The sequence below is a fragment of the Homarus americanus genome, unplaced genomic scaffold (assembly GCF_018991925.1).
Source record: "Homarus americanus isolate GMGI-L3 unplaced genomic scaffold, GMGI_Hamer_2.0 scaffold24260, whole genome shotgun sequence".
Taxonomy (NCBI): domain Eukaryota; kingdom Metazoa; phylum Arthropoda; class Malacostraca; order Decapoda; family Nephropidae; genus Homarus; species Homarus americanus.
The window spans coordinates 4,530,344-4,656,635 of NW_024721079.1; the positions used below are offsets into that span (position 1 = coordinate 4,530,344).

The 126,292-nt window shown below is 42.1% G+C and overlaps 1 protein-coding gene and 1 long non-coding RNA gene across 2 annotated transcripts in view; both read right to left on the reverse strand.

Moving 5' to 3' along the window:
- LOC121861342 (CCN family member 5-like) overlaps window positions 1–4,796 on the reverse strand; it is a 47,287-nt gene extending 42,491 nt beyond the window's left edge. Inside the window, exons 1-2 of the mRNA XM_042358991.1 lie at window positions 4,764–4,796; window positions 1,333–1,467 (exon numbers count right to left, since the gene is read on the reverse strand). Of these exons, the coding sequence (XP_042214925.1) occupies window positions 1,333–1,467; window positions 4,764–4,796 (168 nt within the window). The remainder of the gene's footprint in view (window positions 1–1,332; window positions 1,468–4,763) is intronic.
- A 43,133-nt stretch (window positions 4,797–47,929) lies between these two features.
- LOC121861464 lies at window positions 47,930–121,084 on the reverse strand. Its single transcript, XR_006088030.1, has 3 exons — window positions 120,736–121,084; window positions 81,216–81,242; window positions 47,930–47,978 (listed from the first exon to the last, which is right to left on the reverse strand). It is a non-coding gene; the product is annotated as an uncharacterized LOC121861464 (long non-coding RNA).
- Window positions 121,085–126,292: the final 5,208 nt, after the last annotated feature.

Below are 126,292 nucleotides of genomic sequence, written 5' to 3' on the forward strand. Positions count from 1 at the left end.
CCATCGAGCTTGTGCCATTAGTCGCTAAATGATGGCAATCTGTTCGTCATTAGTGAAATTATAATTGATTACCAAAGTTCGTGCAAGTCTTTCATATTCTTTCTTTCTTGCTGGGAGGGGGAAAATTTTACATTCAATATCGACAGAGAAGACGATAGTTAGCAAAACTTACTTTATGGTGGCAAGCGATAGTTAGTTTTCCTTCTGGGCAACACGATATACTACCACACCGCTTACAATATATTATGTATCCTTAGGTTCATTAACACACATATACTGTATATAAAAAGAAACATATGTATCAATAGGTGAATAAGAAATTAGGTGATAAGAACCGAAGAGGGAAGGGAATGATTTGAGCTGAAGTTGATTAAAGAAAATGGAGGAGCCGTGTGTGGAAGGGGAGACTCAAGCCAAGGTATGGGGAAGAGGCGCCTTCTTTATCCTGTTGTGTAGGAGGGTGGTGGTGGTGATAGTGATGGTGGTGGTAGTGGTGATAGTGTAATGATGATGGTGTTGATCTTAATTGTGATAATGATGATGGTGGTGGTGATGATGAAGAAGATTGGTGATGGTAATAATGATTGTGAAAATAATGATGATTAGTGAAGATGTTAATAATAATAATAATGAAAAAGGATGAGGATAATGATGAATCAGTAACGAAAATAACGAGACAGAAAAAATTTAACCTAACCTAACCGAAACTCGCTCACAAATCCCTCCTTCCCTCCCTCTCCCTACCCCTAATAGAGGTAATTAAACACACCAATTAACCCCCACCCCCCCAAAAAAAAAATAATCCCATCCCCTGAAAGACGATTATACAGAAACATTTAAACCTTAGAACAACAGTCATATCTGAACCCCCTAAAAATAAAGACTATTACATAAAGGTCAAATTTTAAAAAAACAAAAAATATTAATAAAATAATAATAATAATAATAATAATAATAATAATAATAATAATAATAATAATAATAATAATAATAATAATAATAATAATAATAAAGGGCAGAGACTGGACCATATTGACCTAAGACGAGACCAAGAGAGGACCAACTCATATAGGTTCCATGAGATTAAAGAAATAAGACCAAACACTAAATGGACCGATGAAATTACTGGGAGAAGTTTGGAGGCGCTCAAGTGGTGTGGAGGAAAGACTGCAGATTGTGGACGTACGTGAGAAAAGGTTTTATAAGTTATGATGATCAAGAGTATAATGTATATACTGTATGTGTGTGTGTGTGTGTGTGTGTGTGTGTGTGTGTGTGTGTATTAACGCAGAGTATAGGGGCTGGGGTGTAGAAGAATATGAGTGTACTTACCGCGGTGAAGGAGGTGGCTTGTGGGTGTGTATCCTTGAGCAGGTCACAGTGGTAGCAGGGCGCGCGCTGGCTCACCACGCCTTCCGCCCACGCCAACACGCACCACACCACCACCACGCCTGCCACGCCACCCATCTGTAACACGAAAACAAGAGAAAAGTGTTAGTTATGTTGACCTTGATGGATTGTTGTCGAAAATATGAATTACCTGAAATTTAGTCCCACCTTCAGATTATTTCACTTGATGATTAAACACTGTAACTCTACCTGAGGGTGTTAGGTTAAGGTAAGTTGGTGTTCGGTTATGTTAGTTTAAATTAGGATAGCGTTAGGTTAAGGTAAGTTGGTGTTCGGTTATGTTAGTTTAAATTAGGATAGCGTTAGGTTAAGTTAAGTTGGTGTTCGGTTATGTTAGTTTAAATTAGGATAGCGTTAGGTTAACTTAAGTTGGTGTTCGGTTATGTTAGTTTAAATTAGGATAGCGTTAGGTTAGGTTAAGTTAGGTTTGGTAAAGTTAGGTTTGGTAAAGTTAAGTTAAATTAGGTTAGCGTCAGGGTAAGTCAGGTTAGGTTAGGTTAGCGTTAGAGTAAGTTAGGTTAGGTTAGCGGTAGGGTAAGTTGGGTTAGGTTAGGTTAGCGTTAGGGTGTTAAATCATCAGGTAAAAAAATAAAACTGGGGTGTCTAATCTTCAGGTAAACCGAGAATACTTAATATCCCTGGGGTAATGAGCTACTGATGAAACAACCAACACTGGCCGCGTCAGGTGATAAAGGCTGTCACCACAACACGACCTCAACACTAGTCACCTAGGACGAACTATCACACATCCACCTAAGCGACCACTACCCCGCTGGTTTGTTCATCAATGTTATATAAACCTCTGATAACGAGAGGTTAGAGGAGGCCAGCATCTTTTTATAATGTTAAGGTATTATTGACTTATATGAAGACAGTAATACGTAGCTCCTTTTTATGTTACGTATAGTTAAGGCGCATGTTTTTTTTTTTTATATATACACGGTATCCAATATATTCTTAACGTAAGTAGTGTTGTTATAATCCGTGTCCATATATTTTGTAAACTATTCGTGGGTCGGTTATTTTCCACTCCCTCCGACTCCCTGTATGAGTGAAGGTGTAAAGTAACAAAACAAAGAAATATAGTAAATTGGTTAACCTTCTTCACTTATTGAAAACGTTGCATAAAATATGAAAACAGGTGAACAAAATAGCATTCACCCGCTACAAGGGGGTTTAAATGGTCCGCGCTTCCTGCAGGGGAGCTCTGCTGGGCCATGTGTTGCTCGCTGTTCCTTGCTTTACAATCATCTACACATTTTTTTTCTCTTCTATGTATTTCATTTGAGTTGTCGTTATATACTGTAGGAAAGGCAGAATGGTAGTTAAATTATATCCTTGTATAAACGTTAGGGTTGTTATTGGTATATTTTTGTATAATATTAAAGATCGTCATCAGTGTGGTTTGTCATTTTCTTATAATTCATATAAGGAGAGATGTTATGAAGGTGAACTTAAGATATCTGATGGCCGGTATTAAGGCGGCCACCAAGGCGGAAGTTTCTTGTTAGTTCAGTATGAAGGAAGGACCGGATAGGTAGCCAACCGCACTGGTTAATCATTACCCAAGAAAACGATCCATCAGTTCCCATTTACTGGTGGGTAGACTGAAGAAAAAGGCGATGACCAATTTACCCAGGGATCGAACCCAGCATCACTAGGATGCGAAGCGAGTATGAACACCATTACACCACAGCTCACATACCGCTTATAATGGTATATACTTGCCAACACTAAATTAACAAATAACTAATAAAAAAATAATACCATTAAAACTTATCAAGTAGCCCATTAAAATGTGATACAACTTATCATATAATAAATAATAATTAATAAACCCACTGCATGTATATCAGTCCTACCAGATAAAAAAATAAATGAAAATAATATATGTATATACACCACATTTTTTTTTAAATACTTTATGTAATGAAATTTGGTTTAGACGAGCCGACAGTGACACCTAATATATTTCTATCATGGACGAGAGTAATAGGTGTTGACTGTTGATTCTTTCATTAATGTGTATGTATGATTTTCACTCTTGATGTGTAGCTTATGTATTTTTTGATTAATTTGTATGTTTGTTTGAATTAATGTGTGTGTGTTTTTTTAGCAGTGTATAATGTATGTATGTTTCAAACTGATGTGTGTGTGGATACCGTTAATATTACTTGGCTGTGGATACTGTTAAATATTACTATACTGTGGATACTGTTAAATATTACTATACTGTGGATTACTGTTAAATATTACGAGGCTGTGGATTACTGTTAAATGTTACGAGGCTGTGGATACTGTTTAATGAGTTTTCCCAATATTCTGTAAAATATGTCGTAGTATTAGATCATTTTCTCTCTGCCAGCCTATAGGGACAAAGAGATTGTTTTTATCGAGTAACTATAACAATACACATAATATTGTACATCTCTATCAATAGTAATTATATTATTTCGGCCATGAAACCTGGTTAATTAATGTTCCGTGCAAATGTACTTAGTCTAATGTGCTTAGTATAATGAGATATTACTGCCTGAAGTACTAATGGTCCATTTTGCTGGCTGTTTGATACAACTTTTGACTTTTATGTATATCGGTCATCCATCCCCTTACAACATCACTGCCAGTCCTCGATATAACGAAACACTGTATATAAGCTTACCAGTCATATTATACCCTGCTGGCCGTTTGATTTACTTTTAAGTTATATACCATACAAGAAAGGTAAATTACAGGTATACTTACAAAGATTAATGTTTACCTGGTCACCTGAGCTGGGCTGCAGGTGCGACGTCAGACTGCCGGAAATTAATACATGGCTCCAGTAATTTTAATCAGTGGCAGGTGAAGCTACAGTATTTGGAAATTTAATAACATTAAAAAGAATATTTCTCGAGAACCTTAGAAAAATCGTTGATGCAAATGTCACACCTTCACTGTCTTCAAGTATTGGCGAGTGTGAATGTCATGCCAGGTGTCTGTGTCCCTCTTCAATGCTTCTCGTCCCTGTCTCAGCCTCGGGTGTTTCCTACAGGTAAAGTCCACTCATACGCCTACAGGTGAGACAGGTATTCTAGGCCTGTTATGTACTATAGCCTGAGAGCCACATGTCACTCCCTTCATCCCCGCCAGCAGCTCCCTTGGTACTTGATCTGTTTCCTGCTAGGTTCACCTCCTTCCTGCTGCTGTACTTCTCCTACTGTTTACTTGTTTTTACTCTTAAGACTCACTGTTACTTTTGTAAATATATATTTCACAATTCTCGTGATATCATTTGCTTCACCCAGGACAACGGCATTGACATTCTAGTCTCTATACTCTCGATCTGTTGTTTGTTTACACCACCGACATACTGTATCCATGTGTTTATCACCAGAGATCCTCATTCATTAGTCTTGGACCTTTCTCTCTTGTACGCTGGTAAATGTTAAGACGTTTTCTGCATTAAGTATTCTCGGGCCCCTCAGATAGGTCGTCCAACCATCCAGAAGCTACAGTAAAAATTGTATTTACTTTACATGCATGTGTCTCTCTCCCGCACTGCTCTTAACTACACCACAACTCACCAATCCCCTGCGACCTATTTATGCCATATTTATATTTCTTTCTCTCCAACATTTGTGTCAACGCTCACATATTAAAACACATAAGTTTCTCCCAAAGTCGCGGGGAGTCTAGAAGGACATTTTGTATTTACATGACCACAGGCGGGGCCACGTTTTCTCTGTGGTGGTGGTGGTGGTGAGGGAGTCTTATCTGTGGGGTGGAGGGGTGTGGGCCTCTTAACTATGGAGGGATAATCTTCATTTTCATTACTGTTGTTGCAGTGTATGACGTGATTCAGTATGAACAAGTGCACTGTACGTCGTTATGATACTGTAGCATAATTCTTATTATTGGCATTTCGAAAAATCATATCTGTTTTTAGTGTCTAAATATTTTTAAAAATATTAAAAAATGACAAATGAGAGTTAAGAGACATTTTAATAGAACTAGATTTCTATATATAATAAAAAATTGCGTGACGAGTAATTAAATGAGAACAGTAATAACATAAATATAGGCTGATGGCTGTCGTGTATTGGAGACGATGGGAGTTAACCAAATTTTATGAAAATCGTTTTTAAGCCCCAAAATCAGGAATGTGTGATTCACTCCCTTAACACAAAATCTCTCGCCTCTTTAAAGTTGTGCGCGAATGGTGGACATAAACAAATAAAGTACCTGTGTTATATTGGTGGAGAGGTGAACACTGGGGCTTTGGTAGTTTATGAAAGTTAGGGTAGGCTAGTTTGTCCTGGTTAAGTTAAGGTAGTTAGGGCCGTTCAGGTATTTTGGTAAAACTTCCCATTCATTGATGTATTTTTCTTGATTATTGATGACTTAAATACGTGTTTAAAGACCTTAGTTGCTAATATGAAGTAAAACCTTATGGCATCAGCAAGATATCTCCAGGAGACTGTATGTTCCAACTCTGCTAAAGTAGTAATGTGACATTGTACCTAAATTACTTCACTTTTAACTTGAGTGAGAAGTCAAAATAAGGTAACATTACAGTGATACTAGACTGAAACCAAACATTCTCGTAATTCAATCCAGGAGAAAATAGTTTATCGTAAGAAACATTTAAAATACTGTACAGACGTCGGCCTTCAGAGATGAGTGTAAACACCCCACTTTTATTCACACTTTTCTTTCTTCAACATTTTCTTTTAATATATTTTCGTGTTAGCTTGACGGTATATTAAGACACGCCCTTCATGTTTAGATTATGATGAGGTCCAGTCCTTCAAGTGTGTTGTGAATGAGACATTGTTCCCCAGCTTATTTCGTCTCAAGGCTTCACCCTGATAAACACTTTCGTTATCTACTTAATTTTGTTTATCTTTTTATTTATTTAAAATGGAATGAAACTGTTTATTGTGATTTATGCATATTTCTAATGTCTAATCAGAGCTGTTGACAGGCCTTTATAGTCAAGATCTACTCCTCTTCACAACACTATATGGTACTAAGTAAGCAGGCAGGCGACTTTTAACATAAAATGAACTCAAAGCTCTGTGAATAGGTCGTCTTTATTCGGCCAGTGCTTGTACGGTCATCTCTTGCAGGTCAACACGGCTGGAAACGACTATTTCAGCTACCTGCTCAGGTAAGTTGGTCCACACCTCAACACCAATAACTTTCTTTTTCGCTTTCTTCTTGAATTCAATTTACGTTTCTGTTTCCTTCATATAATTCATCACATGATTTCCTTCTCCTTTTCAGTGGTTATCACCTCACACATCAGGATGACAGCGTGACCATATCTGCATAAATAAGAACATCGTCAGTAGAGAGGAAAGCTATGGAGACAAGTCGTTGATGTACAGTACACTATATGAAGAACAGGAGCAGACCTTCTGAAATGCCGCTTAACACTGCAGCATAGACTAGACTACAGGTCCACGAGTCCGACTATTTTCACCAATCCGAATCTGGTATATACGTCTCTGATAAAACCATATTAGTTGAAAATGAATATATGATTATTCTTCAAGTTGGTTCAGACTGAGGTTCGATTTATTGACCTGTAAGGAGTGGGAAAGACAGCCGAGTGTCACCTGGTAGGACTGGCTGGAAACAATACAAAGGTCTGAGTTAAGGGCGTCTTGAAAATGGTTCTATAATACAGGAGAGTTGTGAGCACTGATCCAGGCACTCGTGGGGATAGAGGGGGGGGCATTCGGTGGGGATAGGAGGGAGGGGGCGCTCGTCACTAGGTGGTACACATACAGTACAGCTCACCTGGCATTGAGATGACCATTAAGAAAAAATATATACAGTGAAAAAGCTCGTACTCTTACGTGAGCAAAATAAATCAAAATTTCATAAAAAATCTCTCTCTCTCTCTCTCTCTCTCCAATTTTAGCTAATGCTTCTCCCTGTCTGAGTAAAAATAATTTTCTGTTATGTGTGCAACACATAACCTATAATTGCGAGTAGTAATGTCTCCCTATATTTGCTAACCTAAGAGCTTTAGTTAGGTTATACTGTACGGTATAGTGTACAATAACCCACAACATTGGTTCATCGTGAAACATAACCTAACCTAAGGCACTTTTTTTTGACATAGCAAAAGTTATTCGAACACTATACACAATACGTACAGCAGCGTTGTATAGATATTTGTCATAAATAAAATTAATGTGAGTAAAGCCTAACTGTTGCCAGAAGTTATTGCATTTAATGATATATGCCCTGCAGGGTGCTGGACTCATTTCTTCCCCAAAGACAGGCAACGGTAAGTTCATAATTCACGTGGTTGGTAGTTCATAGTTCACGTGGTTGGCAGTTCATAGTTCACGTGGTTGGTAGTTCATAGTTCACGTGGTTGGCAGTTCATAGTTCACGTGGTTGGCAGTTCATAGTTCACGTGGTTGGCAGTTCATAGTTCACGTGGTTGGCAGTTCATAGTTCACGTGGTTGGTAGTTCATAGTTCACGTGGTTGGTAGTTCATAGTTCACGTGGTTGGCAGTTCATAGTTCACGTGGTTGGCAGTTCATAGTTCACGTGGTTGGCAGTTCATAGGTCACGTGGTTGGTAGTTCATAGTTCACGTGGTTGGCAGTTCATAGTTCACGTGGTTGGTAGTTCATAGTTCACGTGGTTGATAGTTCATAGTTCACGTGGTTGATAGTTCATAGTTCACGTGGTTGGTAGCTCATAGTTCACGTGGTTGGTTTATAAAGTGACGGTTAAATTACAGTTTACTTTATCATTTCGCCACTTAGCTTACTAGCCATTCGGGCGGCAGGTCTCTTATTCGTTACACTGTTATGAACTTTATTATTCAGTATCACCCATCGACTAACTCCCCCTATTCTATATAGTTTTATCTCCTCTTTTCAAATGTGTAACTAAAAATAGCTAACCAACAGTCCGTGTGTCGCAGACCTGCACCGGTTTATGAGGCGAAAAACAAGAATAAAATGGCTGTACCTTTTTTCCTATTAATGTTCGACAAATTTATATTACATATTTGGAAAGAGGAGATAAATCTACCCCCAGAATAAATTTATAAAGTGGGTTACTCAGTGGGTCTTACACTACAATTTAACCAGTCAATTGAAAGCTCATATCCTCACATATTTATGGTAAATTTAGGTTATAGTAGAATATTTGAATGAAGTGAAAGTAATTTTCAGAGCCAATATATAGCTAACGTTTTTGATGTAATCCCGTAAAAATGTGTCCAAGAAAATTATGACATTAATGGTTGAAACGAAATATATAAACCTATGTACTACCGTGAGTAAGTTACAATTTATTGTAACATAAAAATTTGAATATTTTTGTCGTGTAAAATTGATATATAAAATGTTGTAAAATATAAAAAAAAATAGAAAAGTCAACAAAATTGTTAACTGACGAAAATAAAATGTTTAAGTTGATTTCTAAATAAATATAATGAATACGTGCAAATCAGTACGTATTAATACTTGCATTATAATTATTACTGTATATATAAATATTGTTATTATAGTTATTTGTTTCATGTTGATGCTAAACCTAAAGGCACTGTATCAATATGGTACATTGCAGCAATGAAGAGTAAGTTTATTATCTTATTAATCTTTGCTTGATGTTTGTTAGTACCTGTACTGTACTGTGTATGCTGCTAGTTAGTGCATGTAACTATAATGTGCTTTATATTTGTTTGCCTTTGTGCTGCTAGTTAGTGCATGTAACTATAATGTGCTTTATGTTTGTTTGCCTTTGTGCTGCTAGTTAGTGCATGTAACTATAATGTGCTTTATGTTTGTTTGTCTTTGTGCTGCTAGTTAGTGCATGTAACTATAATGTGCTTTATATGTGTTTGTCTTTGTGCTGCTAGTTAGTGCATGTAACTATAATGTGCTTTATATTTGTTTGTCTTTGTGCTGCTAGTTAGTGCATGTAACTATAATGTGCTTTATATTTGTTTGCCTTTGTGCTGCTAGTTAGTGCATGTAACTATAATGTGCTTTATGTTTGTTTGCCTTTGTGCTGCTAGTTAGTGCATGTAACTATAATGTGCTTTATGTTTGTTTGTCTTTGTGCTGCTAGTTAGTGCATGTAACTATAATGTGCTTTATAATTGTTTGCCTTTGTGCTGCTAGTTAGTGCATGTAACTATAATATGCTTTATATTTGTTTGTCTTTGTGCTGCTAGTTAGTGCATGTAACTATAATGTGCTTTATATTTGTTTGCCTTTGTGCTGCTAGTTGAGTGCATATAACTATAATGTGCTTTATGTTTGTTTGCCTTTGTGCTGTAGTTAGTGCATGTAACTATAATGTGCTTTATGTTTGTTTTGTCTTTGTGCTGCTAGTTAGTGCATGTAACTATAATGTGCTTTATGTTTGTTTGTCTTTGTGCTGCTGTTGGTGCATGTAACTATACGTGCAATGTTTGTTTGCCTTTGTGCTGCTAGTTAGTGCATGTAACTATAATGTGCTTTATGTTTGTTTGCCTTTGTGCTGCTAGTTAGTGCATGTAACTATAATGTGCTTTATAATTGTTTGCCTTTGTGCTGCTAGTTAGTGCATGTAACTATAATGTGCTTTATATTTGTTTGTCTTTTATGCTGCTAGTTAGTGCATGTAACTATAATGTCTTTATAATTGTTGCCTTTATTGTGCTGCTAGTTTAGTGCATGTAACATAATGTGCTTTATATTTGTTTTGTCTTTGATAACTGCTAGTTAGTGCGTATAACTATAATGGCCTTTATAATTGTTTTGCCTTTGTGCTGCTAGTTAGTGCATGTAACTATAATGTGCTTATGTTTGTTTGCCTTTGTGCTGCTAGTTAGTGCATGTAACTATAATGTGCTTTATAATTGTTTGCCTTTGTGCTGCTAGTTAGTGCATGTAACTATAATGTGCTTTATATTTGTTTGTCTTTGTGCTGCTAGTTAGTGCATGTAACTATAATGTGCTTTATAATTGTTTGTCTTTGTGCTGCTAGTTAGTGCATGTAACTATAATGTGCTTTATATTTGTTTGCCTTTGTGCTGCTAGTTAGTGCATGTAACTATAATGTGCTTTATATTTGTTTGCCTTTGTGCTGCTAGTTAGTGCATGTAACTATAATGTGCTTTATGTTTGTTTGCCTTTGTGCTGCTAGTTAGTGCATGTAACTATAATGTGCTTTATAATTGTTTGCCTTTGTGCTGCTAGTTAGTGCATGTAACTATAATGTGCTTTATGTTTGTTTGTCTTTGTGCTGCTAGTTAGTGCATGTAACTATAATGTGCTTTATATTTGTTTGTCTTTGCTGCTAGTTAGTGCATAACTTAATGTGCTTTATGTTTGTTTGTCTTTTTGTGCTGCTAGTTAGTGCATGTAACTATAATGTGCTTTATGTTTGTTTGCCTTTGTGCTGCTAGTTAGTGCATGTAACTATAATGTGCTTTATATTTGTTTGCCTTTGTGCTGCTAGTTAGTGCATGTAACTATAATGTGCTTTATGTTTGTTTGCCTTTGTGCTGCTAGTTAGTGCATGTAACTATAATGTGCTTTATGTTTGTTTGTCTTTGTGCTGCTAGTTAGTGCATGTAACTATAATGTGCTTTATATGTGTTTGTCTTTGTGCTGCTAGTTAGTGCATGTAACTATAATGTGCTTTATATTTGTTTGTCTTTGTGCTGCTAGTTAGTGCATGTAACTATAATGTGCTTTATATTTGTTTGCCTTTGTGCTGCTAGTTAGTGCATGTAACTATAATGTGCTTTATGTTTGTTTGCCTTTGTGCTGCTAGTTAGTGCATGTAACTATAATGTGCTTTATAATTGTTTGCCTTTGTGCTGCTAGTTAGTGCATGTAACTATAATGTGCTTTATATTTGTTTGTCTTTGTGCTGCTAGTTAGTGCATGTAACTATAATGTGCTTTATAATTGTTTGTCTTTGTGCTGCTAGTTAGTGCATGTAACTATAATGTGCTTTATATTTGTTTGCCTTTGTGCTGCTAGTTAGTGCATGTAACTATAATGTGCTTTATATTTGTTTGCCTTTGTGCTGCTAGTTAGTGCATGTAACTATAATGTGCTTTATGTTTGTTTGCCTTTGTGCTGCTAGTTAGTGCATGTAACTATAATGTGCTTTATAATTGTTTGCCTTTGTGCTGCTAGTTAGTGCATGTAACTATAATGTGCTTTATGTTTGTTTGTCTTTGTGCTGCTAGTTAGTGCATGTAACTATAATGTGCTTTATATTTGTTTGTCTTTGTGCTGCTAGTTAGTGCATGTAACTATAATGTGCTTTATGTTTGTTTGTCTTTGTGCTGCTAGTTAGTGCATGTAACTATAATGTGCTTTATGTTTGTTTGCCTTTGTGCTGCTAGTTAGTGCATGTAACTATAATGTGCTTTATAATTGTTTGCCTTTGTGCTGCTAGTTAGTGCATGTAACTATAATGTGCTTTATGTTTGTTTGTCTTTGTGCTGCTAGTTAGTGCATGTAACTATAATGTGCTTTATATTTGTTTGTCTTTGTGCTGCTAGTTAGTGCATGTAACTATAATGTGCTTTATGTTTGTTTGCCTTTGTGCTGCTAGTTAGTGCATGTAACTATAATGTGCTTTATGTTTGTTCATCTTTCTGCCGTGCAAGTTTTGTATATTATAATTGTGCTAATTTCAGCCTTGCTTTTCTTAACATTGTGTGTGTGTTGGGAGTTTGACAACCAATCTTGACATGGGTATGTGTCAAGGGCAGGACAGGGGAGAGCTGCTGCCACATACAGTAGGTCAAATGTGGTTGCCAGTTTCCGTCCCCCTTCAGTGTCCATATTTGTTTTGTCAGTTTTATGTGATGTGTCTTTTTGTTCACCATCATCTTTTCTCCACCTTGGTGTGTGTGCAACTTTTTGATGATGTACTGTACAGTAAGGCAAGCCAAAGGCTGCCTCCTCTGGCAAGTGGTTACCCTAGTAATTAAGCTTCTTGTTACTGTTAATGCCCCTGTTGTTTCATTTGTTTTTGTGCAGTTATATAAACACTTATTATGCACACTTTTGTATTTGTCATTATTGTGTGAGGATTGAGCCATAAACAATGATAACAATAGTAAAACGATTTGTACTGTAACTATAATCAGTAAATAATTCGAAGTGTTGGTGGCTCAGTGGTACTGTATGTTATCCAGTGTGACGCTACCACACTTCAAAAGTTTCCACCAGGTACAATACTGTACTACAGTGTCCTCCTGTCCTGTACTAACACTACAATAAAAGTCATAACAAAACTAACAAAGAACACACAAACTGCCCGAACGGCTAATAAGCTGATACTCGGTAAAATGATGAATATACAAAGCAAGTAAATAAATTATTACCAATGGTAAAGAAAGTAAAAATCAGTGTGAAATATTCGAGTTACCGTAAAAAAAAAAATAACCATTTTCTCAAGTACTTCAAAGACCAGCTATTGGACAACCAATAGATGGCACCAGTGTGGGGACCTAAAGAAAATGAAAGGGAATTAAATTTTCTTATAATATTCCCTGAGGTGACTGTACGATGATGTATGGTGGGTATTGTGGGAACTTGTGGCGTTTTACCTCAGTCGTTTGTTACCTACATAGAGCAGAGTCACGTTCAAGAAAGGAAGTGCCGTTGTGTGTTTGGTGATTTGTGATAACGCCTGCCATTGTCGACGTGTTGGAGGGATGAGACCTCGCTTTAAGGTAGGTTGTGTTTGTTTATCATCGTAGTTGTGTTGAAGTAGACAGGTCGTGGACTAGGATATCGTGTGCGTATAGATCAACGACTTTATATCGCCTCTCCCAATAACCGTTTCACATTTCTGAGGTGATACGCGGATCTGTGTCACTTGAGGTGTTGTTTACGGAGTGGGCGAAGGTTTACCAGATACGTTTTATAATGTGGAGAGTTTACCCGTTGGAATACATGGAGGTAATTACGCTCACCCTCATAGATATGCGATACAACAAAAGCCTAGTTTATTAATGGTTAAACTTTAGTGGTGAATAATATGAGTTGGTTAATTCTTATGTAAAGTGGATGAAGCGCATATTAAAGTATTAATCGAGGCTAAGGAACCACGTTTGTGGAGTGTATCTTGATTTGTAAATATTAAGACAACTGTTCAGACTCTCAAGACTTTTTTTGGTTTTAAAAGTGTACATTTCTGGAACTCATAAATAGCCTGGCATTTACGCTTCATGAATTTATGGAGGTAATGCAAAGAACGAAAACTATCTGGACGTCACGAGGGTAGAATGTTGTCTTCCCCCTCCAGGACGAAACAACAGATTGTTTTCACGAGGCTGGTTAGAGGGTGGGTAAGGGTGATGCAACGGGAGGTCCAGTATGACAGTCTCAAGTCGCTGCTCCACCACCAACCTCTGGCTAAAATAACCGGTTTATGTGTAAAGATATTGAAACTTGACCCAACTCTAGGTTACTTTGACTTTATTATCTGGCTGGGTTTGGGATCCGGTGGTAGTTGGTAGAGTTATCTGGTCTACGACTCCCACAGAACCTAACTTTACTTTCGAGTGTAATGTTGTTTAGACCAAGTTAAGGATGGGTTAGGGTATTTTAGTATATTAAAACAAAGTAGTGAGGCAAAGTTAATTATTTTGATCAGTTAATCTTATAATTTGTCCTCCTAACTTGCTCTCGTTAGTAAGTAAAGTGAGTTTGTTTTGTCTGTGGTAGAAAATATAGATTTTAAGTTTGTTATACTGAAATTATATTATTAAATCCTTTTTACCAACTGTCCGAGTGTGTACTATAACTTCTAAGTGTGTGTGTGTGTGTAACTGGGCACGTGTGTGTAACTGGGCACGTGTGTGTGTCCCTTGTGAAAAGTTATATATCCAAACACCCAATATGTAGACCATTATTTCCTGCATCTGATGTATCCTTATAGCCATGTTAGCTGTGGCTTAAGACTTGCAGGCGGAATGGTAATGTTTTCTTTAGTATTCTGACTGCAGGTTTAAAATTCACAGTTGGTCATGGTCGAGAATAGTGTTAAGTGTAGAAGGTGATGGTGTGCATACCGGATGTGTTGGACGTTGCTAACATCCTCAAGGCACACTGTAACGTAAATGCCAAGGGACTTCAAATATAAGAATGGACTATGTAAACGGTAAGGGACACTTAAACGTAAATATCAAACGGACTTTGTAAACTTTCAAGAACTCTGTTAACGTGAAGGGACTTTGTAAACATTGAGGGGCTTTGTAAACATTGAGGGACTTTATAAATATTATTGGACGTTGTAAAGGATAAGGGACTGTGAAAGATAAAGTACTTTGTGAGCGATAAGGGACTTAGTAAAGAGTAAGGGACTTTGTAATTAGTAAGGGACTTTGTAATCATTGAGGGACTTTGTAAACGTAGATATACTTTAAACGTTAAAGGACCTTATTAATATTAATGGACTTAGTAAATGGTAAGGAAGTTTGTAAACGACAGGGGACTTTGTAAATATTAAGGGACTGTGTAAACATTAAAGGACTTTGTAAACATTAAAGGACTTTGTAAACATTAAAGGACTTTGTAAACATTAAAGGACTTTGTAAATGGCAAGAGACTTTGTAAACGGTAAGGAACTATGTAAACGGTAAGGAACTTTTTATACTGTAAGGAACTTTGTAAACAGTAAGGGACTTTGTAAACATTAAAGGACTTTGTAAACATTAAAGGACTTTGTAAACGGCAAGAGACTTTGTAAACGGTAAGGAACTTTGTAATCGGTAAGGTACTTTGTAAACATTAAGGGAATTTGTAAACACCGTGTACGAGTATAACAGGCACCAACCCGTCATCTACTATATCCAGACCTCAGCACCTGTAGCGCCAACGATAACTTGTGACTACGAAACAAAGATGAACTGGACTGTTGTGTTCAAGTCGTGACGAAGCTGTTGCGTGTTGCTTAAAATTACAACACCTGGAAATACCGTCGTTAGTGGAGTGTATGTTGTGAGTACCAGAGGCCTCATTGTTCCCGGAAGAGATGTGTTGGAAACCGTCAGTGTTATTGTAATCTCTGCACTGGAGTGGGGGGGATCTCATTGTTACCAGATTGGACACGCTAGGTTTAGCTGTACTAACCATGCTGGGATTCTCACATTGTTACCAGAATGATTATGTTAAGTCTTCATTGTTTCTTGTATATTTTTTTTTTAAGTGACGCCATTAATTATATAAATACGAGAGTCTCAGCATCACAATGAAAATGACTTAAGATTATTTTGCAATATGAGTTTCCTTCACAAAATTTGATACTTGCATAGAAAATGACCCTGATGATATAAAGTTAAGCTTGTCGAGTAATAGCTACGATCATCACCTACACTTCCACCATTGTTTGCACTAAGTGAGCCCAATCTTCTTGAAAGCTCTGGCAAAATGTCGTAATTCTGGCCTGGATCCACTGGTGGCAGCGACCATCACCTACACCCACCAAACTGCCACGGTTCAATCGCTATTTTTCGTCCCCACAGCCTGACCTGGGTCTTAACTAAATCCAACGGGGTATTATAGATTAACTCTCCTGATTTGGACCCTAACTTAAACTAATTCGGTATTACAGATTAACTAACATTACTTAACCTCATTTGGACTCTTAACTTAACCTAGCCTAACCTAACAAAACTTAATCTAACCAAGTTTGAATTCTAACTTACCCTAACTTAACCTAACCTTACCTAATAGAATCAAATCTCCACTTGTCTCTTTTTCTCCCTTCATATTTTGACCTGGTTCGCAACTTAACCTAACTTAACAAAATTCAATCCAACTTAACCTAACCTAACCTAACGATAATTAAGAGAAGATGACTTAATAAATCAGGAAGAGGTGAAGTCAAGGAGGAGGTGAAGAAGTCAAAGACGAGATGAAGTCACTCGATCCTTAGTCATCCCAATCTTTCTTTTATCCTCAAAATCGAATCACTTTTTTTTTAAATTTGTTCAGAAATATGTAACTGTATTTCCGTCTCAAAAAAAAATATAAAAAAAATCTAAAAGTGTGGAATTTTATGGTGAGGCGGAATGAAAGAGACGGAGTATGGGTGACTGAGAGGTAGAGAGAATTTGAGTAAGAGGGAGGTAGGTAGAGAGAATAAACGAGAGAAGGGGAGAGTGGGAGTGAATGTAAGACTGACCCATTTACTCATGAACTTGTATTACTCTGGTTTAAGTAAAGTCTTCCTCGAGAAAAAACCCCCACTTATTTCATATATTATTGTTTTTTGTTTGTTTTTTGTTTTTTTTTGTGGTCAAATGCATCGCTTGCTGAGAATTACAAAGCGTGATGGATCATTTACGAGGAAAACAGTATCATTCTGGAAAAGTTAAATAAGAACTGTTTGACATAAATGAGTTTTACGCTCTTCTTTCATTATCCCTTCTCCCCCATCCCTCCTTCCTCAGCTCTCCTCATCCCTCCTTCCGCACCTTTCCTCATCCCTCCTTCCGCATCCCTCCTTCATCCATCATCCTTCACCACCACTTCTTCACCCTCATCCTTCATCTCTAACCCTCCTTCGTCACATCTCTGCCCACTTCCGACAGTCTTGGTTCAGCTGATAAAACCTTGAAACCTTGAGAAAATTTGTTATAGCAACTTTTAACATGGAGGAGTTTATTTTGATATAAATTTTGTAAGAAGCGAGAAATCCTGCTGAAGGCGATAGAGCTGAGGACGCGTAAGAAGTACCCAGAGTAGGTCGTGAAGGAGAGCGTCTTCACCGTGGCCCCAGGAACGTCTTCGCCTTCCTCACCTCTCTCTCTCGCCTCCTTCCGCGCCTTGCTTGAGAGTCCCGATATTTTCCTCCCCTTCAACTTATGGGTAAATTTACTCTCTCCTTACCTGACAGAATTCTTCTCACCCCACGGTATTCTTCCCATCTCTGACAATCTTGGTAACCCCCCCCCTCTGTCTCCCTCCCTCCCTCCCTCCATTCCTCCTTCATAACATCATTAACTTCCCTCCCTCCTTCTCCCTCGCCACTGAACCTCCATCACTTCCTAATCGCCAACATTCCACCTCCTCCCCACCAGTGTCTTCGAGCCTCTCCAACCATCTTCCTTCCCCTCCATCCCTCCAACCATCATCATTCCCCATAGCCCTTCCTTTCTCCCCACCAATCACCCTCTCCCCCCCTTCCCCCTCCTCAAATCCCCAGCACCTCTCTTGCCCTAACATAGCGCGGGGGAGGGACAGGATTACATAGATTGGGTGTTTTCTAATGACCTTTTGGCAACCTTTGCATCGTAAGTGGAACCGTGAAATTTCTCCACTTATAGACGCGGCTGGATAGGTGAAGGGGTGAGGGAGGGGGTTCCTGCATCACCACAGTCCAGACACACCCTTATCGCGCCTCCTACACAACAAAACAAAAACAACAGTGACAGCTAAAACAACAATAACAATAACTACTATAACAATAACAACTACAATAAAAATAACTACAGCAATAACAACAACAACAATTACTACTACTACAACAACAATAACTACTACGACAATAACAATGACAAAAACAAAAATAACAACTACAGCAAAAACTTCAATAATACAAACTATTCAACAAAAACAGCTACAACAACGAAACATTATACAAAACAACAGCCACAACAAAAACATTAAAAACATTAACTACAACCGAACCAAAAACAACAATAAAAAACAAAACAACAACAACAAAGAAAAAGAAAAGAAAAACGGCAGAAATAATGCAAAAAAAAACAAATTTAAAACAGTACTAACAACAAAAAAACAAAGAAATATTAAAAACAAATAAAAACAACAACACTGGCTCACCTCTCTTGAATTAATGTCTTTGTAAACGATACTAATTAATCGTTGTTGACCCCCGCCATGAATACACAAAGGTTATATAACGTCACCTGTGTTCGTTTGTTTGTCTGTTTATACGTTCCTACTTTACACATGACCTAATTTCTCAAACATTCATTAGTCAGAGAGTGTTAACCCTTCACCCAGTGCCATACCAAAGGTCATTATGCCACTTGTTGACCCCAGGAGAGTTTTTAATTAACCTTTGTCTTCAGTTCTGGCCAAAATACCTGTGAACCTCTACGATACTAATCTAGTCTTGTACGATACAGCAATTCCACCTCTTGTAACATGTACTGTACTATCGCTTGGTAAACATTGTGTAACGGGAAGAGTTCATATTTTTGTAGTTTATAAGCAATGTTTATTTTGTATTATGAGACAATGTTGGCTATATTGTAATTGTATTTAATTATTTGAATTTTGTATTGAGGGTAAATTTTAGCTTTTGTGTCTCTTAAAGGTGAGGTTGTAAGACACGCGTTGAGGTGGTGTCTAAGTTATGGTAGAGCAAGAGTTATGGTAGTGATCGGGTTATGGTAGTGATCGGGTTATGGTAGTGATCGGGTTATGGTAGTGATGGGTTATGGTAGCGATGGGTTATGGTAGTGCCTGGATTATGCTAGTGCCTGGGTTATGCTAGTGCCCTAGATATGATAGTGCCCGGGTTATGCTAGTGCCCAGGTTATGCTAGTGCCCGGGTTATGGTAGTGCCCGGGTTATGGTAGTGCCCGGGTTATGGTAGTGCCTGGGTTATGCTAGTGCCCGGGTTATGGTAGTGCCCGGGTTATGCTAGTGCCCGGGTTATGGTAGTGTCCGTGTTATGGTAGTGTCCGTGTTATGGTAGTGTCCGTGTTATGGTAGTGCCTGGGTCATGGCGTGACAGTGACAGGGGACTCCGGGAGTGCCTCATGTTGCCAGGCTCAACACTCATAACTTTAACTGACAACTTTAATGTCCTTTTAAAATTGAAAAGGGGGGAGGAATTGGAGAGACGAAGAAAGACGTAGAAAAAGGAAAATGGAGATGTGAAGACATGGGAAGGAGAAAGAGGTGGCGGGGGAGAAGATAGATGGGGGAACAGGAAGGGAAGAGAGTGTGACCCTTCACGCCCTCCTCCTCCTCCCCAGTACTACCGCTTTACTCCCGAGTGTAACCAACTTCGACATCTTCAGGAGGCGGCGGGCCTGGCAGCATTAAGCTTGCTGAGGTAGTGTAGCTCCGCCCAATTTAGACTTACTCAGGTGGTAAGCGCAAAGTTACGAGTCTTTATGAGAATATGTAAAACTCCACGTCAGATATATATATATATATATATATATATATATATATATATATATATATATATATATATATATATATATATATATATATATATATATATATATATATATATATATATATATATATATATATATATAGAGAGAGAGAGAGAGAGAGAGAGAGAGAGAGATGAAAAAATACGAATATGGCGCGTGAGAAAAGAAATCTACAATGTTCCTTAAGCGCTTTCGTGTACTGTATGTTACGTCTTCAGAAGCAGATCACACAAAGATACAGTGCCAGAGAGAGCTGCAGGGTGCCTCTTGTCACACCCTGGAGACAACTGATCCTCCCAGCAGACAACCTCCCCAATACCAGCAAACTGCACTCCCAGCAGATACCTTGGCCAATTCAAGCAGGAAACTACCTCATTCCTAGCAGACCCCTCACTCCCAGCAGACATCTCACTCCCAGCACACAGCTCACTCCCTGCAGACAGCTCACACGTGGCAGAAACCTCACTCCCAGCAGACACCTTACCCTCAGCAGACACCTCGCTCCCAGCAGACACCTCACTCCCAGCAAATATATTATCTTTAGCAGACACCTTTCCCTCAGCAGACACCTCACTCCCAGCAGACACCTCACTTCCAGCAGATATCTTACCCTTATCAGACACCTCACTCCCAGCAGGCAACTCAATCCCAGCAGATACCTTTAATCCCAGCAGACACCTCACTCCCAGCAGACACCTCACTTCCAGCAGACACCTCACTTCCGGCAGATACCTCACTTCCGGCAGACACCCCACTTCCAGCAGGCACCTCGCTCCCAGCAGCCACCTTACCCTCAGCAGACTCCTGGCTCCCAGCAGACACCTTACCCTCAGCAGGCAGCTCGCTCCTAGCAGACACCTCACTTCCAGCAGACACCTCACTTCCGGCAGACACCTCACTTTCGGCAGACACCTCACTTCCGGCAGACACCTCACTTTCGGCAGACACCTCACTTCCGGCAGGCACCTGGCTCCCAGCAGACACCTTACCCTCAGCAGGCAGCTCGGTCCCAGCCCCAACATGTTTCTCCACAACTTAACACCATCAAAGAGGTTTGTTGTGGTCCCCCCTCGGTCGTTTACTCCCGGGCCTTATACCTCTCAACACTGACTTTCATCAACTTGTGGTACTTGGTTCACTCTCTCCCCCCCCCCCACAAGCTCCTGAAACTACAGTAGGTGTCGTGGCTGGTAGATTACATAACGAATTATATTTTTAGTTTATATTGTTTCTTAACGTGTGCTAAGTGATGGTATATTGTTGAGTTAAAGTCACAGTGTAATTTAAGAATTTAATTTTGGGTGTTCGGGTTTTGTTTTAATTCTGCCATTTAGGTGTGTTCTTACGTCTTTCTTTACGAGTTATATATTTCTTCGCCTCTCAGATACTGGAAGTAAAATTTGCCGAATGGAATAGAATACAAAAGACCTCAAACTACTTTTTGTTTTCACTTCTCAGAATCTATTCTTCCTCCTAATTACGTCTTCCAGGAGTTCAAGACCAACGTCAATAAACACTTTATTAGTCCACAGAACTCATTAGTCTAAATTCTTGGATTTGGCTGGAAATTTCCCCTTTCATCGGGTTGGTCAGACGCGGGTGTTTGGGTCGCAGCCTCATCTCAAGATGCTCTGTGATGATTAAATTAGTATATAAACTAGAACACATCTTGGTACGCTATAGTGAGCTGGACTCTTAACTGAACGCATCTCAACACGTCATAGTGAACTCGACACCTTAAACAACTGAACTGAACGCTTTACGAAAACATCATAACCATTCCCATCTAATCTGACAGGAGAGACGATCCACTGGGTGTTGTTCATCTCTTTCTTAACCTCTCGAGTACAATGATTTAGGACTGGCAGACGTGTGAAATTCCTCCTCCTAGCAGTCCTCTCCTCTCCTCGCCACTCTAAGGAACTCTTGTCGAACATCTCAGTGTACATATATATATGGAGAACCAACCAACAGGGTATACTGTATACTACCTGCTGAATCATCCGGACCAGCCAGCTGTCTTAGAGGCTCACGGACCATTCAAGATAATCCTATTGTGGGGAATATTGCCTCAGCTGTGCCTGGGGAAATGTCATTCTCCACCCTCCCCCTCCCCCCTCTACACCCTACACCCCATTCACGGCTGTTGTGTGTGTGTGTGTGTTGTAGGATAGCTTGTGGTATTGGGGGGCGATGGGGTTGAAGTTCGGCCTACCACTACTACTTTGCTGTCACTCGGAATCGAGTATGACGATCATCCAGCTGTGATACAATGATATGAATTATTAGGGATGTCACCTTCATTGGTGAGCTCTGAGGTGACACGGGACCGGCAGGGTCGTCCACAGATGTGGCACGTGTGGAAGGCTATATCTAGTGCAGGAGGGGCGGCGGCAGCGTCTTTCCGGTGCTGGCGCTTGTCTGCCTTGGTATGCAGTCGGGCAAATTCGAAGGTATTGACACCTTCTCGTGTGGTGCTACCCCAAGCGTTACGGTGTGGAGTGATCGTCTCCCAGGTGAGGGGGTCGATTTGGCACTTTTTTAGGTTTGTCTTAAGACTATCCTTATACCTTTTCCGTTGCCTTCCAGCGTTATGTTTACCATTTCCTTTATCTAGCAGGTAGCAAAGATCATGTCAATGGTGTCACGTGATGGTCTAAACTCTAAAGCCACATTGAGATTCTGGGGGGAAGTTTTCCGCCTTAGGAAGAAGTCTGTTTGGGAGGACTCGGGCGATAATCTTGCCAGCTACGGATAGCAGTGAAATCCCACTGTAGTTGCCACAGTCTGACCAGTCTTCCTTTGGGGATTTAATCCTTTCTCCATATATTCTCCAGGAGAGAGTGGAGACGGCTGGTAAGCAGAGGTCCTCCTGTTTTATACACCTCGGCTGGGATTCCATCAGGCCCTAAGGCTTTGTTATTTTCCATCTGTTTGATGGCAGTATCTATCTCATCCAGGGATGGAGGATAGCTGAGGTAGCTGAAGGAGGCCTTCTTCGTCTTTAATTAGGAAGTTACCGTCGGATGAGCGGGGGAGGGCCGCGCCTTAAGGGATTGGCCCATAAAATGTTTTAGTGGAATTGAAAAATTCGCGCATCTTGTGTCATTACACACTACACCATGCACCATAAAGCACAAAACACAACACAACTCACAAAACACCTCATTTGTCACCTTATTAGGGAGTAATAACCCACAACCATTACCCATAACCTTACATAATAACCACGTTTAAGCATCAGGTACGGTGAGACCTCTGTATAACGGATTATATGGGAAGTGTAGACCGTTAAATCGAGATTTGTAAAACCTCCTTATAACAGAATATATATAAGAGAATATAGTCCAGATTGATGTCAAATAAATTGTTTTACTGTAGTGTAGTCCATTAGAGGTGTGAAGTTGACCCAATACCGAGACAACTCACTGAATCCAACACAACAACCAACTGTCCTGACAAAAGTTACTCCCACAAATAATGAGTCAATAAATCTATCATTGTTATGGACGAATTGGAGGTAAATATGACACACATATCAGAGTAACAAGCATCAGGCTGGTGGGTGTGTGTGTTGTGTGTGTGTGTGTGTGGGTGTGTGTGTGTGTGTGTGTGTGACCGTGCGATATGTGCGGACAGCCCTGAGTCACCTCAGAGGCTCACCGAGTGTCACGGCTTATACACCCTCACTAACCATGGCTTACACCCACCTACACGCTCGTAAGACCACATGTATTCACCTCCAGAGCACTCAAGTGACACATAATTACCCATGAATACTTAAAATACAAAACCACTCGGACTAAAAACTACACCTGCGAACACCTTAATGATTTTTCCACCTAGACACCTGAGGAGTGATAACCTAATTCCTTGCCACTAGTATAATTCCATCACCTGTAAACTCATTAATTTTTAGTACATGTCTTGTCACCTGTGATTAGTTCCCATCCGCTGACTTCATTCCGACGCTTCCGTTACTTCACATTACTCCTTCCAGCGTAATGAATCATGATTATTAGATGGTCATTATACTCACCTCATTAAGTCTTGCTCTTGTCACTAAGTTTGTTGTCATGTTTAGTGTAGTTTCACTAAATGTTTAACTTGAACTTTATTAAATGTGTCATTCTGGGTTAGTTTAATGTTCCATTGTTGTAATAATTATCACACTTACTTCCTACAATATATTATGGACAATATTTGACGTAAGTTATTAATTAGATGGGCCCATAGTCCTAATACACCTAACTTAACCTAACTTCAAGGATTTGGCCCAAGTACTAATAGGCCCCAAACTTAATCTAACCATTCCGAGTATAGTCCTGTCGGGCCCCAGTCCTAATAGGCCCCCCAATACTCATGGACCGACCCCCAGTCTCCGTGATTAGTTTAGGTTAGCTTAGGACCAATTAAGACTGAGGTCCACTTCACCCGTAATATACACCCAGTTCTTTCCAGTAATTACATTCATTTTCAACCTTAGGCTTAACCTATAAAGGATGGCAGGTGTGAGACTGTTTATTACAGGTAATATATCACGTTGCTGACACCTGTAGAAGGGCTCTTATTGCTCATAACTTATAGTGAGGAGAATTATTACGTCACTAAGATATTCTAGATAATTATTACTGCGTTATTTTCCACAATTATTACATAGATGATTTATTCATGTTACCTGTATCAAATTATATTGTTACCTGTGAACGTGTAGCTAATTACTTATTATTTCGTATCACTTTACTGTATTAGGGGAAGGTGTTGTTTATAGTGGGGTTGATGTTTTGGTTAGTTATTGCCTTTAGGGGGTGGAGAGAGAGAGAGAGAGAGAGAGAGAGAGAGAGAGAGAGAGAGAGAGAGACATTTGCCTCCCTCCTGACTCAACCTTGCCTCTCTCCTGACTCAACCTTGCCTCTCTCCTGACTCAACCTTGCCTCTCGTTATCAAGAAGTTAACTCTCCGCCTCTGCCGTTACCAAGACTCTCCCTTACGGAAACTTTATTTTTTTTAACACACTTCAGTTGATGTTCACCCTCTGAAGATTATAACTTAAGATAAACCATCGTCCTCAAAAGGATTATAACTTAAACCATCGTACTTAAAGGTTATAACTTAAACCAACGTCCTCAAAGGTTATAACTTAAACCATCGTCCTTAAATGTTATAACTTAAACCATCGTCCTCAAAGGTTATAACTTAACCATCGTCCTTAAAGGTTATAACTTAAACCATCGTCCTCAAAGGTTATAACTTAAACCATCGTCCTCAAAGGTTATAATTTAAACCATCGTCCTTAAAGGTTATAACTTAAACCATCGTCCTCAAAGGTTATAACTTAAACCATCGTCCTCAAATGTTATAACTTAAACCATCGTCCTCAAAGGTTATAACTTAAACCATCGTCCTCAAAGGTTATAACTTAAACCATCGTCCTTAAAGGTTATAACTTAAACCATCGTCCTCAAAGGTTATAACTTAAACCATCGTCCTTAAAGGTTATAACTTAAACCATCGTCCTTAAAGGTTATAACTTAAACCATCGTCCTCAAAGGTTATAACTTAAACCATCGTCCTCAAAAGGATTATAACTTAAACCATCATCCTAAAAGGTTATTACTTAAACCATCGTCCTTAAAGGTTATAACTTAAACCATCGTCCTCAAAAGGATTATAACTTAAACCATCGTCCTTAAAGGTTATAACTTAAACCATCGTCCTTAAAGGTTATAACTTAAACCATCGTCCTTAAAGGTTATAACTTAAACCATCATCCTCAAAAGGATTATAACTTAAACCATCATCCTTTAAGGTTTATAACTTAAACCATCGTCCTCAAAAGGATTATAACTTAAACCATCATCCTTTAAGGTTTATAACTTAAACCATCATCATCAGAGGTTTATGCTCTAAATCAGGACGTAATATTCAAGTAAAATTTTTTGGATATATGTAAAGTATTATCTATGACAGTTCACTTTTGTAATAGTATTCAAAGAAGAAAACAAAATACTACTGTTTCTTTCGACACTTTTACTATGATGAGTTTGATGCCTTCCATGGCCTCTGCCCCCCCTTCCCTCTCTGCAGACGATGGGGGAGGTGGAGGCTCTCACCTGAAACAAATGGACGGGCTAACCGCTATCGTATATTCCAAACTTTTGCCTCAAGGTATAAGATGACCTAAAAAGATAACAGATTAGAGAAAGTATATGTTGTACTGTACCTATAAAAAGGAGAGTAATAGTATACCTGCCGTGTCAACACCCAGGTGAGGCAAGTACTTGGCGAGTGTTTTTTTTTTTTACCTGTACACGGTCTAGACACACACACACACACACACGAGAAGCAGGTGTTGCAGAGTGGTGCGCCGCGGCTTTCAATTGCTATATCCATGAAAATGTATAAAATATCTGTCGGGGTTGGCTCAGATTTAGAGATGTGTCTACGAGCCGGGGATGCCATTTTATCCCGGCGGGGTGTGTGGTGTCGGGCCGGTGTTACTGCCTCCACCTTCACGGAACTGGGGAAAAGTTTCTTTGTTTATGAGGCAAACACACACACACACAGGCAAGCTTACACGCACACATCCTTACACACACACACACACACACACACACACACACACAGTCAAGCTTACACGCACACATCTTTACACACACACACACAGGCAAGTTTACACGCACACATCCTTAAACACACACACACACTCTACGTCACTCGGGATAGATAATTACTCTGGATACTCTTGTGATTAAAACTCATCGTAAATCATAATAGAACGGCTGGGGCCAAGTCGCTGTATAATTAAAGGAGTGAGTCAGCATTGTTTATTGACCCCCGTGTGTGACTCATCTGCTGCTAGACTTTCAACCTGATTGGAAGTTCATTGGAGTTATTTAATAGCCAGGTATATAGTATAGCTACCTTGGTATTCATATTTTGAATTGACAGTAATAACATAGAAGTTGTGAAATTGTGTGAAGGTTATTGTAGTGTTTGTGTGTTGTAGTATATGTTGGTTGTGATGTTATTTTGTAATTCAAGTATGTATTTTTGTATTAAGTATGTTTATAACGCGGGGGCCCATGATATACAAGGTGTTGTAGGGTCCAGGGGCAAGAGAGTGTTAGTTGTAGGTTGTTGTGAAGTTCTTTATAAATACTTGACACTATTTCAGCTTTTATCCGGTGACAACTAACCTGTTTCCACCCCTCTTTCTCCTTCCTTGTCTTCTTTTCTTTCCTCCCTCCCTTCCTTCTTACCTCCCTCACTCTCTTCCTTCCTAGCTTCCTTCCTTCCTTCCTTCTTAGCTCCCTTACTCCCTCCTCCTCTTCCTCCCCTACGGAAATTGCCTTCATCTCCCTCTTTACTACCTCCCTCCTTTACACCAACACCACCACCACCACCACCACCACTACCAACAACAACACAGGCTGGTGTGTTCCCCATCGCTTACTCTCATTCTTTAACTAGCAAAAAAAAAAAATACTTTGTGTTGGAAAATGTTTGCCTTAAAACTCTGACTCCTACTGTTTCTTAATTTGAATAAGACAAGGCGGAGAGTAAAGTGAATATAAGTAAGACAAGGCGGAGAGTAAAGTGAATATAAGTAAGACAAGGCGGAGAGTAAAGTGAATATAAGTAAGACAAGGGAAAGAGTAAAGTGATTATAAGTAAGACAAGACGGAGAGTAAAGTGAATATAAGTAAGACAAGGCGGAGAGTAAAGTGAATATAAGTAAGACAAGGGAAAGAGTAAAGTGAATATAAGTAAGACAAGGCGGAGAGTAAAGTGAATATAAGTAAGACAAGGCGGAGAGTAAAGTGATTATAAGTAAGACAAGGCGGAGAGTAAAGTGAATATAAGTAAGACAAGGCGGAGAGTAAAGTGAATATAAGTAAGACAAGGCGGAGAGTAAAGTGAATATAAGTAAGACAAGGCGGAGAGAGTATTAAAGTGAATAATATAAGTAAGGTGGAGGGTTTGGAATGTATGTAAAGCCAGGGAAGAATTTAAGTGAGAATAAGTAAGGAGAAATAAAGTGGCTGTAAGTAATGCTAGCCAGGGAATCATAAGTGGATATAATTATAAGAAGAGGATTAAAGTTAATATAAGTAAGACAAGTAAAGGGAATTTAGTGACTATAAGTAAGGTAAGGGAGATAATTTAAGTGAATATAGTAAAATAAGGAATAAAGTAAAGGAATAAAGGAGGGAAAAGAGTATTATAAAGTAAGGCCAAGAATTAAGTAAATAGAACAAGTCAATGACGTAAGTGCAGCAATATAAGTTGGAAAATACAGTGGTTACAGGAGGAGGAGGAGTAACAGGTTGGGTACAGAAGGAGAAGGTCAAGGTTACAGGGGGGAGTTACAGTCAAGGTTACAGGAGGGGGAGTAACAGTTTGGGTACAGGAGGGGGAGGTGGAGTTGCAGTTTGGGTACATGAGGAGTTACAGTCAAGGTTACAGGAGGAGGAGTTACAGTCAAGGTTATAAGAGGGGGAGTTACAGTCAAGGTTACAGGAGGAAGAGGAGTAGTTACAGTCAAGGTTACAGTGAAGGAGAAATTTCTTTGTCGTTGTGGCTTAATATAAAATTCTTAATATCGTGTAGCAAGTTGTGGGAAAAGCTTCTATTCTTTTTACTTGTTTACAGCGAAATAATGAAAGTGGGAGAGAGAGAGAGAGAGAGAGAGAGAGAGAAAAGAAAGAGAAAGAATAAGACGAAGATAAAGAAAATAAGAGAGAGAGAGAGATAATGTAAATAAAGGGAGTGAGAAAAAGAGAGACAGAAAGAGTTAAATAATTGCCAGTATCAAGATAATTTGGGAGAGAAAATGGGTAAAAAGTAGAGACGAAAATGGAGAGAGAGAGAGAGAGAGAGAGAGAGAGAGAGAGAATATAAGTGAGAGTTAAAGTTAAAATGAGTGGGGAAGGAGACGGGGAATGTAGTACAGGTGTCTGTGTCTGTCTGTCTGTCTGCGGCGCTTCACGTGTTGACAGCCTCATAAACACCTGTCGTCGACCAGTGACCGCTGTACACACCTGTTGGGAAAGAGGCGGGGAGGAGGAGGTGAGGTGAGAAGCTCACAAGTCTGGTCTAAATGTTCTCTCTCTCTTTTTCTCTCCGTGTCTTTTTTTTCTTCTTTTTCTCCCAATTTTATATTTTTTCTCTTATATTTTCTTTTTCGATTATTTATTTTTTTATTTTTTTATTTTATTTTTTTTCATTTTTCAATAATCTTTTCTACGGTATTTTTGTTTTTTATTCTATATTTTTCTTTCTTATATTTTACCAGTTTTTCCTCTCTCTTTCTCTTATCTCCTTGTCGACTGTTATTCTTTTCTGTTTCTCTATTTCATCCTATTTTCTTCTCATCTTTGTTGTTTTCTTTTCATTTAGTCTATTTAGGGAACAAAGGTCAAGCCCACAATTCTCAAACAAAACAGGACTGCTTGACTATGTATGTAACTTGTTCCCTTCCACCCTCCTCGTGTGTGTGTGTGTGTGTGTGTGTACTAAGCCTTCTTAAGATTAGGAAAAAAAAAACAGATATCAAATTAGGTTGCAGTATATAACGTCTTTTTTTGGTTAGGTTAGGTTAGGTTAGGTTGGAGCTTACAAGGACTAGGCTGAAAGGAAGGATAGGTGAGTTTATTTAATTTAATCTGCATCTATCCATGTAAGCCCTCCTCGTCCTCCTTTTCCTGTTCCTCTCTTCTTCCTCTCCCCTCCCCCTCAACCTTACCCCTCCCCCTCCTCTCCCTCCTTCCCCTCTCCTTCCTCCTCCTCCTCCTCCTCCTCCTCCAACACCAGGGCTCAGGGCACGTGATTGATGGCAGCCCTTAATACTACCATAAGGATTCATCAACGTTATATATACAGAGGCGGTGCTACTGCTGGGGGAGGAGCGAGGAACCATCTCTCCTCCGTCAGGAAAGTCTTCTCTAAGGTCACAAAGTCTCCGAAAGGGAAAAGAAAATCGAGTGTGAAATATTTTTATAGATTTATTCATAGGAGTTCAACTGATTATACTTGTGTCATTGTAGAAGTATAATATCATATGAAGATTAGACACCCCAGCTTATTTCACATGATGATTAAACACACTAACCTAACCCAACCCAACCCAACCCAACCCAACCTAACTTAACACTAACCTAACCTAGCGTAACCTATCCTAACCTATCACAACTGTTACGCTACACTAACCTAACCAAACCAACCCTTTACCTAACCAACTTACCTAACCTAAACCATCCCATCACCTAATCAAAGCAACCATTCACTTAACCAAAACCCAACCAACCCTACACCTACTTCCAACCAATCTCAGAAACAGGTATCCAGAATCGCTCGTCTTTTCGGGATCTTTAACAGTGTGGAAAGTTTGGGTTTGTATCTTGGTCGAGGAAATTTTTTTTGGTCGTGTAATTGAATCCTCGGCTTCATTGACCATTGGACTTATTATCCTTCTTCCTCCTGCTGCTGTAAATTGCGGGGGAATACTACCTTAGTTGATTAAGTGTTACGTAGTGTGAGGTGTTACTTAGTGTGAGGTGTGGGTGTTACGTAGTGTGAGGTGTGGGTGTTACGTAGTGTGAGGCGCAGGTGTTACGTAGTGTTAGGTGTAGGTGTTACGTAGTGTGAGGTGTTGGTGTTACGTAGTGTGAGGTGTAGGTGTTACGTAGTGTGAGGTGTGGGTGTAAGGTGCAGGATATAGAGTGATAAGAGGAATGAAGAGAAAGAAAAAAATACTATGATAAGAGAATTAAAACATAGAAAACACAGATCACTCAAGAGACATAAGGAAACTGTAATAACAAGAGATAATGGAAGACAAGGAAATGAAGAATTATAAAAGATAAAGACAAGAGACTACAGATGAAGACAAGACAGTAAGTAATAAGAGATGAGGAAGACCGATAAATACACGAGAAAGAAAAGAAAAACAGTTCCTCTTGGGGTGTTGGATTACATGAGGCACAGTCACCACCCTCTTAATAGCTCTGATGTTGAGGGTGTCAGGGCAAGGTACCCCACGGCTGACTATAAAGGTGTTCTAACGAGGTGTTGTTCCATTGTGTTGGTCCTGTAAGCCATTATGAGAAACTTTAAATGCGTTGTGTTTGTGAGCCATTAAGAAACACCTTGAATGTTTTTTTTTGTGTGTGAGCCTTTTAGAAACGCCTTTAAAATGTGTTGTGCATATGTTTCATTAAATTATTGCTCCTTTAAACCTTTAAATGACGCCTTTAAAATGTGTTGTCCGTGTGAGCTATTAAGGATCATATCCATAATGTTGCTACGCCAGAGACCTACTATGGATCTCTTCCTCGACTTTACTGCTCCAGAAATCCATTGAAAACTACCAAGCTTCAAATTACAGCCTTCAGCACTGCAGGTACCAGAATGAGTGAAAGTCTTCTACACACACACACACACGCACGCACACGTGTTAACTGGCTCTCAAAGTCCTTTAAAAGCCACTTTATGTCATTAACACACTGAGACACACTCCCTGGAGGTTTAGAGTGAGGTGGGGCAAATTGTACTGTATCGGGTGTCGTGGCCTGGGATAATGAGGCGGTGGCTGGTTAACGCGTGAGGGAAACTTGATCGGTATTACCTCAGCTCAGGTATCAGAGACCAGCGTCAGGAGGTTCAGCAAGGCCGGGGTAAATAATCACCTGTAATTTTCATAAAGTGTTTGGAAGGTTACCTGATATGTTGTGGATTTTACCTCGAATACTTGAAATGATTTGACTAGGTAGTGATTTTGTATTTGTTGTATTTTTATAAGCCTGTTTTTCCTCAATATGGTACAATACGGAAGGAATTAAGCGTAACATATATTCTCTCTCTCTCTCTCTCTCTCTCTCTCTCTCTCTCTCTCTCTCTACGTGTGACCAGGTGCATCCTACTCAACAAAGCCCTCCTAAGATCCACCTACAGGCTTACTCACACCACTTCCTTCATCCCTTAATAAATCAGACTATCAAAACAACAACGTCTGGTTTATTATTCAGGTTCTAACTTGTTGCTGAAGTTCGCTTGATTATAAGAATGTTTTGTTGATTAAAATGTTGTGTTTAGATAGTTCACACACACACACACACACACACACACACACACACACACACACACACACGCGCGCGTTGCTTGAGTTTTATTCTGTGTTTCTCTCTTGATGTGTTTGTTTTACTGTGTTTATGTTGGGTCTTTTGTTGGAGTTATTGTTGTGTTTATACTTTGTTTATATCGAGGTATCTTATGGTTGTAGTTGTGTTTATTGATTGATATATATAAATGGTTCACATGTCATAGGAATAGAGGGTGATGTTTATTATTTTTTTAATGTTTCAACAGTATGGCGAGTAGACAGGTATGTGAGTGAGGCTCTACACCAACCAGCTGCTGCCTGTGTATAGTACCCACCAACACACACTACCCTGCTGTATGTGTACCCACCAACACACACTACCCTGCTGTATGTGTACCCATCAACACACACTACCCTGCTGTATGTGTACCCACCAACATACACTACCCTGCTGTATGTGTACCCATCAACACACACTACCCTGCTGTATGTGGCTGTATGTGACACACACTACCCTGCTGTATGTGCACACACTACCCTGCTGTATGTGTACCAACACACACTACCCTGCTGTATGTGTATCAACACACTACCCTGCAACCAACATACACTACCCTGCTGTATGTGTACCCTGCTGTACACACTACCCTGCTGTATGTGTTACACACTACCCTGCTGTATGTGTACCCACCAACACACACTACCCTGCTGTATGTGTACCCATCAACACACACTACCCTGCTGTATGTGTACCCACCAACACACACTACCCTGCTGTATGTGTACCCATCAACACACACTACCCTGCTGTATGTGTACCCACCAACATACACTACCCTGCTGTATGTGTACCCATCAACACACACTACCCTGCTACCCTGCTGTATGTGCACCCACCAACACACACTACCCTGCTGTATGTGTGTGTACCCACCAACACACACTACCCTGCTGTATGTGCCACCTGCTGCTGTATGTGTATGTGTGCACACACCCTGCTGTATGTGTGCAACACACTACCCTGCATGTGTGCCCACCAACACACAACCCATGTGCCCACCAACACACACTACCCTGCTGTGTGCATCTACCCTGCCCCATCAACACACTACCCTGCTGTGTGTGTACCCACCAACACACACTACCCTGCTGTATGTGTACCCACCAACACACACTACCCTGCTGTATGTGTACCCACCAACACACACACTACCAAGCTGTATGTGTACCCACCAACACACACTACCCTGCTGTATGTGTACCCACCAACACACACTACCCTGCTGTATGTGTACCCACCAACACACACACACTACCCTGCTGCCTGTGTTCAATACCCACCATCACAGTGTTACCAGCAAGACACAGATTCACAAGCTAAATATTTTCCTATATTTTAAAGAAATATCATGAACGAAAAATTTTTAACAAAATTCGCCAGAACATTTATTCTCGCAGAAATTTTAGGAAATGAATTCCGTGAAATAATGAGAGTGACTGACACAATACAGAGGGACTTCGGGACACAAATTGTCGTGTGTGTTTGGTGTATCATAGCCCGGCGGCGACTCTCACTAAATTCATTATATTTTACTCGTGGTATAAAGAAAGGTTCCACGTATCATGTTAAGGTGAATGGATAATGTTAATTGTTATCATTTTATTAAAATTTCTGAACGGTTTCACCTTGTGTGACACGTGCCATGTTTGTCTGAATATTGTTAAATGATTTTCTCGACATGGAAACTGAACTACTGAACCATGGTTAGTATTGTCACTATGATCCAGGAATATTTGTTCATATTGTACTATACTACTATACTATACATCTGTGTTGTGTGTATCTCAGTGATGCCCCTCTAGCTATATATATATATATATATATATATATATATATATATATATATATATATATATATATATATATATATATATATAACGAAGAGGAGAACCAGGGGAAACACAAACATCTTGACTAAGTTGGGTTTCTTTAATCACTAACGTTTCGGAAAAATCATTTTCCATCATCAGAGCCTAGAAAACAAAACGTCTTAAAAAGTTTTAAAAATACAGGTGATATACAATAAAAACTTAACATTGTACCAAAATTTACCTTCCACAACGGGGTCTGGGGGGCGAAAAAATAAGAACAGAAAGAAATTGAATATAGAGAAGAAAAAGGTTATACTGTGTAAATCTACACCACGAAGATGCCGGAAAACAAGCTTTTTAAAGTGAGACAGATTTTATATGTATGGAAACACAGAAGAAGGCAGAGCGTTCCACAGTTTGGCTGTGTGAGGAAAGAAGGATGTACTATAACGGGTTATTCTAGTGTGACCGACATCCACAGAGAAACGATGGGCACCGCGGGCAAGACGTGTGTTACGAGCCCACTGCCTTGCCTTCGGTACACAGGATGCCAAATCCACCGAACATTGCCCGTTAAAGTACCTGTAAAAGAGAGAGAGTGAAGCAACATTGCGGCGAAGAGAAAGGGAAGAGAGATTGACGACTAAAGGAGGAGAGTTAATAAGACGAAATGCCTTTGATTCCACCCTATCTAGCAGTTGGACAGAAGAAGAGCCACCCCAGATATGAAAGCAGTACTCCAAGTTAGGACGAATGAATCCCTTATATACTTGAAGCAACTGCTCAGGAGTGAAGCAGCTACGGTATCTGTACAGCATTCCCAATTTTCGGGAGGCAGCTTTAGCTATTTTAAGGATGTGTGATTTCCAGGACATATTGGAGGAAATGGTGAGGCCTAACATATTATTTCAGAATTTGGCAGGATGATAGCGTCCTGAAATGTAATTGGTGGGAGATCGTCCAATTTAGAAAGTGTAATTGGTAAATATTGAGTTTTATTACTATTAAATTTAACCAAGTTTGTCCCTCCCCATTCAGAGATGTTGCACAGATCTGCATTGATAGAATTAATGATATCAGCGTCTAGAAACAGATCTAGTTTGAGAGTTAGGAGGAAGTTGAAAATGTGAAGAAGAGTGAAGAGTAAAATCATCAGCGTAAGAATGGATAGAATTAGTTGTAGTGTGAAGTAAATCATTGATAAAAAGAAGGAAGAGAGTAGGTGAAAGAACAGAACCCTTTGGGACACCACCATTGATAGAGAAAGAGCGAGAGATAATACAATATTATTATTGCTAAAAGTTTCTTGGTGAACTTATTTAGGAGACATAAAGAAGCCAGAAATACAGTGTCGTGGTACAGCGAGGGATACAAAAATATAATCCTAAGCAGTGTATTTCTGTAAAGTTTATTTATGACGCTTACCTGTGGGGGGATTCAGGGAACTTTGATATGATTAGCACACTTAACTGTTATATCGGAATAATTGGAACTATAATTTGTAATTATAAATTTCAAGAGCAATTTTCGATATTAAAATTGACTTGGAAAACATTTAGTTAAGAAAAAACTAAATTAAAACTATTATTTTACTTTTCGATGAAGCCTCCCAAAACGTAAACCTGGAAACTGCTGCTGCTTTTACCCGCACAAAATATGTCTTGTGTGTGTAGGCTTCCGTGGCTGGCCTCACTTTATCATCATTAAAAATAATCACTTGCCACACAGGTCGGTCTTCTGATAGGTAAACAAGCTGTTATCGCTAGATTGCAGGTCGGGTGATCCTACTGCAATCAGGAAGTGCAACCCCGAACAAACTGAACCTGATGCAGCGGTGACCAGGAGAACATGTGTGAACAAGTCCTCGTGTCGTCTCGCTGTTTACTGTATATCCGACGCCTCAGACTGGCCACGAGTTATGTTGTTTGAGTTTAGTGTGACGTAATGTACCATCCGAAGACCTTAACATATAATAAACTGTAAACCAAAGCGTGTTAGTATATGGCTGGTGTGGAGAGTGACGGGGTGAAGGTGATGCATCCACTGTATAGACTTGTGTTTCATTTTTTCAAGGATTCTAGGGTTAAAACGTTGTTTATTAAGAATTTACTACATCAGCGTTGGCCGCAGTGTATGTCAAGGTGGTCACGAGTCGATACCAGTGAGAGATACCCGTCCAGGGGTACAGTACTGAGGTTCGAAATCACCAATCTTCATATACAGGGTAAATGATTCACTGGAGACAGGAACTGGCCAATCTCCCTCCTAGTTTCTATAGGAACTGGCTAATCCCCCACCTATTGACTGGAGACAGGAACTGGCTAATCCCCCTCCTAGTTTCTATAGGAACTGGCTAATCCCCCACCTATTGACTGGAGACAGAAATTGGCTAATCCCCTACCTATTTACTAGAGACAGGAACTGGCCAATCTTTAACCTGTTAGGCAGCAACTACGTTTCCATCTCGTTGTCCTTTTTTTTATTATTTAAAAATTTAGTTTATTCTATTTTAAATGACGTTACCAAACATTGTCGGATGCGCGAGAAACAAAGAAAAGAAAATTACATCAATTTGAGTTGAAGAAAACTTTTTAAAATTATTCCTTCTAAAAGTCTTTAAAGTATAGCCAGAAGTAGCAGCAAGTGGTAGAGGTGTTCTTGTGTGACAACTCTGAACTCTTACCGTCGCCTCAGGCTCTAAATGGCTCCCATCCAGAACTTTTCGGACATAAAAATGCGGTCTCCACTTTGAGGGTAATTTTCAACCAGGTAATTTTCAACCTCTGGAGAAGTGGCCTGTGTTCTTGTGTGAAGGTTTGAAAGGGTATTTGTCGTCGTGTGTCTGTGTGATTTACCTTCAGAACTTGTGACAAAAGTTTCGACTTGTGAAAAAGGTGTTCCTGTCTCCTGGGGGATGAAGTAAGCGAGGGTTCGTCTTAATTACGCCTGAGGACGACTGAGTCAAGTTTGTCTATTCTGATATATTTTCAGATTTAGAGTAATTTAAGATTTATTTGCACTGGTAAAATAACCTAATAAAAAGCTTGGTTAAACCTGAAATAAAACCGGTAATTCACCATATCACAACACCAATGGAATTCAAATCTATCTCATCTGTACCAATACACTTAAACCTATAACAAAACCAATTTAATTCTATTTACCACTGTACCAATAGAATCTAAACCTACCTCAGCCGCATTACCAATCTAATTACACCTTTGCCTCACCAATACCAACCCAGCACATCTCTGACCCCCCCCCCCCACAACAACACTCACCTGGTCATACCTACCAAAGAGACAAATGAACCTTGTAAACAACCAGTCTACCTGCGGGCCACACCTGTCTCACCTGTATATCACACCTAACGGAGGAGGAGGTAAAATTGATTTGTATTATATACCTTTATTTACCTGAGAGTTTAAGTGGTATGGAATCCTTGGGGGTTTATCCCTTGTGTAAATGAGACAGATCCCTGTCATCACTCCTTCCCTCCCACACCACACATGCAGCTGCCCCCTTCCCTTCCTCCCTCCCCCCCTTCCTCCCTCCCCCCCTTCCTCCCTCCTTCCCTCCCTCCCTTCCGTCCCTCCGACCGTCTCTCCTTGTTTTCTCTCTTTGCTTCCTCTTCCTTTTCTTCCTCTTATTCCCCTTTGTTTTCTTCCTCTTCCTCCTCCTTCCATCCATCTCATATTCCTCTCCCTCCTCCTACCTCCTCCTCACCTGTGTGTAAGAGCGAGAACATGGCTGGTCATGATTATACACAGTGATGAGTTATTCACTCTGATCATGAATGTTATACAGGATGAGCTGATTGGTTTATTGTCGTAGTCGAATTTGATCGAAAAATGTCAGAAATGGCATAGCGTTTATTATTATTATTATCATTATTATTATTTTTATTGTTATTGTTGTGATTTATTATTATTGTTGTTTTTGTTGTTGCTTTTTGTTTTAGTTATGTGATATTCATTAATGATTAGAAGTAATTTAACAGAACAATAGGTCCCCCCCGCCTCAGTTACCACAGGAACATAACCTCTACCATTTATACCGAATTACACACAATGTTAACCTTGACTCCTGACCTTAACATTAATTTTGACCTTTAACCAGAATTAACTGATTTTGTGTTCGGACAATTCCTTCCTGCCGACTTGACACGACACACACACACACACACACACACACACACACACACACACACACACACACACAAAGAGACAGACAGATAGACGGACACAGACACACAATGTAGTGATGGTGAATCTTCATAGAATTACCAACATTTACGTGTCCGTGAGATAGAAGACGAATGTAAGCCTTGCGTTATTTTACTAATTTCCCCTATTTCTCTACCTCTTCCCCTCCTCCCCCCCTTATCCCTTCTTTTCCTCCCCTTATATCTTCATTCTTTCTCCTCCCCTTGCCTTTCCTCCTTCCTCCTACCTTCCCTCCCTCCCTTCATTCCGCCTACCCTCCTTTCCTCCTATCATTTTCCCCTGTCCCCTACCTCCTTCCTCCCCTCACCTCATATTAAAAATGGGAAAACTCCATAAACATAATAGTTAACCTCCCAGCACCTCCGTACCGACGACCGGAATTAACAAGCTCCAAAAGAGGTCACAAAATGTGTTGTACCGAGACGCCAGCCAGCACTCGAGACTCTAATACGATTATCTGAGAAATAGAAGAATGTCTCTCGTTTGTCATTGTTACACAGAAGAGATAAATAAAGAAACTCGGCAGTATTTTACCTTTTATGAGACGTGAATAATTGCCCTGATTAAGATGGCAAGATGGCGGCTGCGCGTCTGGTAAATTATGTGTTGTTTTTTCTTGTTTTCTTATTTGTTTTTTCTTATTTTTTAATGGTTTTTTTTTTAGCTAATGTACTGATTTACACTATCGTTCACTTTTCTTCCCAGTACGTGGAGGTCTGTCTTAGTGTGTCGGTACCCTACTACCCACTACCGTACGTAAAATATACCATTTACCAGGAACCACCCACAGGTATACCTATAAGGTACCTGAGCTATACACAAACATACATACACATACCTACGGCTACATATACACCATACATGCATCAACCTGTTAGTTATGTATAAAGCCATCAGTCTAGGAGAATTGGTGACGGGATCTATTGCTTCCTGTCTGAAATGGAACTGTCTGAGGATCTCACCATCAACAAGCAATATATATACACACAGTTAAACTCACAGACGAAGGTATTGTAATATAACTCAACCCACAGGAGTAAACACCCTAACCTACCCTACCCTACCCTACCCTACCCTACCCTAACCTACCCTACCCTACCCTACCCTACCACCTAACCCCCCACCCAGGTAGCATGAGTGTGTTTATCCATCAGGTGAAATAAGCTACGGGGGGGGGGGTTAATCTTCAGGTGCTACAGTGTAATTTCTTCTTATTTTGTCTGTTGTTCGTTGAGTTAGAGAAGTTAGGAGTCAGTTAGGTCAGTTAAGACTGGTACGTGGATCTTATATAGGCAACATCAGGTAGAGGGATGAAGGTGACAGTTATTGAACGAAACAAGATTACGGAGGGAATTACAGAGTTTGTGCTGGTTGAAGTTTACACAAGTTACAGCTGTATTCCCTCTTGCACCACCACCAATACCTACCTTCCTCCACCTCCTCCTCCTCCCTCCTCCTCCTCCCTCCTCTTCTCCACCTCCCTGCCCTCTCTCCTCCTCCTCCTCCTCCTCCTCCTCCTCCTCCTCCTCCTCCTCCTCCTCCTCCTCTCCTCCCCCCTCCCTCCTCCTCCTCCTCCTCCTCCTCCTCCTCCTCCCCCTCCCTCCCTCCCCTCCCCTCCTCCTCCCTCCTCCTCCCTCCTCCTCCTCCTCCTCCTCCTCCTCCCTCCTCCTCCTCCTCCTCCCCCCCACCACCACCGACTACCTACACTCTCCTCCCTCTCCTGCACCAATTCCTCCCCTCTCTCCACCATCACCTGAACTCTACCCCCCTTACCGCCCACCTACCTGTCTTCCATCTTCCTCCTCTTACTCCTGTTCCACCTTTTGGTCCTCTCTTCCTTCACCTTTCCCCATCTACCACCTCTCCACCACCACCTGGCCACACACACACACACACACACACACACACACACACACACACACACACACACACACACACACACACACACCAAGCGAGGTACAACAGTAAGCTGGATGCGTTCACACCACAAACCTGTTGTTGTCTGGCTGAGATAATATTATTTTTAGAGACTTATTCTGTTTGTGTGTGTGTGTGTGTGTGTGTGTGTTCATGGAAAGTAACACTGGGCTAATTATTTTTATCAAGAACATGATTTTTTAGTTATTTATATACTCGTATTCCACACTTACTACACCGCCTACCACTACACCTACCCCCCTCTACCTACCTACACCACCCACTACACACCCACACACCACCCCCTCACTACACCTACACCCTCCCACCCACACCTCACACCCACCCCACACCTACACCCCACCACACCTACACCCCTCACCACACCTACACACCCTCACACCACCCCCCACACCTACCCCTCACCACACCCCCCACACCTACACCCTCACTGAACCTACACCTCACACCCGCCACTCACTACACCCACCCCTCACACACCTACACCCTCACTACACCTACCCCCTCACTACACCTACACACCTACACCTCACTGAACCTACACCCTCACTACACCCGCCTACTACACTACACCCTACACCCTACCCACTACACACCCCCTCACTACCCCTCACTACCACCTACACCCTCACTCACACACTACACCCTCACCTACACCTACCCCCCACTACCCCTCACCCCACCCCTCAACCTACACCCTCACTACACCCCGCACTACTCACACACCTACACCCTACACCACCTACACCCTCATACACCTCACTCACCTACACCCTCACTGCACTACACCCTACACCTACACACCCTCACTACACCTACACCTCACTACACCTACACCCCTCACTACACACACCCACCTACACCACCCCACACACTACACCCTACACCTACACCCTCACACTACACCTACCCCTCACCACCCCACACCCCACACACCCACACTACTCACACCCACCCTCACTACACCTACACCCTCACTACACCTACACCCTCACTACACCTACACCCTCACTACACCTACACCCATATCTCACGACTCTATAATTCCTTGAGTGAATCATAAAGTTTTCGGCATTAAATATCATTATTGTCAAAGGCCAGACCTATGATGGTAGTTATATAGTAGTTATGGTAGGATCCTGTTAGTGGTTCGTAACTGTGGTAATTAGTGGTAAATAGTCAAGATAATTAGTGGTCCGAAGGCAAGGTTATAGGTGAACCATGGCAATGACGGGCCTTGACCACGGCTCTCTTGATTTGTTTTCTGTGGCTTTGAGTGGCTTTTTATGGCTGTCTGTGGCTTCTAGTGTTGTTTTATGAGGCGCTTTATTACTTTTAGTGGCTTTCTGTGGCTTCTAATGGCTCTGTGTCTTTTGATGGCTTGATGCTGCTTAATAATTTTGTGGCTTTCATTGACGTTTAATGGCTTCTTAATGGGTTTTAGTGGCTGTAAATGACTCCCGTGGCGTGGGTAATAGTGGTAGTAGTAGCGGCAACATGAGCATCTCAGTACAGATATGAAAGCAACAGGATGTGGCTAATGTTACTGTCTCGGCTAATTACCTCGTGTGTGGCTCGTGTACCTGGCGGCAGTTGGCGACTTCCTCCACGACTACCTTTGTAAGTGACGACTCTACCAGGACGACCTCTTTAGCTGATGACTCTACCAGGACGACCTCTTTAGCTGATGACTCTACCAGGACGACCTCTTTAGCTGATGACTCTACCAGGACGACCTCTTTAGCTGATGACTCTACCAGGACAAGTCTACCAAGATGACCTCTTTAGTCGATGACTCTACCAGGATGACTCTACCAAGATGACCTCTTTAGTTGACGACTCTACCAGGACGACCTCTTTAACTGATGACTCGACCAGTACGACCTATTTAGCTGACGACCCCATCAGTAAGACTTCGTCACAATTGTTTTCTTCACCAGACTCCTAAAACTACTCTTAATTACAGGTAACCCGAGAGTTCATTATAGATGGTTCAACTGCTCAAAAACATAAACAACAACGTAAAATACTTCCTGTTCTTAAGAGTCACCAACGTCGCCCTTCTGGACCTGAGACTGAGGCACCATTACTCTATGACGACGAGAAAGTTGTATGTAATAAAAGCTGTACAATTACCAGAGAAGGTCAGGCTGCAGTTGTATACCTCGTAATGATGTGTGACGGTGAAAAAGTTCCTTCGCGTAGTTATTTATGATCCGCGTGGTGTTATGGCCGAGTGAGTCTCAATCAACCAGCTCTTACCTCCTCTTCCGTCTCCTACCCTTATCTCCCTCTCCAATCTTCTTCCTTTCCTCTATCCCCCTCTCATCCCCTTCCTTTCCTCTATCCTCTCCCTCCTCTCCTCCCCTCCACCCCTCTCCTCTCCCCTCCCTCTCCCCTCTCCTCCCCCTTCCTCCTCCCCCCTCCCCTCCACCCCTTCAATCACTGCTGTCATTTCATGCGTGGTTAATACGTCATTACAGGAAACGAGTTTCTTTCATACTTCAAGTAAAATATGAACCAACAAACACACAGTGGTCAAGAGTCTCTCGTTTGGATTTACACTTGATGCTGTTTTAATGGGATGACATTTATAGGTACGTTTGTGTAAACAGAAACAACAGTGCAGGTATTAGTGTAGACAGGTGTAAGTATATGTTCAGGTATAGGTGTAGACAGGTGTATTTTCAGGTACAGATGTAGACAGGTACAGGTGTAGACAGATACAGGTTCAGGTACAGATGTAGACAGGTACAGGTGTAGACAGGTACAGGTTCAGGTACAGGTCCATGTACAGGTGTAGACAGGTAAAGGTTCGGGTACAGATCGTTCAGTAATACTCCACATCACCTGATTTCATTTGTTCGTCATTTCATTTAATAACTCAGAACCAATATTACAGTTATAAAATAGAAACACAAAACCAAGAGCAGAGATTTCAACATAAAACACATAAGATAATGGTTGCCCCTCGAGATCGAGGATGGCCGACCCAAGGGCCACCAAGGCGTGAATTTGTTTAAGGCGTAGAAGATGTAGCCAACACAACAACCACACCCTGAGTTAACGAGTTGCATGACCCAGTGTCAAAGAATAGTCCAAGACCGGACAACTTGCTAACTGCACTGGCTAACCAAATTTCCCCGGAATACAATCCGCAAATCGATTAACATCCAGGTTTCCAATTACTGTTAGGTAGACAGAGGCAAATGGCGTAAAGAAACTTGTCCATAGTTTCACCCTGCCCGAGGATCGAACCTGGGTCCACTCGCTTGCGAGGCGAGCATGCTGACCATTACACCACAGGTCGTCACACACACACACACACACACACAGTATTCAGGATAAGTGTTGCGTCTCTTCATGTTATGCAAAAAGAAAATAATAATATACACATTAAATCATTCCACTCGCCTCGAAATCATGAGTCTCTCTCTCTCTCTCTCTCTCTCTCTCTCTCTCTCTCTCTCTCTCTCTCTCTCGTAGACGCATACAAGAGGTAATCATTGAGGCTTGATTCAGCTGTTGAGTGTCAGTGACGTGGGCTGGTTGTTGGTGGTGGTGATGGTATTACAAATAAGAAATCCCGTCGTGTCAACACCAGCCTGACGAAGATGTTCCTCCAGCCACTGATTGTATATTGAAGGAGTCTGAGGAGAGGGTGTTGAAAATACCATGTTGTAGGGGAAGTAGAGACAATTTTTTTTCTCACAGTTAAATACCATTCTGTACCTAAAATTGTCTTCAGAACAATGGATGTTTTTTTTTGTTTTTATATCAAGACAAAAAGTGTTTTCTTTAAAGTAAAACATTAGGTATATGAGTTGATATTTTCTTGGTGTCAGAGGTTGGGTTATGGTAAGACAAAATATGCTATTGATGAACCCAAAGACTTATTGAATTATATTAAAAGGAAACAAGTATGAAGACTCCTGACACTCTCCTGATACTAAGAGAGTGATGAGGGCGCTATAAGTGATGTATTCCTGACACTTTGATACAACCGATGTATTCTTGGTATCATAAAGTAATGATGTATGATATTTGGTGTATTTCTTTTGATACCACGAGAAGTGACATCATTTGACTGGTTGAGTGAAGATGTCATTCCAAGGTGTTCCTAATACCAGAAGATGATGACGTCACTACGGGTGATGTGTTTACGTGGTGGGCAGCGGGGTTCGTCTTCATTACCTCCCTGTTCCCGTCCATCAAGCCCTGGGTGTCCGGCTGAACCACCAACACCACCAATACCATCACAACACCAACAGTACTAGACGAACACCACTATCACAACAACAACACCACAACACCATTATCACCATCACAACACCATTACTACCATCACAACACCATTACCACTATCACAACACATTATCACCATCACAACACCATTACTACCATCACAACACCATTACTACCATCACAACACCATTACCACCATCACAACACCATTACCACCATCTCATCAACACCACCATCTCAACATCAACACCATCTCAACATCAACACCGCTGTCACAACACGACCACTACCATCACAACAAAACACCACCACAACACAATACCACCATCACAACACCCCCAGCAACACCAACACAACACCACCACCATCACAACACCGCCACCATCACAACACCACCACCATCACAACACCACAACCATCCACACCACTATCACAACACCACAACCACTATCACAACACCACTACCCACACCACCACCACCATCACAACACCACCACCACCACCACCACCACCACACCACAACCATCACAACACAACCACTATCACAACACCACAACCATCACAACACCACTACCACCACCATCAACACCACCCACAACACCAACACCACCACCACCACCACAGTACCACCATCACAACACCACTACCACCATCACAACACCACCACCACAACAACAACATTAACACAGAGAATTTGGCTGATTGAACGTAAATTAAATTCACCTCTTTCGTAACAAAACAATTTCTTAGGCCAATTATGTCTGGGTTGTTTTAGAGGGGGGGAGGAGATGGAGAGAGGGGGGTGAGTGGGAGAGGAGGGGGAGAGGGGTGAGTGGGAGAGGAGGGGGAGAGGTTCTATTTATCAAATTTTCCAAAGGGTTAAAGACCAATTACCTTGTATTGAACGACGTGTAGGAATAATGGGATGGTTGTGTGTTATCTTCTCCTCTGGTTCTTTCATCCTCTTCCACATCCTCTTCCTCCCAATCCTCCTCCTCCTCCTCCTCCTCCTCCTCCTCCTCCTCCTCTTCCCCTTAACCCCTTCTCTTTTCATCCTCCTCCTCGTCGTCTCCTTTACCCTTCATCATCTCCCCATCCTCCTCCCCATCTCCCTCTTCTTCTCCTCCCTAGTTTTCATCCCTACTCCTCCCCATCCTCTCTTCCTCTCCTCCTCCTCTTTCTCCCCACCCCCCTGCCCTCATCCTCTTACCTGTCCTTTCCTCCTCCCCTAATCCTCCTCCCTCTCCTTTCTCCTCCTCCCTCTCCTCCTCCCTCTCCTCCTCTGTCTCCTCCTCCTCCCCTCTCCTCCTCTCTCCTCCTCCCCTCTCCTCCTCCCCTCTCCTCCTCTCTCTCCTCCTCCTCCTCCTCTTCTCCCTTCTCCTCCTTCTCCTCCTCTTCCTTATTTTTATTTTTATTTATTTTGTTTTTAGACTAAACATTTAAGAGTCACCCCAACACAACTTCCCCCCAAAACGTATCATATCGCCCATTTATAAATCAGACCCACAAAATACCTCCATCTTATTTCAGTGAGGAGGAGAATCACCGATTAATTATTCAACTCCCGAGTTAGAGTTAGCGAAGCAGTGTGACAGATGCGTGTGTTCTATCCTGGTGGTAAACACACACACACTCCGCTGCCCGCCCTGCACCTCCCATGTTTCGTCTTCTCCCTGTTCCATCCTTTCATCCTGCCCGTCCTTCCCCACCTAGCCTCCATCCGCCTAACACAGCTTTTTTTTACAGGTTTTATCTTCATGCGGGCACAGGTCACTGACCCACATCGGGGCCTGGGGGGCGAAAATGTAATGATAATAATAAAAATAGTAATGATAATAAAGAACCACAAAGAAATACAAAAATAAAAAAAAGATCAAAAGTGAGAAACGATATATGTATGTTGTGTTGTCAACAGGTAAGAGATACAATTGAGACCCTGCAATTGTGTGTAAATGAGGCAGAAAGTCAGATCAGCAACCTGAGACTTGGTCACAATTTTCGTGATGCCATACAGCAGCAGGGTCTACCATTAGACAATACATTATGGTTCCAATATCTTCCCAGGCGGTAGTACCTCCCTGTTTGGTAGCTGCATAATATGAGTCCCTATTTTCTTATCAGAGGCAGAGTGTTTATAGCCCATTCCACTATATATCTGCGCCATATTGGAGGTAAATTAAAGACCTGGGGGGGTGATACCTGCTTAATTATAATGTCACATAAGCGTCGTCTCGGCTGCAACTCTTGGGAAGCGAAGGTCGAGAGACTACTGGAAGGATGAGGTAAGAAGAGGAGTGCGAGGATGCTTAGTCGTGTGGGGTGAGGACAATGAAGGGAGGGTTATGGGTCATGGCAGGTCAGAGGTCACAAGAAAAGAGTCATGGGAGGTCAGAGGTCACAAGAGAAGAGGGTCATGGTAGGTCAAAGGTTACAGAAGAGAATCATGGTAGGTCAAAGGTCACAGGAGAAGAGGGTCATGGTAGGTCAAAGGTCACAGAGGAGAGTCATGACAGAGGAGGAGAGGAAGAGTGTAGAAGAGGCAGGTCGTGACATTTTTACCGTCACGTTTGTTGCCTCATGAGCTTGGATAACTTTTAGAGACTTGTAAGGGGGAAAAATTTTTCTCTTTCTTTCGTTCTCTCACTCTTTAATTCCTCTCTCTCTCTCTCTCTCTCTCTCTCTCTCTCTCTCTCTCTCTCAAAGATAATTCATTTAAATAACTCGGCTCAATTAAAGATTTAACTTTTGAAACTAAAAAAATAACTAAAGAAAATTGTTTGAATTTGTTACTTTAATGTTTCCTCTGTGCCATCACCTGTCCGTATTTATTTTCTGTACTTTAGTTAATTACATATCCAGTGTTGTTACCTGTTGAGTGAAGCGTAAAGGGATATTACAGTATTTCAACGCAAGACGAGTATGTAGGTATATCATAGTGTTTCAACGCCAGGCTACTTGTATGAAGGGCAGTGCTTTGATAGATTTTACACACACACACACACACACACACACACACACACACACACACACACACACACACACACCTCTTATGCAAGTCTTAATGGTAAAGGTGGGGTTTTTTTTATCGGAAATAATGACCACTTTGACAGGGAATTATAAAATGCTGTATAAAAGTGGTGAAAGGGAAGGCCTCAGGGTTGAACCAGCGTAAAGATGTGTTGTTGTCAAAGGTGGAACTGATTTAACAAGGGAAGGCGAGTGGTATAAGGACATTGAATGGAAAGGGGCGTAGGAGAGGGGTGATAGGGGGTGGGAAGTACTATAGGACAGGGAGGGGTGATGATAAGGGATGGAAGAGGTGGTGGTAAGGGGTGGGATGGGTGGTGGTAAGGGAGGGAGGGGTGGAGGTAGGGGTTGTGGTAAGGGGAAGGGTGGTAGTAAGGGAGGGAAATGTGGTGGTAAGGAGTGGAAGGAGTTTGGAAAGGAAGAGGGATGGGTTGTGGTAAAGGGAAGGGTGGTTGTAAAAGGAGAGATGGTCGTAGCGGGTTGGAGGGGTTGTGACAGGGGAAGAAGTATGACAGGGAGAATGGTTCATGACGAGTGAGGGAGACGGTACAGAAATATACCTCGTCAGGACAGTGTTCCTCACACACACACACACATTAGGTCATCAGTGAGGAAATTGTCAAAGAAGAAAATATTCACTGAGGACGAGGCAGGAGAGAAGAGGTAGGAGGGAGGGAGGTTTGAGGAAAGGATGAGAGAGGGGTGGGGGGAGTTGTGTTTCCGGAAAGGTCATGCAGGAGGAGCCTAGGAAAGGCTCAGAGAAGGGTAAATGAGGTGACAGGGGTAAGAAACGGAGGTAGAGGAGGTGGAAACGGGGGTAAGAGGTGAGAGAGGTAGGAGATGGGAGGGGTAGAAGATAAAAAAGCTGGAGGCGGAGGTAAAGGAGGTGGAGGCAGCTCATGGATCACGTACACACACTACAGCACCCCACTGCGACTCACCTTTGATGCCGTGAAGCACCGCCCGCGGCCGCACGCTGTGAGGGAGAGAGACGAAAATTATCTATCGTGTGTATTACCTCGAGCTACATTACTTGACTTTGTGACATGGGAACTCTGGGAAGGTGTGTGTGTGTGTGTGTGTGTGTGTGTGTGTGTGTGTGTGTGTGTGTGTGTGTGTGTGTGTGTGTGTGTGTGTGTGTGTGTGTGTGTGTGTGTGTGTGTGTGTTTTATGTCATTTTTCTCGTAAATATTTTTGAACCGACATTTATTTGTTTTTCAAAAGCTCTATTTCCTGGATATCTTACTGTAAATATACATCCGTGTGTCCGTAACTCCCGACGTGGTGACGGGCTGGTGAGGGCGTCTCCTCACCTGTCAACCACAACATAAGCGACACGGTGACAATATTTACTCTGTTTCTGATCTACCACAAAACTTAAAGTCTTGTCGGTCAACATATAGCATTGTTATGTTTGCACACACACACACACACACACACACACACACACACACACACACACACACACCTACCCCTGACTCTGCCATGCAGCGTTTCGGACAATGGGTGACCCGGTATCCCTGGATTGAAGTGATCACGGTAGACGATGTGCAGAACAAGTGGGATAATTACCTGGACACTATCACCAAAACCTACCACCACTTCTTTCCAGCCAAGACACTGAGGATCCACCCCGATGATGTCCCGTGGATTACACCCCTTATCAAAAGACTAATTGAGCAGCGCAACAAGGCATACTACACCGACAACCGCCTGTACAAAAGTCTACGTAACCAGGTCATCAGGGAAATCAAGTCAGCCAAGAAGTCTTATTATCCCAGGAAATTGCACGGCCTCAAGGAGGTCGGCATCGGTCAGTGGTACTCTAAGGTAAAAGATCTCTGTGGTCTCAACCTTCGTCTCCCACGCTTCCTTTCATCTCTCATTTACCTAGTGAGGAGGCAGCTGAGATAATTAAGAACCACTTTGCTACCAGATGTCATACCCTACCCAGTCTTGACCTCTCTCTCCTCCCGGCTAACTTACCTTCCCCCTCCCCCCCTCCCAGTGTTCAGCCATTTGAAATTGCCAACAAACTCCTGAAATTTAAATCCAAACGCTCCACAACCCCAATTGACCTCCCAATCAAAATTTACAAGAAGTTTTCAGTCAAACTTGCCACCCCCCTCTGTTCTATTATTAATGCATTCCTCAGACAAAGCAAATGCCCTAATTAATGGAAAACCGCATTTGTCACCCCTATCCCCAAGGTCCCCACCCTACAATCCCCTAACGACCTCAGGCCAGTTGCCATTACCCCCATACCCAGTCTACTCTGTGAAGACTTTGTTTTTGAGTGGGCATTTGCTCGTATTTATCAGTAAATTGATCCACAGCAATTTGGCAATATGAGGACCTCCTCTACATCACACTGCTTAGTTAGTTTCCTGGATTTCCTGCACTAAAACCTGCAGAAACATGAGACATCACTGGCCGTTGCCCTTGTTGACTTCAGGAAGGCTTTTGACCTTGTTGATCACTGCACTGTTATCAACAAGGCCATTACACTAGGGCTGCCCACCACCCTGGTCTCATGGCTCACCGATTTCCTGAGTGAGCGATGTCAGGCATTCTCCACATTCCAACACCTCACCTGCGGTGTTCCCCAGGGGACCAAGATGGGACCACTGTGCTTCCTAATCCTGATCAAAGACGCTCTGTCGGACACTCTTCACAGGTGGAAGTACGTGTATGACTGCACTGTGGGGGTTACAGCGGACAACACCTTATCGGACTACTCATCGCTACAAGGCACCCTGGACAGGCTATAGGCATGGACTACGGAGAACAAGGTCACCATCAATCACAAACCAAAACCGTAGTCATGCACATCAACACCGCCACCACTCCAGTCCAAACTCCAGCAGTTACAGTGGGTGCCCAATAATAAAATTAGGGTGTGTCAATTTAGGGGGTGAACTGGCTAAATTGAAAATCGAGTAATTTGGTAGCAATTTATTGTAGTCTTTAAGCATGCAAAACAATATTCTGGCATAAATTTTTTTTTATAATAAGTCCTACCTACATCAAATGGATTTTTAAATGTACATATTTGTGAATTTATAACATAACCAGCGTTTGCACACATGTTACTGTTTCAAGTTTCAAATTATTATATTTTATTATCCGTAGTCTATTTGAAAGTAACCAATGCCTTCATACTCTCTTTGCTTTGGTTTCTTGTCATCAGTAGTCTGCTTGCTATTTGTGCTTTGATGTAACCTTCTCGCCTCTCGTGGCTGTAAACATGGCCCGCTGCTTCTGTGACCATTTTCACACATCTCTCCACACTTTGAGTGTGGGAAGGCCACTTCGGCACCTGCATTGGAGTCTCTTTAAGGTTTCTCAATTCTTGGCTAGTTAGACTTGTTGTCAATGGTGGCTCTAAGACTTCCAAACTCAAGTCAACCAATTCTGACAATTTGGTGGCATTGACGTTTATTGGGGGAACTTTTCTTGAATGAAACGAACAGTCTCCCAACTGGTCGTCATCTATTAGCGTTCCTCTAATCTTTAGAATGACTTCTACAGCCTCGGTTCGGAGATTGGTACATTGACTGCAAAGCATTGCTTGCAAAACTGCTTCTGATCGAGCATACCAAGCGGACCTTCTTGCCACAGGTAACACGATGTCCCTCACTACCTTCCTCTGTGTTCTTACTAGCTGCAATTGAAACAAAAGGTGATTGGGCCCATCCACCCACATAGGATTAAGTTTCACACTAAACCACTGGGGAAGATAAACTCCAATAATAAATTCAACAATTAACCTCAAATTCTTCAGCACTTTGCCCTTCAATTCGTGTTTGGAAATCCAAATCCTGCAGAAACGAAGAGCTGTAGTTAACCAACGGCTGTGACTGACAGGTCCAATCTCCAAGAGAGCCAATGACTGAGGCACTTCTCCTGATCTTATTGCTTGGGCAATACGATAAGCATAGGATTGATCTGTGCTGAGATCTTTGATGACTCCTTCAGACAACGCCGGAAGGGGAGGGCCAACTTCGACCTTTGGAAAGGTTGTATTTATTTCTAGTTGTGTTGCTTCATCCAGCATGATGCCAAGGGGACCTGACCACTTGTTGTTGCTCTTTGTAGGACCATCAAGTTCCTGGATGAGATGACGAAGAGGTAGCTCGCCTGTATGTAAATCACATACAATCCAAACAAGTCTTCTTCCTAGTTTTTTCTCTAAATGCGTCATTACACCCCCCTGCCATCCGGTGTTCACTGCAGTTGAATCTCCACCAACAGCCTGCAGTGAACTGCCAAGTCCTCTCTCCTGAACCCAACATAAAATATGATCAGCAATGACCTCTGCATGTTTCTTCCCTTCTACTTCAGTTTCGGGAGCAAAGTGAAACAAAAACCGACCACCAGGCTCAGAACAGACAGAGTAGTGTTCTTCTTTGATGAGACCTGGAAACTTTCTGTTCACTCCCTCTACTTCTAGCAAAACTTTTGTGTCATCTATTCTTCCATCAAACAAAAGACAGGAGAGCCCTCCCTCGCTTAAATCTTTTTCATGCTGATCAGATATTTCCTTCATTATTTTTTCTTGTGCTCTTCTAATTTTATTATGATCTATCACCAAAGATACATCCTCTCGGCTGATGAGGCCTGCATCTATCCAAGCGGCAGTTGCAATTTCTGCAGCCTCACGAAGTCCAGCATGGTGGCGAATACTAGCTAAAGCAATGTTTGAAATATTTCTTGTGTTGTATTTCATTTTCTTTGGTAAAGGTTCAGATGGCTCTTTGGAACTATCATCTGATGTTGCTTCCTGTTCATCAGAAGAACTATCAAAGAAGTGATAAACATCTTGACACAGCTCTTCCTCTCTTTGGATGGCTTCTTCACTCTTCATTTTCTTCTTTTGTTCCCTCTCTCGGATTTGTTCTCTCTTCTTGGCATTAGCAATCTGCTTCTTTGTTTCTGAATAATCTATTGAACCCATTTGCATACTTCCTTGGCCTTCTGCCTTTGTCCTCTGTGCCTTTATAAATTCAAGCTCTAAAACAGGGATCTTCTTTTCACGAGGACAACCACAATCAATGTGGGAATTATTTTCTCTCTTACCTGTGTGAGAACAGTTGGATTCAGAACATAATTGTATGGAGCACTTGCAGGTCAAAATGTCAAACAGAGTATCAAGTGTGTGCAGAAATTCATTTTTCCTGGCCAAGTTTCCTTTACCAAGTGATGTTTCAACTGCTTTGTGCCATAATTTCGTTAGTTTTAGCTCAATAGTTCGACACTGATTAATCACAGGTGGTTTGAATAGTGCATTAGCTTTTGTCCATTGATGCAGAAGAGGGACTATCATGTCATTTATGAGTTCTTTATCTGTATAGTTCCTTCTGTCCTTTGCATTTTTTTCTCGAAGGAGTAACCCTAATCTTAGCATGTCTCTCACTGTTGGAAGTTCTGATACAGGAAGCTCCTTCCCTTTACCAACTAGCAGGCTCAAGTGGGTTGACAACTGACTTCTTGTCTTCAATTTTGACATCTTCACACTATCTGACAAATAGAAAAATATTTCAATGTTTCATAATTCAATTGTTGTTTCAAAAAATATCAATTTGTTTATCAAAAATGCTGTAACAGAAATAACATAATAATTTCTTAGAACATAATGTTTTATACAATGATATAAGTAACTGCGACAATCAATATGCCCTACTTACAATAATTAAAATGTAGAATTCGTCTGGTAGAGTAGGTGCAAGTGCAATGAGAGCAAACCACCGTCTATGATATCTAGAAGGAGAGTGAGCCGGGCGCCTTATCCTCACGCTTGGTACAAGTCAAAACAAGAATTAAACTGTCCCACACGGAGAGCCTGTTCATGTTCATGTTCTGACATGCATATTGTACACAAGCTATAGAACCATAAAATACTCCATAATCCATATGCTTACATGAGATTAGTTAATATCAAGTGAATAATTCTAATCAAGTCTCATTAATTTGTTGAAATACTGATATTTGAAACTTTAAGGTATAATTGATGTAGGTGAGGGTTATTTCAATTCATTTTTGTTTGCTAATCTCAAGTTTAGACATAAAGAGGCACAATATTTTGACTACCAAATTTGATTTTTAACATGTTGACAAAATTGACACACCCTAGACTGCCCATCCTCTCCAGTTAGTGCAGTCTGCCAAACTCCTGGGTGTAACTATAGACCACAAACTGGACTGGAAGGCCCGTGTAAACAACACTATCAAGGCAGCCTCGTATCGACTCTACATGCTACGACGACTCAGGATACTTGGGGCACCCACGCCAGAGCTGAGGACTATCTACAACTCATTTATACACCCAAAATTAATGTATGCGTCACCAGTCTGGTCATCTTCTCCCAACTCTACCCAACAACGTCAGCTAGAGAAGGTACAGAGGAGGGCCTGCAGAATCATGCTCGACACAGACTACTCGGGCTACAACAACGATCTCTTCACCCTGGAAATGCCATCCCTCAGTGACCTCCACCACCACGCACTAGCAGGGTTGGTAGTGGATACTGCACCATCCTCGCCATGGCCACTTCCTACCACCTGCAGTCCCCCGCCCACCTAGCGCAGTCCGCCACTTCAACAAAATTCAGCCCATAAGAGCCCGCACTGATAGATATAACAATCCCATCTATTGTTAAAATAATAAACAGCTCCTGATTTATGTACTGTACAGCCCTGTAAATGTATTGAACGTATATTATTGCGTCTAAATCACTTGTAAGTTTGTATATTTTCAGCCACCGGCTGCAACTATTAATAAACCGTTTATTATTATTATTATTATTATTATTATTATTATTATTATTATTATTATTATTATTATTATTACACACACACACAAACACACCTAAAAAGTCTTTGACGGTAATAAAAAACTGACTAAAATTAGAAAATGTTGAAGGAAAAACTTTAATGCTTTCATTAGTTCCCCAACAAGGCGGGTAAGTACTCCGAAAATTACTTTTGAAACAACCAGTTAACAGTTAAAGGGAGGTAACAGCCTAAAGTGGCACACCTGTCACTCCTACCCCCACTACCCCCTTCCCCTCCTTGGCACCCCTCCAACAACCCCCCCCTCCCTACCCCGTCACCCCTCCCCCCACCCTGTCTCTGTAGTTGTCGCCTCAAGGTCTGTTTTCTCCTTTCAGTAAAAAATGTCTTGTCGCCAAAGAAAACGGAGGAGCAGTGTGACAGTGACCCTGGATAGCTCGACTAAGAACTTCCCTTTGATGTGAATGATGCTGATGGCTGACAGATGATGTGTCAGCTCAAACATGACACTGAGAGGCTGACTAAGAGCTACAACAGTGTCCCAGAAGCTCATATGTTACTGTCAGCATCGAGAATGTAACCTGGAAACAAAGGATTGGTCTCCTTGTTACTGATGGCGTCGTCTTTCTGGTCGTGTTCCTCGTTCTCACTCACCTGTCGATGTCTCAGGAGGAATAATTGAGCAGATTTTTTTATTAACTACTTTCACTGACGAGAGACAAACGAAGTCAAGAAAATTACTAATTAACTCTCGTGTTATGGATTTTTGTTTAATAATTAACAAGTGTTTCTGATCTGTTGTAGCCATAATTTTCGTTCCATAACCCACAAAACGTAATGATAATCTTAAAACTTTCCCAGAATAAAAATATATTCCCATTTTTCGCTAGAAGAAATCCTGAGAGATGAGACAGTTCTCAGAAGTCCTCACGATCTCGAGAAATCCTTTGAATTCTGAGGAAGATTCTGAGAAGTAGGAACATTGTTGTAAACATATCCACAAGACGCCAGAAACACGTGGATTCCATTCATCTCAAGTTGAGTCTCTAGCAGCGGTGGGGGTGTGTGGCGGTGACCTCAAGTTTCTTGCTTATGACGGTAACGCGATGTATTAAAAACAGTCTTGAACATAAAGTGATTTATCCGTAGATGACAGGTAACTACTTTCTATGAGGTGTCAAAAGCAACAACATATCAGGCTGTGGCAGAGGAGCTACACAGACGCTACACAGACACTACACAGACACTACACAGATGCCACAGACACCACACAGACACTACACAGATGCCACAGACACCACACAGACACTACACAGACACTACACAGACACTACACAGACACTACACAGACACTACACAGACGCTACACATACACCACACAGACACTACAGAGACGCTACACAGACACTACACAGACGCTACACAGACACTACACAGATGCCACAGACACCACACAGACACTACACAGATGCCACAGACACCACACACTACACAGACACCACACTACACAGCACTACAGAGACACGTGGAGCTGAGAAAGCCTCGTGTGAGTACAGATATATTTTCAGTGAGAGGACCTGATCCTTGGGATGATATTGGGGGTAAATCGCCTTAGATCTTCAGAGGCGGCGATGATGTGCCTGTGAGGAGGAGGCAGAGAGGTGGGGGCAGTGAGGCTGGTGGAGGCAGTGAGGGAGGTGGGGCAGTGGGGCTGGTGGGGGCAGTGGGGGGAGGTGGGGGCAGTGAGGGGCTGGTGGGGGCAGTGAGGTGGGGGCAGTGAGGTGGGGGGCAGTGAGGGAGGTGGGGGCAGTGAGGAGGTGGGGCAGTGAGGTGGAGGCTGTGAGGGGCTGGTGGGGGCGTGAGGTGGAGGCTGTGAGGGCTGGTGGGGCAGTGGGGAGGTGGGCTGTGAGGGGCTGGTGGGGGCAGTGAGGTGGAGGCAGTGAGGGAGGTGGGCTGTGAGGGGGTGGTGGGGGCAGTGAGGTGGTGGGCTGTGAGGGGTGGTGGAGGCAGTGAGGGGAGAGTGGGGGCAGTGAGGGGGTGGTGGAGGCAGTGGGGAGGTGGGGGCAGTGAGGGTGGTGGGGGCAGTGAGGGCTGGTGGGGGCAGTGAGGGCTGGTGGAGGCTGTGAGGGGTGGGGGCAGTGAGGGTGGTGGGGGCAGTGAGGTGGAGGCAGTGAGGGAGGTGGAGGCTGTGAGGGCTGGTGGGGCAGTGAGGTGGAGGTGGGCTGTGAGGGGCTGGTGGGGGCAGTGAGGGGGAGGTGGAGGCAGTGGGGAGGTGGGGCTGTGAGGGGGTGGTGGAGGCTGTGAGGGGGTGGTGGGGGCTGTGAGGGGCTGGTGGAGGCTGTGAGGGGTGGAGGAAGGTTGTTGAGGTTAAGGGGTTAGGTGTAGAGGGGCACAGGTGGAGGGGAGTGAGGTTTAACATTAACAATAACATCATCTTAAACCTTCCCGTGACCTTGACCCCTGACCCAACAAAAGCAATAAGACTCCAGACTGCGAACTTTGACCATTATAAGACTTAAGTTCAGTGTTAAAACTTTAGCCTCGATGACCATAACTTTAATTTTCACTGATGTTAAAAAGAAAAAGCGATGTTGTAAGTTGGTAAAAAAATAAGGGTTGCGTTATTGTTCTCACAAAAATAAGGGTTAGGTTATCGTTCTCTCACAAAAATAAGGGTTAAATTATCGATCTCTCACAAAAATAAGGGTTAATTTATCGTTCTCACAAAAATAAGGGTTAAGTTATCGTTCTCTCAAGTTATAGCTTAAACCATCGTCCTCAAAGGGTTATTTCAAGTCATGTGTCTGTCTCAGTCTCGTGTGTTATATTAATGTCTCTCCTCTGAGCGTAAATTAACTTTATGTCTCATCAAACTAGAATCATTACTTATTAAACGTTTAAGAGAGATGTCTCCTTTTATCTCTCCGACTGGTTTGTATTGTCTCTCGGGTAATCATAGTCTTAATAACGACAACAATAACAACGTCTCACCGCTTATCATAACCTCTAATCTGTATCATGAAACTAAGATTACGCGGTAAACGATTATAATGATAACAACAATAACAACAACAATAATAATAATAACAACAGCAACAACAATAATAACCACAATAACAAAAACAACAACAATAATAACAACAGCAACAACAACAATAACAACAACAATAATAATAATAACAACAGCAACAACAATAATAACCACAATAACAAAAACAACAACAATAATAACAACAGCAACAACAACAATAACAACATAAAAAACAATAATAACAACAGCAACAAAAAAAATAACAACAATAACAACAACAATAATAATAACAATAACAACGTCAACTAATACTGTCTCTTCACTTCACATGGTTAATCAATATATCATCAAACCGAGTTAATTTGATCAACCACAACAACCACAACAACAACAACAACAACAACAACAACAACAACAACAACCAACCACCACCACCACCACCACCACCACCACCACAACAACAACAACCACCACCTGCCACTACCCACCAGCAGCAGCAACAACCACCCACCACCAACAACAACAACAACCACCACCTACCACCACCCACCACCACCACCACCCACCACCAACAACAACAACAACAACAACCACCACCACCACCACCACCACCACCACCACCCACACAACAACAACAACAACAACAACAACAACAACAACAACAACAACAACAACAACAACAACAACAACAACCACCACCACCACCACAACCACCACCACCACCACAACAACAGCAACCACCAACACCACAACAACAACAACAACAACCACCACCACAACACCATCTAACCCTATCTCTCTACATACCTTAATTTCAACTCTTTTTTCCTCTCCAGTCAGTATAATCATGAGCTCGAGAAACCTTTTTTTAACTGACGTCTTCCTGCCTCAACTCTGTCTTCGATGATCTCAACTAATATTCACAAATACGTCCATCATGTCGATTTATTTCTGTGTCGAGTATAAGGTGTGTGTGTGTGTGTGTGGTCAACTGTGCTAGGGTTGGGAACAGTCATGTGGGGTTCAAACTATCATCATCAAGGGGTTCAAACTATCATCATCAAGAGGGTTCAAACTATCATCATCAAGGAGGTTCAAACTATCATCATCAAGGAGGTTCAAACTATCATCATCAAGAGGTTCAAACTATCATCATCAAGAGGGTTCAAACTATCATCATCAAGGGGTTCAAACTATCATCATCGAGGGGGTTCAAACTATCATCATCAAGGGGGTTCAAAATATCATCATCAAGGGGGTTCAAACTATCATCATCAAGGGGTTTCAAACTATCATCATCAAGAGGTTCAAACTATCATCATCAAGGGGGTTTAAACTATCATCATTAAGGGGGTTCAAACTATCATCATCAAGGGGGTTCAAACTATCATCATCAAGAGGTTCAAACTATCATCATCAAGAGGTTCAAACTATCATCATCAAGGGGGTTCAAACTATCATCATCAAGGGGGTTCAAACTATCATCATCAAGAGGTTCAAACTATCATCATCAAGGGGTTCAAACTATCATCAAGGAAGGTTCAAACTATCAAGGGGTTCAAACTATCATCATCAAGGGTTCAAGCCATCATCATCAAGAGGTTCAAAAACTATCATCATCAAGGGTTCAAACTATCATCATCAAGGGGTTCAAACTATCATCATCAAGAGGTTCAAACTATCATCATCAAGGGGTTCAAACTATCATCATCAAGGGGTTCAAACTATCATCATCAAGGGTTCAAACTATCATCATCAAGGGGTTCAAGCTATCATCATCAAGGGGTTCAAACTATCATCATCAAGGGGTTCAAGCTATCATCATCAAGGGGTTCAAACAATCATCATCAAGGTTCTCTATCATCATCAAGGGGTTCAAACTATCATCATCAAGGGGTTCAAACTATCATCATCAAGGGTTCAAACTATCATCATCAAGGGGTTCAAACTATCATCAACAAGGAGGTTCAAACTATCATCATCAAGGGGTTCAAACTATCATCATCAAGGGGGTTCAAACTATCATCATCAAGGAGTTCAACTATATCAATCAAGGTTCAAACTATCATCAAGGGGGTTCAAACTATCATCATCAAGGGGTTCAAACTATCATCATCAAGAGGGTTCAAACTATCATCATCAAGGAGGTTCAAACTATCATCATCAAGGAGGTTCAAACTATCATCATCAAGAGGTTCAAACTATCATCATCAAGAGGGTTCAAACTATCATCATCAAGGGGTTCAAACTATCATCATCGAGGGGGTTCAAACTATCATCATCAAGGGGGTTCAAAATATCATCATCAAGGGGGTTCAAACTATCATCATCAAGGGGTTTCAAACTATCATCATCAAGAGGTTCAAACTATCATCATCAAGGGGGTTTAAACTATCATCATTAAGGGGGTTCAAACTATCATCATCAAGGGGGTTCAAACTATCATCATCAAGAGGTTCAAACTATCATCATCAAGAGGTTCAAACTATCATCATCAAGGGGGTTCAAACTATCATCATCAAGGGGGTTCAAACTATCATCATCAAGGGGGTTCAAACTATCATCATCAAGGGGGTTCAAACTATCATCATCAAGGGGTAAAGCCATCATTTTCAAGGAGTTAGAACCATCGCCTTAAGGAGTTGAAACCAGCGTTATATTATTGTTATTATTATTATTATTATTATTATTATTAGCGTGTGGTCGTGATCATGGAGGAATATATTAAGTGTTTACGTATATATTTGTCTGTATTCCTCACAGTCTTATGGGGTCAGGTAGCTGGGTGGGTGTGTCAACAGTATCCGAGCCTTGGTGTGTTGGAGAGTAAATGCTGTAACAGGTTTGTGTTAGCTATACTGTGTGTCACTGTAATCAATGTCTGAGTTGGCTATACTGCGTGTCACCTTAATGGAGGTCTGAATTGGCTATACTGTGTGTCATTGTAGGTCTGAGTTGTCTATACTGCTCATGCCTGTAGGTCTGAGTTGGCTATACTGCGCGTCACTGTAGGCATAAGTTGGCTATAATGCGCACCACTGTTGGCATAAGTTTACTATAATGCACGTTATTGTATGTCTGCATTGGCTATACTGCACCTCTCTGTAATCGAGGCTTAAGTTGGCTATACTGCTCGTCACACTGCCGGGAGGGGGCGTGGGGGGGCTCAATTTCACTTAAGACTATCTTCCAAAGAGCTTTAATACCACCAATACTCTCCGCCGGGGGGCTTGAATACCACTTAAGGCGAGACAAGTAGATAATTCAGAAACTCCAAGTAGATTATTAGTGTTACGTGTGAGGAGGAAGAGGTCCCATCTACTCCATAACCTCTCCAGCAGGGCCTTCTTCAGGGGGTTTGTGTACTAGGAGGTGGTGGAGAGAGTAGTGGTGGGGGTGGTAGAGGAGGTAGAGGAGGTAGTGGTGGTGGAGATACTGTTGGAGGGAGTAGTGGTGGTAGAGGAGGTAGTGGTGGTAGAGAGAGTAGTGGTAGAGATACTGTTGGAGGGAGTAGTGGTGGTAGAGGAGGTAGTGGTGGTAGAGGAGGTAGTGGTGGTAGATGAGGTTGTGGTAGTAGAGGGAATAGTGTTGGCGCTCCTGTTGATGGGGATAGAGTTACTGGTGACGGTGGAAGTGGTGGTGTTATGATGTACAGGTTGATCGAAAAGTCCCTGTGCACCTGTAATGATTAACACTATAACAGTCACAGATGCACAGGGACTTTCTGATCGACGTGTATAACTAACGCTTTAACACCTGAGGTCTTTAAACGGATAATCTAGGTGAGTAAATACTGTATACAATTCACCTGTAAATTGAGAATTGAGGTCAAGAGTATTACATCTCTCAAGGTGGTAGACAGGTGAGTTAGGCACAATAAGAGAAGAGATTGGAAATGAGTTTTTAAAGAGGAAAGTAATGCAAGATAAGACGGGAAACTCAAGATGTCGGTGTGTGACAAAGAGAGGAGGAAAGTTTTGCTGGATAAGAATGGATGTGTCCGGTATTACAACAAATATTTTTCATGTCAAATATTTTGATCCAGCGTAAATAAATAAATTCACAAAACAAGGGGTGTTATGGTAGTGGTATATGTGGTAATAGTGGTAGTGGTGGTGTATGGTAGTAGTAGTTGTGGTGGTGTATGGTAGTAGTAGTTGTGGTGGTAGTAGTGGCAGTGATGGTGGTGTACGCACAGACAACACCCACACCAAAAGTTTGAAATTGTATGACTTTAAAAATAATCAGATTATGACCTAAAAGAGGAGAGGGGGAGGGGGATTTTTTTTCTAACTTAAAACAAAGGCGGATAAAGGAGGGAGGAGGACAAGGGGACAATTATTGCAGGTAGTGAGGGAGGTAGCCCCTAGCACCGTGTGCCCTGAGAGAGAGAGAGAGAGAGGAATGAAGGGACGGAGAGAGAGAGAGAGAGAGAGAGAGAGAGAGAGAGAGAGAGAGAGAGAGAGAAGGAATACTCCTACTATTCTCAACATTATCATTAACCCGACTGCTGGCTGGCTGGCTGGCTCACTTTACACCAACACCACACTCATGATGAAGCCAACAACAACTTGCACACTTCATAACCACCAACAGGAGGTTACAAGACTCGTTCCCTCTGATACACTATGTCCACAACATCTCCGACGTGCACTGCGCGTTTGCCAGCACGATAGGTATGCAACAGTGAGCAGGCACACCCTTAAAGCAGCGAATGTCGTGTTGTAGAAATTGGAGGTGTGTAGAGGAGGTGGGTGTTGTGTGGTATAGGAGGTGGGTGTTGTGTGGTAGGGTTGTTGTGTGGTATAGGAGGTGGGTGTTGTGGTATAGGAGGTGGGTGTTGTGTGGTATAGAGGTGGGTGTTGTGTGGTATAGGAGGTGGGTGTTGTGTGGTATAGGAGGTGGGTGTTGTGTGGTATAGGAGGTGGGTGTTGTGTGGTATAGGAGGTGGGTGTTGTGTGGTATAGGAGGTGGGTGTTGTGTGGTAGGAGCCAGAGATGTGTACAGGAGGCGAGGAACTGTAAGGCACAACGCTCCTGGATCTAAAAAAAAAACTCCGAACCATTGCAATTCTTAAGATGAAGTCCTGTGTTTCCTAATGAGATTCAGAAATATATACTCTCTCTCTCTTCGTCTTTGTTTATCTGAAGTCATATACATTTTCGTCTCGTCCAAAGCAAAAAGACTTAAAAAAAAAAAGACAAAAATATTCTTTAAATAGCTGTAGAGACGAGTGAGGAGACGGCCAGCACAGTGTCAGACAACTCACAAAGGACACGATAAAAATGCATTTGATGGCCACTCGGCGGGGACCAGGGTGATGAAGGTCCAATTTTAGGGTCGTCTCGGTGGGGAACTTGATTACTAACAGATCCAAAGAGTCCCATTTCCCAGCAGAGTCTCTATCTGAACGTGCTGGACTAAGAATCATATCTCTGTCTGTATGTCACGAGATGATTATATCAAATACATGATTCTGTGTCACTTTTTCCTGGTGTGTGTGTGTGTGTGTGTGTGTGTGTGTGTGTGTGTGTGTGTGTGTGTGTGTGTGTGTGTGTGTGTGTATGTGTGTATGTGTGTTTGTATGTATGTGTATGCTTGCGAACCTTTTATTACAATGGTCATATATCTAATGAAACCTTAGGCTGTAGATGTTCAATTTCTGATATATATTTGGGAAGTTTTTGTAATAGGATTCATATATTGAAGTAAAACTTGAGGTTATGAACGAAATCAAATCAGGTGTTAAAAGTCTGGTACAACAAAACTCAGGTCATTCATTCTACCTGACATTCTGACAGGTTAATATTATGGCAAGATGGAGGGTGTTACAGGCCAGTTTCCCTCACAATCTAATGTCTTAAAGCAGGATGTTGTAGGCCAGTTTCCCTCACGATCTTGGAGATGTTCTGGGCACTTGGCTCTAACTACAGGAGCGAACATAAACACCTGTGGGGTAGTTACCCTCCAGGCAGCCTGGGACGGTCGCGCTGACGCACCACTCCTCACAAATGCCCTGTATCAGCCTTCCACCTTAGGGAATCCTTTAAAACAAGGACACACACTTAAACACTACACACACACGAGGGGCACTTAAAGACACTTCACAGGAAATTGCTGTCACTGCACACTGCTCAAAACTCGTTGGTCATTCAAACAAATTTTTGTGGGAGACAATGGCACTGATGACGGAGGAGATCTACCCGTCTTGATTTTACACGAACGCACTTATTTCCACTTAATCGATCACTTGATACTCACTGCGCCATGGAGATGTTCTGGGTACGTGGTTCTAACTACAGGAACGAACATAAACACCTGTAGAGTTCTGTAGGTTCTTATTAACGGAAATATACAGGAGTGCGCTCACAAGCATAGGTAGTCCTCACACTCCTATAGGGGTCAACTGACCTCACTCTGACCTCTCAGGCGACATGTGGTAAGTGGTACATTAGCAGCTTCCAGATGTCGCCAGGCACATTTATCTAAGCGTGTGGTGACATGAAACAGGGGCATTGCCACACGCTACTGACTAGAGAAATAATGTGTATATATAGAGTACATACATGGTATACATACAACATACATAATATACATACAGATCTAATGTCTTAAAGCACGATGTTGTAGGCCAGTTTCCTTCACGATCTAACGTCTTAAAGCAGGTTGTTGCAGGCCAGTTCCCCTCACGATCTCACTCCTTAAAGCAGGGTGTTGCAGGCCAGTTTCCCTCACAATCTAATGTCTTAAAGCAGGGTGTTGCAGGCCAGTTTCCCTCATATTCTCACTTCCAGGATGCAGTCACCCTCACATATGAAAACTCCAATGGTAGACGAAGATTAAAATTGTGATATATAGTCACAAAGGGAAACGAGAGAACGGGGAGGAAAGAGGGAGGAAGCGTATGGGACCGATAACAGGGGAGAGAAGGAAGAAGACCCGAGAAACAGGCCCACGAACAATAAACAAGGGAATAATGAGACACGGATGAACAAGGGGGAATGGAAGAAGACTTGGGGGAAAGCTGTGTAAGGTGATGCTTGGACTTTGTTGCAGAGAAGTTTGTTAGGTTAGGTTTGATTAGGTTAGGTTAGGTTTGATTAGTTTTGGTTAGATTAGTTTACGATATGTTTCAAAGTTAGAGTGTATAGGTTAGGTTAGGTGTATAGATTAGTTTAAGTTAGGTTAGGTTAGTTTTGGTTAGGTTAGGTTTTATGTTCCTCTTTGAAGTGAATTTTAATAAGTTAGAGAATGTTTAAGCAAAATCCTGCATTTCGCTTTGGTGAGGGGGAGTGAGGGAGCGGTGGGAGAGACAGAGAGAGGGTAAGGAAAGGAGGGAAAGGGAAGGAGGGAGAGAGAAGGGACGGAAGAGTGAGTGGAGTAACGGAGGGAGGGAGAGAGAGAGAATAAGGAAGGGTAGGAGGGAGGGAAAGAGAGGGAGAGAGTAAAAAAAGGAAGGAGGGAGTAACGAAATGGACGGAGAGAAGGAAGCAATAAGGAAGGAAGGGAGGAAGTAGAAATGGCAAAAATGGAGGGTAGGTAGGAGGGAAGGCATAATAGAAGCAGTGAAGCATCAACCACCAATATAACTAAGCTGTAAAGTGATTATAAATGGCTTACATCAGGTACACTTAACACACAAACACGACTACAGGCTGCTGGTGAGTCGTCGAGGTCGTACAGGCTGCTGGTGAGTTGTCGAGGTCGTACAGGTTGCTGGTGAGTCGTCGAGGTCGTACAGGCTGCTGGTGAGTCGTCGAGGTCGTACAGGTTGCTGGTGAGTCGTCGAGGTCGTACAGGCTGCTGGTGAGTCGTCGAGGTCGTACAGATGTGTCATGAGAATTTAACCAGGATCTCGACACGATATACCTGAATTAAAACTTCATATGTTCCGACGAAGCTAATAAAGATGGACTTCGTATACGAGTTTGTGGGTGGTGGGTGAGTGTGTGGGTGGTGGTGATGGATGAGAGTGTGTGGGTGGTGGATGAGAGAGAGTACATGTGTGGTGCTGGTACATGAGCGTGTGGGTGGTGCTGGTGGATGAGTGTGTGGGTGGTGCTGGTGGATCGGAGAGTGTGTGAGTGGTGGTGGATGAGAGAGGTGGGTGGGTGGTGCTGGTGGATGAGAGAGTGTGAGTGGTGGTGGATGAGAGTGGGTGGGTGGTGCTGGTGGATGAGAGGTGTGGGTGGTGGTGGATGAGGAGGTGTGGGTGGTGGATGGGAGGTGGGTGGGTGGTGCTGGTGGATGAGAGAGCGTGTGGGTGGTGCTGGTGGATGAGAGGTGTGTGGGTAGTGGATGGGAGAGAGTATATGTTTGGTGCTGGTACAGAGTGTGTGGGTGGTGTTGGTGGATGAGAGGTGTGTGGGTGGTGCTGGTGGATGAGAGAGTGTGTGGGTGGTGGTGGATGAGAGAGTGGGTGAGGATGGTGGATGAGATGTGGGGTGGTGGTGGATGAGAGAGTGTGGGGTGATGCTGGTGGATGAGAGAGTGTGTGGGTGGTGGTGGATGAGAGTGGGTGGGTGATGCTGGTGGATGAGAGAGTGGGGTGGTGGTGGATGAGAGAGTGTGTGGGTGGTGGATGGGAGAGGGTGGGTGGTGCTGGTGGATGAGAGAGCGTGTGGGTGGTGCTGGTGGATGAGAGAGTGTGTGGGTAGTGGATGGGAGAGAGAATATGTTTGGTGCTGGTACATGAGTGTGTGGGTGGTGTTGGATGAGAGAGTGTGTGGGTGGTGCTGGTGGATGAGAGAGGTGGGTGGTGGTGGATGAGAGAGTGGGTGGGTGATGCTGGTGATGAGAGATTGTGGGTGGTGCTGGTGGATGAGAGATTGTGTGGGTGGTGCTGGTGGATGAGAGAGTGTGTGGTGGTGGTGGATGAGAGTGTGTGGGTGGTGGTGGATGAGAGATTGTGTGGGTGGTGCTGGTGGATGAGAGAGTGGGTGGGTGGTGCTGGTGGATGAGAGTGGGTGGGTGGTTGTGTCCCATATAGTGTTTATTATCTGTAGATGATGGTGTTAGTGTTATTTATTATGTCATTCATTCGGTGGTGTGTGTGTGTGTGTGTGTGTGTGTGTGCGTGTGTGGGAAGAGAAACAGAGAAGAACAGAGAGATACAGTAAAAAAAAAAAGACGAGAGAGAGAGAGAAAAATAATGAAAAATAGAGAAAATAGAGAGAGAGAGAGAGAGAGAGAGAGAGAGAGAGAGAGAGAGAGAGAGAGAGAGACCCACTGTAAAAGCTTATTTAAACAGTCAAGCAGCCGGAAAACAAAAAGGAAAAAAATATAACGACGTCCCTGTTGGAGATAGCTGTGGGGCGCCTCCACCTCCTAACAGCTAACAGGGCTGAACCAGTTAATATAAACCACCAGATAGCAGGCCAGTAGTGTGTGTATGTATGTATTACCCTGACAATTATCCGACAAAAATGAAAATACAATCACCGTGTGGAGAAAAAAAAACTGCTTTCAGTCTTACAATAAACTACGTATTTTATATTACCAGTCGTGTCGTGGAACAGGGAGGATGGCTCTCATTTCACGACCCGTAGTCACTGGTTTACAACTTTTACCCGGGGATAAAGCACAACTTTCCCATGTGGTCGCCAGTGATGCAAATCTGAGGTCTCGACTTCACATGTTTTTCGCCCCAGGGAAGGGAAGCGAGCACACACACACACACACACGCATGCAGACACACACACACACACACACACACACACACACACACACGCAAGCACACTCTTATGTATTCAACCAATTAAAAAAGATTATTTTCGAATTTCTGAATGATTTGCATCTTTATAGGACTCAAATTATCGTTACATTTGTTCCGTCATGTATCTTTCTAACAGCCGCGGTGTTGTGAGTTAACTTTTGCTACCGTTTTCAGAATATAAATGGGCTGCTTTTGACGGGATTGGGTTAAAAAGAGGCTGTGGCTTAATGGAGAGATTCACCACTCATAACCCTTGGATAACAATCTTATTTTTGTCATAAGAGTTGTGTATAGACGAAGGTAAAAACAGGTGGTGTAGTTGGGTGAGTGAGAGGGCTTGATATTATACTTGTGTAGAGAGAGAGAGAGAGAGAGAGAGAGAGAGAGAGAGAGAGAGAGCAGGAAGGGTAGGAACAGATATATAAATAAGAAATTTAGGGGGAGTTATAGAGAGACAAAGATAAACAGACAGTGGAGGAGAGACACAGAGGAGGGGAGTTGAGAGAGAAAGAATTTAAGAGATATTAGAAGCGTGTGAAAGAAATAAAGACCGAGAATGGGGGAGGGAGACACACAGATGAAAGAGAAAACGAGAAACATAAGATAAAGAGAGAGAGAGAGAGAGAGAGAGAGAGAGCCGCCATAACAATAGAGAGGTAGAGAGAGAGATGGGAACGTCCAATCGAGTGAATATCTTCTAGACTCATTAAGGCGATCAAGAGTTTGCTGATTATTATCTGCACAAACGACTCACGACCCCCAAGACTTGAGCCGAGGTGACACGACGGACGGAATCACAACGTGAAAATGGACATCGCAATCAAAGGCTGTCAGCGTTCATTTGGAAGTCCTCAGTCTCCTGGAACGCACATCATCTCGAAATTGAAATCCTGGATGATTGAATCAGTGGGTTTATTGAACGCAAAATCGAGCTGGATGAGGAGGGTGTATGAGAACCCTGGAGAGCTTGGGCTGGCAGGGACTGGACGAGGTAGTGGAGGGATATGGCTAAAGGAAGGTTGAGGTTGAAGGGAGTTTTAGGGAAATGGAGGTTTGAGAATAGTGGAGAACCGTGAATATTTAGATGCTCGTGGATACTAAAGGGTCAATTACAGTCGAGAATCGTGAATAGTAAAGGGTCACTCACTCACAGAAGAGGGTCGCTTATATAAGAAGGTCGCGGATAGTAAAGGGTCGCGAATAGTAAAGGGTCGCATACAGTCGAGAGTCGCGAATAGTAGAGACTGGCTTATAGCAGAGGGTCGCGGATAGTAAAGGATAGCAAAAGAACGCGTGTAGGGAGAGTTCATGGGTGGCGGCGTCCGTGTTGAGTTACAAATTATTAAGAGATGGCATTGAGTGAGGGAGGACCTGACACAGCCCCCCCCCCACCCCCCAGGAGTGTTGTATTATCACTGTTGTGTGCTCCCACGATTTGTCGCAAGGGAGAAACTGGTGAAGAGGAGAGAAGAGGAATAGGAACAGAGAAGAGAAGAATTATGGATAAAAATTTAAGGGGAAATGAAGAGAGGAGGAATGAAGACAAAAGAAGATGGGGAAAAGAATAGAAGAGGGAATGAGAAAAGAGAAAAGAATCGGAATAAAGATAAACGAAAAAGAAAGTGGAGAAGGAGGAAGGGAGTGGATGAGAGGGGAGAGAATATCAAAGAAGAGGAGGGAAGGAGAGGAGAAGAGTGTGAAGACAGAGGGAAGACAGAAGATGGAGAGGAACACAACGGAGACTTTAATTAAAACGCCTCACAAAGACGTGCCATTACACTTTATCTCGGCATGACACCTCAGTATGACACTTTATGAGAACAAGTCAGCATGGCGTCTTAATACGACACCTCAGAATGACACTATGTGGACATGTGCTACTACCTTAAATATGACACGTTATCATAACAAAACGTGACACTGAACTATGACAAGTCGACGTGACACAACCACACGTGACACATTATAATGGATCATCATGACAATAAAACATCACGTCTATGCCACCTCATCCAAACCCCCTATGGTAATATACAGCCATGACACCTTATGACACATTCTCCACAGGAAGCGGCGTAGGAGGTGTGGCACATCACCATCTAGGAAGCGTAACACATCACCAAGAAGGAGGCGTGGCACACATCACCCAGAAGGAGGCGTGGCACACATCACCAAGAAGGAGGCGTGGCACACATCACTAAGAAGGAGGCGTGGCACACATCACCAAGAAGAGGCGTGGCACACATCACCAAGAAGGAAGTGGCACATCACTAGGAAGGAGGCGTGGCAAACATCACCAAGAAGGAAGCGGGCACACATCACTAAGAAGGAGGCGTGGCACACATCACCAAAAAGGAGGCGGCACACATCACTAAGAAGGAGGCGTGGACACATCACCAAAAGGAGTGGCACATCACTAAGAAGGGAGGCGGCACACATCACCAAGAAGGAGGCGTGGCACACATCACCAAGAAGGAGGCGCGGCACACATCACCAAGAAGGAGGTGGCAAAGGAAGACCAAGAGTTTTGCGGCCAACACCACGATGATGGACGGTGTGTCGGCCGTCAGGGTTCCATCACTGTGGTAATGGAACAGAGGACTATTTGTTACCACCGCCTGTGTGCATAAATGTTCTCTGGGGGTTAGATGGCACGTCTCTCTCTCTCTCTCCCGATCGGTCATGTTGCCATAGGGAAAAATGGTTGTAACATATGGATAAATATTTTGTTTTTAAAGTTTGGTTGTGTGTGTGTGTGTGTATGTGTGTGTGTGTGTGTGTGTGTGTGTGTGTGTGTGTGACCAGATAATTTTTTTACCGTAGTAATAAAACAATTTCTTCATTCACTAACCAGAGTTGCCAGTCATCAGCAGAAAAAAAATCTTAATTATTTTCATACCAAGTTTATTCACCAAGTAGGACAATAAAACATCACAAGGGGGCCGTATGTCGCCCTGCCTGTAATCCCCTGAGCTGATCCTGTGTTCAAACTCGTGTTTTTCCCCCCCACCGTCACTCTGTAGGCGGGAATCGGCTTTAAAATATACATAAAAATCCCTTTTGAAATTGTTGATAGAACCGGGTACTGTACTGGATGAAATAAAATGTGGCGTGGGATTTAGTGCAGGATAGTTGGCAATTATCACTGTATGGGGGAACCTCAAAGGCCTGGGGAAAAAAAGATCAAATGAAACAAATTAAATTTATTTAGATTTTTTTTCACATTTGGATATGTCCCGCAAACTGTGTCAATTTCCATTCTTTGTGTTTAGAATCTGGATCACTAAATGGCCTTACCTGTGATATTTTACAGGTGTTAACAACTTTACAGTTTACCACCTTTACCTGATGAACGAAAATTCGGGTCAGGTGAAGATTAGACACCCCAGCTTATTTTACCTTAAGATTAAACACCTTAGCGTTACTTCAGGGGTTAACTTAGATTAGGGTAGGTTAAATTAGATTAGTGATAGAGTGGTTAAACTTCAGGTGAAATAACCTGGGGTGTCTAATCTTCACCTGATTCAAAAATCCTTCCAACGTAATCTGTTATTTTACACGTAATATAACATACAGTAGATATATCAACTCTCCTAGAAATATTTAATACAATTTTAATCTACAAATGATATGTATGTATGTATGTATGTATGTATGTATGTAGAGGATGCAGGTGTGCCTCTCAGGTGAACGTTAATGAGCCACTCGTCTGGAAGGCTTCACTAACTTGCGGTGAGAAGGATAATGCGTTCAGGGATTTCTTGATTGTATCGTGACGGTGGCTGGTTAGTTGGGCTCCTGTTCTAATAGACCCTAGCTTAATCTAACTGCTTATCTGTTCTAATGGGCCGACGCTAAATACAAACCAGTTCTAATGGACACCGGTTGTATAGGTGAGGTTAGGTTAGGTTAGGTTAAGTTAGGTCAGGTTAGGTTAGGTTAGGTTAGGTTAGGTTAGGTTAGGTTAAGTTAAGTTAAGTTAGGTTAGGTTAAGTTAGGTTAGGTTAAGTTAGGTTATTATTCATATATTAAAACTTGTTAACCTTTAGTTTGTATTTAAGTTTTGAAATTGTATGTTTTAACTTCTCCATTAATCAATAGTGTTATAATAGCTTTTTGTCACCTCTGATAGTGAAGTGTTTGGTCTGTGTTTGGAAGTACAGTTGTGTCCCAATAATAAGCTATACTAAAGAGCTAAAACAGTTTGTTAAGTTATAATTGAGAGGGAATATAGAACTAACGACATTCAATTATAGCTGAGGTAGAAATTATAGATCTCAAAAAGCTATAATTACGTTCATGTTTATAGCTTCGGTAGAAAATTTAACTACCTTCGACATATTAGCCGTCCCAGGAGCTATATTTTATAGCTGAGACATAAAATATTACGACGTTCAAAGTTTTAGCTGCACCAGAAAATTTATACCTTCGTCTGAGAGCTTGACTTACGATCAACAGGAAATCATAATATAGAAATAAAATAAAGAGTTGTGTGTGTGTGTGTGTGTGTGTGTGTGTGTGTGTGTGTGTGTGTGTGTACCCCTCCCCATAGATAGCATTTATAGGGTGTTTAATCCTCAGGTGAAATAAACTAATGGGTAATATTCTCCAGATGATCATTTTTTTTACCTGTCTCTTTATTTATTTATTTATTTATTTTATTTATTATTTTATTTATTTTTATTATTTTTATTTTTACTTTTGGTTTTCTCGTGATGTACAGGTCGATGGCAATCGTGTGACGCATTTCAGGTATTCCGTGTCACCTGGAAGTATAAATGATTAATATTTGAACTACGTGAGAGCCAAAGGGAGGGGTGCTACCTTTGATGTACTCGTGGTAGTCAATTTACGTGAAATATGATGTGTTGGTTTGGCACTGTCGTTTTGTGTTTTGAATGATGCTTGAGAGTTTACGTGTGTGTATGTCTGTGTGTGTGTGTGTGTGTGTGTGTGTGTGTGGCTGGAGAGCTAAGGCGACGTGTACAAGAGGCATGAATAGAGATGCAAGGGAGTAATGGTGGAGATTGTGGGAGTGTGAGGGAGGTGTAGTGTTGGTGATAGTGGTGGGGATGTGAGGGAGATGTAGTGTTGGTGATAGTGATGGGGGTGTGAGGGAGGTATAGTGTTGGTGATAGTGGTGGGGGTTTGAGGGAGGTATAGTGTTGGTGATGGTGGTGCCAGGGATGTGAGGGAGGTGTAGTGTTGGTGATAGTGGTGGGATGTGGGGAGGTGTAAGTGTTGGTGATAGTGGTGGGGGGGTGTGAGGGAGGTGTAGTGTTGGTGATAGTGGTGGGGATGTGAGGGAGATGTAGTGTTGGTGATAGTGATGGGGGTGTGAGGGAGGTATAGTGTTGGTGATAGTGGTGGGGGTTTGAGGGAGGTATAGTGTTGGTGACAAGAATATGCTCATTATTGGTGATGATATGAACAAAGGATGGAATTTGTAGTGATGAAGACAAGTGTTGGAGTTTATGGTTGTGGTGGTGGGATGAAGATAGACAAACAAGCACTGCTGAATGTGATAAGAAAGACAAACGCTGCTGGTGGTGGTGGTGGTGGTGGTGGTGGTGGTGGTGGTGGTGGTGGTGGTTGTGGTTGTGGTGGTGAAGACAAGAAATGTGAAGACGCGAGCAGTTGTCTAAGTGTCGGCGGCGGCTGAGACTTAGGAGAGATTCTCATTACTGTGTCCAAAACTGTTATTAATTACATAGGAGAGCGTGTATGTGAGTGAGTTTGAAACTATGTAAAGGTGACGTCTCTCTCTCTCTCTCTCTCTCTCTCTCTCTCTCTCTCTCTCTAGACAACTTTCCTCACGGCTACAGTCTTATCCTTACCGTCACAACATCTGTTAGACGGAAACCTAGACAGATGTTGACAGTACAAGAAATGTCACAGGTTTTAAAAGGCTCATAGTACATTATGGTGCATGTAAACTAAATCAAATATAAGATATAAGACTATTTTTAAAAGACCTGTTCTGTAGCTGTAATTAAGATGGTGATAGCCACTCCAAAGTAACCACTCCTATAAACGTTGAGATGTGTGATGGTAATTCCTCTAACAGAAATACATTTATAGTCCATATTTGCTCGTCGTGGAGGGTATTGTCACGCTCAGGAAACCCCATCAGCTTTATCCAAATAGCAGGCCTTTACACTAGCGAGGAACAATATAAAGGTAGGCAGCTCGTTAGGTAAACATTGCTCTACAAATCCGATCACAGAGTTCAGAGGGAGGACGTTTTATTAATGTCATCGTTCCCAGTTGCAATTTGCGTCAATACTCTCTCTTTAAAACCATCATGGCTGCCGGAGATGTGTAAGAGAGACGGCATATATGTCTTTTTTTTTGTAATGTATCACGTCACGGTGCACCCTTTGATGTGCACACCCATGTAAACTGGATGAACATTCAAAGGTGAACGCAAACATTTACAATAAAATATTTAGGGCGGCCTCAATAAAATATTACAAAAGCATCATCAAATATTGAGGTCCAGAATAAACAGAGTTGGGGGATGAGTCGGTCTGAGGGAAAGGAGAGCTAGCCGCCAACCTTACTATAATATACCGCTTGATGGAAGGAAAACTTGGGTCTCTCAATGGCCTTCACCCCCTCTTGAAAAAGCCAATATTCTCCTCCCTTATTATACTGAACCGAGGTATTATTATTATTTTTTTTTTTAAACTCTTATATGTATTTCGCATCATTTTGGAAGATATAATATTTTTTGTTGTTTATTTGAAGAGTAAAATATTTATGTATTGTTTATATTCAGTGTTTGGTTTAGTTGTTCTTGTTTTTGTTTTTTAAGGGATTAGTTTCGTAATTCTTAAAAGTGGGAGTTAGTGGAAGCTTGTGAGGTAAATAGTTGCCGCAATACAAACACATACATAAATATTTACACGAAACACACACACACACACACACACACACACACACACAAGACAACATAAACACACACACAAACACCCACAAACACAACACCAACACACACACACTAACATAATACATAAACACACACACACACACAAACACCCACAAACACAACACAAAACACACGCAACACTAAGGCAGGGATGGCGTACAAGGGGATGAAATTCGAGAGGAGTTTAATAAGAGCGGTGGTGGTGTATTGGGTAGAAGCGTCACTCACCGAGGGGACGGACACCGAAGGACGGACACCGAGGGGGAAGGGACACCGGGGGAAGGGACACCGAGGGAAGGGACACCGAGGGAAGGGACATCGAGGGAAGAGACACCCATTAGGAAGGGACGCTGATGGGGGGACATTGTTGGAAAATTGTAGAAAAAGGAAGCGAAATAATTGAGAAATGTGAATAACTGTGTATGTGTGTGTTTCTGTAAAGGAGAAATGGAGAGAAATACCACACACACACTCACGTACACACACACGTACACACACACACTCACGTACACACACACATACACACGTACACACACACTCACACGTACACACACACACACACACACACACACACATGGTGAAAACCTGAATTATTGAGAGAAGGATTTATAGGGAAGTAAATAGAGGCCCTTTTATGCTGGTGGATGATGGCTGACAGTGAACTGGTGGGTGATGGCTGACAGTGAACTGGTGGGTGATGGCTGACAGTGAACTGGTGGTTGATGGCTGACAGTGAGCTGGTGGGTGATGACTGACAGGCTTGTGGGTGATGGCTGACAATGAACTGGTGGGTGATGGCTGACAGTGGAGCAAATATTACGTTTCTTTTTTATGAATATATATAAAGCTGAGATAATTAGGACTGATGATGATATATGATTTGTAATAGTATATATGTTGACGAGTTAATATTAATGGTGTGTGTGTGTGTGTGTGTAATAATAATAATAATAATAATAATTAACGGTTTATTGAAAGAGCTTGGCAGCCAGAAGGCTGAAAATATACAGTTACATATTTGGGGAATGGGTTACGAGTTACAAATAATATACAAGTAACATAAGTGACACAAATAAGACATATAATAACTTAGATGGGGATCAGCTCAAACTACAGTTCATTTCAACATAGTGACAGTGTAAGGAGCAGTGTTTACCGGGAGTGAATACACTGATTTATTACATGTTATTGATAATTTTTACAATGGTTGGGACTGGGCTGTTCTTATAGCGATCGGTTCGTGCACGTATGGGCTGGATGCGGTTGTGGTGTCGAACAGCAATTCTCGGACAGGGGATGTCAGGTGGTAGTAGGAGCCGGTGTCGGGGATGGTGTAGAAGCTTCTTACCAAATTTGCAGATAAGGTCGTGGTGATGGTCAGTGAGAGTCGAAAGGGTCAGTGTGTTGAGCGCTTCTTGATATGTGGAGTAGGAAGAGGAGAGAATAATTTTGCATGCCCTCTTTTGAACTTTTTCTAGGTGTTTACGTTGTGTGGCATTTAGGGAGGAAGACCAGGTGGGGGAGGCATAGGTGAGCTTGGGAAGTATGAATGTTGTGTATACACTGAGGAGCTCGTGTGCAGGAACTCCGAGGGACTTGAGTCGGCGGAGGAGGTGGAGACGGAAACTGGAGGCTTTGACAACTTCACTGACGTGTGGTTTCCAATTTAGTTTGTTGTCTATGGTGACGCCGAGGAGCTTCGTGGAATCTACAACCTGGAGTGTGTTCGGACCTAGGGTAATGGAAGGAGGTGGGACAATGTCGGAGGAGAGGTTGATGTGCATAACCATGGTCTTGGTATGGTTGATGGTGACATGGTTGTTGGTGGCCCAGTTTTGGAGACTGTTCAATAAATCCTGGAGGGCGGTATAGTTGGGAGCAGAATTGTTGACGCTGATCCCAATGGTGGAGTCGTCGACATATTTCCAGCGAGCAGGGGTTTCTCTTAGGGCATCATTGATGAGCATAAGGAAGCAGAGTGGTCCCATCTTGGTGCCTTGGGGGACGCCACAGGCGAGTGACTGAAAGGTGGAGACAGCCCCTCGGAAGCGTACAGCTTGGCGTCGGTCACTGAGGAAGTCTGTAAGCCATGGTATGAGACTTCTCCGAAGCCCGAGGTCAATAGCTTTGTTTATGATTATATTGTGGTCGACTAGGTCGAACGCTTTAGTGAAATCAATGAAGGCGACAGCTACAGACGTTTTTCGTTTCTCGAGATGGCGGTATATGTAATCGAGAAAGCTGACAAGACAGTGAGTGGTGGAGGAAGTTTTCATGTTGCCAAATTGCTGAGGGTCTACGACTCCTGCAATATCAGCATAAGCCCAGTCAAACACAAAACTTTCACAGATTAGGCTGGGTATTGGGGTGATTGCAATAGGTCGTAGCTGATTTAAGGATTGTGGGCTGGTTGACTTGGGCACTGGTGATACATAAGAGGTCTTCCAGTCAGCTGGGCATCTGGCTTGACTGAGAGAAGCATTGATGATGGAGCAGAGGGGTTTAGCAAGCTCCGGGGAGAACTCCTTGAAGAGTTTCATTGGTAAGTCAATGGGGGTGGTAGAGCGTTTTAATTTTAGTTTGTCCAGGCGTTTTGCTACGTCAAATTCTTCTACTAAGTCAGTGGGAAGGGGGGCTGGTAGGTAAGCAGGGAGAGTGGTTGTGTCGAGCCGTGGGAGCGTCTGGCATATAGTAGCGAAATGGTTATTTGTTTGCTCAGCTGCGTCAACATTAGTGAGATGGCTAAGGAAGGGGAGGGGGTGTGTCTTATTGTTTAGTCCACAGAGTTCTTTAAGCTTACCATACCATTGACTGATGTTGGTCTGCTTCAGGTGTTGTAATTTGGTTGGGTAGTGGGACTTCTTTGCAGTGCGTATTTCGCGGATGACTCGGTTGCGAAGGGACCTGTAGCGGATGTGGTCATTGAGATGAAAGGCTCTGTCTCTCTGTTGCATAAGTCTTTTGATCCGAGGTGTGATCCAGGGCAAGTCAGCTGGGTGAGATCTGACGGACTTCTCGGGGAAGAAGTGGTGGTGAGCTTCCGTGGTGGTGTTGGTATAATTTATCCATTTGGTTTCCACGTCATCCACGCTAAGTACTTCAGTCCAGGGATGGTGAACAATCCACTGCCCAAAGAGGCGTACTGCAGAGTCAGTAATCGGCCTGTAGGTCTTGATGTAGGGTCTCTGTACTTGAGTGGGAGTGGCAGCTGGGGACCAGAGCACTGATAAGTGTGTGCTACACCCGATAGGAGGCATTGGTTGAGGTGGTTGGTACTGGTCCGCTAAGTCAGTTAAGATAAGGTCAAGGGTGTTTTGACCGTGTGTGGGGGAAGGTCACAACTTGTGATAGTGATAGCTGGTCCTGGATATCAGTGGTGTCAATTTCATTTAAATCCCCACATAATACTAACTTGGCACATGGGTACCTAACTCTGAGGTGGTCTGAGGTGGTGATGAGATGATTGATAAGAGTGTCTCTGGTGGGTGATCGAGGCGGATGGTATGCCACACAGATTATAATGGAAGCAGTATTGCGTGGGTGGGCCCGGAGCACGACACGTACCCATAATGCTTCCACATCTGCTGGGACTTGAACATCCAGGCGTGACGGGCGTAGGTCATCTTGACAGAAGAGGGCAACGCCCCCTCCGCGTCTTTGTGAACGAAGGTGATGAAAGAGTTGATATCCCTCAATATGACACGTTTCAGGTACAATTTGCCAAGCCTCACATATGGCAACGACGCTCGCCGCGGTTGACCTGACTGTAGTTGCCAGCTCGTCGAACTTGTTAGCTAGGGAAGTGACGTTGGATAGCAGTAAAGACGGGAGATCATACCATATCCGTGGAACTTCAGTGTGGTGGTATGGTCTGTCAGGGGTGGGTTTCTCCGGTTTCCTAGTGGAGGTTACGGTTCTAATGGGCTTATGTGCATGACGGCCTTGCCTACGGCTCCGCGCGTGGAATATTTTCAGTGACTTGAGTCGCGCGATAACACTGCCATCAGGATAACCGTTCCCACGTTTTAGATGGTACAGAGTGCGTCGGGAGTAAGTGATTGGTGGCCATCGGTTGAAATCTGTTGTGGGCGGACGGAAGTGTTTGTCACTAGCGGCACTTTGAGGGACACTGACACTGGTAGACATCTGTTAATATTTGTCAGTCGTAAAGACCGTGGTCTTTGTCCCTGGTGCTTGGGGTCGCCGACACAGTTTTCACGATATATGTAAACACCGCGGTGGTCCTTGTCACTGGCACTTTAAAGTTGACCGATAAAGTGCCCACTGTCTGACTTTTCCTTGGGGTGCACTATCGAGCACTGTATGGTAATCACTTACTGCACTGATGGCTAGAATGTGTGTGTGTGTGTGTGTGTGTGTGTGTGTGTGTGTGTGTGTGTGTGTGTGTGTGTGTGTCTGTGTGTGTGTGTTGTTTATTTGTTTATTTGTGTGTTTTTGTGTATACTGTATGTGTGTCTGTGTGTGTGTGTTTTTATGTGTCTGTGTATGTATATATGTCTGTCTGTCTGTCTGTACGTACGAACCTCAATAGATGATAAACAATTACTTAAAAAAAATAACAAAAACATATCAATAATATAAATAAATGAACCTTAAACCTCACATATAAATTATCTATCTATTTATCTATCTACATAAACAATCTACATAATATCTATCAACTATCTATATAATTATTCTATCTAATCTAACTTATCCACCTAATCTATCTATGGCCAGCAACGTTGGTGTTAAGGGAGGGTCTTGCGAGCGTTGAGGAGAGAGAGAGAGAGAGAGAGAGAGAGAGAGAGAGAGAGAGAGAGAGAGAGAGAGAGAGAGAGAGAGAGAGAGAGAGAGAGAGAGAGAGAGAGATGGAGAGAGAGAGAGAGATGGAAAATATAAAGAGACCCGAAAGAAGTGGGTTCCCAGTAAACAAGGAGGCAAAGGAAGTTTGGATGAAAGAAGAAGATGAAGAAAGAAGAAGAAAGAAGGCACGAGAAAGATGATGATGAAAGAGGTTAGTTAAGAGATGGGAGAGAGAGATAAGAGAGGTAGGTAGAGATGAAGGAAAGAGAGAGAGGAAAGGGATGAGGAATGAAAGAGGCATAAGAAAGATAAAAGAGAGAAAGGTAGGAACAGATAAACGAAAGGCATAAGAAAATTATATAAAGACAGATGACCTAAAGAGGAGAGAGAGAAGAAGAAGAAGAAGAAAAAACTTGTAGAAGTAAAACAGAAGAAAAGCGAAAGACAAAATAAGAAAGAAGTAATTAAGAACAGAAAATAGAGAAAGCAAACGAGTGACTTCCACAGAGATAAGGAAATAAGTAGAGCTACGTAGAGACAGAAGAAAGACGAGAGATAAATGAGAGTGAGAGAGACAGGAAGAGAGAGAGGGAGGGTCATCAAGGTGTGGGAGGAGCTGGAAAACGTGTCGGAGGTGAAACAGAGGAGGAGGAGGAACGTTTGCTGGTGAAACTGAGGCGCTGCTGGAAGGAGAGAAACGTTTATTGGTGAAACTGAGGCACTGCTGGAAGGAGAGAAACGTTTATTGGTGAAACTGAGGCACTGCTGGAAGGAGAGAAACGTTTATTGGTGAAACTGAGGCACTGCGTTTGGGTGAAACTGAGGCGCTGCTGGAAGGAGAGAAACGTTTATTGGTGAAACTGAGGCACTGCTGGAAGGAGAGAAACGTTTATTGGTGAAACTGAGGCACTGCTGGAAGGAGAGAAACGTTTATTGGTGAAACTGAGGCACTGCTGGGAGGAGAGAAACGTTTATTGGTGAAACTGAGGCACTGTTGGGAGGAGAGGAACGTTTATTGGTGAAACTGAGAGACCGCTTGAAGGAGAGAAACGGAGAACGATAGAGACAGAGATAAAGTTGTAGGGTGAGAGATAAACCAAGAGAAAAAGAAAGAAATATAACTGGATAGATGGATACGTAGAGAGAAAGTAGAGAGTAGAGAAAGAGTACAGAGCAACACTCCATAGAACCGTCATGCCTGCCCGAACTACCTGTGACCCACCTCATAAATCCATAAGATATAGAATAAAGTGAAACTTGTTAAGGCGTCTAACTTGAAGATAAATATAAGAGACCTCATTATTATCAAGATACATGTGACCCATTATTCTGAGGCCTCGTCTTACCCCCCCTCCCCCCCCCTTCCCCCTCTTTCGCATTCTTTCTCTTTTTCTCTCTCACCGACCTTACCCTCGCGGTCTACCAGCCTTCAAGCAACCAGGAGAAAACGAGGATAAGTCAACCAGTTTAGTCTAACCGTTCTCAACCAGCGTTCAGACGAGGCCAACACTAACAGGTGTCGACCAGGGTACAGACGAGACCAAATACTCCCAGGTCTCAACCAGGAATAAACGAGACGAGAAAAACAACACCTCGACTCCGCCAGTTCACTCGTAAATACAAGTTTACGAGTGCATTAAACCCCACTGCAACAGGTGTCCTGAGTCGACACTCAAAATACCGACTGACAGATCTTGGCCAGTCAGGGAGTCCGTAGACCTGTGGAAGTATCCTAAACCAACGCCCGTGTTGGCAGAAAGCGGTCAAACATAAGTCTGGCACTGAATGAACATAACCTTGGGGCATAAGAGATAGTAATAAGTTGCGAAAAACAGGCGAGCGAAGATAAGTTCGTTTGGCGTTAAAGAGATGTAAGATTGCATTATGAAACACAGGTAGTGGTGGTGGTGCTGATAGAACGAAGATGCGTCTGGCGTTCACTGACCATGACACTGCTTCATATTTAGTAAATATTGTTTGCAAAAAGACTGGAAGACTGGCTGGTGAAAGATACGATACGCCAGGCAGTGAGGTAATTCCTGCACTGGCGTTGTTGCTGTCAGGGTACAGGATATAGGCACTCGTTACTGGAAAAGATGGAATGGCAGAGGGAAAGATATTGGGAGAACGAGAGAAGGGGAGGTCTCATGATGGAGATACTGTAATATCCAGCGACGGGAGAGATAATTTGGAGAACATTGGAAGATACGGATGAGGAAGAGAGACAAAAGGAGTAATGGGGAGATAATAGAAAGGAAATGGGGGAATTTGGATGAGATACAGAGAAAAATAGCTATGTGAGAGAGAGAGAGTAGAGAAAGACACGCACACACTCACACACAAGGACAAAGAGAGAGAGAGAGAGAGAGAGAAGCAGAGACCTGTTAGGGAGAAAGGAAACAAGAGGCGGTGAGTGGGAAAAGTAGTGAGAGTTAATGGAGAGAGGCAGGAAATAGTCAGATGGGGAGGAAGTTGTTGGACGGGGGAAAAAACCCGACTGTTGAGAGGGGAATAAAGTCACGGTGAAGAGGGTCAGTGAAATTACAGGTAAAAGGCTGCTTGACATGTATGGAGGAGGAGTCAGGTAGGTGTGGGAAGACAGGTAAGTGTGGAGGTATAGGTAGGGTTAGACAGGTGTGGAAAGCCAGGTAGGAGTGGAGGACTAAGGAGGTGTAGATGTAAGGGGAAGGATCATGCAGATGCGGAAGTAAGGAAGTGCTGAGACCTAACCTAACCTAACCTAATCTAACCTAACCTAAACTACACCTAACTTAATCTAATCCTAACCTAACCTACCCCTAAACCCAGCCAACTCCCAAAAACCTAACCTAACCAAATTCACTGTATTAAATTTAAAAAGATTCGGGTTCGGTGTTGGGTCCGTATCCGGGGGTTGAATGTTATACCCATCTTGACTCACACATAAGCAATGACTCACCTCGACTCAGCACGATGGATGAGGGACCTGAAAAGATGAGAAATATGAGTCATTATAAGTAGAAAAAAATCTGGTTTTACGTACAAAGGAAAAATTAATATCTATTGAGTTTGTTATATTTTGGCTTTATATGAGATAATGTTGTGTGTTTATGTAATGTTTATAGTGAGTGTTTTAAGGTAATGTTATAGTTATATGATGTTTTTATAAACCTTTTATTCAATGTTTATCAACCTATGTGTACCTGTAATCAACCCACGCGTGTAGGTCTTCAGGTGGTGGTGACCTGTCAGGACCTGCTGCGGTATACCAGGTCACCTTAGTAATGGTAATCTGACTTGTACCGTAATTCCAGGTCACCTACCGTGCTACATCAGGTCTCAGTAATAATGACCTGCAGAGCTATATTAGGTCAGTTTAGCAGCAGTAGTGGTAGTAGTTTGACCTCCTGTACAAGATTCAGTGCTGATGCCAACACAGTATTGTCAGCGTTGTGGGTCCTAGAAGCCTTTTATTATGCATGCAGGCAGTGGGGTGAGGTGGGTCATCTATCACCACCACAACACACCAATAATATAACGTTGACTGGAAACGGTACTTCGGAAAATAAGTATTTCGTAAAATAAGTACCTCGTACAATAAGTACCACGTAAAATAAGAACCCTATAAAAATAGATACCCCGTAAAATAAGTGCCCCTGTAAAATAAGTAACCCGTACAATAAGTACCCAGTAATTGAAATACCTCGTAAAATATGTATCCGTAAAATAAGTACTTCGTAAGATAAGTACATCGTCAAATAAGTACCTCGTGATATAACCAAATATTACGTAAAAGAGGTACCTCCTAAACTAACCAAGTATCCTGTTAAAGAAATACCTCCTGACATACAGAACACTGAACATGATTTTGTCTACCAGGTGTCTCGCTACCTGTCTGACGAACCTTATCTCAAGATGTCTCTCACCCACCAGGAAGTGAGAATGATTGTATTGCTAAAGTCTCAATAATCGTTTTTAGTTAAGTGAGACACCCCTTCAAAAACGGGTAGTTATTATATTAAAGCATCTAGGGTGAAATGTGTCGAAGATGTAACAGCTGCAGCTAACACAGCGAGGACAACCAAAGTCAGCGAGCTGTGTCACCCGCTGTCAAGGAAAACTCTACAACTCACCCACACACTCACCATCACCTGGCCAACACCATACGCCGATCGATTTACAACCAAGTCCCCAAACACGGCTGGGTGGGCGGAGGTAAATGGAGTGAGGGGCCTTGCACAAAGTTCTATACCGTGGCTGGGAATCAAACCCAGGACCTCTTGTTTCAGAGGCGAGCGCGTGCACCACTCCACAACTTCAAGTCCAAACTTAATTAATGACTTTTTTTTAAGGACATAAAATTCACCTCCGTGGCAGGTCATGTATACAAATCGGCAGCAGCACCTCCTCAAAGCCATTCCTGAGTGTCCCAGCGGCACAAGGGAGCTGCACCTCCCTCATGCCACCTTCCAAATCACTGCCACAAAGAAGTCGTTCCCTTCCCACAAACTGCCATCGCGCCATCACCCAATATACTACGACCCGTTAAACTCAGCCCAATACCGATGAAAGTTAACAAACGGTCTTCAGTTAATGGGGCGGGAGAGTGGTGGAGCGGGGAGTGGCGGGCCTCTCGGTGGGCGACTAAAGGCATTTACATGGTGGTAAGAGCTCCTGCCAGCCCCACAACGGTGTTCCTGGGTCCTTCTCGCCCCACAACGGTGTTCCTGGGTCCTCCTCGCCCCACCACGGTGTTCCTGGGTCCTCGCCCCACCACGGTGTTCCTACTGGAGTGTGTGTGTTTGTGTGAAAAGATCCTCTACAACGCCACCATGAACCATTATTCTCTTGTAATCAAAAGCTACATTAAGAAGAAACTACAACTATCTTTAAGACACACGTCATCTTCCTCACATCTGCTGACACTGACCCTCGTGTGTGCCTGATGTTCTACCTGTTGGAGCTATGACTCGCAGGTGAGTCACAGAGATCAAGATAAAGACGATCTGTTCAGATTGTTTAATAAATTACTGCTACAGGTTCGGTATGTAAATTTTACTTTTTTAATTTTTGCAAATTATTTCATTTTTATCTTATCGTTTAACTCTCGAAGTTATTTAAAAATGTCGCAAGAAAATTAGCTGTATTTCTCAGTCATATAAAACACATTTCCTGTCATATATGTCTCTCCAGAACCATTGTATTATAGGTAATGTTATTCATGGCATTTAAAAGCGTCCAATCTTAAACCTTCATAATACCCTCAAGGCAATTTTCCTATATTACTTTTTACTCGCCATATCAGTACACAAAAGCTTATGTATAATTTTTCTCTTACATTTATTGACGGTTTTATATATAGTAGTTTTTTCTTCAGTATTATCAAGTACACTGTTAGACGTGAACAAATAAGAGAAACAGAAAAGCTAAGCGTACAGTATAAAGGAAGCTACATGACGCAACTTTTCGTAAAATACCTCCAGACTTTCCGTTTTCCAGTTGTATGGATCTGAACTTCCCGTCAGTGTCAGCAGGTGGTGGTTGTGGTGGTTCCTGCCACAAACGTTTCATTAGTGTATGTTGTCATGGCCTGGAGGAGTGTTGCTTCTGTTCGCTGTGAGCCACAAACTTGTTGCCGAGGCCACTACTGTGATACTACAGGAACCTTCTCAACAATCTTAGACTGTTTGAGACAAGTTGGTGGACACTAACTCGAGCCGCCGCCGCCTATAGTGTCCCCAGCGGTCGTCTCTTTCCCCGCCTTCACCACCTTCCCTGTCGGTATTTCGGGAAAGTGGTTGTGATACTATCTTGCGAAAGAGCCAATTTCGAGGCAACCATTCCTGGGTAACGATGGGCCGAGCCTGACCCGGATATTCGAGGAACAGCCGCCGAGGCAGCAGTTCCCGGAGCAACACATCAACACCGCCAGGCCCGCCCCCACTTACTGTCTCAATACCAGTTTTGAGAGTCATTCCCGGGGCCGTGAGGTGTCAGGCTCCGAACCCCACCTCTCCATCACCTGCTGTTATGCGTCGCCTCCAAGGTTAAAGCTGCAGGAGAACATGTCACTCTCACTAGGCTCCTCCCTCATAGCTTTTAACCATCTTCTACTAACAAGGTGACAAACCAGACGTAACCATGGTAACAAAAGCACTAAACCATGTACTCTTATCTCACTAGGATTAAATGAAAGTGTTGGTTATTTCCTAGAGGTAAGTCTTGGAGTATCTCGCAAGTTTAGTAATTTGTCGAGACGAGATGGGTCACATGCCGTAGTTTACGAAGACCACCCGCGCTATGTTAGGTTTCCTGTCGCCACATTGCTGCTGTAGGTGGAATAACATAGTATCCTGCCAACATTTAATACACTGTGATATTCATTTTCTCATAATTTAAAAAGATGTCAACAAAGTATTAAATATGTCATCTATGAAGGAACCTATTCTTGTTCGCCCCGTACTTCAGTTATCTGTGTGTTACATCTCATGGTCGGGGAATTGGGAAAAAACAATATTTCATCTCTGTACAGAATATTATTTATGTTAAGGTAACAGAAGTCGAGGGGAGGGGGGGGGCACCGTATGAGTGTAAGTCACTAAAGGCTTGCCTGACAAGTTACGGTATAGTGTAGGGGGGGGGGGCAGGGGGCATATTGTACACCTCCCCCCCGTGTGGCCATATCCTCTCCTACTCCCTGTGTGGCCATATCCAAGCCTCCAGACCCTCCCCCCAGGTGTAAACTTGACTACTCCTGTGAGGTGGGAAGGATTTTCTTGCGAGTATTACAGGGGACTTTAGTGCTGTTCCCTCCAGGTAAAGAAGAGCTCAGAGGAGGTGAGTAATAAGCCATGATCCGATTATTTAGACGAGGGAAACTGAGGACTCACGTGGGATACATCGCGTATTTGACGTTACCCAAACATAAACATCTCACACGGTGTTTATTTCACTGATTTATTCCTACCCAGACGATCGCAGGTGTGGTTGTGTCGTCTTGGACATAAAGAACCAACGGTGTCCATAGCTCGAACGTTTTAAGATAATGAAGATTCTGTTTTGATCATTCGTAAACCTAAAGAAGCTATAACATGTGGAGTAGTGAGACGCCGAGATGACTCACTGACTCATGTTGCTCCGAGATGACTCACTGACTCGTGTTACTCCGAGATGACTCACTGACTCATGTTGCTCCGAGATGACTCACTGACTCATGTTGCTCCGAGATGACTCACTGACTCATGTTGCTCTTGGAATTAAGGATTTTAAGACTTGCTAAGCCTCGTATGTGAAATTTGTAATACCTCAGTGATCAAGGTTGAGAACGGATTCCGATTGGCTCTGTTAAACTACGACAGAAACATGTTGACCACGATACCTCCCCACACACACGCACTGACTGTGTTACCGCCCTGCCAACACTCACCAGTCAGTATCCTGTGGTTTTTGTCAGCTGTCAAGAACATCGGCCAACATGCAGCTGTAGTTTTTATGTGGTACTGATGGCGAAGCTAGGTCAGGATATGTTTGAGGCTATGTTAGTTAATAAAGATCATGACAACAGTGCCAATAAAGATCATGACAACAGTGCCAATAAAGATCATGACAACAGTGCCATTACTCACGATCATAACAGTGCCAGTATAGATCCTCGTGAATCTCCCGTCAGGCATATAACACATTACTAGTTTAGTGGCACTTAAAGGTGTCACAGGTGTCTAGCGGCACTGCGGGTCCCGGGAATGCGACAGTGGGGCCAGTGAGATTTGCCGTTATGGATCAGATGGTAGTGGCTGTGGCACCTAGGCCCTCAGCGTGATGGTCGGGTCGAGAGTGGGGCACTTTAACGACCCATCTGCCTGTCTAAGTGGTAGCTGATATGTCAGGAGAGTCTGCGTTCCGTGCTGATGTATTTCATTTAGTTTGCTGACACTTTGCCGACTAACTTATTATTCTGCCTTGGTTCTCTGGGCCTTATTGACCTGCTGACTGTCCCGATACACGAAGGGTGATTGTGTTGCTGGACGTATTATTGGTCTGTTGACTTGTCGATGTTATCTGATAATTCTGATAACACGTAACAAGCTTCTCGTACGCTTTTATGCTGAGTAAGTCTGTGGGCGTATATGTGTAAAAGTATGTGCGTAGATGTACCGTGCGTATATGTGTAGGTGTGTGTGTGCGCATATACAGTACAGGCGTGTAGGTGTGTGTGCGTATATGTGTAAGTCCATGTGCGTAGATGCGTATCATTTGTTTATTACGTGCGTGTACCAAATACTGCCCTTATTTCTCTTAACATTAATCCTCATCCTAACGCTACCTGGGGTTAGGTTAGTTAGTGTTAGGTTAGGTTTAGTTAGTGTTAGGTTACGTTATGTTATGTTAGGTTGTTACCTTTTAGGGTGGTTAATGTTCAGGTGAAATAATCTAATTCTATCTAATGTTCAGGTGAAATAATCTAATTTATCTTCATATCAAGAAACTTTACCTCAGGTGCCACAATAAAAAAGAATAATCTAAACACAGTACCGGGTGTTAGAGTTCAGCCCCGGTGTCGCCCGCCGTCGCCTCTCTTCCTTCCTCCCATTTAAATCGCATTAAATAAGTTTCTTTTGGTGCAGCGTGGAGCTTTAACCATCCAGGAACGCTTAGTAAACTTATCCCCCCACACCCCCACACCCATCCCACAACCATCACCCCCCACCCCTATATCACCACCGTTTGGGTCATACTCTACTGTAAACAACTAGAAGCTGCCTTTGAGAACCGCATTTTGAAGTATGGTTGACCTTGGCTTGTATTTCTGTGACTTGACCTTAAATTGTGTTGACTTATGACCTGGCCTGTGACTTGACCCATGACCTAGCCTTGACCTTTGACCTGACCTTGACACACACACACACACACACACACACACACACACACACACACTTCATGAGAGGTTAAAAAATATATAATCCACGTGGGAAGGAAGTGACCCTCTCCACCTCTCCACCTCTCCACCTCTCAACCCTTACAGGTAATTACAATATACTAACTTTTCTACCTTCACCCCTGAGATGATGGTAATCTTTGGTGATTTTTATGAGTATAATGACCTTGTTCAGTTACCTTTTGGTGTAATCTTCCGGTTAGTGTTTATGAGAAGAAAAAAAATTATGTTCGGTAATCTGTCAATGTTTTTTAGGGGGTCAGGGGATGTGGTCATGTGTTAAATATTTTTGAGGGTGGTCGTACGTCAATGTCGTTGGGGGTGGTCGTCTTGTCGTCTCTTCCTGGCACCTCTATTTACGAACATACACGACACAGTTCTCTAGTTGGTCTCAGGTGATACATTTCTTTGTGAGTCATTCTTCTTACAATAACAGCATCGTCATAACCATAATAAAAATGAACTCCACTCACCTATCAGATGAATGGCTGGCCGTCTCTCACCACCAGAGACGGACGCTGCTACCACACGAGGCAACTGTACTGCCCAAGTACTTACATGCAGTCAAACCTATAAGACCCTTTTCATTGGTAACCTCGACATGTCATTATTAACCTGAAAATTACACTCTTAAACTCAAAATTACATTAATAGCCTCAGAATTACAGTGTTAACCTCTTATCAAGTTTGCTCTCTGTACCCAATTACTCAACACTGAAGGACAGGTAAACAGACTACCTGCTGATACCAACCACTAGCCTCTCTCTCTCTCTCTCTCTCTCTCTCTCTCTCTCTCTCTCTCTCTCTTTCTCTTTCAGTGATCCCAGGTAACTTTTCTAACTCCCCAGGTAATAATGACATTAAGATGTAATTTCCAAGTAACAATGACCTTGTCCAGTTGCCTGAGGCTGCAATTTTCTACCAGGAGTTTTAAAAGGTTTTCTGTTCCACTTTCATCCTATATTTGGTTTTTTTGTTCCATTTTCATCCTATTTTAGGTTTTTTTCCATTTTCATCATATTTTAAATTTTGTTGTTCCAATTTCATCCTATTTTAAGGTGTTTTTTTCCATTTCATCATATTTAAATTTGTTGTTCCAATTTCATCATATTTTAAGGTGTTGTGGGAGTTGGGGTTTTTCCTACCGAAAAAACATTTATTTCAATTAGCTTTTTGTCTGTAGTCCTTGAACGCCTGTAAAGTCCACACACACAGAATAGTAAACAAACTGTATATTTATTTATTTATTTAGATTATTTATTTATTTATTTATTTTATTCACTCTCTTATCACACACACACACACACACACACACACACACACACGGCATTTAATATACCACCATCTACAGTACTTCCTCGTGTATACAAACCCTCCACCCCCCCTCCCCCGTTATAAAACTCTCCCTTTTATGTAGGTATCTCCCTCACCCTCCAGGCTTTTCCCACAACCACTAAAAGTAACCTAACTTTTCTAACTCTCTCCCTCATAATCACAAGGAAGAGATGCAATTTACAAGTACCGTGACCTTGTTCAGCTGCCCGGGGGGTCGTAATTACTCTCCAAGTTGTTAGCAAAACTTTGACCTACTTTTCTTTATTTTCCTAGGGTTATTGGGTTGGTTTAGATCACCTGAATATTAGACACCCCTCGTATATTTCACCTATTAAGCATCTTATCGCTACCTGGGGAGGTTATATTAGATCGGGTTAGGATAGGTTTGGTTATATTTGATTGGTTTAGTCTGTTTAATCATCAGGTGGAATATGCTGAGGTGCCTAATCTTCCGGAATTCTGATTGGTCGTCTCTTCCTACCACCAATCATTATTTACATCCCACTAAACAGCTGTCTCTAGTTACCTCCAGAAGATGGTTCACACCCTCCTCTCCCCCTCCTCCTCCTTCTCTCCTCCTCTTCTTTCTTCTCCTTCTTTTCCTCCTTCCCTCCTCCTTTTCCTTCTCCTCCATCTCTTCCTCCTTCCCTCCTCCTCTTCCTTCTCCATCTCTTCCTCCTTCCCTCCTCCTCTTCCTCCCCATCCTCCTCCTCTTTCTGCTATCCCGCACTACCTCTCCTTCTCCTCCTGTTCCTCTTCCTCCTCCTCTTCCCGGTTGTGATTTTAAGATACAGTACTTAGTGATGTCTAGAGTAAACAGGAGGACGTTTAGAGAAAGGGGAAGAGGTTTAGTGATTTAGGAAATGATTGTACAGGTTGACAGACCCAGTGAGTCAAAGAGAGAGAGAGAGAGAGTAGAGACAGAGACAGACAGAGGGGTAATAGAGAGAGAGAGAGGAAAGAGAGGGTAGAGACAGAGAGGGCGAGAGAAAGGCTAAGGTGAGTCTGGGTATTTAGGCTCCTGATATATGATAGTCTTGTGTCTCCCGGATTTATTCGTGGGCGAGGGTTTGTTTGTGTCTGGAGATTTTCTGCAAGATTTCCACACCGACACACTAGGATTGGTTACGTGGCCACATATAGAACATATTTCACCTGGCCACATATAGAACATATTTCACCTGGCCACATATAGAACACATTCACCCGGCCACATATTGAACACATTCACCCGGCCACATATAGAACATATTTCACCTGTACATATGAACACATTCACCCGGCCACATAGTGAACACATTCACCCGGCCATATAGACACTCTTCACTGACCACATATAGAGAACACATTCACCTGGCCACATATAGAAACACATTCACCCGGCCACATATAGAACACATTCACCTGGCCACATAGAACACTTACATTCACCTGGCCACATATAGAACACATTCACCTGGCCACATATAGAACACATTCACCTGGCCACATAGAACACATTCACCCGGCCACATGAGAACATTCACCTGTACATATAGAACACATTCACCTGTACATATAGAACACATTCACCTGGCCACATATAGAACACATTCACCTGGCCACATATAGAACATATTCACCCTGGCCACACCTGGACTAGTCATCTGGCCACACCTGGGGTAGATAAACAAGAGACGAGGATACAAGAGTCTCCCATTTGGCTAGAGTTACGCCCGTGTTGCCCTGAATCATTGATGACATCGAGGTTTTTAAAAATGGACGTCGCCTTATTTACATCTTTCTCAGTAAAGCTTTTACTGTATTTATATTTCCTCCACTTGAAAGAAACACAAACTCTCTCTCTCTCTCTCTCTCTCTCTCTCTCTCTCTCTCTCTCTCTCTCAGGCATCTTTGACTTCCGGCTTTAAAACGAAGGAGAAAAGGATGAGATTCACAGTTTTAAATATTTCACTTGGGATTGTGTTCGCTTAGTGGCTCCCGAAACGCAGAAGACTTTTGCGTATATAAATTTTGTATGAGATCTTTACTAAAGGTTGGATGAAAGTGGTGTTTGGAGGTCAGGTTGGGGAAGTGGGTTTTGAGGTTCAAGTTAAAGGGGTGTTTTAGAAAGTTGCTTTTTAGGTTAGATTAGAAAGGTGTTTTAGAAAGTTGTTTGGGGGTCAGGTCGGATAGTCATTTTGGAGGGAGTGATACTGACATGACGTTCAAAGCTTTTTTTTTTACACAAAGAAAGTTTTCGTCGGTGTCGTCTATTAAAAGAGAAAATACTTTTATTAGAAGTTAAAATAAATCAGACTCATTTACGTAACCCGTCATGTTATTTCCTGTTAGGTGTGTAAAGTGTGTGTGTGTGTGTGTGTGTGTGTGTGTGTGTGTGTGTGTGTGTGTGAGTGTGTGGTGTGTGTGTGTGGTGAAGTGTGTGTGTGTGTGTGTGTGTGTGTGTGTGTGTGTGTGTGTGTGTGTGTGTGTGTGTGTGTGTGTGTGTGTGAAGTGTGTGTGTGTGTGTGTGTGTGTGTGTGTGTGTGTGTGTGTGTGTGTGTGTGTGTGTGTGTGTGTGCCACTAATTAGCTAAACCAAGACAAGCTCCATGTGGGACAGTGGGCACTGGGAAGGCACCTTACTCACTCCTGCTGTGTTGACATTCTTACTGAACTTGAGGGAGGAGATGTGAGGGAAAGGCAGAGTATAATGCAGTGAGGAAATGGAAGGAAGGTACTGAGGAGAATTGTTGTATGTGAGGGTGCGGAGATGACTAATGCAGTGAGGAACGGTGTGTATATTGAGTGGGGAACGGTCGAGTATATTGAGTGAGGGAACGGTCGAGTATAATGAATGAGCGGAACGGTCAAGTATAATGCAGTGAGGGAGAACGGTAGTATATTGAGTTGGGGAACGGTCGAGAATATTGAATGAGTGGAACGGTCAAGTATAATAAGACCAAGCTCTTACTCATGGTCAGGTTATGATTTGGACACATTCCACCAAACTTGAGCTCCCCCTTGAAATTAATATAAGGTACAGATATAAAGAAAGAATTTTGTTTAAAATGTACCTCTTTTTTTTACTTGCTATTTTAAGTTTAAGCAATTTTTGACCTCCAGTTAAGGTAAAAAATTAACTTGAGAAGCATTGAGAAACTAAACTCAGAAGTCATCGCTTGGAAAGACCGTTTTATTTTTTTATTTTTTATTTTTTTTTTAGGAAACTACATCACGTTTCCTGTATTACTCTGAACTGTCTGTCACTATGAAAGTCACACAATATTGTACAACACTTTCCCTGTGTCAACACATAAGCAGTGTAGCGACAGCACACAGAATCACACATTGGTTTTATTTATTTTTACACTCGTAATTTCGACAAATAACAAATATTGAATCGTTCCGTTCGGCATTAAATTTTCATCCCCAGCTTTAATAAATAACGTCAAAGGTTAGTGCCGTGTATGACACACGCGGGCTGGGGCAGTGATGCACCACTCAAATGCCAATATAGATTAATACTGTGTGTAATGTGACTATAACAGTACGTGTGAATTACTATGATTCATTCAGTAAATTGTTTGGTGGGTTGAGGTTTTTACACCTGGCTCCTGTATCACCTACAAACCTACACCGGGTTCCTGTATCACCTACCAACCTATACCTGGCTCCTGTATCACCTACCAACCTACAGCTGGAGCATGTATCACCTACCAACCTATACCTGGCTCCTGTATCACCTACAATCTACACCTGGCTCCTGTATCACCTACCAACCTACACCTGGCTCCTGTATCACCTACCAATAGAAGCTCAAGCAGGACTTCAACTTCGGGTACAACTCAGTTCTTGTACTATACTTCAAAGTTCTTCAGGGATGATGGGGGGGGGGGCAGAGTGTTGAAAAATGCTTTGTTGGCCACGTAAGTAAAGTCTTCACTCCTTGCTTTGTTCTCTGGTCACACGTCACGGGAGAACTGCGTCGTACACAAGTATATTAATGATTCATCCTTCTGAGCTTGTTCGTGTACCGAGGTGTAGTAGTACAGGTGTTGTTGTTTGTACCTGGGCGTGCGTAGATCCAGGTGTAAGACTCGTGTGATAGATTAGTTAATGAGGATGAAGATGTTGTTGTTGTTTATGAGTGAAATGGGTTAGAAATCTCGTTACAGCTCCGTAGATTTACCTCGGACCCCCCCCACCACCTCTCCCCACCTCTTACCTGTCCCCCCCACCTCTCTCACCCTCTGTCCCCCACCACCTCTCTCACCCTCTGTCCCCCCACCTCCCTCACCCTCTGTCCCCCCCCACCTCCTCCCTCACCTTTGCCTCCCCTCTCTCTGTCCCCCACACCTCCTCTCTTCCCTCTGCCTCCTCCCCTCACCTCTCCTCTTTCCTCCTCACGCTCCCGCCCCTCTCTTCCCTCCTCCTTCACTCCCTCCTCCTCTCCGACCATTCTTCTTCTCCTCCCACCTTCTCCATTTTCTCTAACTTTTCACTTCCTTATTCCTCTCTCTCCCCCCCCTCAAATCTCCCTCCCTTATTGCTTCCCCTCTACATTTCCTCCCCTCTTCCCTCTCCCCTATAGTCATCCCTTCATCCCATCCTCTTCCTTTCTTCTTTCCTTCCTTTCCCTCCTTCTCCCCTTCCCTTTCCAACTCCCCCTCTTCAATCCCCTCTCCTCACCCCTTCTTGACAGGACTGGCAGCAGCGATTTATGTGACTGGCATGGGCTTCACCTGAGCCCACCTGCTGAGCCTGCGACGTTGTGGTGGTGGTGGTGGTGCTGTGTGGTAGTGTGTGTGTGGAGTGCGGTGGAGAGGTAATGGAAGTGGAGTGTGGTGGTGGAGAGGTTATGGAAGTGGAGTGTGGTGTTAGTGCGGTGGTAGAATGAGTATGGTGGTGGAGTGTGGTGGTAAAAGTGTGTTATAGACCAAGTTTGACGCTACCACACCACTACCTACGGTCCCTTAGCTCAGACTGTACAGTACATACTACACACTACACCTTAATTCATCTCATAGGTAAACACAAGATAAATTAGTAACACAGGTAAAAGTGTCTTATAATTGGTCATAATTTGGTTTCGGTTTAACGTCGCCCTATCGAGAAAAAGAATAAGAATAACATGAAGTTGTAAAGGACAGTAAATGTGTCGAATAAAATGCACTGATAGGCACTTCACACGACGGCGGTAACTGATGCGGAATATAACTCACCTGACAGATGTCTTGGTGCTCTAAATATTTATGAATCGTGTGAGTTATATATTACCTGGCTGATGTATTGTCTCTAGAGGAACTGTCACCTCGGGCGCCATGATGAAGAGAAAGATTATTAAGATGAAACTTTTTTTTTTTTTTTTTTTTTTTTTTTTTTTTTTTTTTTTTTTTTTAGGTAAACGCAATATATTTTGTTTAATGATTACGGTCTTTCTTGTGGGAGTTCTCATACCTGTTAACACTTGCTGGAGGATGATCGGTGGAGTTCATGACGTTTTGTCTGGCCCAGCTCCTCACACAAGACGGTGTTGCAGGTGAGCCAGGTGTGATGGCGGGAGCTTACACCTGTCACACACACACACACACACACACACGACAAATGATGCTCGTCCACCTGGCCTCTATCCACCTCGTTACCAAGATGGATGTCACTTGCAGGAATTGATTTTTACAGAAGAGAAAAAAAATCGTCCCACCAGAACCTTGTGATTATTGTTATGTAATATGATTTTCTGGGTTACATGAAGCTTAACCCCTCTAGCTTGTTTCACCTGATGATTAAACACCCTAACGCTACCTGGATGGGGCTTGGGTTAGGTTAGCGTTAAGGTGATTAAGTTTAAGGTGAAATCTGCTGGGATGGTAATCTTCATGTGATCCGATTTTGTTATTCTCGTTCGCCTCTTTACTAAACATAATATACGTCACCGTGTTGTTGTAGCCGTGTAGTGCATCATGGTAGAGCTGTTGGTGTAAAGTTCAGCCCAATATGTAATACCTGTCACCATTAGTTTACCAGTGAATAATGATAATAGCTCACCAGGCATGTAAAATTAGCCCTGCAAATTATGAAAGAGCTCACGATCATTATTCACTCACGGGCAGGACTAACAGGTCACCACAGCTCATAAAGGTATTATTTCCTGGTAGTTTTTCCATTTCTGTGTAACGCTATGAACTTCATTAGTTTACTGTCGTCTGTGTATCTAACAACATGTAAACTGTAAGTAATGCGAGTACTTACACGTCATGCATACAACATTGGATTTAATTAATTAGTGAAAGGCCTGAAAGATACATTGAAATAAAGTACTGGAGTGGGATAATTAACAGGACATGGCTCGTGGTCACAACTCACCTGACAGAACCGTGTTTTTACCGCGCTTTCCTGTAACAAATTTATACCGTGGAAATAAAAATGAAGGAGAAAGTGAAATTTAGAGCGGGTGATATTTTTTTTTTTCACGGATTTAGTGACAGCGTATAACTATGATATATATATATATATATATATATATATATATATATATATATATATATATATATATATATATATATATATATATATATATATATATATATATATATATATATATATATATATATTGGGGACGCGTGGTGTGGGAGTGAACCATATGTATTGCCAGTGGGTCACGAAGCTTAACACAAGTAAACGAACAAGTTAGTCTTTTTTTATGGGAATATCATCACCCCCCCCTCCCCCAAAAAAAATAATAATTAAGAAATTATATATATTCACTCCAACTGACAAATACAACGTTATGGAGGTGAGGGAAGAAGAGCGGGGGCGGGGGAGTATTTTCAAAGGCTTTATCACACTTAGTAGAGGAGAAGTGAGGAGATAAGACCTTGAGTTGTGGTGAGGAGGAATCAGCAGAGGAGTGGGTAGCGGAAGGAGGAAGAGGAGGAGGTGCCAGGTGGCGAGAAGGAGGAGGAGGTGCAGGTGGCGAGGAAGGAGGAAGAGGAGGAGGTGCAGGTAACGAGGAAGGAGGAAGAGGAGGAGGTGCAGGTGGCGAGGGAAGGGGGAGGAGGTGCAGGTGGCAGGAAGGAGGGAAGAGGAGGAGGGTGCAGGTAACGAGGAAGGAGGAAGAGGAGGAGGAGGGTGCAGGTAGCGAGGAAGGGAGATGGTGGTTTTTTTCTTTTTTTGTTAGAGAAAAGAGGTGAAAGAAGTGGGGGGTAGATGGGTGACGGGGGTACACACTATAGGGGATGGGTGGGGAAGAGGCTGAGGGATGTGTACTGTGTATCTCAGTGTTCTCACAGCTATAGAGTCATCAGTTGTGTCTGCTGTAGGAGAACCTGTTGAGGATAGTGGTTGCTGTAGTTAAGGGTTATGGAAATTGGCTGCTTGTAAAAATCGGCTGCAATTGTTAGGAAAACATGTTGTGGATATCGAAATCTTGTAAAAATCGGCTGCTATTGCTAGGAAAACTAGTTGTGGAAATCGGCAGCTGTCAGTGTTGTGTCTGGATTTATATAAAGCAGCACTGTGTTACGGGGAAATCTTCGTTAAGCCCAAGAGTTTGTGAGGGTAAAATCCGGGATAATCTAAAGTTCTAAACTTATACATTACGAAGGAAGAAATGATTAGGCGGTTAAGGAGAGTTTTTAAAAGTAAAGCACAATAAGTTAATGTGAATGAGAAATAAATAAATATGTGAAATGTAACTCTCAAAGAACATGTGGACAGGAATAAGTAATAACTGGTGATAAAAGCTTAAGAACGGATAGAGGACACACTCCTCTCTCTCTCTCTCTCTCTCTCTCTCTCTCTCTCTCTCTCTCTCTTACACACACACACTGGAGATGACTTGACATACCTGTTGAATAATTAGTATCTAAGCTCATTTTTGTTCTAATATAATGGGTCCTATGTGTTATTTGTACTGAACGAGTTGTAATGTACAAATGAAGGTCTTGGTCTGACATGTAGTACAATTTCATTACCTGACCAATACTGTCTTCTATACCTGCAGTGGTTCCGTTAAGGTTTATGACGTAAGTAGAATATTAAGTTCAACTCAGTGGGAACATTATAGTCTCGTGTGTCAGCTTAGGAACAGTGCCTTAATATAGTCGCTGTAACGAGTGGGGTGGCTGTAGTGTTGTGTAGCTTGTACCCGTTTGTAGTACAGGTGTTGGCTGTTAATTGGTTAGGTTCCTCTCCATCATCCCCGGGTTTACCTGTGAGAAGCTACCTGGGTTCTCTCCCTCCTCCCGGTACATACAGGAGGTATTCGATTAATTACAGGTGTCGTCAGTGTTGGTCCAGATATCCCGGTACAAGTCGGGACGCTTACTGGGACTGACACTTTGATTGTACACTGACTTCTTCCCCTTCAGACTACACTACTATTGCTTTCAGTTCACTTCATATAAATCAACATTTCGTTATTCATCTTAATTTCTCGATTTGTCTCTAAAATTTCAACTATATTTTCCATTTTAACTTTAATCTCAGTTTATTGTTCAGTTTAGTGACTCCAGTAGAAGTTATATACGACTGTTAGACTGTGATGACTGTATGAAACTCGTTTTAGATAAGAAAGTTATTTTGACTTGTTAACTGACGTAGATGGGAAGTGTAATATGGCTCAACCTTCATCATTAGCTCAGGTTATTATATATTAAGAAACATGATAATATTTTAGTCTGTGTTGTGGTTTATGTAATCACCAGACTTAATTTATACAGCTCCTCACACCAGCCACCAGAATAACATACAGTACAGTCTCCCTCCCCTACACGCGTCCATTCTTGCAAAACACTCAACACTCGTCTCTCTCTCTCTCTCTCTCTCTCTCTCTCTCTCTCTCTCTCGCTCTCTCTCTCTCTCTCTCTCTCTCTCTCGCTTCATATCAATCTTGGTCATCTGTGCTTCTTCCTCCCTTACCCTATTTCTTCATTTTTCTTTTCTTCTCCTTTGTTTCCACAATATCTTGCTCTAGTCATGTCTAATTGTCTCCACTGTCCTTCATATATCCATGTACAGTATATATAGTGTGTGTGTGTGTGTGTGTGTGTGTGTGTGTGTGTGTGTGTGTGTGTGTGTGTGCCGATGTAACATTCTCAACACAGCAGCAGAGGCAACACTAACACAGCAGCATCACACTCTAGCTCACCTGTAAACACTCGCACTCTGGTACTGTACATTACGAGGTGACATTTACATCAACAAAAACTAAGTCTACTCACCACCACTACTACCACTACTACACACCACCTCCACTACACACGACCACCTTAAGACAACACTCAATTCTACACTTTTTCCTCTTCCTGCCCTTCCTCCTCCTCCTCCTTCTCCCCCTCTTCCTCCTCCTCCTCATCATCATCATCAAACACAGCCCTAAATTACTGGAACAACACCTTATAATTCAACCTTTTCTCTCCCCCTAGACAAAGCTCTGGTGTACACGCGACAATGTCTTCATCATCTACCACCCTCATCTTTCTCTTGTTCATTTATTCATTCATCTCTGTCTTCATCACCATTCACAGCTTCCCTTACAACTTATGAATACATTGAGCTGCCCCGGGGAATGTAACACCTACCCTCCCCTCCTCTTGCCTTACCCTGCTCCTTTTACCTTACCCTCCTTCTCTCTCCTTACCTCCCTCCTTTCGCCTTACCTGACTAACCCTCCTCCTTTTGCCTCTCCTTTCTTCTCTCTTCTTACCTCCCTCTTTCTCCTACCTCACCCTCCTCCTCTTGCTTCACCTTCCTCCTCTTGCCTAACCCTCCTCCTCTTGCCTCACCCTCCTCCTCTTGCCTCTCCTCTTGCCTCAACCCCCTCCTCCTGTTTCGACCCTCTGCCTCACTCTCCTACTCCACACGTCTCCCGAACACAACAACAACACACACACACACACACACACACACACACACACACACACACACAAGAAGACGTCAGTGAGAATTCTCCTCTTAATTCCCCATCATCTCTAAATCTCCCACTGCTATGTTTCTTTAATTATCCCTTACTCCTACCTTTCATTACTGCCTCGTTTATGATATAATTCAACAGTAAAAAGATCATACGACTTTATATAACACATTCTGCCATAACTCAGAAACAACCACATTTCCCTACAAGATCTTTAGCATACATATAACTGATCTGTTTCTTATTATGATCTTACGTTTGCAATCTTGATTTGTATTATGTAGAGGTGGTGGTCTTATTACAGTGTTTATATAGTTTTGATCTTTTTTGACCTCGTGTGTTCAAGAGTGTATGTAGTGAGTTATGATGTTTGCCAGGGGAGAGAAGTGGTTTGTCTACTGAGGTAAATGTGAGTCTTGATTCTTCGATGGTTAAATACATTATCTGTCAGATTGTAAGTAATTTACTCACTCACTCACTCACTCACTCACTTACTTACTTACTTACTTACTTACTCGTTCACTCCCTACCTGCCTCACACCTCACTCGCTCACTCACTCACTCACTCACTCACTCACTTACTCACTTACTTACTTACTTACTTACTTACTTACTTACTTACCTACTCGTTCACTCCCTACCTGCCTCACACCTCACTCACTCCCTCACTCACTCACAAAATCCTCCCTCACTTCCTCACACTACCTAACTTTCTCATTCACTTCCATCCCTCCCTCCCTCTCCCTCTCCCTCCCTCTCCTCCCTCCCTTTCTCTCTCCCTCCCTCCCTCCCTCCCTCCCTCCCTATCTCCCTCCCTCCCTTTCTCTCTCCTCCCTCCCTCCCTCCCTCCCTCCCTCCTCCCTCCCTCCTCCTCCATCCCTCTTTTCTTTAGGCTCAGACAAGAAAAAATGATTCACTGTTGCTATCACCAAATACACCTCCCCTTCCACCTCCTCCCCCTTCCATTTTCGCCTCACTTCCCCCCACATGCCTCCCTCTTCCATGCAGCCCCTTTCCCTTCCATGCATCCCTTTCCCCTTCCATGCCTCCCTCCCCTTCCATAACTCCTTCCATACCACCCTTCCATAACTCCCCTCCCCTTCCATGCCTCCCTTCCTTCTTGCGGTGGCCACCATGCTTGCTGCCGCCCAGGTCCTCAGCCATCTTCTGCCTTCCATAAAACATGGGGTAAAGGTGTGTTGTGGTGCTTCGAAATGTCCACTACTGGATATTACCACAAAAATGCCTGAGACAATGTACGACTGGTAAACTTGTGTGTGTGTGTGTGTGTGTGTGTGTGTGTGTGTGAGTTATCAGAGTTTTAATGTGCAGTTTCTATTTATTTTGGAAGGCGGGGATCGTCTTTTGAGGGTAGTACGTGTGTTGTGTTGTGTTGTGTTGTGTTGGTGTGAGAAGGTATTGGTGGTGAGGATGTTATTGACAGGGTTAGGTTAGGTGAAAGTTTGGTTTGGTTTGGTGAAGGCTTGGTTTGGTTAGGTTAGGTTTGTTTAGATTATATTAGGTGGAAGTTAGGTTAGGTAAAATCAATTTAAAATGTAGGCAGTTTAGGTTAGGAGACGTCCATGATTATTTTAACATCGGGTGAAACCGAGACTGACACGTCCCAGAATCTTATGTGATATACCTCACCGTGAGTCTCTAACCCCAGCAGCCACAGTGATGGTGGACCTAACACTGGCTACACTCTCTCTCTCTCTCTCCTAATAGACTGCGGACACTTATTCACTTATTAGTAATCACTGTATGGAGAGTCACTTGATGGTTCCTTGGTAGAAAGTCAAATATTCTTAGGGGGGAACAGACCCGTTACCTGATGGGCCATCATCCACACTAACGAGAACCTCCTGGTGACGGCTACCTTCATGTATAATTCACAAGACTTTTTTCATGAACATAAAACTCAACAAAACCACTTCTGTATTATTTAACACAAACCTTCAAAATACACACAGTAATTATATACAGAATACGTATGTACTGTATATATCTCTCAATTAAACAATGAGTTAATGACACTTCATCTAAATTGGCTGAAAGTGATGGCCATAAAATGTGTTTCCCTTCCATCATACAGCCTTGAGCAGAAATCCGTGTGTTTACAATTCCTGGCTATGACGGCTTGGTTATATATACTCATCAGATTTTCTCCACAAGCTCGAGTTCTTCCTCCATCTGCTTGTGCTTCACTGTATCAACATGTACTACCTATACCTGAGTTGGCTTCTTCCTCTCCACTAAATCCAACTAGCTTCTCCTGTCTGGCTACACGTACCGACAAATACTAATCATTAATCTATTTTTTTTTTCCTTTTCCGTGTCTTGATGAAATTTTATAAGGTGGTCAGTTACTCGATGATGATTTTGTTTGTTTGTTTGTTTGATTGTTTGTTTGTTTTTGTTATAGTCATGTCTATATTAGTGGAGTTTTTTTGTTTTTATTGTGATGTTGATGAGTTATGTCGTCTGGCCTCTATGTCTCTTCTCTTCTCTTCTCTTCTCTGTCTGGGTTCTTGATTACTGTCTGTGTGTGTGTCTCCCATTTTTTTTACTCCATCAAGCTTTAGTCTCTCTCTCTCTCTCTCTCTCTCTCTCTCTCTCTCTCTCTCTCTCTCAGTATGTCCAGACTTACACCAATTCTCTTCTCCCTCGACAACCAAAGTCTTCTGTTAGTCCTTTTTCCTCACTTTATATTCCGTCTTCAGGCCTTCATCTCGAGGTCTCGTCGATGCTCTTGTGTTTCTGGTACTTGGGGTTTATTTGCATATAACAGAGTGGGAACTAGCAACCCTCGGATCACGTGAAGATTAGGCACCTCAGCTTATTTCACCTGATTATTAAATTTCCTGCCGCTAACCTAACCTAACCTAATCTAATCTCTAACGTTATTAACTTAATCTAATGTAATCGAATTTAATCTAACTTCTTTCTTTTTTTTTTACTACTTTATTTTTTTCCTTCATTCTCTCCTCTTAATTCACTTCCTCCTGTTATTTCACTTCCTACATCTTTCTTTACTTTTTCCTGCTCCCTTTTTTATTTACTTACTCCTCTTTCTTCTCCCGCTTCTTTCTTCACTTCCTCTCTTTTTTCTTCCCTCCCACCTCCCCTTTCATTAATTACTTCTTCTTTCACTTCACTCCCTTCCTCTTGCTTCACTCCCTCCCCTTGCTTCACTCCCCTCCCCTTGCTTCACTCCCTTCCCTTGCCTCACTCCCTTCCCTTGCTTCACTCCCCTCCCTTTGCTTCACTCCCCTCCCTTTGCTTCACTCCCTCCCTTTGCTTCACTTCCTCCCCTTGCTTCACTCCCTCCCCTTGGTTCACCACCCTCACGTTCTCACATCAATTTCTGATTTTCCTTTCTTTGACGACCTTCAGCTGTCACATTCAGAGGATCTTGCCTTGATAGGTGTGTCTTCATTACCACCTCATCCTTCACACTGCTTATACACCTCTCTCTCTCTCTCTCTCTCTCTCTCTCTCTCTCTCTCTCTCTCTCTCTCTCTCTCTCCGTCTCTCTCTCTCTCGTTTGTGTGTGGAAAAGTGATGTGTAGTGACGCCATTGCTCCTCCTTCTCTTCCTCTTTTTTCTCTTCTTTCTCTTCCTTTTATTCTTCCTCCTTCTCTACCTCTTTTTTCTCTTCTTTCTCCCTTTCTTCTTCCTCCCTTTCTTCATCCTTTTTTCTCTTCTTTCTCTTCCATTTCTTTCTCTTCCTCCTCCTCCTTTCTCTCGTAAAATACTTGATACCTGACCTAACCTACATAACTTTAGCGACGTAGAATATATTACATCATCGTTAAGTTAGGTTAGGTTAGGTTAGATTAGGCTAGGTTAGATTAGGCTAGGTTAGGTTAGGTTAGGTTGGGCTAGGTTAGGTTAGGTTAGGTTGGGCTAGGTTAGGTTAGGTTAGGTTGGGCTAGGTTAGGTTAGGTTAGGTTGGGCTAGGTTAGGTTGTCTTGGTGATACAATGTCAAGCACAGAAAATAGCGACGGCCTGAAAGAAAACGAAGACAAACCAAAATACGAAAATTTCAACTCCTCTTGATTTCCTGTCTTCTCAAGGTAAGGAAGAAGATTTCAATGGAAAACTAATCAATATATCGGTTAATATTGTCCGTGGTAACATTCGCGCCTCACACAATGAGATTTTTAACACTGGTAATTTTTCACGTTTGTAATATGTAATTCCTCTATGTTGTTATACCTTTATATTATATTTTAACCGATGTTTTTAAATTAACTGGACCTGATTTATGTAATGAAATATAGATATCTTGAAACAGACCAATAATTATTAACTGACGTGAATTTCGATTTGTAATGGAACTGTGTTGAAATGTTACGTTGCCACTCAAGCTTCTCTGACCCTAAAGGTCCCTCGATAAATACCTTCATAATTACCTTCCCTTAGGCCGCAATATTAAGTCTGGCATCAGTTCTAGGGTATTTGATTTATTTTATGACGAGGCTTAAATTGATGTATATATGGAGCTTGTTTAAATTGTAGGATCTAAAGTACGTTATCATTACTTATTTTGTCTGTTTTGTGAAGACTGGTGCTGTTCATAGCCTGGGATATAGTGCTCTTGATAATACAGTATAGATGAGACAGGTAAAAGTCAGCATGTGTCTAATGTCATTGTAAAGCAACTATTAGGTGTCTGAAATTTTAGCATTTGTAGGAATATTATTTATCTAAGAATTGTTTTATTTTATTTTTAGGTTATTGTTTTAAGTGTAATGGCTTTACGATTCATATTTGTTTTGATAAATTGAAAATTAGGAATATTGTTTGAGAATTACAATATTAATGTTTGGTTGATGACGAGATTATTGATCTGAGAAATATACATTGTGTGAGGAATAAAATATGGGGTAAGGAGGACTTAAAACTACGACTATTATTAAAAGAGTTAAGGTAAAATTCTGGTCAGATTCATGTGTTATCCGGTAGTTTGGTTCAGTGATGTAACAAAGGTCGACGACCCTCACGGATGACGAGTGAGTATGGTGAGTAATATGGTGGGTACAGTGAGTGTGTGATGGCCCTAGCAGTGAGTGTTGGATCAGTGGGTGACAATGATAGGAGACATTTGACAGGATTGGAACAGCTGGTAGTGGTGTTGGAATATATACAGTACATGATGACAGTGTTGGGAAGAGCTGGTGGGGAGGGAGGGGGGGGGGTGCTGGAACAGTTTGCGAGTGACCGCTTTGGATCGGGGATAACTTTATTGGAACTGTTTTAATGGAATAGTAGTCATTTAAAAATGAATAAAGCATTTTTTGTATACTTTAGGATGTACCTATAATACCTAGATTGGGTTTGGAGTTTCTGAATTATGGACAGTGGGTTCGGTATTCGATAGTTGGTCTCACGTAACCCTCCTCCAGGAAGCTCACGAGTCCTGGTATCTTTAATAAAAATAATTACTCTATTTTAATACAGGGTTCATTTTAAAATGCATGAAAGCAGAAACTTAACACCTACACACATCTTGCATAAGACATAAGAAGACTCTCTCGTACACACACACACACACACAGACACACTTACACGCACACCCTCACCTCCACCCTCTACCTGCTCCCCTTACACCTCCCCACCCAGCACCTCACCCTGCACCGCCACCTGTCACACAGGGATATTGCCAAGTTTGTGCCGCCAAAACTATCGCTGAATCGGCTGTATCGGAAGATGTGACGATCACTGAGACATTGCCGGCCATTGTTTGTGTCGCATCCGGTTCACTTTTATTATCCTGTGAAAATATTCCTCTCTTTTGCAGGTACAACGAACACTGCCTGACTCAGGAAGAAAAGAGAGCGGTTTTATTGACAAGAGAAGTAAGGTATTACAGTGACTGTATTATTCTTATGGAAATAGCTTAAAAAATACTGATATCGTCCTGGACTCTGTTCCCTAAGGTTAGTAAGTTTCATTCCACTCGTAATTGGAGATATAAGATCCCATCTGACTGTCACTTAATCTAAAGCACAAAAGGAACGTCCGGAATGGCATCAAAATTACACCGAGGATTTAACTATTTAACGTTGACTTTGTACCACTGGGGAGACGAAATTAACGTATAGACTTTACCATGGTAATGTATATACACTAAACTAATTAAATTAACAATAGAGGACTTTGTACTTAGTTCTAGAATGTACAAAGTGTGAGGCCGTGACTATGGATTGCTAATGCTCTCCCTTGCCGTTACAAAATCCCGCTGTTTTAAATCATTGTTATAATGGTTTGTTAATATTACTGGTTTTTTTTTAGTTCACAGATCCACTCTGATTATTCTTTTGTTTTTAAATTCATTTTAACTCGAAGCTTCTCGTATGCATTTTACTAATGAGGTAAAAGCTATTTTTTCGTTCCAGATACTTGCGTTCAGGAAAGCTAACCATTACAACAGTGCATATATTTATTTTACTCTTTCATTCTTGTTAACTATAAAGGTAAAATAGTCTTCACACCGACCAATAGAGTATGTTATATTTGTTCTATTATTTCACGTTAAATATCGGATGAGCTTGTATGAACTGAGACTTTTGGTTTAACACCGAAGTTATCATAGTCATACGTCCAAAACTGTTGATCTCTTCTTGTTTAAACTTAGTTAGTAAAGAAATTAGGTTTAATTTGAGTTTAATATAAAAAATCAAAAGTATTCAGCTTCGCTATTAGGTAATTCGTTGGTGATTGCCAGATAAAAGGAATAAAGACCGAGCGAGTATATATAAATACTATAGTTACTGAAACCTCGAGTTTATACCAGATTTGTACACACACACACACACACACACACACACACACACACACACACACACACACACACACATTCATGCTAAGTAGTTAAAATAGGTTGTAAATGAATAATTGAGAAAAGATAGTTAATTTGGCTACAATCGACTCGTAACTTGTAAAACACAGCGTACAGCCTTGAATGTTAAACCAGCCAACACCCTCGGCTATGTCCTGTTACCCAGACTTATACAAATTATATCACATCCCAACCAGAGTTTTTATTGGACAAACAATGAGGGTAATAAAGATTTTGGATGAGTTAAAAATACTTAATGGATGAATATGTAAATGAGTTCTTGCAGTTTCCAAGCGCTGATCAAAAGCATGTTAATTGCAGTTAGTTAGGTAAGAAATATAAGGGCCTCCATAACACATAATTCAGTTTATAAGCTTTATGGATTTTCATAATTTCATAATTAGCTAATAATAATGTGCACAGTTTCATACATGTGTTTTAGTTTTACGTTCGTAGAAAAGCCTAGCGACGCTTCTTCCTTTTAATTTACGGAGTTGTATATTTTGTTAGAGCCGCTTTGTCTAGACTCCGAAAATGAGTTTGATGGAAATGAGAAAAAATAAGAAACGAGGCAAAACGAAGAAAAGGATATGGGAAGTATACAGGTGTTCGTACATCATTGTTTCTATAAAAGTAGTATATTTACAGTACCTCTCATGAATCAAATTATTGATATGAAGGTTAAAAATTACACCAATAAAATTATTCAATTAAAAAGTAAACGGTAGAAAATAAATACAGTATTACGGTGGTTTCACTAGTACTATGCTTGCAGTTATTAAAGGAGAAATGGTAAATTAATGCCCCGCCTTCTATACTTGTGAGTTAAGCTTGTGGGAAGTTGAAGTTCATAATTTATTTGGTCTTTCTAAGAATATCTATGATCGTAATGAATTATATCTTCACGTTGCGTTTTTTTCTTTTTTTTCTTTACGAGTGAAAATATTCCTACTATTCAGAGCAGTGTTAATAGTACCCGGTCAGTGTTTGATATGATGTTATACACGGATATTCGGAGTGTACGAGGTAGTGTGGAAAACGGAAGTCATGTGAGCACTGTTGACAGGATCCAAGTGTTTGAATTCCATCGACGGAACGGTATACAATATATATACTGTATATAAATTGCTATTCATTTATATCTACCCGTTAGTTTAGTTACGTATATCACCAGCATCATACACTGTTATAGTCATTATTGTAGTGGTGTTCGATGCGACAAGAGTGATACGAGGCTGTACTGATAAGACAGTGAGGTTGATGGGGTGGGTGAGATAGTGGGGGAAGTAATACCAATGTGTATAAACTAGAGTGTGGGGAGGCGGGTGCTGGCTGGCCTGCTGAGTGCTGACCCATATCTCCACGCTATACTTCTGGAGTTTATTTACATTGTATAATTTTTTTCTGTTGGTAACATTATTATTATAACGAAAGTTTTATACAATCCTTATATTTTTATGCGTAGTATGTAGCCATGATTGTACAGTACACTCACCAAAAACTTCTCGGACGATATAAGCACTATGTAATGTGAAAAATGAACGAAGAATCTGAAACCATTCCCAGATGACAAGGCCCATTCTGTTCATTCTCACATCCATCGTGGCCAGGTGTTCGAGAAGTTTTTATTCAGAGTACATGTGAACAAAAATACACTATCTCCACAATACTGTTTACTGAAGCTTCACTATTTGTAATTTGTTTTATTTACCTGTAGACACGGGCGAAGATTCACTCATGAGCTATCTTGGATGCGTTAGAACTGAATATGATTTATTATGTGTCGAGGAAAGTGTTTTGTTTCGTGTTAAATTTTCCTCGCCGTAATGATAAGACTTTAGGATTATTAGCACTGTTTTATTCGTGTTTTTTTTATATTGAAAGTTATATTTGAGTGAATATTATGTGTAGAATATGCAGTAAGCTTCAATGAAAAGTACAACAGGTGACTTATTGTTCTGATAGGCTTCAATAGTTATACCAATCGTAACTCAAGGTAACTAACGAGATTTACTTAATTTATTCGCGTTTTATTGTTTTGCAGGTTGTAAATATTAACATCAGATCTCTTGTCAACATAAGTAATGATCAATCTTGCTGTTTTGAATCACTTGAGAAAAAGAGTACGGTTATATTCAAATTTATCCGAACAATATCTCAAACTAAAATCACTCATTATGGCTCTACTTAATGATTAAAGTGTGGTGTATTTTATTTGGAGATATATACATGGAATACAGCCAGTTACAGTTTAAGTTAGAAATGATTGTATATGTCAGGACTCGGAGGTAAAGAAGGCTGGTCAGATATAAGGTGCGGTAGGTTATGGCCGCCGACACAACTCCCACTGAGGTTCCAAGATGATGGTGTGGGTGAAGTCGTCTGGGCTGGTGGTCGTGGTAACTGTCAGTCTGGCTGCTTGCTCTTTGATCCCTCGGGGGTCATTAATTCGTAATGAACGTCAGCATAAGGGAGCCACTAAAGCAACACTTTGATCTTGATTAATCTTGAACCATCAAGTTGCTGAGTCTAGCGGCGGTATGTATGTCACTGGAGCGAGGCCGTGCATGTGTGTCACTGGAGCAAGGCCGTGCATGTGTGTCTGGAGCGAGGCCGTGCATGTGTGTCACTGGAGCGAGGCCGTGCATGTATGTCACTAGAGGCCGTGCATGTGTGTCACGAGCGAGGCCGTGCATGTGTGTCACTGAGCGAGGCCGTATGTGTCACTGAGCGAGGCCGTGCATGTCACTGCGAGCAGGCCGTGCATGTGTGTCACGAGCGAGGCCGTGCATGTGTGTCACTGGAGCGAGGCCGTGCATGTGTGTCACTGGAGCGAGGCCGTGCATGTGTGTCACTGGAGCGAGGCCGTGCATGTGTGTCACTGGAGACAGGTTAATGAGAGGTACTGTGCGTGACGAGGACACGCCCTCACCCTCGTTTGCCACCATAACTACTCATGTTTTTTTTGTTTTTGTTTTTTTCGGATACAACACCAAATTAATTCAGCTGCAGTGTACTGTAATAAAACCATTAACAGAATTACATGTTAATGCGTATGTACAGTACAGTAGGTGTGAATATGAGCGTGTTTCTGTGTATTAAATTCCAATCAATAAGAAACTAATGGAAATATACAGCAGTGTCCATTGTTTCCTTCAACATGAATCAGTAGAATGATGAATAATATAATTCGAGAGAGAGAGAGAGAGAGAGAGAGAGAGAGAGAGAGAGAGAGAGAGAGAGAGAGAGAGAGAGAGAGAGAGAGAGACCTAAAACATAATACTGTACAGGAAAACTGGACTAATACGCACCTGTGAACAAACAGTACACACACTACTGGTAACATCAAGAGAAAAGTCGGCGCGAGAAAATAAAAATGACAACCAAACAAAGTGCGTGAGGGCCGGCCAACAAAGCCAGGATGAACCTAGTAATGACTACATTATTCCTAGGCTAAAAATGTCATTTCCACAATACACGTGAACTTATCCATGAATGTGTGGTCTTTGCCCGGCTACCTGACCGTTACTATATACTGTATTAATATTCTGCCTCCACCACAACTCTAGCAATATTTCTCAAAACTTAAAATGTTGAAGAAATATGATACGTCCTCTAATGTTTGAGCAAACTTAATCTGTTCTATTCTTGGCGACTTTTACGGTATATCAAAGCTAAACGTCTTTGACTGTCAAACAAGACAAACAAGAAAATTCCGCTTAAGAATTTGCAACAGTGAGTGAAGGAGTCGGACTTGTTTGTATTGCATTCAGAGCGATGACTGTGAGTAAACATTGACACACAAACACACCGGCTCCGGCTGCCATAGGACCCAGCACACCCGTTTGATTGGTGCCCCAGTGTAAACTTTGACTCTGAAAAATTCTAAAATTTCACAAGAAAGTCACATAAATCTGAATGATTGTCAGGTTGCAGCGTCTGGCTCGCACAACACTCCTGGTAGCTGTGTCTCCAGGCTGAGTTATTACTATGAGCGGCTCCATCACCGCCCAGGGACCAGTGCCTCCTACAGTGAACATCCACTACTTTGATCCTGGGACGAGCTCACCTACAGTAAACATTGGTCACCCCACTGTCACTCTTCCCGCCCTGACAAGTATTACGTCTTTCACAGTGATAGAAAAATAGAGAATCTGAAGAAGAGAAACTGATATATTGCGACACAAGACACTACTGATGAAACAACGGATGTTCTCTTTCTCTCGTCTTCTTCTGTTACAGCATTCGTCAACGCTGCCATCTGTTCCACAACACTTTAAAGTCATGTTCGATTCTTTATTTCCTTCTCGTTTCGGGGGAGAAGTTTATTTTAGCAGTGTTCCGCTTTCCTCGCCCTGGCCAATAGCGTCTCCGGCTCGACAGTGGTGCTGCCTCGATTTCCACATATTGGATCGCCGTTTTCAGTTATATATTAATGAGTAATGTTGAGAAAAGAGGATATATATGTTTTGCTGTTTGTTACACTGAGTGACGGAAGATGGAGAGACGTGTATGATGTATTTTACTTTTTTATTTTTAGTTTTTTTTTAAAGGCGAAACGTGTAGGTCGTTGAACTGCGGTTGTTGGTTTGTCTGTCTGTCTGTCTATAAATTTGGTGTGTACTTTTTAAACTTCAATAACTTTTTATGCACACATGATAAAAAATCTGCAAATGACAAATAAAAAACAAACTGAATAAAGTTTTAGCATAAATAATGCATTTTGAAAGCTAGAAATGTATCCAGTAATTGTGTTAAAACTTCATAAAAATTTGTCTTTTAAATACCATTTACAGATTGTTGCTATCCTATGTCCATAAAAAGTTATTAGAGTTACAATATTCACACGGATTTTATAAACACCTTGTATAACGGCATCACCTTTATAAACTTGTTACAGCATCCGGACACCTATGTTACGTCGGTCACCGCAGAGGCTTCAAAACGCGATAATTACAGTATGTTGTGAATATCATGTAATTATTGTCATAAGATAAATTACCGAGAAAAGTGGCTTTACAATAATTATCTCATTAGTGTGTGTGTGTGTGTGTGTCAGTACCATGGTAGGGTCAGGTGATGTCAGATAAGGTCAGGAAATTGGTAGGGTCAGTAGCATGGTAGGGTCAGCTCTGGTCATGAAATTGGTGGGGTTACCTGGGTAGGGTGAGGAAGGACACACAGTTTGAGCAGTACTCTAACCTGTACACCATTCATGTTGTTTTATGTACAGTACACAGCTCTGCCTTTGATTTGAGCGAAATGTTTTGCAGCAATTATTTCGGTGGTAAAAAAAATATATAGTTGTCATAATAATTGTTTATTGTCAACACACATACATCTATACATACACACGCTTATACACACTCCCATAAACAAATACATACACACTTATGCACATACATACACACACTCACATTCTTATATCATATATACATACATACATCCATACATACGCTTATATACACATAAATATAGTCATTTTCATTTTTTCTTTGAACCATTAACTTCACTTAACATATGACTTTCAATACTCTTATACAGTATATCCTACTTGTTACCTGACCTAAAATACACATTAATAAAATATGCAAGACGAAGAAAATTAACTCGTAAACTGCTGAAAAAAGTGTGAATATACAAACTAAAGTTACTAAACCAAATTATATATATTTTCAGGTTTTCCTCGTTTAAAGAAAATAGATAATTAAAATAATCCATAATAAATAAAATACAGTATAAAATAAAATTCCTTTATTGGCTTTCCTCACTCCAATTAATTGATAAATAAATAAACACGAACGTAATAAAATTAATAATCTTTCACTTTCATTCTCGACCCCTGACTTTCCCCCCCCAAGCATCCTCCCTCTCACAAAAAAATAATTGAATGAACGAATTAAATAAATTATATAAAAAATTCTTCATTGGGCGTTCGAATGCAGGAGAAATTAATTACCTGACGTGAAAGGCAATAACAGGTGTGGGAGGGGAGAGGCGGGGTGGGTCATGAGCTGTGTTACGACTGAGGGCCATGAGGGATTGGTTCATTACTATCTGAAAGGCTTGGTTAATTCACCTACTGTATAGTCTCTACTGATTTTCCTTTTTCTTTTATTTTTTTCCTTTTAAATTTTAACACGAAAACGGTCCTGTTTATTGGCTCCATAAAGTGTGAGGGGGGGAGTTCAGGTGATCTTGTCCTGATAGGTGGGAGGTCACGTAGGGATATCCAGCAAGCAGGATGGAATTTGGTTGGCAAAGTTCAGTGGCTATTAGTTGAGGTCAGGATTAGGGTAGGTGTTTGGGTCAAGGAGTAGGTTAGGTGTTAAGGTCAAGGAGCAGGTTAGGTTTTAAGGTCAGCAATACGATGAGGTCAGCTATAGTGGAATCAAATGCTGTTTAGAATCAATTAAACTCAGTTATGGTTAATCCAGTCCATCTTACGCATCCCTCTGATTATTATGTATAGACAATCATTAACAAACTCAACAGATAACCATAAGTGATTCAATCCTACATACAGTATTAATAGATTTGGGAAAACTAAGTGGGAATAATTGTATACTGAAAATGTTACCGTATAGAGTATTACCATAAACCCTATGGTAGTGGACCTTCCTGTTATGAAACTGACCAAAATATTTACGCATGACTTAAGTTGTGAATATAGTTTTGTTTTGCCATCCATTTATTTATGAATATATGTATATTTTTTTTTAGGCTGGATACCTGTATTGTGATGAGCCATCGTCGATTCACAGCACGTTCCCCGGAAACACAACTCGCGTATTTGTTAATCGTTGATAGGAGCAAATCCGGCGGGGCATAATTTGCATTTTGTGTGCGAGTGGTTGTGATCAACGTGAGCTATCCCTGGTCTGGCTGGTCACACTGTGGAATATTAAACAACCTCACGTGGACGCTGCAGCTGCACAGTACACTGATTGTGAATTTGCAACACTTAGATGAGGAGGGTAACTGTATAGGTGATTAAGAAAAAAGGTAATAATGGAGAAAATTGTCCTCGATGGGAAACTGATATTTTCTGACAGAAACTATAGAGGGGTGTCACCAGTCTTGGCACCTCGTCCCTTCAGTAATCTCAACAACTAGTCTCTTCAGTAACCTCAAACTCAACACCACGTCCCTTCAGCAGCCTCAGGTTATTTTATATTTTCAGTCTCTCGGTATGTAATTTTGGGTCGTTATATTTCCGCTTTTAATCAGCCAGTTACCGTACATTCTTACATCTCCGGTTACGAGGAACATTAAACTCAGACTTTTTTTTTAAGAGTCTAAACCGTGGTAGAGTTTCTCCTTTATTTTCATTATTTTTTATATATAATTTCTCAAAGTCTATTTTTTTATTACTTCCAACACTTTGAGATAGGTTGATTCCTTAACCCCGGATATTGGGTAAAGTGAGTCTTCTGTCGGTAATTAGTTATATACAGGTATTTGCTTTTCTCTTGTTTTTCGTTGGTACACAGACAAGCCTTTCATGATACTGTATTGCGTTTTGTCTTGTTTCTTCGTTGTGTACATTTAATCATCATTTGTTTGTTTAAATCTTTACAATAGTGGGTCTTGATTCACAAAGCTTCGAATAATAGTGGGTCTTGATTCACAAAGCTTCGAATAATAGTGGGTCTTGATTTACAAAGCTTCGAATAATAGTGGGTCTTGATTCACAAAGCTTCGAATAATAGTGGGTCTTGATTTACAAAGCTTCGAATAATAGTGGGTCTTGATTCACAAAGCTTCGAATAATAGCAGATCTTGATTCACAAAGCTTCGAATAATAGCGGGTCTTGATTCATAAAGCTTCGAATAATAGCGGGTCTTGATTCACAAAGCTTCGAATAATAGCGGGTCTTGATTCACAAAGCTTCAAATAATAGCGGGTCTTGATTCACAAAGCTTCAAATAATAGCGGGTCTTGATTCACAAAACTTCGAATAATGCGGGTCTTGATTCACAAAGCTTCAAATAGTAGTGGGTCTTGATTTCGAATAATAAGGGTCTTGATTCACAAAGCTTCGAATAATAGTCTTGATCTCAAAGTCGGGTCTTGATACGGTGATTCGAATCGAATAATAGCGGTCTTGATTCACAAAGCTTCGAATAATAGCGGGTCTTGATTCACAAAGCTTCGAATAATAGCGGGTCTTGATTCACAAAGCTTGAATAATAGCGGGTCTTGATTCACAAAGCTTCGAATAATAGCGGGTCTTGATTCACAAAGCTTCGAATAATAGCGGGTCTTGATTCACAAAGCTTCGAATAATAGCGGGTCTTGATTCACAAAGCTTCAAATAATAGCGGGTCTTGATTCACAAAGCTTCGAATAATAGCGGATCTTGATTCACAAAGCTTCAAATAATAGTGGGTCTTGATTCACAAAGCTTCAAATAATAGCGGGTCTTGATTCACAAAACTTCGCTGCAACTAAAAATTTCTCTCCCCGGCTTCTGAGTTATTAACCTGAATGATATTGAATTATTTTGTCATTTTAGAAAGTGCATGAATTATTACAACCTTTTTTTTATCTGTACCAATATCTCTTGTCATTTAATATACAGTAAATATATATAAAGGCCACAATACCACCACATCTGCTAACCAGTTTCCTATTACGCCACTGAGTTAAGCTCCCGCGCTAATTTCCCAAATAATAGAGCAATTTGGTGCCCGCTGCCAGGCCTTTGAAAATATGAATTAAATTGTTGGATAAATAATATTGTTTTTGATTTAACAGGTAAATGGTTACTTTTCCTCTTTATAACTTATTAAATCATTTTGTATTTGTTTTTGTTTTATTTCCTAATTATCAACACAGGTGAGGCTCGTCTACCTGGTGTGAGCAAATACAGAACACCGTCTTGGATGTTCTTGTATACACTTAATGAAGAAGACATAATTGAAGAACCGTATTACCTCGAGATACTTGTTAATACCTGGCATCTAATTATGGGTTATACAGGTGTGATTGGTGTAAACTGGTGAACGTTGCTCTTCATTATTATATATTATGTTAGACTCCTCTGAAAAAATTACCTTATTATTAATGGAAAATATGTGAGTAAGATGAGGTCATAATAGCAGTTCTCCTGACCGACCTACACGACCTCCAAATACTTGCTAAAAGTGTCCAGGGAATTTAGTCCGCAGTTTAAAGTGTCCAGGGAATTTAGTCCGCAGCTAAAAGTGTCCAGGGAATTTTGTCCGCAGCTAAAAGTGTCCAGGGAATTTTGTCCGCAGCTAAAAGTGTCCAGGGAATTTAGTCCGCAGCTAAAAGTGTCCAGGGAATTTTGTCCACTGCTAAAAGTGTCCAGGGAATTTTGTCCGCTGCTAAAAGTGTCCAGGGAATTTTGTCTGCAGCTTAAAGTGTACAGGGAATTTTGTCCGCAGCTAAAATTGTCCAGGGAATTTAGTCCGCAGTTTAAAGTGTCCAGGGAATTTTTTCCGCAGTTTAAAGTGTCCAGGGAATTTTGTCCGCTGCTAAAAGTGTCCAGGTAATTTTGTCCGCAGCTAAAAGCGTCCAGGGAATTTTATCCGCAGCAAAAAGTGTCCAGGAAATTATATCCTCAGCTAAAAGTGTCCAGCGAATTTTGTCCGCAGCTAAAAGTGTCCAGGAAATTATATCCGCAGCTAAAAGTGTCCAGGGAATTTAGTCCGCAGCTAAAAGTGTCCAGGGAATTTTGTCCGCAGCTAAAAGTGTCCAGGAAATTATATCCGCAGCTAAAAGTGTCCAGGGAATTTTGTCCGCAGCTGTTATTTAAGTCAGTTGGATTCTAAAAGGTGAAAAATATAGATTTTAGTTCATACTGATAAAGATACATAAGAAATAGACTATATAGTTCATGTTTAGGAGAACTTTATACTACATGGCCAAGGGAAATAGTGAAACAGAATAGGACAAAATAATCCCACGGGCCAGCCTCTTGGTTACCAGAATGAACGTCATCTTCATCCGTTCTAACTGAGCGGCTTAAGATACAAACTGCAGTCGTATACTATTACTATCCCTCTTCACTCAGGTACTAAGAACTTAAGGAACAGACTTATTACCGCTCACACCTTAGTACCACCACCACACCCAGCCCCACCCCATCCACCCCCAACCCCACCCCACCCAGCCCCACCCCACCCACACCCCGCTGATGTTGCCTGAAGATGTACCCACAAGGTCGTCCCCACCTGACACCCATCACCTTGTTTGCCTCAGGTTCATACAATTTTAAAAACCCCTCCTTTTTTTTTTGTCATTAAGCTCGAAATCTTTTATTCGCATCGTGATTCAGAAATACGAAGAAAACTCTGATTATTTGGGTTATGGCGGGAAACAGCGAGATGGTAGGAGATAACGAGAGGAAGGAGATTGCAAGAAGCAGGAGATTGCGAGAGGCAGGAGATAACGAGAGGCGGGAGATAGCGAGGCGGTGAACAGCGAGATGGCAGGAGATAACGAGAGGCAGGAGATTGCAAGAAGCAGGAGATTGCGAGAGGCAGGCGATAACGAGAGGCGGGAGATTGCAAGAAGCAGGAGATTGCGAGAGGCAGGAGATAACGAGAGGCGGGAGATAGCGAGAGGCGGTGAACAGCGAGATGGCAGGAGATAACGAGAGGCAGGAGATTGCAAGAAGCAGGAGATTGCGAGAGGCAGGCGATAACGAGAGGCGGGAGATAGCGAGAGGCAGGATATACTGAGAGGCAGGAGATAGAGAGATGAAGGAGATAGCGAGAGGCAAGAGAGAGTGAGAACAGGAGACAGGGAGATACGGGAGACAGCGAGACACAGGAGACAGCGAAACACAGGAGACAGTGAGACACAGGAGACAGTGAGACACAGGAGACCGTGAGACATAGGAGACAGCGAGACATAAGAGACAGCGCGACACAAGAGACAGCGAGACACAGGAGACAGCGAGACACCAGAGACAGCGAGACACAGGAGACAGCGAGACACAGGAGACAGCGAGACAGTTTCCACCACACGGGAGGTAAATTCCTTGGCCGGAAATAAGACGATCATGAAATCTTATGAGAAATGGTTACATTCCCTCCAGCCCCCAGACGCTGCCGCTCTAAACCCGAACAAATGATTCTATTTATATTACCACAACAGAGTAAGGCACTGTGGATCACTGTCAGGTACTGTGGATCACTGTCAGGTGTTGTGGATCACTGTCAGGTACTGTGGATCACTGTCAGGTGTTGTGAATCACTGTCAGGTGTTATGAATCACTGTCAGGTGTTGTGGATCACTGTCAGGTGTTGTGGATCACTGTCAGGTACTGTGGATCACTGTCAGGTGTTGTGGATCACTGTCAGGTACTGTGGATCACTGTCAGGTGTTGTGGATCACTGTCAGGTGTTGTGGATCACTGTCAGGTACTGTGGATCACTGTCAGGTACTGTGGATCACTGCCAGGTGTTGTGGATCACTGTCAGGTGTTGTGGATCACTGTCGGGTACTGTGGATCACTGTTAGGTACTGTGGATCACTGTCAGGTGTTGTGGATCACTGTCAGGTGTTATGGATCACTGTCAGATGTTGTGGATCACTGTTAGATACTATGGATCACTCAGGTGTTGTGGATCAATGTCAGGTACTGTGGATCGCTGTCAGATACTGTGGATCACTGTCAGGCACTGTGGATCACTGTCAGGTACTGTGGATCACTGTCAGGTACTGTGGATCACTGTCAAGTGTTGTGGATCACTGTCAGATCTTGTGGATCACTGTCAGATGCTGTGGTTCACTATCAGGTACTGTGGATCACTGTCAGGTGTTGTGGATCACTGTCAGGTATTGTGGATCACTGTCAGGTGTTGTGGGTCACTGTCAGGTGTTGTGGATCACTGTCAGGTGTTGTGGATCACTGTCAGGTCTTGTGGATCACTGTCAGATGCTGTGGTTCACTGTCAGGTACTGTGGATCACTGTCAGGTATTGTGGATCACTGTCAGGTGTTGTGGATCACTGTCAGGTATTGTGGATCACTGTCAGGTGTTGTGGATCACTGTCAGGTGTTGTGGATCACTGGCAGGTGTGTTGGATCACTGTCAGGTGTTGTGGATCACTGTGATGAATGAACTGAGTAAGTTGTGGTGTATCAGTGTTCAGTGTCTTATAGAATGGTTGGATCACCTGAAGAATAGCCTCCCTCCCACAGCTTATTTCTCCTGGTGATGAAACACTTCACGCTACCTCCAGGAATTAAGGTGGGTTAGATTAGTTGATGTAAGATTAGGTTAAGGTTAGGTTAGTTTTGAGTAGGTTAGGTTAGGTTAGATTAGATTAGGATAGGTTAGGTTAAAGTTAGATTATGTTAAGGTTAGGTTAGTTTTGATTATGTTAGATTAGGTTAGTTTATTCTTAAGGTGGAAGTAAGCTAGGGGGTTAATTTTGTAGATGACTCAAATGGTTAAATTATGTATTAGTAGATTACATTAATAGTTGTCAGTAAATGGTTATCAATAAATGGCTACCAGTAAATGGCTATGGGAGAATGGGTATCAGTAAATGTCTATCAGTAAATGGGTGTCAGAAAATGGCTTTAAATAGATGGCTATGGGTAATCTAGCATAACTTGGTCTTCCTCAACCCAGCACGTATTTTTCCTAACATATCAATATCAGGTTAAAATGGTTAAAACTCTCCCTCTCACTCCCTCCCTCTCACTCCCTCCCTCTCACTCACTCCCTCTCACTGACAGCAGTTTTGTTCTAACCTGTTCTCTCTACCTACCATCTGCCTTTCGTCCAAAATTGAATTAGATGAATATATTGCAGTGTATACCTGAATATGCAAGACTTTGGCGTGTCCTGCCTTTTGTGGGGTGTACAGATTTAAATTTCATGTGTTTTGTTTGTCCGGGCTAACACAGTTTCCTTCAGTTAGGCAGATAGTGTGGCGTGTCCCTCCCTCCCTCTCCAACCCCCAATTTTCCGGACGGGCTTCAAACTGGTGGGGTTTCAGTGTGTTGTTTTTTCTTGAATCTTTTGTAAGTTAAAGGTGGTTTGTGTGTTGTTGTTTTTTAATGGTTCATCGGTTTTATTTTATAATTGTTTCTGTTTTGGTGATTTACTAAAACAATATGCTGATAATTATTACGAGTTTTAAATTAACTAAGAAAGAAATAGTATAAAAAAAACACTAATAAATAACTTTTGGAATTTAAAAAAAAAGTTGATATGAGGAAGTGTACCAGATGATATACACAGGTAGTGGTCGAGGGAGGAGAGAGAGGAACTCACCAGGTGTAAAGATAATCAAATCCTTCGTTTACTGAGTTCACACCACAAGGGAAGGAGTGTGACGTTCCAAAACATACACACACACACACACACAACTGATGTTATAAATTTATCACTACTCACAGAACTTGGGAAGATGTTTAGCGTCTCCTGAGGGACGTGTACTGGGGACTCCTGCATCATAAGGACTCAGGTGTGTGTGTGTCGTGGAGTTTTTAATCTAACTTGTAGGATTCTTTTAATTCCTTGGATATATTGTTGTCTGCTGCCTTACCTTAAAATTCTCCTGAGTCAACGTGGAGAGAGAGAGAGAGAGAGAGAGAGAGAGAGAGAGAGAGAGAGAGAGAGAGAGAGTGTGTGTGTGTGTGTGTGTGTGTGTGTGTGTGTGTGTGTGTGTGTGTGTGTGTGTGTGTGACTTTAATTTTATGATTTACGTTGACTCAAGGTTATGAGACTCCTCTTGGCATCACCCCGGCGGACGTTCATAAAAAGTCCATCCGTGTTAAGATTTTGGTAACTGTGTGAACAATGGAATCAGTTACCAGCATGAGATAGTGACGCCTGTGGCTTCTGTACTAAGTAGTTATTGTGAACACCGTGACGCAGTTTTCAAGACGAGGTTTCTGGTTGATAATTATTGACTAAAAATGTGACTATGAAGATATTTGCCATGTTAGAGTTACGCTGGTACGCTACCAAAAAAAATTATTCACTTATCAAAAACATCATTCCTGAGAGTTAGTTGACAGTAAACACAGAAACAGATGGGAGTGGTTACACTTTTTCGCATCTATGTGTGACGCAACGGTCGAGTGGCTCAACACACACACACATAGATAGCGATTTTTTTTAACTACAACTTCAGACACTTTATATCATATCATATATAAAAAACTAAAATAAAATACGGTATAGAGGCGAGTATACATTACCACATTGAGGGACCAAAACATGACAACTCGACAAAGATTATAAAGACATCGCGTACAATATTTAACCTAAAGACATATTATCCACACACTAAGAAAGACACATACTTTATCAATTAGCCACGACACATGAGTAAGAGATTGACCCTAGCAAGACACCTCTAAGAATCAGTCTCCATAAACGTATCTTATTCACTGTCTCGACTAATAGATTCAATGTTACTGCGTGTTTAATCGACGGTCCAGAGGCTCTATACTGTAATAATAAAGTCGAGCAGAAAGTGTCGGTGACTCAAGAGGGAAGAAGAATCCTCTACACAAGAAACACACACACACACACAAAAAAATTATTGTACCAAGAAATATCAATATGTAATACAAGATCACCACTATTATTACGTTCATCAACACTACCATTACCACCATCACCACTACCACCACCAAAATCACAACTACCACCACCAAAATCACAACTATCACCACCATCACTTTCAACACCACCACCACACAGGGGAGCATCATTATGTGGGTGGTCATCACTAATACATCAGAAGAATTTATCAACCAGGAGCCAGTAAGGACAGAGTGGCCTGGGTCCCACACTAGTCACCCTCAGTAGAATTTTTACACTTGGTCTGAATCATCGTCTGTCATTTGTTATGTTCCTCTGTATCTTTTGTCGCTTACAGGTGAGATTCTCAGTGTTATTGTTGCTATACAGAGAAAAAAATCATCTTCAGAAATATAATAATAAAAATATAAGCATAACAATGAGTAATATACATACCGTAATGCAATATAACAATGAAATATACAATTACATACAGACGGGTTTATGAGTGTGTGTGTGTGTGTGCGTTAAAATTTAGAGAGGACGTGTGATTCATTATAATGTACAGGTAACAATTAGAAAACGGAAGCACAATTATATTACTTCCTCATGTAACGCAAAAATGCCATAGTTGAAGAATCCTCATTTTGTTAACATATATAATTTTAACACCTTTGGTAGTGTTTATCTTAGGCTACGGTTGTATTAGTTAGCTCATACTGTGAGAGGGTAAGGGTGAGGCCGTTCACACCATTAACGTGATGGACATCGATTACCCCTAATGAAAGAACCAACACCGTAAAGATATCACTAGCCCAGGACCCGCTGAGGTAGTGAGGAAAACTGTCACTACTCCAGGACCAAGTGCCACGAGGTCTCCCCAGTGCCAGGCGTGAAGGTGTGACTCCTGCAGTACATTAGGCTTAAGACTTTATTTCTTACCTGTCAACTGGAGACGCCACACTACAGCACACACAGCAAGTGGTAGTAGGAAAGTACTACACTAGTCCAATTAACATCAGTACTTCAATATTAAAACAAAATTAATCTGAGTTTCTTCGACTTTAACACTCTATTAAATCATTAAACACTCACGTAACACAACCTTTCTAGTCATGATGTTGAGTTACACTTATAAAGTTTTTGTTCTCGGGTGAGGGTAGAGCAAAGTGCGTTCCCCGGTCACACGAGGCTGGTGAGGGAGTGACGGGCCAACGGAGTGGTCAGCCCAGCGTCCCCAGCTTCACTGAGGCACCACTACCACCACCTCGCCCAGGTACTGCTGCACGGCCCGCCCAGATGCTGCTGCCTGGCAACTCCTCCGCCTACCTCCCCCCTTCACTACTGCTGCTGACTCACCCACTGTGACCTTTTATACAATGGTTTAGGGTCATATTAATATCAAGTACATGTATTTATGTATGTATTTATAAACATATGTATTATATGTTTGGAAGCAGTTTTAGTAAGTGCATTCTTAGACAATATAAAGATACAGTATACGTTAGCTGCTCTGTACTCATGTACGTGTACATAATTAATTACCACACACACACACACACACATCCTGCTACTTCAGTCCTTCCTACGCCTGCCTCTTCCTCCTTCCTTCATCCTCCTCGCTCCCATCCTCTCGCTGTCTCACTACCCTTATCTCACAATAACCCCCTCACGTTTCTCCGCCTCCTCCTCCTCCCCCTCCTCACCCCTCCTCCCCCTCCTCCCCATCATTTCCTCTTCCTCTCCCCGTCCTTCTCTTCCTCTTTTCCTCCTCTTCCCCCTGATCCTCCCCCTCCCCTGCTCCTCCCCCTCCTCTTACTTCTCCTCCTCCTCCTCCACATATTTGAACCCATGAACCCCGGCCAACACTTCACCACCTAACCATAATTATTGCTCTGCCTCACCTGTGTCAACACCCACCATCGTCTTCCTTCGTGTTGTCTGTTTAAACCATTATCCATTTCCTCTATTTCCAGCTTTTATAAGTTTTTTCTCTCTTTCTATCGCTTTATTTTCCCCTCTTCCTCCGTTTTTATCTCCGTCTCCGTCCATCCGTTTGTAAGGTTTGTAAATAAGGTGAAGCTGATAGTAATTGGTTTGTGGCGCTGAGAGGAACTTTGCTCTCTCTCTCTCTCTCTCTCTCTCTCTCTCTCTCTCTCTCTCTCTCTCTCACAAAATCCTATGACGTCCAAGAACTGGTATTTATTTATTTAAATCCATTAAACCGTAATTGAAAAAAAAAATCCATTAAATACGGAAAAAATCCTATCAGTCAAGTCAGTAAAGGTAAACTCATGCTACTCTGAACTAGAATTTTTTCGTTTTTTTAGGAGGTTTGTTAGCGGAGAAGATGGGATGCTGTATTTACCGATTATTTCTGTTTTAGTAATGGAAATATTTGCTGTGTTGCTGTGAAATATTTGCTGTGTTGCTGTGAAATATTTGCTGTGTTTCTGTGAAATATTTGCTGTGTTGCTGTGAAATATTTGCTGTGTTTCTGTGAAATATTTGCTGTGTTGCTGTGAAATATTTGCTGTGTTGCTGTGAAATATTTGCCGCGATGCTGTGAAATACTTGCTGTGTTGCTGTGAAATACTTACTGTGTTGCTGTGAAATACTTGCTGTGTTGCTGTGAAATATTTGCTGTGTTGCTGTGAAATACTTGCTGTGTTACTGTGAAATACTTGCTGTGTTGCTGTGACATACTTACTATGTTCCTGTGAAATATTTCCTGTATTGCTGTGATCTTTTGAGAATACCCCATCACCTCCAACTAACCTCCCCCCACACACACACACACTTCCACCATCACCCTTCCCACCCTACTACCACCCCCCACTACCACCACCAACCCCCCTACTACCACCACTACCACCACCATCATCAACATCCATTTCCATCTCAGTCATTACAAGAGTTTTTCCTCAGAGCAAAAATTCCCGTAGAAATGACGAGGAAAAAGTTTGTGTCGACGTGAGTTTATTTTTGGGTTTATATTGTCGCCTTGAAGATGAACCAGGAGGAGATTACTGAACACCTGGCGATAATGATTTAGTGATGAGGATTAAGACAGGTGTGTGGTGGAGATGTATAGTGATGGTTGTTGTGGGGGTGTGGTGATGGGTGTAGTGGGGTGTATAATGGTGGGTGTAGTGGTGGTAGTTAGTTACGGGTGTGGAGGGGATGTGTAGTGACGTGTGTGGTGGTGTGTAGTGACAGGTGTGGTGTGGATGTGTAGCGATAGATGTGGTGTGGATGTATAACAGAGCCAGGTATAAATAATTACGAAAATACATAGATAAGTGAGACACCTGGAGAATGGCCGGAAGTTATAGAGATCTTTAGATAATATTAGTGTCTTTGTGAAGGGCCTCTGTGACCTCTGAAGACCTGCTAAACCTCCGTCAGTATATGCGACTCCCACGGCGTGTATGACGAGACGCCCCTGAACTGTCATATGATGAGTTTTCCCAATCGTCATGTGGTACTGATGCTACAATAACAAGCCAATTTGTCATTCAGCTCACGGATGCCACGGGGCGTCTTAGACTAACGAAGTATCTGAAGGTGCCCCTGAACCTCCCCATCACCTCTCCACACCCAACACAATTCCTCTCCACCCACTTTCCACCCTACTACACTCCCATCACCCCTCTGCAACCACTATCTACACCTCCACCACCCCTCCTCATCTACATCTCCACCACCTCTCTGCACCTTCATCACCCCTCTTCCTCTTTCCATCACCCCTGTCCACCCACCTATCATTATTCACCCATCCACCACCCCTGTCCACCTATCTATCATTCCTGTCCACCCATTCACTACCACTGTCCATCCTTCCACCCTTCCTCCAAAGGTTTCCAAATCCTCCAACAGGGAATCAAGACTTTCCAAGGATTTCAATAAAGCAAAGTTGACGCCTTTGCAATCAATTCTGAAAAGGGTAGAAAATCTTGATCTTCCGGCCTGGTGAGAGATGACACTTAGCTGCAGAGAAGAAACACTACAGAGATACCTCAAGAGTTTTATACACAAGGCAGAAAGTAATTTACCTGACAGCCGAATGTTACCTGGCATATGTATTTCGTGTAAAAGACATTTGTAATCCTGAACCAAGGGTGTAAGGTTTTCATAGTAGTTTTATTTTACACAAGTATGTTTATTATACGTGTTTGTGTGTGTGTGTGTGTGTGTGTGTGTGTGTGTGTTAATACAATAGGTGTGTGTGTGTGTGTATTTGTGTGTGTAAGTATAGAAATATATCACGTTTATATACACATACATGTTTTATATTATTTTAATGTATAGATGTATACTTGTTTGTGTGTTGTATGTGTGTGTACAGTGTTTATATCAAGACAGGTTTTTTATATGTGAACACTCTCCCACCTGTGTATTGCAATGTATTAAGGCTTCAGGTGTGAGTTTATCTAAGAAATATAAGTAATCATTAATAGTGTGTGACGTGCCTTAATGCCTTGTACAACATTAGTGACACGCCACAGCCGCTAATGACGCACCACAGTCGCCACTGACACACCACAGCCACCAAAGACGCACCACAGCCGCCACTGACACGCCACAGCTGCACCACAGCCACAGCCTCCATTGAAACGTCACACCCGCCAATGACGCACCACAGTCGCCACTGACACGCCACAGCCACCAAAGACGCACCACAGCCGCCACTGACACGCCACAGCTGCACCACAGCCACAGCCTCCATTGAAACGTCACACCCGCCAATGACGCACCACAGCCAGCAATAACTAATGGTACAACTCCTGTAGTGAACTTTACCGGCTCAAGCCAATTATGTTCATTTATTCAAACTAGCAAACTGGTGACATTTGGGAAGCAGACGAGAGTACAAATTACACAAAGTTGCGCGGTGCCCCTAGACAGGTGACTGACGGACTCGGTTCTTGGCCAAAGTCCAAACATGTATGAATAATGAGAGATGGACAGAACACACTAATAGAGAGAGAGAGACTTACTATCGTTTGTTATATTATCTGGTTAAAGGTATTTTGATATTTGTACCATATTATAATTTTCATATAATGACCCCAATTCTTAGTATGACTTAACACACTAATGGATGGATATGATTGCATCTCTGACTATCTCGTGTATAAATGAATAGCTAAAACCAATCCTGAGTCTATCACAGGTTAATAATAATTAAAAACCTTTTAAGCAATGTCATTATCATGCGCAGTGGAAATAAACTTTAAAACAGATATTAATTAAACAGTCCAACCTCCCCCCCTCCTCCTCCTCCCTCTGCTCCTGCCGCCACCTGAGTCAAGGACGCCTACATCACCAACAGACGTAGGACAAAGGGAGAGAGAGAGAGTCACGTATACTGTAGAAGTAATTCCTGCATGGTATCAGGTGAGAGGCGAGCCATTATAGTGTTCCTCCCATCAGATACACACAACCTACTGTATCAAGATAGGCTGTGTTGGTCCATACGAGATAGGATCCTTCATCTGTATCCTATTCTGCTGAGTAATGAGAGGAGATATGATTCCTTATTTCCTATTCTTCTGGGTAATTAGAGGATTCTTCATTTGTACCCTAATTTACTGAGTTAGGTTAGGTTAGGACAGTACACTTTTAGGTTATTCATCTCACAACTGCATTCCATAAACTCTTTACTGTAATCCTGGTTCATCTTTATATAGGTTTTACTTCAAGCTTGATACTAGAGAGACTGACATGGAAATTATAATCAGCAGGTGTGACAGGTATATACATTGTTTGTATACTTGCACTTGTTTATGTATATACTGTATATGTTTACTTGCATTGTCTATATAGTGTATTCTGAATCAATGTATACTTGTATGTTAAATTTACTTCATATCTATCTATCTATCTATCTATTTATCTGTCTATCAAATCTATAGAATTTATCTATCTATCGAAGTTATCACGAACCAGTCCTGTGCTGACGTTGCCCAACCATTATCAGCCCAAGTACAGTCAGCTGTCAGCACGCTCTGTCGCCTCGTCTTTCCCTCCGCTCACTCTGACTAATAACACGCAAAATTATTCTATTTTACACATTAGGACGTGATAATGTAGCCCGGACGGTGGTAAAGATTCGGTGAAAAGTATAATTACGACTAATTAATCATATGTAAAGCAATCAAAATGGCCCAGAGAAACTATGAAAAAATTCCCAAAACTGATTTCACATTTTTATGCCGGAAATAAAGGTTTCGAGAAAATCAGTTCACACAAACACACACACACACACACACACACACACACACACACACACACACACACACATACAGCTTCTCTGGAATATTATATATTTTTTTCTTTTTAAGGATTACTGGGGGTGAAGAGGGGTAGGAAGTTTTCGCATTAATTAGAGAGTTAGTGAGGCTAAACCAGGTGAAAGGGGAGGTAGACAGGTGGACGTCAAGGGACCGACACACTCCCCTCACCTGTCTGTTTTCGCTAGGTGGAGCACACGGGG